The 144,179-nt window shown below is 33.6% G+C and overlaps 1 non-coding gene across 1 annotated transcript; it reads left to right on the top strand.

The window, feature by feature from the left end:
* The first annotated feature begins 36,203 nt into the window (after nucleotides 1-36,203).
* Nucleotides 36,204-36,310, top strand: LOC139865134 (small nucleolar RNA R71). Its single transcript, XR_011764659.1, has one exon. It is a non-coding gene; the product is annotated as a small nucleolar RNA R71 (small nucleolar RNA).
* The last annotated feature ends 107,869 nt before the right edge of the window (nucleotides 36,311-144,179 follow it).

Raw genomic sequence — 144,179 nt, 5'->3', positions numbered from 1 at the left:
CCGCAAAGATAGATGCTGTGGAAAGACGAATGGAAAAGATGACTAAAGATATTCACTCAATACGAATTAGTTGTGAGCAGTGTGGAGGACCACATTTGACAAAAGATTGTCTCAGTATTGAATTAACAATGGAACAAAGAGAGAATATTTCATACATAAACCAAAGGCCTGGAAATAATTATCAGAATAATTATCAACCGCCAAGACCGATTTACAATCAAAAACAGAATTATAACAGAAATATTCCATACAACAACCAACAAGGTCCTACCAATCAACAAGTATCTAATAATAATTACAATCAGCAAAGACCTAATTTTCAAAACAAACCACCACAACAAACCGATGATAAAAAGCCGAATTTAGAAGATATGATGACGAAGCTAGTTGAAACTCAAACGCAGTTTTTCACATCTCAAAAACAAACTAATGAACAAAATGCTCAAGCATTTAGAAATCAACAAGCTTCTATTCAAAATCTGGAACAAGAAGTAAGTAACCTAGCAAAGTTAATAGGTGAAAGAAAACTGGGAAGTCTACCTAGTGATACAAATGCTAACTGATGTCAAAGCTAAGGGGTATAAAATACTATTGAAGTTTACAACGAAACACTATTAAATACGATACAATTTTACACAAGATATTTATTTATTTATAGAATGGATATACTTAAACCTTGCTACAACACTTATAGGCAGTGTACCTAATCGTACAGTAGTGTAGTTTTTAGTAAGTCCGGTTCGTTCCACAGGGAATCTTTTTTAAACAAAGCTCAACGCTATATTAGTTTACTTTTATAAAAATACAAACATATATATAAATAATATTATTATTATAAAGGGGGGTTTTTACCGTTTAATGACCGGTTTGTCGATTTTAAAACTTTAGTCGCAGTTAAAACCTAATGTAAAATATTAAATAAATAAAAGACTTAAATTAAAGCGTAAAGTAAATAACGATAATGAAATTGCGAATAATAAAAGTGCGATAAAGTAAACTTGCGATAATTAAAGAGTACGATAATTAAAAGTGCAATTAAATAAAATAACAATAAAAATGCGATAATTAGAAGTGCAATTAAATATAAAATAAAGGAAATTAAATATGAAATAAAAGAATTATGCTTATTTAAACTTCCGTAATCATGATGTTTGACGTGTTGATTTTAGTTTTATGTCCATGGGTTAATTGTCCTTTGTCCTGGATTATTTAATATGTCCGTCTGGTTTTTGTCCATAACAGTCCATCAGTCATAAATATAAAGTGCGAGTGTCCTCATCAAATTATTCTTATACCCGAAGTTAAATATTCCAACTAATTGGGGATTCGAATTGTAACAAGGTTTTAATACTTTGTTTAATGAATACACCAGGTTATCAACTGCGTGTAAACCAAGGTTTTACTACTTTGTTAGCAATTACACCAATTACCCTTGAATCTAATTTCACCCCTGTTTTAATTATTCTAGTGGCTATTAATCCATTCCCGTGTCCGGTTAAATGAACGATTATTCGTACATATAAATACCCCGCCCATCGTGTCCGATCGAGTGTATATGGTAATTTATAGGGACGCCCAATTGTAAATCTTTATATTAACATTAACAAACTATCATTTAGTTAAACAAATATAAAGCCCATTAATAGCCCATAGTCTAATTTCCGCAAGTGTCGTTCTTTTGTCCAAACCCCAATTATGGTACAAAGCCCAATTACCCAATTTTAGTAATTAGCCCAACATCATGATTACTTCGTTTTAAATAAGCATAATAATAACTTAACTACGAGACATTAATGTAAAAAGGTTGAACATAACTTACAATGATTAAAAATAGCGTAGCGTTACACGGACAGAGTTTCGACTTACACCCTTACAACATTCGCTAACATACCCTTATTATTAGAATTATAATTAAAATTAAAATTAAAATTAAAATATAAATATAAATATATACGATATATTGAGAGAGAGAGATATATATTTTGTAAATTTTTACGATCAGAATGCGCGAGCTTTATAGGGATTTTCGATTTTTGGGGCTCCGCGACTCGCGGTGAAATCCTCTTCAAACTCCGCGAGTCGCGGAGAATGAATTTACAGCTCAGTCCCTTTGGAGTCTTTCTCTGCCGACGGTTTTTATTTATAAATATAATATATATATAATTAATATAATTAATTATATATTATATTATATTTATATACATAGTTAACTTGTAATTTTTAGTCCGTTGCGTCGAGCGTTAAGAGTTGACTCTGGTCCCGGTTCCGGATTTTCGAACGTCCTTGCGTACAATTTAATATCTTGTACTTTGCGTTTTGAATCTTGTACTCTTGTAATTTCGAGACGTTTCTTATCAATAATTGGAATCTTTTTGATTGTCTTTTGTACTTTTGAGCTTTTTGGTCGTTTGCGTCTTCAATTCGTCGAATCTGTCTTTTGTCTTCACCTTTTATTATTTAAACGAATATCACTTGTAAATAGAACAATTGCAACTAAAAGCTTGTCTTTCTTGAGAAATAATGCTATGAAATATATGTTCGTTTTTAGCATTATCAAATATTCCCACACTTGAGCGTTGCTTGTCCTCAAGCAATATCGTCTTGAAATACTAGAATCACTTCTTTATTCTTCACACTTTGTACATCAATGATTTCTATACGGCGGTATAAACAATGGTAGTAACGATATGGTTTACAGTCCCACATGACTATAAAAATTTAGATCCATTAAGGAAATTGGATCTTTATGAAAACATTTGATCTTTTGAAAATTAAATCTAGTTTTTACCCTAGATAAGTTTTTCGGAATAACCCTTTACCGGTGTTTGCAAAATATTTTTATGGGTTTGGTGGGTTTTAGATTTGAAAATTTTAGCTTAAAACTTGCGGTTTTGTGTCACCCACTTGCTAACCTTGTATTTGGAAAGCAACACGTCCAGTTTACTTGTTCCGTATATTACCTTTCGGTAAACTACCGTCCGGTTGTAAAGGAAAGCGTTGAACAAACAACCATTAAGGCAATGTCCCCTGACATGCTTTTAATTATGGTCTGTAACGTGTCGGATGCAATTACTATCCTTGGTAGGAGCAATAGTAAAGCTCACCCTTATAATTTTTCGGTATGGCACAAGGTCCTGTCTTTGACCATGCTATGCAACCACCGTTCTTACGGTTGACACCCGATTTAGTTCAGGTGACCTAATGAATTCTAGGTGAATTCCTAGGATTTTACGTTCAATGGTAATGAACGCATTGAAAATGGGTTTTCAGAAAACAAATCGGTTTATAATTTTTTATCAAAATATTTTCTCGTTCAAGCTCGAGTTTAGATATCATTGAATTCCATGAGTTTGAATTCTCAATCTTTAAGGTCAATCTCTAGGATTGAGTAATATCAGTCTTAAAAGCTGATTTTTAATCTTTAAGGAGATTATCCTTTCTGGGGATCTGATTCATTAGTCTTATCCAGCTAATTTGCATGGTGCCCCCCATTGTACGAGATAAATCCTTCTCATGGTTAGGATAAATCTGACCACTTGGCGACCCTGTTTTATGCTGAGGTCCGTGGATTTCCAACCGATTTTAGTGATGACTTTTCTAGATTTTTCGTCAACCTACAGCTGGTCTGGACGACAACTTCTTGACCTAAATCAAGAAGCGCGTTTCTTTTTCGGAAGACTTTACTTCCTTTTAATGATGGAATTGATTCATCGTGTAGATCCATCTCTTCTTTTCTTTCATCGAGTAAAACAGTTTAGTTTAGTCCAAAGCAAAAGTATTTTCAGTTATTTGTTACAGATATATGTGACATATGTTTAAGATAACTTGGCAAATTTTCCCACACTTGACTTTTATTTTCCTTTTTATCGTCCTCTATTCCATTTTAAATGAATTTTAACATTTTGGTTTGTTTCTCAATTTATGTCCTTTCCGAGGTTACAATAATTTCGGTGTTAAAACCTAGTTTTATCGTTCATAAATATGTATAAACATGATTTTGAGTTCATTTAATTGAAAATTTTGAAAAATTTTACTAGAATTGGGTAGTCAGTATATAAAACTAGGGCTGTTCTTTATTTTCAGAGAGCACTAGATTCTAATACAACTACTGCTTTACTAGTATTTTTAATGGTAACCAAGTGTTTAAGATAAAAATTTTAAAATCCGAAAGAATTTAACCCCTTCCCACACTTAAGATCTTGCAATGCCCTCATTTGCAAGAAATCAGTAACAATTTAAATTATTGAGGGTGATTTGTGTGAAAATGATTAAATTTTTACCAAAGTTTCCAAATATATTGGCGTTTGTTTGCTGAATGATAAATGGTGCACATCATTTGTTCATTCCGTCTTGTTGTTATTTCACATATATTTTGCATCTTGTCGTCAAAATTAGTTGCTTTTGCTGAACTTAATGCCAGTCTTTGAAAATGCGTTGTTTTACCCTGTTGTGTACATAAGATAAACTGCAAACATATATACATATTTTTGAAGTTTGGTATATTACCCCACATTCAAAAATTATTAAAATCTAAGAATAAAAGTTAGATAATTATAAAAATGATTACAATATTAACAAAAGTATTAAACGTATCAATAATTACAAATTACAAAAAAAAAAAAATAATAATAATAAGTAAACTAAGGATGATATTGGTACCAATAGGGGTTCCAGGCATAACCATAGGTGCTATAGAATGCTTCGGCAGGGTCATACGTAGGATATGGTGGCTGTATCTCTATAGACCAAGGAGGGAAGATGGGTTTCGGTGTAGGAATATAGTTTCTACCTATATGTTGGCAATGAGCTATGATTTGGTTCTGATGAACTTGCCAATCTTCAAATGCTCTCTGTCTAGCATTTTCGTATTCCTGAGAAGCTATAAACCTTTGCATTTCTTGCATTTCATTCCCCCCTCCTACATTACCTTGCTGCTGGTTTCTCTCCACCTGTGGATGTCTACCATGGTATCGTACTGCGGCGTTATTTCGCCTCTTCAAAACTTTCGCACCATGGTATACATTTAAACCTATAGTATCGCGGGGTTCCGGTTCTTCTACTAATAATCCCCCCCGACTTATATCCACACCGAGATATTCACCAATCAAAGTAATAAAAATACCACCTCCTATTATGCTATGCGGTCGCATCCCCCGAACCATAGCTGATAAATAATAACCCACACAATATGGTATACTTACAGTGCTTTGTGGGTCTCGAATACACATATGGTAAAACAAATCCTGTTCATTTACTTTTTCCTTGTTCTTACCCCTTTGTGTAATCGCATTAGCTAAAAACCTATGTATTACTCTTAATTCTGCTCTATCTATATCCAAATAAGAGTAATTTCCCCCTTTGAAAAGGTGATGGCTTGTCATTTGACTCCACACACCGTGTGTATCAAAATTTTCATCTATCTTTCTACCGTTTAGTATCAATCCTCTACAATCGGCAGACGCTAACTCCTCAGGCGTATATATACGTAAAGCCTGAGCCATGTCCAGTAAAGACATGTGGCGCATCGAACCGCCTAACAAAAATCTAATAAAAGAACGATCAGTTAAACTAGCTACCCGATCATTCAACTCTATACTACATAACAATTCTTCACACCATACTTTATATACAGGTCTACGCATGGTGAATAAACGTACCCAGTCATTAAAAGAAGAATTACCATACCTCTGTACAAGTAATTCCCTAATTGGCCCGGCCAATTCTACAGCTTCTAAGGGTCCCCATTCTATGACCCTCGGTACCTCAACAACCTTAGAATGAAGAGTATGCAAACCCCTTTGATATTTTGGATAATCTATCCAAAGTCTGTCAAATCTCAGGTTCGGGTGCAACTCTTCCAAGTGCATATCGGAAAAGGTCATGACTGGATGAGGTATATCCTGCTTGTAGTAGTTATCCACCTCCTGTTGTTCCAAATTCTCAGCAGGAGCATTGCGGGCTTGGGATGAAGATTCACCCCTTTCAGTCTGCAAAACACATCAAACACAAATTTTGTGCATACAAATATGCATTAGTGTCAGCAAAATCATCAATCAAAATAATTACAATGACATTATCAATTTATATCAAACTTAAGCTTATTTTCATATTTTCATCAAATCTACACTTTTTCAAATAAGTATATACGAAAATGTTCGCCAAGTTCATAAGCATTCAACTCAAACAACATGTCAAAATAATCATTACTAGCAATCAAACAAGTCTCAAATGGCATTATCTTTCAAAAATCAAGTTCATGAATTTTTAGACTTGAAAAAGTCCACTTTAATTCTCAAAATCATGTTTAGGCTCAAAGTTTGGATCATTTAACTACCTAGACATGTTACACTACTTATTTTAGCAACAATTCATGACAAAAATCGGCCATAACCTGTTTATATCAAAAAGCCCCAAATTTGCTCAAGAACACAAACCCTAGATTACTCAAAATTTGAAGTTTAAGGCTTCTAATCATGTTAAACAGCATCAATCTAGGTTATACAAGCATAATACATAAACAATTTAAGCCTAATTACACTAAAAAGCATCAAAATCAAATTGGGAAAAAAATGACTCAAGAACACCAAATTTCGGATTAAATGGTGTTTAGGTGTAGAAATTTACCGTTTTTCTTGAGTAATTCTTAGATAGCATCCTTCTCAACATGATTTTAGTAAAAGATTTGGTGATTAACGGTTAAAAATTGTGATTTTGGGGGTGTTTTTGGTGTATTTTCGCGCAGTATTTCGCTGTGTTTTTGAGTTTTGGGTTGTGTGGACTGAAACTGATCGTTGATGATGTAGCATGAGGGTACGAAATAGTATTATTTTTAATACAAAATACTACAAAATATGACACAAGTTTTATTAATTTACGGATGGGATATACCTAAACCTTGCTACAACACTATAGGCAGTGTACCTAATCGTAGAGTAGTGTAGTTTTTAGTAAGTCCGGTTCGTTCCACAGGGAGCTCGTGAAGTTTAACGCTATATTTTTATAAAACTATATTTTTACAAAAATATATAAATATAAGTAGTATTATTATTATTATAAAAGGGGGTTTTTACCGTTTAGTGACCGGTTTGTCGATTCTATATTTTAAGCACAAAGATAAATGACGATAATTAAAGTGCATAAAATAATGACAATAAATAAAATGACAGTAAATAAAGATACGATGAGAAATACAATAAAAGAATAATGCTTATTTAAACTTCCGTAATCATGATGTTTGACGTGTTGATTTTAATTTATTACCATGGGTTAATTGTCCTTTGTCCTGGTTTATTTGATACGTCTATCTGGTTTTTGTCCATAATAGTCCATCGGTCATAAATATAAAGTGCGAGTATCCTCGTCAAATTACCCTTATACCCGAAGTCAAATATTCCAACTGATTAAGGATTTAAACTGTGACGCAGTTATCACTTCTGTCAACAATTACACCAGTTATCACTGTATGTAATCCACCCCTGTTTTAATTAGTTTATGAATATTAATTCATCCACTTGATCAGAATGAATAATCAATTACCCAACCCAATTGATTAATTAAATGATTATAACAGATTCCATATGAACGTCACTAAATAGGACAACCATAATCATTATTAATTATTAGGTTAATTAATTTGAAGATAGGTTCGACAGACTCCAATGAGTTGTCACTCAATTAGACAATACCCCCCATCTATTAATAGTCAATAGTCCAATTTCCACAAGTGTCTGTCTTTTGCCCAAACCTTAATTATGGTCCAAAGTTCAATAACCCCATCTTAATATTTTAGCCTAACATCACGATTACTTCGGCTCAAATAAGCATAATAATAACTTAGTTACGAGACATTAAATTAAAAAGGTTGAACATAACTTACAATGATTAAAAATAGCGTAGCGTTACACGGACAGAATTTCGACTTACACACTCAAACGATCTCTATCATAAATCTTATTATTATCATAATTTAAAATTAAAATTAAGATTATTGTTATATCTTATTAAGTTAACATTATGATAGAGATATAGAATATAGATATTGATAATTGATATTGATAATAGATAGATGGATCGATATATAGATGGAAAATATGATCGAAAAAAGGTCGTCTTTCTAAACTGCCTAATTCGTTTCATTTATAGGCAATTTTTGATTTCAAACTTTCACTTATGACCCCTTAACTATGCTCAATTAACAACTTTTTATTATTTATTATTATTCTTATTATGAATTATTTAAATATTATATTATATTCTTGTGCATAGTTGACTTGTACTTTCAGCTCCGTTGCGTCGAGCGTTGAGAGTTGGTTCATGTCCCTGTTCCGGATTTTCGAACGTCCTTTCGTACTATTTTATATCGTGTACTTTGCGTTTTGTAACTTGTACTTTTGTCATTTTTAGACGTTCCTCATCAATAAATTGAACCTTTTTTATTGTATCTTGTACTTTTTAGCTTTTTGGACCTTTGCGTCTTCAATTCTTCGTTTTCGCCTTTTGTCTTCGCACTTATTAAATATAAACGAATATTACTTGAAAATGGAACAATTGCAACTAAAATCTTGTCTTTCTTGGGGAATAATGCTATGAAATATATGTTCCTTTTTAGCCTTATCAATGTCCCCACACTTAAGCGTTGCTAGTCCTCAAGCAATACAGTCTTGAAATAAAAACATACTAGAATCACTTCTTTATTCTTCACACTTTATACATCAGTGATTTTGATACGGTGTTATAAACAATGATAGTAACGATAGAACCATGGTTAAAGGTGGGTGTGTCATCCACAGTTGCCTTGGGTTTAGGTCAACGACACTTGCAATCAAATAGCCGATTTACTTTCGGTTTCCAAAGCAAAGTGCACATTTGAAAGGCGGTTTACAGTCCCACATGACTATAAAAATGTAGATCCTTTAGGAAATTGGATCTTTATGAAAACATTTGATCTTTTAAAAATTCAAGCTAGATTTTACCCTAGACAAGTTTTCTGATTTGACCCACCATCGGTGTTGCAAAATATATTTGTGGATCAATATTTTGGCTAAAACTTTTAGGTTCGTGTAATCCACTGCTATCCCGGTATCGGAAAGCACACATCCAGTTTACTTATTCCGTATATTACCTTTCGGTAAACTACCGTCCGGTTGTAAAGGAAAGCGATGAACAAGAAACTGTTAAGGCAATGTCCCGTGACATACAGATGATTATGGTCTTATTAACGTGTCGGATGCTAGAACTATCCTTGGTAGGAGCAATAGTAAAGATCATCCTATGATTTTTCGGTCTGGCACAAGGTCCTGTCTCCGACCATGCTATGCAACCACCGTTCTTACGGTTGATGTAAAAACCCGTCCTTATCCATCTGGACGAAATCTTCAACATCTGGTCCCATTGCGATGATCGACTCCAAGTATTTTCCTTAAAATGAGCATATGCACAACGGAAGACTTAAATTGTACCTGAGAATAAACATGCTTTAAAACGTCAACATAAAGTTGGTGAGATATATAGGATTGATGCTAGCAGCGTTATAAGAATGGACCACAAGATTTCATATATAAACATTTAATAAAAATATTCTAAGTGGTTGAGCACTTGGTAACCATACTTAACATTTAATCACGTCGCATATTCCCTTTATTATGAAATCTTACTACACTGTACCAAGTGTAGTCACAAAACGAAGTACTGTGCAACCGTTGAATACTGGTCGTCCAGTCCGGTTGGGGTTGTCAGGCCCGATAGATCTATCAACAGGATTCGCGTTTACAATACCGCTGTAAATAATAGTTACCAAGCTACAGGGAAGTATGCCAGTGGTACAACTCAACGTAGAATATATTTTTCAGTTACTTGTGTCCATAACGTAAATCATTTATAAAAACAGCGCATGTATTCTCAGCCCAAAAATATTTAGAGTTTTAAAAGGGGACTATATACTCACCATACTGTATTTTGTAGTAAAAATACATATAACATCATTTAACATGTGCAAGGTTGGCCTTCGATTCACGAACATATATCTGTTGCATCATTTAATCAACTAAATTTACTTATATTTTATAATCTAATAAAACTAGTGTCCTTAAATATAATTACTTATAAATATATGATTTATAATTTAATTAAGGTTTTATCAACATAAATGGTAATATTTTAGTTAAAAACATATTAGTATGTAATATTAATTTGTAATATATTTTTCTATAGATAATACTAAAAATAACAATAGTAATGATATTAATAAAAAAAATGATAATACTTTTAATAATAATGATAATAATAATAGTAAAAGTGATAATAATAATAATAAAACGTTTATAATGGTAATATTTATAATGATAATGTAAATGATAATTTTACTAAAGATACTTTAGTTAATAATACTTATTTCAAAATAATAATTTTAAAGATAATATTAATAATTATGTTAATAATAATAATAGTAATAATAGTAATAATAATAATATTAAAATTGTTGGTATTGTGAACTACCTTATAATGCTCCTCTAAAAAAAATCTGCACCAAATCAGTCTCGAACCCGAGACCTCCATGTTAAACCTAACCTCGCCTAACCACTCAGCTATTCCTTTCTTTTCGAATTGAAACCCAGCTCAAAACTATTTATTCCATCTCTCGGCCCAACAGATTAAGTACCGGCCCAATTGATTAATTATCAGTCCAATACAACTAACAATCTACTAATAGCCCAAAGTTAATTAATGTCCATTGTGAGTAAAAAAAAACGTCGGCAGGAAAATTTAGTGGGGGAGGAGGGACCCTTCGATTTTAACCAGATGTAAAAAGGTATCCACTTACTTCATTCTTATTCATCATAATTGACAGATATCGTTATCATATTCTTATTCATTATCGTTAATCATTATCATTGTCCATCAAGGGTTTTGAGTTTATAACCGACACCGAAAAGAAAAGAAGTAGTTTCAGCAACAGTTTACTATGGTGTTTGATGATTCTTGTAGTTGTAAAGCGAACAGGAGACAGGCGGCAATAATTAACAAGTGATGATGATGGTTTTGACGGTTTTTAAACCGAGACAGGATCACAAAACAAGCATCGACAGTAACTGCAGTGAAGGCAGTATGTGGGTGATTTGATTTGATGACAGTTATGATTGATGTTTGCTAGCCATGTAAACCGAAAGTGGTGGCGGTTTAATCGGTGGTCAACGGTGGTAGTGATGGAGGATTAGGTGGTGTTAGAAGATTTACAATGGTGGTTATGGTTTTACGTAAGCTACTCCAAAAACAAAAACAAAAAAAAATAATAAGTGAGAGAGGATGAAAGAGAGACTGAGATGGTTCGAGATGATGAAGGTGGAGACCGTTATGGTGATGGTAGTGTTCAATCGTGATTAAACAGAAACATACTAGGCATAATAGCGTGGCTTATGGTTTAAGTGATGATGATCAAGGTTGAAGATGGTTCTTCAATGGATAAAAAAAATGGAAGAAAGAGGAAAAAAAAAATAGAGAGTTAAAAGGAAGATGATGATAGTTCAAGGTATTGACGAGGGTGATTCATGATGTCGTGGTGATGGTGCTTGTTATTGAATTGTTGGTGTCGTACTTGAAAAACCGAAATAGAACATAAAGATGGGAAGCTTAATTATGGTGATCGGATTTTGTAGATAGTGATGATGGTTTCCGGTGAGAAAGGTAAAGATGGTGATCGTGTGATTACTAGCGACGTATAATGGTGTCGATGTGAGGATGTAGTGTTGTGATGATGCCTAACAAGGATAGAAGTAGAAGACATGGAAGGTGGTTGTTATGGTTCTTGATTACATGAATTAAGAGAGAGATGGGAAGATGGTAGAAGTTTAAGGATGTTGATGGTTAATAAGGGTAGTAGTAGGTTAAAAAGGGGTTTACATATTCACTGAGTCGATCTATTATATAGACATGTGGATTCTGAATTCCTAAACAAACAACTAGAAAGAACAAAGCATAAAATAAAATACTATTAAATTGGATTAATTTGATATCCGATTTGTACTAAGGAAAAGGATGTGTAATGGTTTTGGAGACAAAAACAAAAATTAAACACAGTATAGATCACGATGTAAAGCCAATTTGATTCTGAGATCATACTCATGATTTTTATTATCAATTAATAATTAATAATTAATAATTATAATTATATCAAGATAATAACAATAATAATAACTAAACTAATAAGTAAGTATATTATGATACATATTATTAAGCATTATAATAACTGATAATATTTATATTTATCTATTTATTTCAATAACAACATAATTTACACTATATATATATATATATATTTTTATATTTGAATTCAAATGATTAAAGTGTGGTTATTAATTTAAAATATTAGTTATATAATTATATCTATATACACACAATTCTTTATAATTAGTTGTTCGTGAACCGTCAGGCTTGGTCAAAGGGTATCTGATTAACCAAATATAGATTTCAAACTTTCTAGACTCAACATAACAGATTTTTGCTTATCGTGTCGGAAACATATAAAGATTAAGGTTTAAATTTGGTCGGAAATTTCCGGGTCGTTACAGTACCCACCCGTTAAAGAAATTTCGTCCCCGAAATTTGGTAGAGGTTGTCATAAATAACAATAGGAATGTTTTCATGACGAATATGAGGTAATAATAGAGTTTTATCATTATTGAAAGATATGGATAAAATGATTCGATCATGTGAAGCGCACGAGTGAAGCTATCACAAAAGAATGAAATGAGTGAATATGGAATTGTTTTAACCGATGACTTGGTTATGATTGATTTCCGGATTTTAAGGGATTTAAGGAAAATCTCACGTAATAAGATTTGGTTTTTCGGCGATTTAGGAAATAAAAATCTTCTTTGATTAATGCAATAATCTGTTCCGATTTCTCTGTCGGATATATTGCTATAAATCCACCCCTTTCATTTTTCTCATTATCTACACCTTCTATTCTTTCTCCCTCTACTCATTCCTTAATATGCTTTATCCAATCTTGATTCTTGATATACTCTTAATATATGTCATCCTTCTCTTTCATCTACCACCGGAAGAATCTATTTACTTCTACTATACTCTTGTGTTTATAGTTTTTCTTGTTCTCCCGTGTCTCTTCACTGCAATACGTATTGATATACACGGTTTGTAAATTTCTGGGTGGTTGTTGGGTTTTATATCTTTCATTATTTTTCGGAGCTTCATGCTTTCGTTTTTCCTCTCCCCGACTTCGAATCAAGCGAGTAATGATCCAAAATTCGTAGGTATGAAATTTGGAATGAACATAGCTAATGCTCTTAGAAAGAAATGGTGATGGCACGATTTTGACTTGTCAAATTACCAGAATATCCTGGAAAAGATAGAACTATCAAGATGATATGTTCCTAATATGTTTGAGGATTGGATAGAATGTAAGAGTCGTGTAACATGGCACATGATGATGGTACTGTGAATCATCACATTCCATTAGAAACTTAACATGACTTACTGTAATATAATGAAGTTGATCAAGTTTCATTATATTATACTAATTCATGCATCAGTTCCCAACACTGCTTCAGAACATTCCTATTTTAAACTCGAAGCTTTTAGAACTTAGAAACTAACACAGTTTCTTTTATGTTGTAACGCAGATGTTACGGAGAGATAAATGATCCCAGATAAGAATAGTTGTGAAAATATCTTCAAAAATATTGAGGATATTTATAATGAAAGATATTGAAATGTCCCGTTCTTATTGATTAAAAACGTTCCATATTAATTGATTTCGTTGAGAGGTTTTGACCTCTATATGAGACGTTTTTCAAAGACTGCATTCATTTTTAAAACAAACCATAACCTTTATTTCATAAATAAAGATTTAAAAAGCTTTACGTAGATTATCAAATAATGATAATCTAAAATATCCTGTTTACACACGACCATTACATAATGGTTTGCAATACAAATATGTTACATCGAAATCAGTTTCTTGAATGCAGTTTTTACACAATATCATACAAACATGGACTCCAAATCTTGTCCTTATTTTAGTATGCAACAGCGGAAGCTCTTAATATTCACCTGAGAATAAACATGCTTTAAACGTCAACAAAAATGTTGGTGAGTTATAGGTTTAACCTATATATATCAAATCGTAACAATAGACCACAAGATTTCATATTTCAATACACATCCCATACATAGAGATAAAAATCATTCATATGGTGAACACCTGGTAACCGACAATAACAAGATGCATATATAAGAATATCCCCATCATTCCGGGACACCCTTCGGATATGATATAAATTTCGAAGTACTAAAGCATCCGGTACTTTGGATGGGGTTTGTTAGGCCCAATAGATCTATCTTTAGGATTCGCGTCAATTAGGGTGTCTGTTCCCTAATTCTTAGATTACCAGACTTAATAAAAAGGGGCATATTCGATTTCGATAATTCAACCATAGAATGTAGTTTCACGTACTTGTGTCTACTTTGTAAATCATTTATAAAACCTGCATGTATTCTCATCCCAAAAATATTAGATTTTAAAAGTGGGACTATAACTCACTTTCACAGATTTTTTTACTTCGTCGGGAAGTAAGACTTGGCCACTGTTGATTCACGAACCTATAACAATATATACATATATATTAAAGTATGTTCAAAATATATTTACAACACTTTTAATATATTTTGATGTTTTAAGTTTATTAAGTCAGCTGTCCTCGTTAGTAACCTATAACTAGTTGTCCACAGTTAGATGTACAGAAATAAATCGATAAATATTATCTTGAATCAATCCACGACCCAGTGTATACGTATCTCAGTATTGATCACAACTCAAACTATATATATTTTGGAATCAACCTCAACCCTGTATAGCTAACTCCAACATTCACATATAGAGTGTCTATGGTTGTTCCGAAATATATATAGATGTGTCGACATGATAGGTCGAAACATTGTATACGTGTCTATGGTATCTCAAGATTACATAATATACAATACAAGTTGATTAAGTTATGGTTGGAATAGATTTGTTACCAATTTTCACGTAGCTAAAATGAGAAAAATTATCCAATCTTGTTTTACCCATAACTTCTTCATTTTAAATCCGTTTTGAGTGAATCAAATTGCTATGATTTCATATTGAACTCTATTTTATGAATCTAAACAGAAAAATTATAGGTTTATAGTCGGAAAAATAAGTTACAAGTCGTTTTTGTAAAGGTAGTCATTTCAGTCGAAAGAACGACGTCTAGATGACCATTTTAGAAAACATACTTCCACTTTGAGTTTAACCATAATTTTTGGATATAGTTTCATGTTCATAATAAAAATCATTTTCTCAGAATAACAACTTTTAAATCAAAGTTTATCATAGTTTTTAATTAACTAACCCAAAACAGCCCGCGGTGTTACTACGACGGCGTAAATCCGGTTTTACGGTGTTTTTCGTGTTTCGAGGTTTTAAATCATTAAGTTAGCATATCATATAGATATAGAACATGTGTTTAGTTGATTTTAAAAGTCAAGTTAGAAGGATTAACTTTTGTTTGCGAACAAGTTTAGAATTAACTAAACTATGTTCTAGTGATTACAAGTTTAAACCTTCGAATAATATAGCTTTATATGTATGAATCGAATGATGTTATGAACATCATTACTACCTTAATTTCCTTGGATAAACCTACTGGAAAAGAGAAAAATGGATCTAGCTTCAATGGATCCTTGGATGGCTCGAAGTTCTTGAAGCAGAATCATGACACGAAAACAAGTTCAAGTAAGATCATCACTTGAAATAAGATTGTTATAGTTATAGAAATTGAACCAAAGTTTGAATATGATTATTACCTTGTATTAGAATGATAACCTACTGTAAGAAACAAAGATTTCTTGAGGTTGGATGATCACCTTACAAGATTGGAAGTGAGCTAGCAAACTTGAAAGTATTCTTGATTTTATGAAACTAGAACTTTTGGAATTTATGAAGAACACTTAGAACTTGAAGATAGAACTTGAGAGAGATCAATTAGATGAAGAAAATTGAAGAATGAAAGTGTTTATAGGTGTTTTTGGTCGTTGGTGTATGGATTAGATATAAAGGATATGTAATTTTGTTTTCATGTAAATAAGTCATGAATGATTACTCATATTTTTGTAATTTTATGAGATATTTCATGCTAGTTGCCAAATGATGGTTCCCACATGTGTTAGGTGACTCACATGGGCTGCTAAAAGCTGATCATTGGAGTGTATATACCAATAGTACATACATCTAAAAGCTGTGTATTGTACGAGTACGAATACGGGTGCATACGAGTAGAATTGTTGATGAAACTGAACGAGGATGTAATTGTAAGAATTTTTGTTAAGTAGAAGTATTTTGATAAGTGTCTTGAAGTCTTTCAAAAGTGTATGAATACATATTAAAACACTACATGTATATACATTTTAACTGAGTCGTTAAGTCATCGTTAGTCGTTACATGTAAATGTTGTTTTGAAACCTTTAGGTTAACGATCTTGTTAAATGTTGTTAACCCAATGTTTATAGTATCAAAAGAGATTTTAAATTATTATATTATCATGATATTATGATGTACGAATATCTCTTAATATGATATATATACATTAAATGTCGTTACAACGATAATCGTTACATATATGTCTCGTTTCAAAACCATTAAGTTAGTAGTCTTGTTTTTACATATGTAGTTCATTGTTAATATACTTAATGATATGTTTACTTATCATAATATCATGTTAACTATATATATAACCATATATATGTCATCATATAGTTTTTACAAGTTTTAACGTTCGTGAATCACCGGTCAACTTGGGTGGTCAATTGTCTATATGAAACCTATTTCAATTAATCAAGTCTTAACAAGTTTGATTGCTTAACATGTTGGAAACATTTAATCATGTAAATATCAATCTCAATTAATATATATAAACATGGAAAAGTTCGGGTCACTACAGTACCTACCCGTTAAATAAATTTCGTCCCGAAATTTTAAGCTGTTGAAGGTGTTGACGAATCTTCTGGAAATAGATGCGGGTATTTCTTCTTCATCTGATCTTTCACGCTCCCAGGTGAACTCGGGTCCTCTACGAGCATTCCATCGAACCTTAACAATTGGTATCTTGTTTTGCTTAAGTCTTTTAACCTCACGATCCATTATTTCGACGGGTTCTTCGATGAATTGAAGTTTTTTGTTGATTTGGATTTCATCTAACGGAATAGTGAGATCTTCTTTAGCAAAACATTTCTTCAAATTCGAGACGTGGAAAGTATTATGTACATCCGCGAGTTGTTGAGGTAACTCAAGTCGGTAAGCTACTGGTCCGACACGATCAATAATCTTGAATGGTCCAATATACCTTGGATTTAATTTCCCTCGTTTACCAAATCGAACAACGCCTTTCCAAGGTGCAACTTTAAGCATGACCATCTCTCCAATTTCAAATTCTATATCTTTTCTTTTAATGTCAGCGTAGCTCTTTTGTCGACTTTGTGCGGTTTTCAACCGTTGTTGAATTTGGATGATCTTCTCGGTAGTTTCTTGTATAATCTCCGGACCCGTAATCTGTCTATCCCCTACTTCACTCCAACAAATCGGAGACCTGCACTTTCTACCATAAAGTGCTTCAAACGGCGCCATCTCAATGCTTGAATGGTAGCTGTTGTTGTAGAAAAATTCTGCTAACGGTAGATGTCGATCCCAACTGTTTCCGAAATCAATAACACATGCTCGTAGCATGTCTTCAAGCGTTTGTATCGTCCTTTCGCTCTGCCCATCAGTTTGTGGATGATAGGCAGTACTCATGTCTAGACGAGTTCCTAATGCTTGCTGTAATGTCTGCCAGAATCTTGAAATAAATCTGCCATCCCTATCAGAGATAATAGAGATTGGTATTCCATGTCTGGAGACGACTTCCTTCAAATACAGTCGTGCTAACTTCTCCATCTTGTCATCTTCTCTTATTGGCAGGAAGTGTGCTGATTTGGTGAGACGATCAACTATTACCCAAATAGTATCAAAACCACTTGCAGTCCTTGGCAATTTAGTGATGAAATCCATGGTAATGTTTTCCCATTTCCATTCTGGGATTTCGAGTTGTTGAAGTAGACCTGATGGTTTCTGATGCTCAGCTTTGACCTTAGAACACGTCAAACATTCTCCTACGTATTTAGCAACATCGGCTTTCATACCCGGCCACCAAAAATGTTTCTTGAGATCCTTGTACATCTTCCCCGTTCCAGGATGTATTGAGTATCTGGTTTTATGAGCTTCTCTAAGTACCATTTCTCTCATATCTCCAAATTTTGGTACCCAAATCCTTTCAGCCCTATACCGGGTTCCGTCTTCCCGAATATTAAGATGCTTCTCCGATCCTTTGGGTATTTCATCCTTTAAATTTCCCTCTTTTAAAACTCCTTGTTGCGCCTCCTTTATTTGAGTAGTAATGTTATTATGAATCATTATATTCATAGATTTTACTCGAATGGGTTCTCTGTCCTTCCTGCTCAAGGCATCGGCTACCACATTTGCCTTCCCCGGGTGGTAACGAATCTCAAAGTCGTAATCATTCAATAATTCAATCCACCTACGCTGCCTCATATTCAGTTGTTTCTGATTAAATATGTGTTGAAGACTTTTGTGGTCGGTATATATAATACTTTTGACCCCATATAAGTAGTGCCTCCAAGTCTTTAATGCAAAAACAACCGCGCCTAATTCCAAATCATGCGTCGTATAATTTTGTTCGTGAATCTTCAATTGTCTAGACGCATAAGCAATCACCTTCATTCGTTGCATTAATACACGACCGAGACCTTACTTTGATGCATCACAATAAATCACAAAATCATCATTCCCTTCAGGTAATGACAATATAGGTGCCGTAGTTAGCTTTTTCTTCAATAACTGAAACGCTTTCTCTTGTTCATCATTCCATTCAAATTTCTTCCCTTTATGCGTTAATGCAGTCAAGGGTTTTGCTATTCTGGAAAAGTCTTGGATGAACCTTCTGTAGTAACCAGCTAGTCCTAAAAACTGGCGTATGTGTTTCGGAGTTTTTGGGGTTTCCCACTTTTCAACAGTTTCTATCTTTGCCGGATCCACCTTAATACCTTCTTTGTTCACTATGTGACCGAGGAATTGAACTTCTTCCAACCAAAATGCACACTTTGAAAACTTAGCGTACAATTCTTCCTTCCTCAATACTTCTAACACCTTTCTCAAATGTTCACCGTGTTCTTGGTCATTCTTTGAGTAAATAAGTATGTCATCAATGAAAACAATGACAAACTTGTCAAGGTATGGTCCACACACTCGGTTCATAAGGTCCATGAACACAGCTGGTGCATTAGTTAAACCAAACGGCATGACCATAAACTCGTAATGACCGTAACGTGTTCTGAAAGCAGTCTTTGGAATATCATCTTCTTTCACCCGCATTTGATGATACCCGGAACGTAAGTCAATCTTTGAATAAACAGACGAGCCTTGTAGTTGATCAAATAAGTCATCGATTCTCGGTAGTGGGTAGCGGTTCTTGATGGTAAGTTTGTTCAACTCTCGGTAGTCGATACACAACCTGAATGTACCATCTTTCTTCTTGACAAACAAAACAGGAGCTCCCCACGGTGATGTGCTTGGTCGAATGAAACCACGCTCTAAAAGTTCTTGTAATTGGCTTTGTAGTTCTTTCATCTCGCTGGGTGCGAGTCTGTAAGGAGCACGAGCTATTGGTGCAGCTCCTGGTACAAGATCTATTTGAAATTCAACGGATCGATGTGGGGGTAATCCCGGTAATTCTTTCGGAAATACATCGGGAAATTCTTTTACAATGGGAACATCATTGATGCTCTTTTCTTCAGTTTGTACTTTCTTGACGTGTGCTAGAACAGCATAGCAACCTTTTCTTATTAGTTTTTGTGCCTTCAAATTACTAATAAGATGTAGCTTCGTGTTGCCCATTTCTCCGTACACCATTAAGGGTTTTCCTTTTTCTCGTATAATGCGAATTGCATTTTTGTAACAAACGATCTCCGCTTTCACTTCTTTCAACCAGTCCATACCGATTATCACATTAAAACTCCCTAACTCTACTGGTATCAAATCAATCTTAAATGTTTCGCTAACCAGTTTAATTTCTCGATTCCGACATATATTATCTGCTGAAATTAATTTACCATTTGCTAATTCGAGTAAAAATTTACTATCCAAAGGCGTCAATGGACAACTTAATTTAGCACAAAAATCTCTACTCATATAGCTTCTATCCGCACCCGAATCAAATAAAACGTAAGCAGATTTATTGTCAATAAGAAACGTACCCGTAACAAGCTCCGGGTCTTCCTGTGCCTCTACCGCATTAATATTGAAAACTCTTCCACGGCCTTGTCCATTCGTGTTCTCCTGGTTCGGGCAATTTCTAATAATGTGGCCTGGTTTTCCACATTTATAACAAACTACATTGGCATAACTTGCTCCGACACTACTTGCTCCGCCATTACTCGTTCCGACACCATTTGTTCCTTTCGTTCTATTAACCCCTGGTCCGTAGACCTCACACTTCGCCGCGCTATGACCATTTCTTTTACACTTGTTGCAAAATTTGGGGCAGAACCCCGAGTGATTCTTTTCACACCTTTGGCATAGCTGCTTCTGATTGTTGTTGTTGTTGCGGTTATTATTGTTGTTGGGATGATTGTTGTAGTTGCTGTTGTTGTTGTTGTTGTTGTTGTTGTTGGGCCGTTTGTTGTAGTTGCGATTGATGTTGCGATTGTTGGGATAATTGTTGCGATTATTGTTGTAATTGCTGTTGTTGTTGTATTGGTGATTCTTATCACCGTTTTCCTCCCACTTTCTTTTGACTTGCTTCACATTGGCCTCTTCAGCAGTCTGTTCTTTAATTCTTTCTTCAATCTGGTTCACTAGTTTGTGAGCCATTCTACATGCCTGTTGTATGGAGGCGGGCTCGTGTGAACTTATATCTTCTTGTATTCTTTCCGGTAATCCTTTCACAAACGCGTCGATCTTCTCTTCCTCATCTTCGAATGCTACCGGACACAATAGGCACAATTCTGTGAATCGTCTTTCGTACGTGGTAATATCAAATCCTTGGGTTCGTAACCCTCTAAGTTCTGTCTTGAGCTTATTGACCTCGGTTCTGGGACGGTACTTCTCGTTCATCAAGTGCTTGAATGCTGACCACGGTAGTGCGTACGCATCATCTTGTCCCACTTACTCTAGATAGGTATTCCACCATGTTAACGCAGAACCTGTGAAGGTATGCGTAGCGTACTTCACTTTGTCCTCTTCAGTACACTTACTTATGGCAAACACCGATTCAACCTTCTCGGTCCACCGTTTCAATCCGATCGGTCCTTCGGTTCCATCAAATTCCAAAGGTTTGCAGGCAGTGAATTCTTTGTAGGTGCATCCTACACGATTTCCTGTACTGCTAGATCCAAGGTTATTGTTGGTATGTAGCGCAGCCTGTACTGCGGCTATGTTTGAAGCTAGAAAAGTACGGAATTCCTCTTCATTCATATTCACGGTGTGTCGAGTAGTCGGTGCCATTTCCTTCAAAATAGTTAAATGGAACAAGTTAATCATACAGAATATTAAGAGTAGTTAATAGTATTTCGTAGCATAATATGAACTCATTTATAAAAGCTTTTTCTTCATATTAGCGTTTTATAAGTTTAAATTCGGGTAGTACCTACCCGTTAAGTTCATACTTAGCAGCTAATATACAATTCAACTACTACAATTCTATATGAAAAACTGATTGTAATAATATTTCGCGTTCAAACCTTTATACAATATTTTACAAACTTACAATACCGCTTATTTTACATAAAGTATGAAATATAGCACACAATAACTTTGATATAAGATAGTTGTGAAGACAATTCTAGCTAGTACACAAGTCGTTCAGCAAAGGCAATAAAGACACGTAATTCATACGTCCAGAAACAAGTCATGCATTCTGGTTTTACTAGGACTACTTCCCATCCTTGGTCTTGTGCAACATAACCGTTATGGCCGTTGATAAGACAGCGTGTTGTAACGTCGTCAAAGGGACGAGGGTTAGGTAATGTCCAACAGTCCCGTAATAATCTAAAAACCTCATTTCTTACCCCAATTACCGACTCCGTCACTTGTGGAAATGTTTTGTTTAATAGTTGTAGCCCGATGTTCTTGTTCTCACTTTGGTGAGAAGCGAACATTAGTAATCCGTAAGCATAACATGCTTCTTTATGTTGCATGTTAGCCGCTTTTTCTAAATCACGAAGTCCAATATTCGGATATATTGAGTCAAAATAATTTCTTAACCCGTTGCGTAAAATAGCATTTGGGTTCCCCGCAATATATGCGTCAAAGTAAACACATCGTAACTTATGGGTTTCCCAATGTGATATCCCCCATCTTTCAAACGAAAGTCTCTTATAAACCAAGACATTCTTGGAACGTTCTTCGAATGTCTTACAAACTGATCTCGCCTTAAATAGTTGTGCCGAGGAATTCTGACCGACTCTAGACAAGATTTCATCAATCATGTCTCCGGGTAGGTCTCTTAAAATATTGGGTTGTCTATCCATTTTGCGTTTTTATACTGTAAAATAGACAAGAGTTAGATTCATAAAAAAAAATACTTATTAATACAAGCAATTTTTACATATATCATAAAGCATAAGCACACTATATTACATATATTACACCACATGAATACAACTATCTTATTCCGACTCGCTTGTTTCTTCTTCTTCGGTTTTGGTTCGTTTTGCCAAGTTTCTAGGGATATATGATTTTCCCCTAATACGAGCCGTTATTTTCCACATTGGTTTAGAAAAACCTGGTGGTTTAGAGGTTCCCGGGTCATTGTTACAACTTAAGGACTTCGGGGGTTGACGATACATATAAAGTTCATCGGGGTTGGAACTAGATTTCTCTATTTTTATGCCCTTTCCCTTATTATTTTCTTTTGCCTTTTTAAATTCAGTTGGGGTAATTTCTATAACATCATCGGAATTCTCGTCGGAATCCGATTCATCGGAGAATTGATAATCCTCCCAATATTTTGCTTCCTTGGCGGAAACACCATTGACCATAATTAGCCTTGGTCGGTTGGTTGAGGATTTTCTTTTACTTAACCGTTTTATTATTTCCCCCACCGGTTCTATTTCTTCATCCGGTTCCGATTCTTCTTCCGGTTCCGATTCTTCTTCTGGTTCCGACTCTTCTTCCGGTTCCTCTTCGGGAACTTGTGAATCAGTCCATGAATCATTCCAATTTACATTTGACTCTTCATTATTATTAGGTGAGTCAATGGGACTTGTTCTAGAGGTAGACATCTATCACATAATATCAAACGCGTTAAGAGATTAATATATCACATAATATTCACATGTTAAAAATATATAGTTTCCAACAAAATTTGTTAAGCAATCATTTTTTTTCAAGTAAACACGGTTGAAGTCCAGACTCACTAATGCATCCTAACAAACTCGATAAGACACACTAATGCAAAATTCTGGTTCTCTAAGACCAACGCTCGGATACCAACTGAAATGTCCCGTTCTTATTGATTAAAAACGTTCCATATTAATTGATTTCGTTGCGAGGTTTTGACCTCTATATGAGACGTTTTTCAAAGACTGCATTCATTTTTAAAACAAACCATAACCTTTATTTCATAAATAAAGATTTAAAAAGCTTTACGTAGATTATCAAATAATGATAATCTAAAATATCCTGTTTACACACGACCATTACATAATGGTTTGCAATACAAATATGTTACATCGAAATCAGTTTCTTGAATGCAGTTTTTACACAATATCATACAAACATGGACTCCAAATCTTGTCCTTATTTTAGTATGCAACAGCGGAAGCTCTTAATATTCACCTGAGAATAAACATGCTTTAAACGTCAACAAAAATGTTGGTGAGTTATAGGTTTAACCTATATATATCAAATCGTAACAATAGACCACAAGATTTCATATTTCAATACACATCCCATACATAGAGATAAAAATCATTCATATGGTGAACACCTGGTAACCGACAATAACAAGATGCATATATAAGAATATCCCCATCATTCCGGGACACCCTTCGGATATGATATAAATTTCGAAGTACTAAAGCATCCGGTACTTTGGATGGGGTTTGTTAGGCCCAATAGATCTATCTTTAGGATTCGCGTCAATTAGGGTGTCTGTTCCCTAATTCTTAGATTACCAGACTTAATAACATATTCGATTTCGATAATTCAACCATAGAATGTAGTTTCACGTACTTGTGTCTACTTTGTAAATCATTTATAAAACCTGCATGTATTCTCATCCCAAAAATATTAGATTTTAAAAGTGGGACTATAACTCACTTTCACAGATTTTTTTACTTCGTCGGGAAGTAAGACTTGGCCACTGTTGATTCACGAACCTATAACAATATATACATATATATTAAAGTATGTTCAAAATATATTTACAACACTTTTAATATATTTTGATGTTTTAAGTTTATTAAGTCAGCTGTCCTCGTTAGTAACCTATAACTAGTTGTCCACAGTTAGATGTACAGAAATAAATCGATAAATATTATCTTGAATCAATCCACGACCCAGTGTATACGTATCTCAGTATTGATCACAACTCAAACTATATATATTTTGGAATCAACCTCAACCCTGTATAGCTAACTCCAACATTCACATATAGAGTGTCTATGGTTGTTCCGAAATATATATAGATGTGTCGACATGATAGGTCGAAACATTGTATACGTGTCTATGGTATCTCAAGATTACATAATATACAATACAAGTTGATTAAGTTATGGTTGGAATAGATTTGTTACCAATTTTCACGTAGCTAAAATGAGAAAAATTATCCAATCTTGTTTTACCCATAACTTCTTCATTTTAAATCCGTTTTGAGTGAATCAAATTGCTATGATTTCATATTGAACTCTATTTTATGAATCTAAACAGAAAAAGTATAGGTTTATAGTCGGAAAAATAAGTTACAAGTCGTTTTTGTAAAGGTAGTCATTTCAGTCGAAAGAACGACGTCTAGATGACCATTTTAGAAAACATACTTCCACTTTGAGTTTAACCATAATTTTTGGATATAGTTTCATGTTCATAATAAAAATCATTTTCTCAGAATAACAACTTTTAAATCAAAGTTTATCATAGTTTTTAATTAACTAACCCAAAACAGCCCGCGGTGTTACTACGACGGCGTAAATCCGGTTTTACGGTGTTTTTCATGTTTCCAGGTTTTAAATCATTAAGTTAGCATATCATATAGATATAGAACATGTGTTTAGTTGATTTTAAAAGTCAAGTTAGAAGGATTAACTTTTGTTTGCGAACAAGTTTAGAATTAACTAAACTATGTTCTAGTGATTACAAGTTTAAACCTTCGAATAATATAGCTTTATATGTATGAATCGAATGATGTTATGAACATCATTACTACCTTAATTTCCTTGGATAAACCTACTGGAAAAGAGAAAAATGGATCTAGCTTCAATGGATCCTTGGATGGCTCGAAGTTCTTGAAGCAGAATCATGACACGAAAACAAGTTCAAGTAAGATCATCACTTGAAATAAGATTGTTATAGTTATAGAAATTGAACCAAAGTTTGAATATGATTATTACCTTGTATTAGAATGATAACCTACTGTAAGAAACAAAGATTTCTTGAGGTTGGATGATCACCTTACAAGATTGGAAGTGAGCTAGCAAACTTGAAAGTATTCTTGATTTTATGAAACTAGAACTTTTGGAATTTATGAAGAACACTTAGAACTTGAAGATAGAACTTGAGAGAGATCAATTAGATGAAGAAAATTGAAGAATGAAAGTGTTTGTAGGTGTTTTTGGTCGTTGGTGTATGGATTAGATATAAAGGATATGTAATTTTGTTTTCATGTAAATAAGTCATGAATGATTACTCATATTTTTGTAATTTTATGAGATATTTCATGCTAGTTGCCAAATGATGGTTCCCACATGTGTTAGGTGACTCACATGGGCTGCTAAGAGCTGATCATTGGAGTGTATATACCAATAGTACATACATCTAAAAGCTGTGTATTGTACGAGTACGAATACGGGTGCATACGAGTAGAATTGTTGATGAAACTGAACGAGGATGTAATTGTAAGAATTTTTGTTAAGTAGAAGTATTTTGATAAGTGTCTTGAAGTCTTTCAAAAGTGTATGAATACATATTAAAACACTACATGTATATACATTTTAACTGAGTCGTTAAGTCATCGTTAGTCGTTACATGTAAATGTTGTTTTGAAACCTTTAGGTTAACGATCTTGTTAAATGTTGTTAACCCAATGTTTATAGTATCAAAAGAGATTTTAAATTATTATATTATCATGATATTATGATGTACAAATATCTCTTAATATGATATATATACATTAAATGTCGTTACAACGATAATCGTTACATATATGTCTCGTTTCAAAACCATTAAGTTAGTAGTCTTGTTTTTACATATGTAGTTCATTGTTAATATACTTAATGATATGTTTACTTATCATAATATCATGTTAACTATATATATAACCATATATATGTCATCATATAGTTTTTACAAGTTTTAACGTTCGTGAATCACCGGTCAACTTGGGTGGTCAATTGTCTATATGAAACCTATTTCAATTAATCAAGTCTTAACAAGTTTGATTGCTTAACATGTTGGAAACATTTAATCATGTAAATATCAATCTCAATTAATATATATAAACATGGAAAAGTTCGGGTCACTACAGATATGATTATATCTTAGAATTTCTAATGCCAAAGGATAATGAGGAAGATTGACCCGTAAGGGTTTAGATTCAGAAGCAAGGTGTTCGCTACAGAATCGTCATAATTCTTTATGTACAAGTTTAGTCCTTGTAACTTGTTCAGAGTCTCATTCACGGTTTGCTCAATCCGGTTTTCAGTACCAAATTTTCTATCGAGCGTTTCTAGCACTTCCTTCCTTTATCATTAACTTTTGGTCATTATGACCATCTATAACATGCTGCTTCGTCAGCATTTTCAAAGTTAACGAATCTGGGTCATTGGTTTTCAAACCGAGGTGGTTTCAAGAGAATTGTGTTTTTAGATGATTAAACGCTGATGGTAGTATGGTGGAATATAAAAGGTTCTCCGGTAACGACAGCGAAAGAATAACGTGTATATATATCGAAACTAACCTTTCTGAGAAGTCGAGGTTAACTTGCTGGAGCTGTGACAAAATTGGCTAATTTGAAAAGGGATTGCAAAGTTATTTTGGGTAATATTAACACTAAAGAAATTAACACTGCTGCGTGTTAAACGTTGACTCAGTCTCCGAGAGTCTTACAGGAGCATAAGTCTTTTCTTCCGTAGATGAAACGCGATTGGTTCATCCTCTCGATTGAGGGGTTTTTAAGAATCATGAAAGATTTGAACACGCATTGTAATTGTCGAGATACAAATGAGGTTTAAGATGAAATCAAGTGGCAAGCTTGAAGAATTATTTAGTCTCATATGTTATAATCAATATTTTAATTTAATTCATTTTAATTGTCCAAAGTTAGCAGTCCAATAGTCCGATGGTTCAATGATTCATATATAATTTAATATATAATATTCGAATTAAATAATACGTATCGTGGCCCGTGTACCGGTCTCGGTGTCGATCACAACTCAAAGTATATATATATTTTGGAATCAACTCTGACCCTGTATAGCCAACTCCCACCTTCACATATAGAGTGTCTACGGTTGTTCCGAAATATATATATAGATGGGTCGATATGATAAGTCGAAACCTTGCATACGTGTCCCGTTATTTAAAGTGCGTAAAAATAAATAACAGAAATTAAATGAAGATAAATAAAATTGCGAGAATGTAAATTGCGATAAATTAAATGTTAATCAGTTAGCTGGGAACAGTTAGCCGGAACAGTTAGCGTGAAATCCTATCACAATTCCAATTAATTAATTCGTTTGTTTCTAACACTTTTTATTTTTGTCCAATGTTTTCTTCGTTTTGCCACTTGTTGGATTCTGATAGGTCAAAATCCAAATATGAAATTTGAATAGAAATGGTTATTCTGTGGTGAACGGATACGTATATCGGTAGTTGTAAGTAGGATAGTAAATGATCGTTGAATCAGATTCGAAGAATGTACAGTGTAACTTATTAATGTGAATTCTAAATATTCCTCGGGTACTACCCACCCGTTAAAATATTTTCATCATTAACAGTTTGTACAAAAGAATTTTTAATTACAATCTTTATGAAAATATACTTGCATATATATTTTCATCGGATGTAATCATGGATTTAATGAGTCAAAAACTCATCTGATTTACCGTTAATACTAGATTACATAATCTCTAAAACTTTAGAAATTACATATTCACCATGTCGAACGAGGAAAAATGAGGTAGAATGATACGTAAAGCGAAGATAGCCGATGTAGATCGATGTGTAGAACGAAGTTCATACTCGAAGTACAGATGGTGATATTGAGGCGTGTAATGTTGATATTCGAGGTACAGATTGTGATATTGAGAGTTACGGCGCGGTTATGGTTTAGAGATGATAAGGGTACTGTCGACGTCGATGATGGTGGTACTGATTATGCTACGGGTGCTGCTGCTGGTGTTTGTAACCTTCGCACCAGGTTCTCCAAAGTTGTCACACGAGCGCGTAGTTCGTTAACTTCTTCTAGTACTACGGAATGATTGACGGTTGAAGCGAGTGAATGAATAAGATTCGAACTATGGGATAGTATGTAATCGTGATGGGATACTCGGAAAAAGGGGAGAGAAAATGGTTTCTCGAACAGGTTCGCCAGTAAGCGCTTCAGGTTGAAAAGGGCAATTTGGTGGATGGAAGAGATCTTCGACGTGAAATGATTTTCGGATATCGTATGATATTATAACTATATAGAATATCTATATGTTTTTCATAGACTACAGAGGAATTTACGGCATATATCAGGCAAGTCTACAGATATGCTAAGATATGAATCCTGTTTATACACTATCGATGCACTAAATGTAGTAAGACGTGTCTAGACTTATGAATGATAAGCAGGAAATTCCCTAGGGATGATAAGCAGATGATTTCCGACTAGAATGATAAGCAAAACTTTTTGACAGGCAGACACGGTCGAAGTCCAGTCTCACTACTGTATCCTAACAACTACTAGTCAGACACACTAATGTAAGACCTGGTTCGCTAAGACCAACGCTCTGATACCAAATGTAAAAACCCGTCCTTATCCATCTGGACGAAATCTTCAACATCTGGTCCCATTGCGATGATCGACTCCAAGTATTTTCCTTAAAATGAGCATATGCACAACGGAAGACTTAAATTGTACCTGAGAATAAACATGCTTTAAAACGTCAACATAAAGTTGGTGAGATATATAGGATTGATGCTAGCAGCGTTATAAGAATGGACCACAAGATTTCATATATAAACATTTAATAAAAATATTCTAAGTGGTTGAGCACTTGGTAACCATACTTAACATTTAATCACGTCGCATATTCCCTTTATTATGAAATCTTACTACACTGTACCAAGTGTAGTCACAAAACGAAGTACTGTGCAACCGTTGAATACTGGTCGTCCAGTCCGGTTGGGGTTGTCAGGCCCGATAGATCTATCAACAGGATTCGCGTTTACAATACCGCTGTAAATAATAGTTACCAAGCTACAGGGAAGTATGCCAGTGGTACAACTCAACGTAGAATATATTTTTCAGTTACTTGTGTCCATAACGTAAATCATTTATAAAAACAGCGCATGTATTCTCAGCCCAAAAATATTTAGAGTTTTAAAAGGGGACTATATACTCACCATACTGTATTTTGTAGTAAAAATACATATAACATCATTTAACATGTGCAAGGTTGGCCTTCGATTCACGAACATATATCTGTTGCATCATTTAATCAACTAAATTTACTTATATTTTATAATCTAATAAAACTAGTGTCCTTAAATATAATTACTTATAAATATATGATTTATAATTTAATTAAGGTTTTATCAACATAAATGGTAATATTTTAGTTAAAAACATATTAGTATGTAATATTAATTTGTAATATATTTTTCTATAGATAATACTAAAAATAACAATAGTAATGATATTAATAAAAAAAATGATAATACTTTTAATAATAATGATAATAATAATAGTAAAAGTTATAATAATAATAATAAAACGTTTATAATGGTAATATTTATAATGATAATGTAAATGATAATTTTACTAAAGATACTTTAGTTAATAATACTTATTTCAAAATAATAATTTTAAAGATAATATTAATAATTATGTTAATAATAATAATAGTAATAATAGTAATAATAATAATATTAAAATTGTTGGTATTGTGAACTACCTTATAATGCTCCTCTAAAAAAAATCTGCACCAAATCAGTCTCGAACCCGAGACCTCCATGTTAAACCTAACCTCGCCTAACCACTCAGCTATTCCTTTCTTTTCGAATTGAAACCCAGCTCAAAACTATTTATTCCATCTCTCGGCCCAACAGATTAAGTACCGGCCCAATTGATTAATTATCAGTCCAATACAACTAACAATCTACTAATAGCCCAAAGTTAATTAATGTCCATTGTGAGTAAAAAAAAACGTCGGCAGGAAAATTTAGTGGGGGAGGAGGGACCCTTCGATTTTAACCAGATGCAAAAAGGTATCCACTTACTTCATTCTTATTCATCATAATTGACAGATATCGTTATCATATTCTTATTCATTATCGTTAATCATTATCATTGTCCATCAAGGGTTTTGAGTTTATAACCGACACCGAAAAGAAAAGAAGTAGTTTCAGCAACAGTTTACTATGGTGTTTGATGATTCTTGTAGTTGTAAAGCGAACAGGAGACAGGCGGCAATAATTAACAAGTGATGATGATGGTTTTGACGGTTTTTAAACCGAGACAGGATCACAAAACAAGCATCGACAGTAACTGCAGTGAAGGCAGTATGTGGGTGATTTGATTTGATGACAGTTATGATTGATGTTTGCTAGCCATGTAAACCGAAAGTGGTGGCGGTTTAATCGGTGGTCAACGGTGGTAGTGATGGAGGATTAGGTGGTGTTAGAAGATTTACAATGGTGGTTATGGTTTTACGTAAGCTACTCCAAAAACAAAAACAAAAAAATAATAAGTGAGAGAGGATGAAAGAGAGACTGAGATGGTTCGAGATGATGAAGGTGGAGACCGTTATGGTGATGGTAGTGTTCAATCGTGATTAAACAGAAACATACTAGGCATAATAGCGTGGCTTATGGTTTAAGTGATGATGATCAAGGTTGAAGATGGTTCTTCAATGGATAAAAAAAATGGAAGAAAGAGGAAAAAAAAATAGAGAGTTAAAAGGAAGATGATGATAGTTCAAGGTATTGACGAGGGTGATTCATGATGTCGTGGTGATGGTGCTTGTTATTGAATTGTTGGTGTCGTACTTGAAAAACCGAAATAGAACATAAAGATGGGAAGCTTAATTATGGTGATCGGATTTTGTAGATAGTGATGATGGTTTCCGGTGAGAAAGGTAAAGATGGTGATCGTGTGATTACTAGCGACGTATAATGGTGTCGATGTGAGGATGTAGTGTTGTGATGATGCCTAACAAGGATAGAAGTAGAAGACATGGAAGGTGGTTGTTATGGTTCTTGATTACATGAATTAAGAGAGAGATGGGAAGATGGTAGAAGTTTAAGGATGTTGATGGTTAATAAGGGTAGTAGTAGGTTAAAAAGGGGTTTACATATTCACTGAGTCGATCTATTATATAGACATGTGGATTCTGAATTCCTAAACAAACAACTAGAAAGAACAAAGCATAAAATAAAATACTATTAAATTGGATTAATTTGATATCCGATTTGTACTAAGGAAAAGGATGTGTAATGGTTTTGGAGACAAAAACAAAAATTAAACACAGTATAGATCACGATGTAAAGCCAATTTGATTCTGAGATCATACTCATGATTTTTATTATCAATTAATAATTAATAATTAATAATTATAATTATATCAAGATAATAACAATAATAATAACTAAACTAATAAGTAAGTATATTATGATACATATTATTAAGCATTATAATAACTGATAATATTTATATTTATCTATTTATTTCAATAACAACATAATTTACACTATATATATATATATATATATATATATATATATATATATATATATTTTTATATTTGAATTCAAATGATTAAAGTGTGGTTATTAATTTAAAATATTAGTTATATAATTATATCTATATACACACAATTCTTTATAATTAGTTGTTCGTGAACCGTCAGGCTTGGTCAAAGGGTATCTGATTAACGAAATATAGATTTCAAACTTTCTAGACTCAACATAACAGATTTTTGCTTATCGTGTCGGAAACATATAAAGATTAAGGTTTAAATTTGGTCGGAAATTTCCGGGTCGTTACAGTTGACACCCGATTTGGTTCAGGTGACCTAATGAATTCCAGGTGAATTCCTAGGATTTTATGTTCAATGGTAATGAACGCATTGAAAATGGGTTTTCAGAAAACAAATCGGTTTGTATTTTTGATCAAAATATTTTCTCGTTCAAGCTCGAGTTTAGATATCATTGAATTCCATGAGTTTGTAATTCTTAATCTTTAAGGTCAATCTCTAGGATTGAGTAATATCAGGCTTAAAAGCTGATTTTTAATCTTTAAGGAGATTATCCTTTCTGGGGATCTGATTCATTAGTCTTATCAAGCTAATTTGCACGGTGCCTCCCCATTGTACGAGATAAATCCTTCTCATGGTTAGGATAAATCTGACCACCTGGCGACCCTGTTTGATGCTGAGGTCCGTGGATTTCCTGCTGATTTTAGTGATGACTTTTCTAGATTTTTCGTCAACCTACAGCTGGTCTGGACGACAACTTCTTGACCTAAATCAAAAAGCGCGTTTCTTTTTCGGAAGACTTTACTTCCTTTTAATGATGGAATTGATTCATCGTGTAGATCCATCTTTCTTACAGTAAATCGGGTAAAACTGATTAAAATCGTCCAAAACAAAAGTACCTGCAATAACTTTATAGAAACATGTGATAGATAGTTTTTAATTGAATAACTTGGTACATTCTCCCCACACTTAGTTTCTTTCTTTGCTTTTTTTATTCTCCTTTATTCCATTTTAAATGAATTCAATCGTTTTAGGGTGTTTCTCAATTTATGTCCTTTCCGAGGTAACGATAATTTCGGTATTATCACCTAGTTTTCACCGTTCATAAATATGTATAAACATGATTTTGACTTAATTTAATTGAAAATTTTTCAAATTTTCACAAAATTTGGCAAATAAACCAAGTATAAACCTGAGAGAATTTATAACCCTTCCCCACACTTAAGATCATGCAATGCCCTCATTTGCATGAAATCAGACTATAATTTAAATTCATGAGGGTGATTAGCGTAGAAAAGTGATTAAAAATACCGAGTTTGTAATTACAAAGCTCGTCGAATGATAGATGGCGCCTCATCGTTCATTCCTTCATTTGTTATATCATATTTGTTGTTTTGCGTCTTGTCATCAAAATTAGTACATTTTGCTGAACTTTAATGACAGTCTTTGAAAGTGCATTGTTTTACCTTGTTTTGTACATAAGATAAAATACAAACATATATATATATATATATATATATATATATATATATATATATATATATATATATATATATATATATATATATATATATATATATATATATATTTTTTTTGAAGTTTGGTTTATAACCCCACTTTTCAAAAATTTATAAAGTATAATATTTTTGGCATACTTTAAATCAATAAAATTAAAAATAATGATAACAAAATTTGTCGCCCCGCCCTAGGGTAAAGTAATTTCGGCTTAATGACCTAGTCTTCAACTCACGACGAATTTTAGAAATCATTTTTTTAACTTAATGAATTAAAGTAAATTTTGTTTTTAAAAACTTAAATTAAAATGCATATTAATTTCATAAAAAAAAACCTACAAAACAAAAATTCAGAATGGAGGGAGAAAACTAGTTCTTTAGTGTCTGCTAGCGGAAAAGACCAATCGGATTCCATTCTCGGAACTACACGAGAACAGAACAACTAACTCTAGATAACATTTTCTTAGAACATTTGAATCTCCCCACACTTAGGTAGCTGTGGTGTCGAAATTGTGATTAACTTCATCGTCAATTTCTTTTGGTCCATAATCAACTTGCCTATCTGTGACTTTTTCTTTAAGCCAGTGCCCGGCTTCTTCCGTAATATCCCAAAATTCAACTAGTTTCGCCTTTTCTTTAGGCGACAGATTGGATACTAACCGGTTACATAACTTAAAGTTCCCCTTACTTCTAGCATCGATAGCCCGTTTAAAAAGTTTCTTCATTGAACTGTTAATAACGGGGTCATTTAATTTCGTATCAACAACGGGGTTCTTTATTATCAAGTCATCATTAGGTGTTACTTCATTTTCCCCACACTTAGTCATTTTATTATTGTTAAGCACTGCCGTTGTAGTTGGTAAAACAACATGGTTATTACCAATCGTTTTTGTTGGTTCAACGGTTTTGGTTGGTGGAGATTTAGACTTTCGAATCATAAAGGTGATCGATTTGTCACCACTACTAAGTGTCATTCTACCATTTCTTACATCAAATAACGCCCCGGTGGACGCAAAGAATGGTCGACCTAAAATTAGAGGAATGTTTAGGTCCTCTTCTATGTCAATGACAATAAATTCGACTAGAAAGGTTAAATTACCTACTTGAACGGGTAGGTTGTCAGCAATTCCAACTGGGTGCTTAATGGTTTGATCAAGGAGTCGAACACTCATATCCGTTGGAGTTAACTCACCTACACCTAATCTCTTATATAAGGAAAGAGGCATAACACTCACACTTGCACCTAAATCTGCTAGTGCATCATACATGACACAATCACTAAGTAGACAAGGAACAATAAATTCACCCGGATCACCTATCCTAGGAGGAGGTTTTGGTGGAACTGTCTTCACCGGGTTTACTTCTACGGCTTTTGTTTCTTGTACTTTCTTATTCTTTTTCTTCTTCTTCTTTCCAGAGGTATCACAATCTTTATTACCTATTACTTGCTCATACTCAACTCCTTTTCTTGGAAACGGGATGGGTGGTTTGTATGGTGCCACCACTGGCTTTACATACTCGGGTGGTGGTGGTGTTGTAACTTCTTCATTGTTACTTACATCTAAAACCTTCCCATCTTCTGATGCTGGTTTTTCAGAATTTGTTGAAACCATATTAACATTTTCATTCCGAGGATTTACTTCAGTATTACTCGATAGCTTTCCTTGTTTCCTTTCACTCATCATGCTAGCAAGAGTACCTACGTATTTTTCTAGATTCAAAATGGAAGCTTGTTGAGTTCTTAATGACTGATCAAACCTCTCATTCGTTTGGGTTTGAGATGTAATAAATTGTGTTTGAGATTCAACTAGCTTAAATACCACTTCTTCCAGATTTGACTTTTTCTCTTCGGTTTGTTGTGGTGGTTTATACAAGTTAGGTCTTTGTTGATTGAAAGTGTTGTTTTGAGTTGGTTGGTTATTCGAACCTTGTTGGTTATACGAGTTATTGTTGGGTCCATTTGGATTGTAAAGAATGTTTTGATTTCGATTGAAGTTCAGCTTTGGCGGTTGATAATTATTTTGATAATTATTTCCCGGCCTTTGGTTCATATAGGAAACATTCTCTCGTTGTTCCATCGTTAGTTCAATGTGACAATCTTTCAATAAGTGTGGTCCACCGCATTGCTCACAACTGATTCGTATTGCGTGAATATCTTTATTCATCTTTTCCATTCGTCTTTCGAAAGCATCTATTTTTGCGGAAACGGAATCAAAGTCATGGCTAGAATCGGCTCTAGCCGCTTTAGATGATCGAAAGATATCTTTTTCTTGGTGCCACTCATGCGAGTGGGAGGCTGTGTTATCAATAATTTTGTAAGCTTCAGTTGCGGTTTTCTTCATAATGGATCCACCGGCTGTTATGTCGATGTCTTTTCGTGTAGCAACGTTGACACCTTGGTAGAATATTTGTACTATTTGGTAAGTGTCTAAACCGTGTTGAGGACATCCTCTCAACATCCTTCCGAATCTTGTCCACGCCTCATATAATGTTTCATTTGGCTTTTGTGTGAACGTAACAATTTCTCCTTGAAGTCTCACGGCTTTGGATGCCGGAAAGAATCGTTTAAGAAATTTTTCAACTAAAACATCCCATGTGTCAATCGCCCCTTCAGGTAACGATTCTAACCAATCTTTGGCTTCTCCCTTTAAAGTCCAGGGAAACAACATGAGATAGATCTGCTCATCTTCCACTTCTCGGATTTTGAATAGTGTACAAATTCTATTAAACGTACGAAGATGTTCGTTTGGGTCTTCATTCGGCGCACTACTGAATTGGCATTGATTAGTCACCATGTGTAGAATTTGTCCTTTGATTTCATAATCTGGAGCATTAACTTCTGGTTTAATAATGGCATGACCTTGGCCCGTGCGTGTAGCTCTCATTCGGTCTTCCATACTTAGAGGTTCTAGATTTTCCATGATTGGAAGTGTTGTATCTGAATCACTAGAGGTTTCTGATTTAATGGTTTCTTTCCTCAACAATCTCTGTTTGAATGATTGGTGGTTCCGGAGGAAAGTTTAATGGTTCGGGATCTACAAACCGTTCCTGAATATTCTCCGGATTCTCAATTGTGAGGTTTGTTTCAAAAACTGGATTATCGGAAATTTGAGTTTGAGGATTTGGTCGACTTGATGACGATTCTAAAGAAAAATCAACGGCGGCGATATTCGTTAAACGATGTCTTGATCGAGTTACAGGTGGTGAACGTATGACCGGCGGCGAACGTCTTGCTCGGTGCATTCACTGAATATCCTATTAGTTTTTAAAAAGGAAAGAAAAATTATAATAAGTTATCCAATTAATAGACTTTTCTGATTTTGCCCACGTTTCGAATAGCCAAAAGATGCAGCAGAGGGGCATGATTCGTTTGGTCTCAATATAATTGAGTACTGTTTGGCTCCAATAACCCGGTCCACGTACAAATCCAACTATTACTACGAACCAGAAAATTTTGATGTCTATCAATTTAACCACTTAAAATAAATTTTCGTAATTTTAAGAAATTTAGAGAAGAAGTAGAAAAAATTCTAAGTCCTAAAAACTAGAATGGCGAGAAATAAGAGAGAAAAAGATTGCGCGTCGAAAAGTGTCGAAAAATGAAAAAGACGAAGAGTGGTTTGTAAACACGCGGTTAATCCAACCTTATAACTATCACTATCTTAAAATTAAAACTACAAATAGAGATTACTAATTGGAATTGTAATTGATACATAGGTAAACGGCGTCGAAAGATAAATAAAAATAAGAAAGTAGCACGAAAAATAGCGTCGCAAAATTTTAAGGCACCTAAATCTTAGTCTAAAGAAAAAGCACTTAAAGGATTTTACGGCACAACTAAAAATTCTAGAAGTAAAAATAACTATGGCAAAACTAAACTTAATACTAAAAGTTGCGAATATAGTCTAAAAATCTAAAGGTAATAAAACTAAAAAAATTTTTTTTTTTATAGACAAAATCTTAAAAATATATTTTTTTTTTATATATTTTTTTTTTTTTTTTTTTTTACGTTTTTTTTTTTTTTTTACGTTTTTGTTTTTGTTTTTTTTAAGTTTTTTTTTTGTTTTTTTTTTTACGTTTTTTTTTTTTTTTTTTTGCAAATATAAATTAAAAATATAGCGTTTTAGTGCTCCCCGGCAGCGGCGCCAAAAACTTGATGATGTAGCGTGAGGGTACGAAATAGTATTATTTTTAATACAAAATACTACAAAATATGACACAAGTTTTATTAATTTACGGATGGGATATACCTAAACCTTGCTACAACACTATAGGCAGTGTACCTAATCGTAGAGTAGTGTAGTTTTTAGTAAGTCCGGTTCGTTCCACAGGGAGCTCGTGAAGTTTAACGCTATATTTTTATAAAACTATATTTTTACAAAAATATATAAATATAAGTAGTATTATTATTATTATAAAAGGGGGTTTTTACCGTTTAGTGACCGGTTTGTCGATTCTATATTTTAAGCGCAAAGATAAATGACGATAATTAAAGTGCGTAAAATAATGACAATAAATAAAATGACAGTAAATAAAGATACGATGAGAAATACAATAAAAGAATAATGCTTATTTAAACTTCCGTAATCATGATGTTTGACGTGTTGATTTTAATTTATTACCATGGGTTAATTGTCCTTTGTCCTGGTTTATTTGATACGTCTATCTGGTTTTTGTCCATAATAGTCCATCGGTCATAAATATAAAGTGCGAGTATCCTCGTCAAATTACCCTTATACCCGAAGTCAAATATTCCAACTGATTAAGGATTTAAACTGTGACGCAGTTATCACTTCTGTCAACAATTACACCAGTTATCACTGTATGTAATTCACCCCTGTTTTAATTAGTTTATGAATATTAATTCATCCACTTGATCAGAATGAATAATCAATTACCCAACCCAATTGATTAATTAAATGATTATAACAGATTCCATATGAACGTCACTAAATAGGACAACCATATTCATTATTAATTATTAGGTTAATTAATTTGAAGATAGGTTCGACAGACTCCAATGAGTTGTCACTCAATTAGACAATACCCCCATCTATTAATAGTCAATAGTCCAATTTCCACAAGTGTCGGTCTTTTGCCCAAACCTTAATTATGGTCCAAAGTTCAATAACCCCATCTTAATATTTTAGCCTAACATCACGATTACTTCGGCTCAAATAAGCATAATAATAACTTAGTTACGAGACATTAAATTAAAAAGGTTGAACATAACTTACAATGATTAAAAATAGCGTAGCGTTACACGGACAGAATTTCGACTTACACACTCAAACGATCTCTATCATAAATCTTATTATTATCATAATTTAAAATTAAAATTAAGATTATTGTTATATCTTATTAAGTTAACATTATGATAGAGATATAGAATATAGATATTGATAATTGATATTGATAATAGATAGATGGATCGATATATAGATGGAAAATATGATCGAAAAAAGGTCGTCTTTCTAAACTGCCTAATTCGTTTCATTTATAGGCAATTTTTGATTTCAAACTTTCACTTATGACCCCTTAACTATGCTCAATTAACAACTTTTTATTATTTATTATTATTCTTATTATGAATTATTTAAATATTATATTATATTCTTGTGCATAGTTGACTTGTACTTTCAGCTCCGTTGCGTCGAGCGTTGAGAGTTGGTTCATGTCCCTGTTCCGGATTTTCGAACGTCCTTTCGTACTATTTTATATCGTGTACTTTGCGTTTTGTAACTTGTACTTTTGTCATTTTTAGACGTTCCTCATCAATAAATTGAACCTTTTTTTATTGTATCTTGTACTTTTTAGCTTTTTGGACCTTTGCGTCTTCAATTCGTCGTTTTCGCCTTTTGTCTTCGCACTTATTAAATATAAACGAATATTACTTGAAAATGGAACAATTGCAACTAAAATCTTGTCTTTCTTGGGGAATAATGCTATGAAATATATGTTCCTTTTTAGCCTTATCAATCGTTCAGCTCTTTTTATTTTTTTTCTGATTTTCGGTCCCTCCGCGAGTCGCGGGGATTAACCCTCCAAACTCCGCGAGTCGCGGAGTTTGGTAATTTTTTTTTTTTTTTATTTATAAACTTTAACTTATTAAAACAATTAAGTAATTAATTTTAAAATTTTGTTTCCCTTGTTATTTAGGACGAGGTCGTTTCGGATCGATGTCCTAGTCCGTCCCTCGACAAAATTTTAAAATTTGTCTTTTTGTAGCGATTGTTTTAAAAGCTAAGATTTTTGGGGTTTTTTAATGTTTTTGGCATACTTTAATTCAATGAGATTAAAAATAATGATAATAAAAGTTCTCGTCCCTCCCTCGGGTAAAGCAATTTCGGTTCAAAGACCTAGTCTTCAACTTACGACGAATTTTAAAAATCATATTCTTAACTTAATGAGATAAAGTAAATTTTTGTTTTTAAATTCACACAACTTAAATATAAAATTCAAAATTATTATTAAAAATTCACACCAAACTTAAAATTTGAAATGCATAAAATTAAAAATTTATATTTTAAAAATTCACACCAAACTTAATTTAAAAATTCATATTATAAATTCACACCAAACTTATATTAATTTTTCAAATATTTACAATTTTAAATATATTGTTTTTACAAAGTTTACAATATTAATTTAAGATTTAAATATTAATATTAAAAACATGGTAAGAATAATATTAAAAATCTTTTTGTCTTTTTATCCCACTTTAATCAATCAAATATTATCAAAAATATGCGCCCCTCTTTTCGGTAAAGTAATTTCGGTTCCAAGACCTAATTTAACTCATGACGAATTTTTGAAATATTTTGGGTTGATTGATTAAAGATATTTATACCTTAAGAATAAACGTTAAATTTCGCAGTGATGTAATAAATTTTTGAATGATATCAATAATTTCGGTCGCCAAACCTAATTTTATTTAATACCAATTTAATACTTTATAGCGAACAAATTAGCGTTTATTATCAAAAGGTTAAAAATAAAAATAAATAAAAAATAAAAACTGTACAGACTTACCTGTGAGATAGTATTCTTAGTTATATGATCTATCCCATTCATAAGATAGTCTGTTTAATTGGTTTTCCATAGCTACATAGGCGTAACCTCGAGCATTCAGTGTCTTTTCTTCTAAACATATGAACGGTCCGTCTCTGCATAAATTAACAAATTCGGTATTTGAATAGGTTTGATTATTTGAACATTTACCTCCATGTGACCATTTTCCGCATTTGTGACATCGTTCTAGGTGTCGTGCTCTTCTTTTCGCTGCGGATTTTGATTTTCCTTTACCAAATTGTAACTTATTATCTTCGCATCTGGATTCTTTTCTAACTCCGTCCATTCTTTCTCTGATTACTGATACTAGTTCACTCGGTAGTATGTCATTATTTCTTTTAGTGATCAAAGCGTGTAGCATTAGACCATGGTTTAGTTCACAGGCAGTCTTCATTTCGTAAAAACCTAAAAAAAAATAAAAATTCAGAATGGGGGGAGAAGACTAGTTCTTTAGGGTCTGCTAGGGAAAGACCATTCGGGTTCCATTTTCGAGAACTACACGAAAACAGACAATCTAACTCTATCAGAAATACATATTATCCTTTAAAGACTTGATTCTCCCCACACTTAGTTAGCTGTGGTGTCGAAATTGTGATTAACTTCGTTGTCGACTTCCATTGGACCATGTATGTAATGTTTAACTCTGTGACCATTAACTTTAAATTCAATCCCATTTGAATTTATCAATTCTATCATTCCGTATGGGAAAACTCTTTTGACTATGAATGGTCCAGACCATCTTGATTTCAATTTTCCAGGAAATAGCTTGAATCGTGAATTGAAAAGAAGAACTCTGTCTCCTTCTTTAAATTCTTTTGAACTTCTGATTCTTTTATCATGCCATTTCTTCGTTTTTTCTTTATAGATTAACGAATTTTCGTATGCTTCATGTCTTAATTCTTCTAATTCGTTTAGTTGACTTAATCGTAGACGTCCGGCTTCATGTAAATCAAGATTACATGTCTTCAAAGCCCAAAATGCTTTGTGTTCAATTTCTACTGGAAGATGACATGCTTTTCCATAAACAAGTCTAAAAGGTGTGGTTCCAATTGGAGTTTTGTAGGCTGTTCTAAAAGCCCAGAGTCCATCCTCCAATTTAATGGACCATTCCTTCGGATTTGATCCTACGGTTTTCTCTAAAATACGTTTTAATGCTCGGTTGGTATTTTCAACTTGTCCACTTGTTTGTGGATGATATGCGGTGGAGATTTTATGAGTTACTCCATATCTTTTAAGAACTTTCTCAAGTTGATTATTACAGAAATGAGTACCCCGATCACTTATTAAAGCTTTCGGTGTTCCAAACCTTGCAAAAAGACGTTTTAAAAAGTTGACTACAACTCGTGCATCGTTAGTTGGGAGAGCTTGTGCTTCCGCCCATTTAGATACATAATCAATGGCTACGTGTATATATAGATTATTATGAGATTTTGGAAATGGACCCATAAAGTCAATACCCCAAATGTCAAATACTTCACATACTTGGATGACATTTTGTGGCATTTCATCACGTTGATTTATTTTTCCGGCCCTTTGACATGCATCACAGGATTTGCAAAGAAGGTGTGCGTCTTTGTAATTTGTAGGCCAATAGAATCCAGCTTCATAAACTTTTCTTGCTGTTAGTTGAGGCCCATAATGCCCTCCTGTTGGTCCTGTGTGACAATGGTTTAAAATTTTACTAGCTTCATCTCCAAATACACATCGGCGTATTATTCCATCGGGACAACTTTTAAACAGATGTGGATCTTCCCAAAAATAGTGTTTTATATCACTGAAGAATTTCTTTCGTCTTTGGTACGATAATCCTTTTTCAAGGAATCCACAAACTAAGTAGTTTGCATAGTCTGCAAACCATGGTATTTCTTTATAATCTATCTTCAATAGATATTCATCAGGAAAGTTGTCTTGTATGGCCGATTCATTCAGAACTTCTAACTCAGGATTTTCAAGACGAGAAAGATGATCAGCGGCGAGATTTTCTGCTCCTCTTTTATCTCGGATTTCAATATCAAACTCTTGTAAGAGTAAGATCTAACGGATTAATCTTGGTTTAGCATCTTGTTTTGAAAATAGGTATCTAAGAGCAGAATGGTCGGTATAGACCACCGTTTTTGCTAGAACGAGATATGATCGAAATTTGTCAAAAGCAAAGACAATAGCAAGGAGTTCTTTTTCAGTAGTTGTGTAATTCGTCTGTGCTCCTTGTAATGTCTTACTAGCGTAATAAGTAGGTTGAAATCGTTTTTCAATCCTTTGTCCTAAAACGGCTCCCATTGCAAAATCACTTGCATCGCACATTAGTTCAAATGGTAGATTCCAATTTGGTGTTATCATGATCGGCGCATTAGTGAGTTTCTCTTTAAGAATATTAAAAGATTTGATACACTCATCTGAAAAGATAAATGGCGCATCCTTTTCTAGGAGTTTATTCATAGGAGTGGCAATTTTAGAAAAATCTTTTATGAAACGTCGGTAAAAACCGGCATGCCCTAGAAAACTCCTAACTCCTCTAACATTGGTGGGATGTGGAAGTTTAGCAATTACATCTACTTTAGCTCTATCCACTTCAATTCCTTTCTTTGAAATTTTATGACCAAGAACGATGCCTTCTTTAACCATGAAATGGCATTTCTCCCAATTAAGAACTAGATTTGATTGTTCGCATCTAATTAGCATTCGTTCCAGATTAACTAGACATGATTTAAATGTATCACCGAAGACTGAAAAGTCATCCATGAATACTTCCATGCATTCTTCTATCATGTCGTGAAAAATCGCCATCATACACCTTTGAAAGGTTGCAGGGGCGTTGCAAAGTCCAAATGGCATGCGTTTGTAAGCAAAAGTACCATAAGGGCACGTGAATGTGGTTTTCTCTTGGTCCTCGGGTGCTATTGGAATTTGAAAATATCCGGAAAATCCATCTAGAAAACAATAGTAACTATTTCCGGCTAATCTTTCCAACATTTGATCAATGAAAGGTAAGGGAAAGTGATCTTTTCTGGTGGCGTCATTTAATTTTCTATAATCAATACATACACGCCATCCTGTTACAGTCCTAGTAGGAATAAGCTCATTTTTCTCATTTGTGATGACAGTCATGCCACCTTTCTTAGGCACGCATTGAACTTGGCTTACCCATGGACTATCGGAAATTGGATAAATTAAACCTGCATCTAGCAGTTTAATAATCTCTTTCTTAACTACATCTTGCATATTAGGATTTAGTCTTCGTTGGCGTTGCACATACGTTTTATGACCTTCTTCAATAAGGATTTTATGTGTGCAATACGAAGGACTTATTCCTTTAATATCATGAATCTTCCATGCAATGGCTGGTTTATGAGCTTTCAACACAGAAATGAGTTGTGATTTCTCATTTTCAGTAAGAGAAGACGATATTATTACAGGTAATTCAGATTCACCATGTAAATAAGCGTATTCCAAATGGTTTGGAAGTGGCTTTAACTCTAATTTCGGAGGTTCTTCTATCGATAATTTGTATCGATATCTGTCTTCTTCTATTAGCATTTGAATTTCTTCTGTTGTTGGTTCATATCCATTAGCTATAAGTGTAGCTAACATTTCAGCTTCATCAATTGGTTCATTACCTTCTCCTAAAGAACATTCTCCTGTTCCTTGTAATTCTGGAAATTCTTCTAATAATTCTGCATTGGCATCTATAGTTTGAATATAATAACATGTATCATCTGCAGATTGTGGTTGTTGCATTGCTCTATCAACTGAAAAGGTAACACTCTCATCCTCTATACTTAGGGTCAGTTTCTTACCGAACACGTCTATCATTGCTTTAGCCGTGTTTAAGAATGGTCTTCCTAATATGAGAGGAACTTGAGAATCTTCTTCCATGTCCAGAACAACAAAATCTACTGGAAATACTAAAGTACCAACTTTAACTAGCATGTTCTCCATTATCCCTCTAGGATATTTTATTGATCTATCGGCTAGTTGTATGCTTATTCTGGTTGGTTTCAATTCTCCAAGGTCTAGTTTAGTGTATAGTGAATACGGCATTAGATTTATACTAGCACCTAAGTCTGCCAATGCTTCTATTGAACTAAGACTACCCAGAAAACATGGAATTGTGAAACTTCCTGGATCAGATAGTTTTTCTGGTATCTTATTCAACAGCACTGCTGAACAATTAGCATTCATAGTAACAGCCGAGAGTTCTTCCATTTTCTTTCTATTTGAGATTAGATCTTTCAAGAATTTAGCATATCTAGGCATTCCTGAAATCACATCAATGAAAGGAAGATTTACATTTATCTGTTTAAACATATTCAAGAATTTAGATTGCTCGGCTTCAAGTTTCTCTTTCTTCATTTTACTCGGGTAAGGAAGTGGTGGTTGGTATGGTTTAACATAAGGTTTATCCTTAACTGTGTTATCTTCATTAACCTTTTCAACTACCGGTTCTTTTTCCTTATCTTGATCAGGTTGTGGTTCTTGTGGAGTAGGAATGGCTTCATCGGAAGTTACAGGTATTTCAGGTGGTTTAAGTGTTATACCACTTCTTGTGGTAATGGCTTTAGCTGTTTCACTCCGGGGGTTAGCATTTGTATCACTAGGTAGACTTCCCGGTTTTCTTTCACCTATTAACCTTGCTAGGTTACTTACTTCTTGTTCCAGATTTTGAATAGAAGCTTGTTGATTTCTAAATGCTTGAGCATTTTGTTCATTGGTTTGTTTCTGAGAGGTGAAAAACTGTGTTTGAGTTTCAACTAGCTTTGTCATCATATCTTCTAAATTCGGCTTTTTATCATCGGTTTGTTGTGGTGGTTTGTTTTGAAAATTCGGTCTCTGCTGATTGTAAGTATTATTGGATACTTGTTGATTGCTAGGACCTTGTTGGTTGTTGTATGGAATATTTCGGTTATAATTCTGGTTTTGATTGTAAATTGGTCTTGGCGGTTTATAATTATTCTGATAATTATTTCCAGGCCTTTGGTTTATGTATGAAATATTCTCTCTTTGTTCCATTGTTAATTCAATACTGAGACAATCTTTTGTCAAATGTGGTCCTCCACACTGCTCACAACTAATTCGTATTGAGTGAATATCCTTAGTCATCTTTTCCATTCGTCTCTCCACAGCATCTATCTTTGCGGAAATGGAATCTAAGTCATGGCTAGAATCGGCTCTAGCTGCTTTAGATGATCTAACGATATCTTTTTCTTGGTGCCACTCATGTGAGTGGGAAGCAGTGTTATCAATAATTTTGTAAGCATCAGTTTCGGTTTTCTTCATAATAGAACCACCAGCTGCTATATCTATGTCTTTTCTTGTAGTGATGTCGCATCCTTGGTAGAATATTTGTACTATTTGACAGGTGTCTAAACCATGTTGCGGACATCCTCTTAACAACTTTCCATATCTTGTCCACGCCTCATATAGAGTTTCATTTGGCTTCTGTGTAAACGTAACAATTTCTGCTTGAAGTCTTACGGCTTTAGATGCAGGAAAGAATTGTTTAAGAAATTTGTCAACTAAAACGTCCCATGTATCAATCGCCCCTTCAGGTAACGATTCCAACCAATCTTTGGCTTCTCCCTTTAAAGTCCAGGGAAATAACATGAGATATATCTGTTCATCCTCCACTTCTCGTATTTTAAATAGTGTGCAGATCCTATTAAAGGTACGTAGATGTTCATTTGGATCTTCCTTCGGCGCACCACTAAATTGGCATTGATTAGTCACCATGTGTAGAATTTGTCCTTTGATTTCATAATCTGGCGCATTAATGTCTGGATGAGTAATTGCGTGACCTTGGCCAGTGCGTTTAGCTCTCATTCGGTCTTCCATACTTAAAGGTTCCAGATTCTCCATAATTGAATTTGTTGAATCGGTATCACTAGATGATTCTGATTTAATGGTTCGTTCCTCAACAATCTCTGTTTGAATGATTGGTGGCTCCGGAGGAAAGTTTAGTGGTTCAGGATCTACGAACCGTTCCTGAATATTCTCCGGATTCTCAATTGTGAGGTCGGGTTCAAAAAATGGATTATCGGAAATTTGAACTGAAGTACTTGGTCGACTGGATGACGATTCTAAAGAAAAATCAACGGCAGTTATATTTGCTAAATTTCTTGATCTAGTTACAGGTGGTGAACGTACAAAAGGTGATGAACGTCTTGCTCGGTGCATTCACTGAATATCCTATTAGTTTTTAAAAAGGAAAGAAAAATTATAATAAGTTATCCAACCAATAGACTTTTCTGATTTTGCCCACGTTTTGAATAGCCAAAAGATGCAGCAGAGGGGCAGGATTCGTTTGGTCTCAATATAATTGAGGACTGTTTGGCTCCAATAACCCGGTCCACGTACAAATCCAACTATTACTACGAACCAGAAAATTTTGATGTCTATCAATTTAACCACTTAAAATAAATTTTCGTAATTTTAAGAAATTTAGATAAGAAGTAGAATAAAAATCTATGTCCTAAAACTAGAATAGCGAGAAATAAGAAAGAAAAAGAGTTCGTCGAAGAAAAAAAAAATTGAAAAAGAAAAATGGTTGAAAAATAAAAGGTGACGAAAAAAAAAATAAAAGAAACTTATAAAACTTAAAAGTACTTGACTAACCTAACCTTATTACTACAACTAACTTAAAATTATAATCGCAAATTGATATTACTAATTGGAATGATAATTGATACATAGTAAAAGGTGTCTAAAAATATTAAAGCTTACAGGAAAAACTAAATCCCAAATGGAAATAACTTAAAAAGAAACTAAAACTTAAAAAGGCGTCGCAAAATTCTAGAGTATCTAAATCTTAGTCTAAAGAAAAAGCACTTAAGGAATTCTACGGCAAAGCCTAAAAATCTAGGAGTAAAAATGACTATAGCAAAAACTAAGTTTAAAACTAAATATGAGCTAAAAATACAAATATTACGCTACAACGATTAAAAAGGGACAAAATATAAAAATATACAAAAAGTTGTAAAAAGTACAATTTTTATAAAAATATTATTTTTATATTATTTATTTATTAAAACTACTAATTTTACAATTTAATTAAACTAATTTAACTAAAATATATAAATTAAATAAAAAGTAAAAGTAATTATAATAATAATAATTAGTTAGGGTTATAATAATAATAATTAATAATTAACCGTAATTAATGCTGAATTAGGGCTTCTGTCGGCGTGTCAGAGAAACTCCGCGAGTCGCGGTAATTAATGCAGAAAACCCCGCGAGTCGCGGGGTTCAGAAATTCAGATGACAGCTTATTAAATTCGACGCGTTTTTTCTTTTTTTATTTTTTTATTTTTTTCTGTTTTTTATATAAATAAAAGATATTTAAATAAAACTTATATTTTTTATAAACTAAAATAAAATAAAGAAACTTAATCAACTTAAATATTTAACAAAATCTTAAAAATACTTATATTTTTGTTTTTCCTTTTATATTTTCGAATATTTAAAACGTATTTTTACAAAAACGAATTTTTAATAGAAGTAAACTAAAATTTTTTTTTTTATTAGCGTTGCGCTTCCGGCGTTTAGAAAGTTCCCCGGCAGCGGCGCCAAAAATACTTGATGTCAAAGCTAAGGGGTATAAAATACTATTGAAGTTTACAACGAAACACTATTAAATACGATACAATTTTACACAAGATATTTATTTATTTATAGAATGGATATACTTAAACCTTGCTACAACACTTATAGGCAGTGTACCTAATCGTACAGTAGTGTAGTTTTTAGTAAGTCCGGTTCGTTCCACAGGGAATCTTTTTTAAACAAAGCTCAACGCTATATTAGTTTACTTTTATAAAAATACAAACATATATATAAATAATATTATTATTATAAAGGGGGGTTTTTACCGTTTAATGACCGGTTTGTCGATTTTAAAACTTTAGTCGCAGTTAAAACCTAATGTAAAATATTAAATAAATAAAAGACTTAAATTAAAGCGTAAAGTAAATAACGATAATGAAATTGCGAATAATAAAAGTGCGATAAAGTAAACTTGCGATAATTAAAGAGTACGATAATTAAAAGTGCAATTAAATAAAATAACAATAAAAATGCGATAATTAGAAGTGCAATTAAATATAAAATAAAGGAAATTAAATATGAAATAAAAGAATTATGCTTATTTAAACTTCCGTAATCATGATGTTTGACGTGTTGATTTTAGTTTTATGCCCATGAGTTAATTGTCCTTTGTCCTGGATTATTTAATATGTCCGTCTGGTTTTTGTCCATAACAGTCCATCAGTCATAAATATAAAGTGCGAGTGTCCTCATCAAATTATTCTTATACCCGAAGTTAAATATTCCAACTAATTGGGGATTCGAATTGTAACAAGGTTTTAATACTTTGTTTAATGAATACACCAGATTATCAATTGCGTGTAAACCAAGGTTTTACTACTTTGTTAGCAATTACACCAATTACCCTTGAATGTAATTTCACCCCTGTTTTAATTATTCTAGTGGCTATTAATCCATTCCCGTGTCCGGTTAAATGAACGATTATTCGTACATATAAATACCCCGCCCATCGTGTCCGATCGAGTGTATATGGTAATTTATAGGGACGCCCAATTGTAAATCTTTATATTAACATTAACAAACTATCATTTAGTTAAACAAATATAAAGCCCATTAATAGCCCATAGTCTAATTTCCACAAGTGTCGTTCTTTTGTCCAAACCCCAATTATGGTACAAAGCCCAATTACCCAATTTTAGTAATTAGCCCAACATCATGATTACTTCGTTTTAAATAAGCATAATAATAACTTAGCTACGAGACATTAATGTAAAAAGGTTGAACATAACTTACAATGATTAAAAATAGCGTAGCGTTACACGGACAGAGTTTCGACTTACACCCTTACAACATTCGCTAACATACCCTTATTATTAGAATTATAATTAAAATTAAAATTAAAATTAAAATATAAATATAAATATATACGATATATTGAGAGAGAGAGAGATATATATATTTTGTAAATTTTTACGATCAGAATGCGTGAGCTTTATAGAGATTTTCGATTTTTGGGGCTCCGCGACTCGCGGTGAAATCCTCTTCAAACTCCGCGAGTCGCGGAGAATGAATTTACAGCTCAGTCCCTTTGGAGTCTTTCTCTGCCGACGGTTTTTATTTATAAATATAATATATATATAATTAATATAATTAATTATATATTATATTATATTTATATACATAGTTAACTTGTAATTTTTAGTCCGTTGCGTCGAGCGTTAAGAGTTGACTCTGGTCCCGGTTCCAGATTTTCGAACGTCCTTGCGTACAATTTAATATCTTGTACTTTGCGTTTTGAATCTTGTACTCTTGTAATTTCGAGACGTTTCTTATCAATAATTGGAACCTTTTTTATTGTCTTTTGTACTTTTGAGCTTTTTGGTCGTTTGCGTCTTCAATTCGTCGAATCTGTCTTTTGTCTTCACCTTTTATTATTTAAACGAATATCACTTGTAAATAGAACAATTGCAACTAAAAGCTTGTCTTTCTTGAGAAATAATGCTATGAAATATATGTTCGTTTTTAGAATTATCACTAACCCCCGGAATGAAACAGCTAAAGCCATTACCACAAGAAGTGGTACAACACTTAAACCACCTGAAATACCTGTAACTTCTGATAAAGCTATTCCTACTCCACAAGAACCACAACCTAATCAAGATAAGGAAAAAGAACCGGTAGTTGAGAAGGTTAATGAAGATAACACAGTTAAGGCTAAACCTTATGTTAAACCATACCAACCACCACTTCCTTACCCGAGTAAAATGAAGAAAGAGAAACTTGAAGCCGAGCAATCCAAATTCTTGGATATGTTTAAACAAATAAATGTAAATATTCCTTTCATTGATGTGATTTCAGGAATGCCTAGATATGCTAAATTCTTGAAAGACATAATCTCAAATAGAAAGAAAATGGAAGAACTCTCGGCTGTTACTATGAATGCTAATTGTTCAGCAGTGCTGTTGAATAAGATACCAGAAAAACTATCTGATCCAGGAAGTTTCACAATTCCATGTTTTCTGGGTAGTCTTAGTTCAATAGAAGCATTGGCAGACTTAGGTGCTAGTATAAATTTAATGCCATATTCACTATACGCTAAACTAGACCTTGGAGAATTGAAACCAACCAGAATAAGCATACAACTAGCCGATAGATCAATAAAATATCCTAGAGGGATAATGGAGAACATGCTAGTTAAAGTTGGTACTTTAGTATTTCCAGTATATTTTGTTGTTCTGGACATGGAAGAAGATTCTCAAGTTCCTCTCATATTAGGAAGACCATTCTTAAACACGGCTAAAGCAATGATAGACGTGTTCGGTAAGAAACTGACCCTAAGTATAGAGGATGAGAGTGTTACCTTTTCAGTTGATAGAGCAATGCAACAACCGCAATCTGCAGATGATACATGTTATTATATTCAAACTATAGATGCACATGCAGAATTATTAAAAGAATTTCCAGAATTACAAGGAACAGGAGAATGCTCTTTAGGAGAAGGTAATGAACCAATTGATGAAGCTGAAATGTTAGCTACACTTATAGCTAATGGATATGAACCAACAACAGAAGAAATTCAAATGCTAAAAGAAGAAGACAGATATCGATATAAATCATCGATAGAAGAACCTCGTAGAGTTAAAGCCACTTCCAAACCATTTGGAATACGCTTATTTACATGGTGAATCTGAATTACCTGTAATAATATCGTCTTCTCTTACTGAAAATGAGAAATCACAACTCATTTCTGTGTTGAAAGCTCATAAACCAGCCATTGCATGGAAGATTCATGATATTAAAGGAATAAGTCCTTCGTATTGCACACATAAAATCCTTATGGAAGAAGGTCATAAAACATATGTGCAACGCCAACGAAGACTAAATCCTAATATGCAAGATGTAGTTAAGAAAGAGATTATTAAACTGCTAGATGCAGGTTTGATATATCCAATTTCTGATAGTCCATGGGTAAGCCCAGTTCAATGCGTGCCTAAGAAGGGTGGCATGACTGTCATTACAAATGAGAAATATGAGCTTATTCCTACTAGGACTGTAACAGGATGGCGTGTGTGTATTGATTATAGAAAATTAAATGACGCCACCAGAAAAGATCACTTTCCCTTACCTTTCATAGATCAAATGTTGGAAAGATTAGCCGGAAATAGTTACTATTGTTTTCTAGATGGATTTTCCGGATATTTTCAAATTCCAATAGCACCCGAAGATTAAGAGAAAACCACATTCACGTGCCCTTATGGTACTTTTGCTTACAAACGCATGCCATTTGGACTTTGTAACGCCCCTACAACCTTTCAAAGGTGTATGATGGCGATTTTTCATGACATGATAGAAGAATGCATGGAAGTATTCATGGATGACTTTTCAGTCTTCGGTGATACATTTGAATCATGTCTAGTTAATCTTGAACGAATGCTTATTAGATGCGAACAATCAAATCTAGTACTTAATTGGGAGAAATGCCATTTCATGGTTAAAGAAGGCATCGTTCTTGGACATAAAATTTCAAAAGAAGGAATTGAAGTGGATAGAGCTAAAGTAGATGTAATTGCTAAACTTCCACATCCCACCAATGTTAGAGGAGTTAGGAGTTTTCTAGGGCATGCCGGTTTTTACCGACGTTTCATAAAAGATTTTTCTAAAATTGCCACTCCTATGAATAAACTCCTAGAAAAGGATGCTCCATTCATCTTTTCAGATGAGTGTATCAAATCTTTTAATATTCTTAAAGAAAAACTCACTAATGCGCCGATCATGATCACACCAAATTGGAATCTACCATTTGAACTAATGTGCGATGCAAGTGATTTTGCAATGGGAGCCGTTTTAGGACAAAGGATTGAAAAACGATTTCAACCTATATATTATGCGAGTAAGACGTTACAAGGAGCACAAACGAACTATACAACTACTGAAAAAGAACTCCTTGCTATTGTCTTTGCTTTTGACAAATTTCGATCATATCTCGTTCTAGCAAAAACGGTGGTCTATACCGACCATTCTGCTCTTAGATACTTATTTTCAAAACAAGATGCTAAACCAAGATTAATCCGTTGGATCTTACTCTTACAAGAGTTTGATATTGAAATCCGAGATAAAAGAGGAGCAGAAAATCTCGCCGCTGATCATCTTTCTCGTCTTGAAAATCCTGAGTTAGAAGTTCTAAATGAATCGGACATACAAGACAACTTTCCTGATGAATATCTATTGAAGATAGATTATAATGAAATCCCATGGTTTGCAGACTATGCAAACTACTTAGTTTGTGAATTCCTTGAGAAAGGATTATCGTACCAAAGACGAAAGAAATTCTTCAGTGATATAAAACACTATTTTTGGGAAGATCCACATCTATTTAAAAGTTGTCCCGATGGAATAATACGCCGATGTGTATTTGGGGATGAAGCTAGTAAAATTTTAAACCATTGTCACACAGGACCAACTGGAGGGCATTATGGGCCTCAACTAACAGCAAGAAAAGTTTATGATGCTGGATTCTATTGGCCTACAATTTACAAAGACGCACACCTTCTTTGCAAATCCTGTGATGCATGTCAAAGGGCCGGAAAAATAAGTCAACGTGATGAAATGCCACAAAATGTCATCCAAGTATGTGAAGTATTTGACATTTGGGGTATTGACTTTATGGGTCCATTTCCAAAATCTCATAATAATCTATATATACTCGTAGCCATTGATTATGTATCTAAATGGGCGGAAGCACAAGCTCTCCCAACTAACGATGCACGAGTTGTAGTCAACTTTTTAAAACGTCTTTTTGCAAGGTTTGGAACACCGAAAGCTTTAATAAGTGATCGGGGTACTCATTTCTGTAATAATCAACTTGAGAAAGTTCTTAAAAGATATGGAGTAACTCATAAAATCTCCACCGCATATCATCCACAAACAAGTGGACAAGTTGAAAATACCAACCGAGCTTTAAAACGTATTCTAGAGAAAACCGTAGGATCAAATCCGAAGGAATGGTCCATTAAATTGGAGGATGCACTCTGGGCTTTTAGAACAGCCTACAAAACTCCAATTGGAACCACACCTTTTAGACTTGTTTATGGAAAAGCATGTCATCTTCCAGTAGAAATTGAACACAAAGCATTTTGGGCTTTGAAGACATGTAATCTTGATTTACATGAAGCCGGACGTCTACGATTAAGTCAACTAAACGAATTAGAAGAATTAAGACATGAAGCATACGATAATTCGTTAATCTATAAAGAAAGAACGAAGAAATGGCATGATAAAAGAATCAGAAGTTCAAAAGAATTTAAGGAAGGAGACAGAGTTCTTCTTTTCAATTCACGATTCAAGCTATTTCCTGGAAAATTGAAATCAAGATGGTCTGGACCATTCATAGTCAAAAGAGTTTTCCCATACGGAACGATAGAATTGATAAATTCAAATGGGATTGAATTTAAAGTTAATGGTCACAGAGTTAAACATTACATACATGGTCCGATGGAAGTTAACAATGAAGTTAATCATAATTTCACCACCCAAGAAAACCTTCAAAATGAAAACATAAATATGTTATCAAGAACATATGAAAAATCAAAACTGGAATATAGGGAGGATTCAAATTTGAGTGATGAAGAAGAATTCCTATACAAACCTCCCATTCCAAGAAACGAAGAAAAATGTGAACAAGAAATTCAAATAGAAATGAAAGAACCAAGGAAAGAACACCCGAAAAAGGTTTACAAACCAACTCGACTTACTAAAGCAGGAGACCCGGGTGAATTTATCATTTCTTGCTTACTTAATGATGGTGCTGTATATAATGGACTCGCAGATTTAGGAGCAAGTGCAAATATTATGCCTCTTTCCTTATACAAAAGATTAGGCATGGGTAAATTAAAACCAACCAAAATAGGTGTTCAATCATTTGACCAAACCATTAAACACCCGGTTGGAATAGCAAATAATTTACTTGTTAACGTGGGAAGTTTGACCTTTGTTACAAACTTCATAGTGATTAATATGGAGGAAAACCTTGATATTCCTCTAATTCTAGGTTGCCCATTTTTAGCAACCACCGAGGCATTCATTGATGTAAGAGAAGGTAGAATAACACTTAGGAATGGTGATACATCGATCACCTTTGTGAACCGAAAGTTTAGATCTCCACAAACCAAAACTGTTAGACCAATATAAATGTATAAGTGTGGGGAAGATGAAGAAACACTTAATGATGATCCAATCACAAAGAATGCCGTTGATGATACGAAATTAGATGAACCCATTTTTAACAGTTCAACGAAGAAACTTTATAAACGGATTCACGATGCTAAGATTAAAGGAAACTTTAAGTTATATAAACGATTAATATCCAATTTATCGTCAAAAGAAAAGGCAATGTTAGTTGAATTTGTGAAAGTTACGGAGGAAATCAACAAATGGATTGAAGTAAAAGTCAAAGATATACAAGTTGTTGATGATTCAATTGAAAATAATGTTAATCACAATTTCGATACCACAGCCAACTAAGTGTGGGGAGAATCAAAGGGGTTTATGTATTTCTGTTAGAGTTAGATTGTCTGTTTTCGTGTAGTTCTCGAAAATGGAACCCGAATGGTCTTTCCCTAGCAGACCCTAAAGAACTAGTCTTCTCCCCCCATTCTGAATTTTTATTTTTTTTAGGTTTTTACAAAATGAAGACTGCCTGTGAACTAAACCATGGTCTAATGCTACACGCTTTGATCACTAAACGTAATAATGACATACTACCGAGTGAACTAGTATCAGTAATCAGAGAAAGAATGGACGGAGTTAGAAAAGAATCCAGATGCGAAGATAATAAGTTACAATTTGGTAAAGGAAAATCAAAATCCGCAGCGAAAAGAAGAGCACGACAGCTAGAAAGATGTCACAAATGCGAAAAATGGTCACATGGAGGTAAATGTTCAAATAATCAAACCTATTCAAACACCGAATTTGTTACTTTATGCAGAGACGGACCATTCATATGTTTAGAAGAAAAGACACTGAATGCTCGAGGTTACGCCTATGTAGCTATGGAAAACCAATTAAACCGACTATCTTATGAATGGGATAGATCATATAACTAAGAAATCTATTTCACAGGTATGTTTGTACAGTTTTTATTTTATTTTTTTTATTTTTATTTTTAACCTTTTGATAATAAACGCTAATTTGTTCGCTATAAAGTATTAAATTGGTATTGAATAAAATTAGGTTTGGCGACCGAAATTATTGATATCATTCAAAAATTTATTACATCACTGCGAAATTTAACGTTTATTCTTAAGATATAAATATCTTTAATCAATCAACCCAAAATATTTCAAAAATTCGCCATGAGTTAAATTAGGTTTTGGAACCGAAATTACTTTACCGAAAAGAGGGGCGCATATTTTTGATAATATTTGATTGATTAAAGTAGGATAAAAAGCCAAAAAGATTTTTAATTTTATTTTTACCATGTTTTTAAAATTAATATTTAAATCTTAAATTAATATTGTAAACTTTATAAAAACAATATATTTAAAATTGTAAATATTTGAACCATAATATAAGTTTGGTGTGAATTTATAATATGAATTTTTAAATTAAGTTTGGTGTGAATTTTTAAAATATAAATTTTTAATTTTATGCATTTTAAATTTTAAGTTTGGTGTGAATTTTTAATATTAATTTTAAATTTCATATTTAAGTTGTGTGAATTTAAAAACAAAAATTTACTTTATCTCATTAAGTTAAAAATATGATTTTTAAAATTCGTCGTAAGTTGAAGACTAGGTCTTTGAACCGAAATTGCTTTACCCGAGGGAGGGACGAGAACTTTTATTATCATTATTTTTAATCTTATTGAGTTAAAGTATGCCAAAAACATTAAAAAAAAACCCAAAAATCTTAGCTTTTAAAACAAACGCTACAAAAAGACAAATTTTAAAATTTTGTCGAAGGACGGACTAGGACATCGATCCGAAACGACCTCGTCCTAAATAACAAAGGAAACAAAATTTTAAAATTAATTAATTAATTGTTTTAATAAGTTAAAGATTTAAAAAAAAAAAATACCAAACTCCGCGACTCGCGGAGTTTGAAGGGGATATCTCCGCGAGTCGCGGAGGGACCAAAATACAGAAAAAAAATATAAACGCATAACAGATCAGTCCCAACCCAAAACAAAAACATACTGCGAAAAACTGCACGAAAAAACCCGAGAAAAACCCCCAAAATCACAATTTTTAACCGTTAATCACCAAATCTTTTACTAAAATCATGTTGAGAAGGATGCTATCAAGGAATTACTCAAGAAAAACGGTAAATTTCTACACCTAAACACCATTTAATCCGAAATTAGTGTTCTTGAGCAATTTTTTCCCCAATTTGATTTTGATGCTTTTTAGTGTAATTAGGCTTAAATTGTTTATGTATTATGCTTGTATAACCTAGATTGATGCTGTTTAACATGATTAGAAGCCTTAAACTTCAAATTTTGAGTAATCTAGGGTTTGTGTTCTTGAGCAAATTTGGGGCTTTTTGATATAAACAAGTTATGGCCGATTTTTGTAATGAATTGTTGCTAAATTAAGTAGTGTAACATGTCTAGGTAGGTAAATGATCCAAACTTTGAGCCTAAACATGATTTTGAGAATTAAAGTGGACTTTTTCAAGTCTAAAATTCATGAACTTGATTTTTGAGAGATAATGCCATTTGAAACTTGTTTAATTGCTAGTAATGATTATTTTGACATGTTATTTGAATTGAATGCTTATGAACTTGGCGAACATTTTCGTATATGCTTATTTGAAAAAGTGTAGATTTGATAAAAATGTGAAAATGAGCTTAAGTTTGATATAAATTGATCATGTCATTGTAATTATTTTGATTGATGATTTTGCTGACACTAATGCATATTTGGATGCACAAAAACTGTGTTTGATGTGTTTTGCAGACTAAAAGGGGTGAATCTTCATCCCAAGCTCGCAATGCTCCTGCTGAGAATGCGGAGCAACAGGAGGTGGATAACTACTACAAGCAGGATATACCTCATCCAGTCATGACCTTTTCTGATATGCACTTGGAAGAGTTGCACCCGAACCTGAGATTTGACAGAATTTGGATAGATTATCCAAAATATCAAAGGGGTTTGCATACTCTTCATTCTAAGGTTGTTGAGGTACCGAGGGTCATAGAATGGGGACCCTTAGAAGCTGTAGAATTGGCCGGGCCAATTAGGGAATTACTTGTACAGAGGTATGGTAATTCTACTTTTAATGACTGGGTACGTCTATTCACCATGCGTAGACCTGTATATAAAGTATGGTGTGAAGAATTGTTGTGTAGTATAGAGTTGAATGATCGGGTAGCTAGTTTAACCGATCGTTCTTTTATTAGATTTTTGTTAGGCGGTTTGATGCGCCACATGTCTTTACTAGACATGGCTCAGGCTTTACGTATATATACGCCTGAGGAGTTAGCATCTGCTGATTGTAGAGGGTTGATACTAAATGGTAGAAAGATAGATGAAAATTTTGATACACACGGTGTGTGGAGTCAAATGACAAGCCATCACCGTTTCAAAGGGGGAAATTACTCTTATTTGGAAATAGATAGAGCTGAATTAAGAGTAATTCATAGGTTTTTAGCTAATTCGATTACACAAAGGGGTAAGAACAAGGAAAAAGTAAATGAATAGGATTTGTTTTACCATATGTGTATTCGAGACCCACAAAGCGCTGTAAGTATACCGTATTGTGTGGGTTATTATTTATCAGCTATGGTTCGGGGGATGAGACCGCATAGCATAATAGGAGGTGGTATTTTTATTACTTTGATTGCTGAATATCTCGGTGTGGATATAAGTCGGGGGGGATTATTAGTGGAAGAACCAGAACCCCTCGATACTATAGGTTTAAATGTATACCATGGTGCGAAAGTTTTGAAGAGGCAAAATAACGCCGCAGTACCATACCATGGTAGACATCCACAGGTTGAGAGAAACCAACAGCAAGGTAATGTAGGAGGGGGAAATGAGATGCAAGAAATGCAAAGGTTTATAGCTTCTCAGGAGTACGAAAATGCTAGACAGAGAGCATTTGAAGATTGGCAAGTTCATCAGAACCAAATCATAGCTCATTGCCAACATATAGGTAGAAACTATATTCCTACACTGAAACCCATCTTCCCTCCCTGGTCTATAGAGATGCAGCCACAGTATCCTACGTATAACCCTGCCGAAGCATTCTATAGCACCTATGGTTATGCGTGGAACCCTTATTGGTACCAGTATCATCCCTAGTATACTTAGTTTTATTTATTTTGTAATTTGTAATGATTGATACGTTTAATACTTTTGTTAATATTGTAATAGTTTTTATAATTGTCTAACTTTTATTCTTAGATTTTAATAATTTTTGAATGTGGGGTAATATACCAAACTTCAAAAATATGTATATATGTTTGCAGTTTATCTTATGTACACAACAGGGTAAAACAACGCATTTTCAAAGACTGGCATTAAGTTCAGCAAAAGCAACTAATTTTGACGACAAGATGCAAAATATATGTGAAATAACAACAAGACGGAATGAACAAATGATGTGCACCATTTATCATTCAGCAAACAAACGCCAATATATTTGGAAACTTTGGTAAAAATTTAATCATTTTCACACAAATTACCCTCAATAATTTAAATTGTTACTGATTTCTTGCAAATGAGGGCATTGCAAGATCTTAAGTGTGGGAAGGGGTTAAATTCTTTCGGATTTTAAAATTTTTATCTTAAACACTTGGTTACCATTAAAAATACTAGCAAAGCAGTAGTTGTATTAGAATCTAGTGCTCTCTGATAATAAAGAACAGCCCTAGTTTTATATACTGACTACCCAATTCTAGTAAAATTTTACAAAATTTTCAATTAAATGAACTCAAAATCATGTTTATACATATTTATGAACGATAAAACTAGGTTTTAACACCGAAATTATTGTAACCTCGGAAAGGACATAAATTGAGAAACAAACCAAAATGTTAAAATTCATTTAAAATGGAATAGAGGACGATAAAAAGGAAAATAAAAGCCAAGTGTGGGAAAATTTGCCAAGTTATCTTAAACATATGTCACATATATCTGTAACAAATAACTGAAAATACTTTTGCTTTGGACTAAACTAAACTGTTTTACTCGATGAAAGAAAAGAAGAGATGGATCTACACGATGAATCAATTCCATCATTAAAAGGAAGTAAAGTCTTCCGAAAAAGAAACGCGCTTCTTGATTTAGGTCAAGAAGTTGTCGTCCAGACCAGCTGTAGGTTGACGAAAAATCTAGAAAAGTCATCACTAAAATCAGCAGGAAATCCACGGACCTCAGCATTAAACAGGGTCGCCAAGTGGTCAGATTTATCCTAACCATGAGAAGGATTTATCTTGTAACAATGGGGGGGCACCATGCAAATTAGCTGGATAAGACTAATGAATCAGATCCCCAGAAAGGATAATCTCCTTAAAGATTAAAAATCAGCTTTTAAGACTGATATTACTCAATCCTTGAGATTGACCTTAAAGATTGAGAATTACAAACTCATGGAATTCAATGATATCTAAACTCGAGCTTGAACGAGAAAATATTTTGATAAAAAAATTACAAACCGATTTGTTTTCTGAAAACCCTATTTTCAATACGTTCATTACCATTGAACGTAAAATCCTAGGAATTCACCTGGAATTCATTAGGTCACTTGAACTAAATCGGGTGTCAACCGTAAGAACGGTGGTTGCATAGTGGTCAAAGACAGGACCTTGTGCCATACCGAAAAATTATAAGGGTGAGCTTTACTATTGCTCCTACCAAGGATAGTAATTGCGTCCGACACGTTATAGACCATAATCAAATACATGTCATTAGACATTGCCTTAACAGTTGCTTGTTCAACGCTTTCCTTTACAACTGGACGGTAGTTTACCAAAAGGTAATATACGGGACAAGTAAACTGGACTTGTTGCTTTCCAAATACAAGGTTAGCAAGTGGGTGACACAAAACCGCAAGTTTTGAGCTAAAATTTTCAAATCTGAAACCCACTAAACCCACAAAAATATTTTGCAAACACCGGTAAAGGGTTATCCCGAAAAACTTATCTAGGGTAAAAACTAGATTTAATTTTCAAAAGATCAAATGTTTTCATACAGATCCAATTTCCTTAATGGATCTAAATTTTTATAGTCATGTGGGACTGTAAACCATATCGTTACTACCATTGTTCATACCACCGTATAGAAATCACTGATGTACAAAGTGTGAAGAATAAAGAAGTGATTCTAGTATTTCAAGACGATATTGCTTGAGGACAAGCAACGCTCAAGTGTGGGAATATTTGATAATGCTAAAAACGAACATATATTTCATAGCATTATTCCTCAAGAAAGACAAGCTTTTAGTTGCAATTGTTCTATTTAAAAGTGATATTCGTTTAAATAATAAAAGGTGAAGACAAAAGACAGATTCGACGAATTGAAGACGCAAACGACCAAAAAGCTCAAAAGTACAAAAGACAATCAAAGAGGTTCCAATTATTGATAAGAAAAGTCTCGAAATTACAAGAGTACAAGATTCAAAACGCAAAGTACAAAATATAAAATTGTACGCAAGGACGTTCGAAAATCCGGAACCGGGACCAGAGTCAACTCTCAACGCTCGACGCAACGGACTAAAAATTACAAGTTAACTATGTATATAAATATAATATAATATATAATTAATTATATTAATTATATATATATTATATATATATTATAAACCGTCGGCAAGAAAGACTCCAAAAGGGACTGAGCTGTAATTTCAAACTCCACGACTCGCGGAGTTTGAAGGCAAAAATGCCGCGAGTCGCGGAGCCCCAAAAGTCGAAAATCCCTATAAAAGTAAACGAATTCTGATCGCAAAAATAACCAAAAAATCGATCCATCTCTCTATCTATATCGTATATATTTATATTTATATTTTAATTTTAATTTTAATTTTAATTTTAATCCTAATAATAAGGGTATGTTAGCGAATGTTATAAGGGTGTAAGTCGAAATTCTGTCCGTGTAACGCTACGCTATTTTTAATCATTGTAAGTTATGTTCAACCTTTTTATATTAATGTCTCGTAACTAAGTTATTATTATGCTTATTTAATCCGAAGTAATCATGATGTTGGGCTAATTACTAAAATTGGGTAATTGGGCTTTGTACCATAATTGGGGTTTGAACAAAAGAACGACACTTGTGGAAATTAGACTATGGGCTATTAATGGGTTTTATATTAACTAAACAATACCTTGTTAATTTAATATACAAACTTATAATTTGACGTATTTATATATAACCACATACGCTTGACTGGGTACGGTGGGCGTGATATCTATAAATACCAATAATTATTCATTTTACCGGATACGGAACTGGATTAATAGTTAATAAACTTGTTGAAACAGGGGTGAATTACATTCAAGGGTAATTGGTGTAATTGTTAACAAAGTAGTAAAACCTTGGTTTACACGCAGTCGATAACCTGGTGTATTCATTAAACAAAGTATTAAAACCTTGTTACAATTCGAATCCCCAATTAGTTGGAATATTTGACTTTGGGAATAAGAATAATTTGACGAAGGCTTTCGCTCTTTATATTTATGACTGATGGACTATTATGGACAAATCCGTATGGACATATTAAATAATCCAGGACAAAGGACAATTAACCCATGGGCATAAAACTAAAATCAACACGTCAAACATCATGATTACGGAAGTTTAAATAAGCATAATTCTTTTATTTCATATTTAATTTCCTTTATTTTATATTTAATTGCACTTCTAATTATCGCACTTTTATTTATTGTTATTTAATCGCACTTTTAATTATCGTACTTTTTAATTATCGCAATTTTATTTTATCGCACTTTTATTTATTGCAATTTCATTATCGTTATTTATTTTACGCTTTAAATTAAGTCTTTTATTTATTTAATATTTTACATTAGGTTTTAACTGCGACTAAAGTTTTAAAATCGACAAACCGGTCATTAAACGGTAAAAACCCCCCTTTATAATAATAATATTACTTATATATATATATATATATATATATATATATATATATATATATATATATATATATATATATATATATATATATGTATTTCTATAAAAGTAAACTAATATAGCGTTAAGCTTTGTTTAAAAGATTCCCTGTGGAACGAACCGGACTTACTAAAAACTACACTACTGTACGATTAGGTACACTGCCTATAAGTGTTGTAGCAAGGTTTAAGTATATCCGTTCTCTAAATAAATAAATATCTTGTGTAAAATTGTATCGTATTTAATAGTATTTTCTGCTAAAATTTAATAGTATTTTATACCCCTTAGCTTTGACATCAGTGATACTTTTCACACCTTTGGCATAGCTGCTTCTGATTGTTGTTGTTGTTGCGGTTATTATTGTTGTTGGGATGATTGTTGTAGTTGCTGTTGTTGTTGTTGTTGTTGTTGGGCCGTTTGTTGTAGTTGCGATTGATGTTACGATTGTTGGGATAATTGTTGCGATTATTGTTGTAATTGCTGTTGTTGTTGTATTGGTGATTCTTATCACCGTTTTTCTCCCACTTTCTTTTGACTTGCTTCACATTGGCCTCTTCAGCAGTCTGTTCTTTAATTCTTTCTTCAATCTGGTTCACTAGTTTGTGAGCCATTCTACATGCCTGTTGTATGGAGGCGGGCTCGTGTGAACTTATATCTTCTTGGATTCTTTCCGGTAATCCTTTCACAAACGCGTCGATCTTCTCTTCCTCATCTTCGAATGCTCCCGGACACAATAGGCACAATTCTGTGAATCGTCTTTCATACGTGGTAATATCAAATCCTTGGGTTCGTAACCCTCTAAGTTCTGTCTTGAGCTTATTGACCTCGGTTCTGGGACGGTACTTCTCGTTCATCAAGTGCTTGAATGCTGACCACGATAGTGCGTACGCATCGTCTTGTCCCACTTGCTCTAGATAGGTATTCCATCGTGTTAACGCAGAACCTGTGAAGGTTTGCGTAGCGTACTTCACTTTGTCCTCTTCAGTACACTTACTTATGGCAAACACCGATTCGACCTTCTCGGTCCACCGTTTCAATCCGATCGGTCCTTCGGTTTCATCAAATTCCAAAGGTTTGCAGGCAATGAATTCTTTGTAGGTGCATCCTACACGATTTCCTGTACTGCTAGATCCAAGGTTATTGTTGGTATGTAGCGCAGCCTGTACTGCGGCTATGTTTGAAGCTAGAAAAGTACGAAATTCCTCTTCATTCATATTCACTGTGTGTCGAGTAGTCGGTGCCATTTCCTTCAAAATACTCAAATGGAACAAGTTAATCATACAGAATATTAAGAGTAGTTAATAGTATTTCGTAGCATAATATGAACTCATTTATAAAAGCTTTTTCTTCATATTAGCGTTTTATAAGTTTAAATTCGGGTAGTACCTACCCGTTAATTTCATACTTAGTAGCTAATATACAATTCAACTACTACAATTCTATATGAAAAACTGATTATAATAATATTTCGCATTCAAACTTTTACACAATATTTTACAAACTTACAATACCGCTTATTTTACATATAGCATGAAATATAGCACACAATAAATTTGATACAAGATGGTTGTAAAGATAATTCTAGCTAGTACACAAGTCGTTCAGCAAAGGCAATAAAGACACGTAATTCATACGTCCAGAAACAAGTCATGCATTCTGGTTTTACTAGGATTACTTCCCATCCTTGGTCTTGTGGAACATAACTGTTATGGCCGTTGATAAGACAGCGTGTTGTAACGTCGTCAAAGGGACGAGGGTTACGTAATGTCCAACAGTCCCGTAACAATCTAAAAACCTCATTTCTTACCCCAATTACCGACTCCGTCACTTGTGGGAACGTTTTGTTTAATAGTTGTAGCCCGATGTTCTTGTTCTCACTTTGGTGAGAAGCGAACATTACTAATCCGTAAGCATAACATGCTTCTTTATGTTGCATGTTAGCCGCTTTTTCTAAATCACGAAGTCCAATATTCGAATATATTGAGTCAAAATAATTTCTTAACCTATTGCGTAAAATAGCATTTGGGTTCCCCGCAATATATGCGTCAAAGTAAAACATCGTAACTTATGGATTTCCCAATGTGATATCCCCCATCTTTCGAACGAAAGCCTTTTATAAACCAAGGCATTCTTGGAACGTTCTTCGAATGTCTTACAAACTGATCTCGCCTTAAATAGTTGTGCCGAAGAATTCTGACCGACTCTAGACAAGATTTCATCAATCATGTCTCCGGGTAGGTCTCTTAAAATATTAGGTTGTCTATCCATTTTGTGTTTTTATACTGTAAAATAGACAAGAGTTAGATTCATAAAAAAATACTTATTAATACAAGCAATTTTTACATATATCATAAAGCATAAGCACACTATATTACATATATTACACCACACGAATACAACTATCTTATTCCGACTTGCTTGTTTCTTCTTCTTCGGTTTTGGTTCGTTTTGCCAAGTTTCTAGGGATATATGATGTTCCCCTAATACGAGCCGTCGTTTTCCACATTGGTTTAGAAAAACCTGGTGGTTTAGAGGTTCCCGGGTCATTGTTACAACTTAAGGACTTCGGGGGTTGACGATACATATAAAGTTCATCGGGGTTGGAATTAGATTTCTCTATTTTTATGCCCTTTCCCTTATTATTTTCTTTTGCCTTTTTAAATTCATTTGGGGTAATTTCTATAACATCATCGGAATTCTCGCAGAATCCGATTCATCGGAGAATTGGTAATCCTCCGAATATTTTGCTTCATTGGCGGAAACACCATTGACCATAATTAACCTTGGTCGGTTGGTTGAGGATTTTCTTTTACTTAACCGTTTTATTATTTCCCCCACCGGTTCTATTTCTTCATCCGGTTCCGATTCTTCTTCCGGTTCCGACTCTTCTTCCGGTTCCTCTTCGGGAACTTGTGAATCAGTCCACGAATCATTCCAATTTACATTTGACTCTTCATTATTATTAGGTGAGTCAATGGGACTTGTTCTAGAGGTAGACATCTATCACATAATATCAAACGCGTTAAGAGATTAATATATCACATAATATTCACATGTTAAAAATATATAGTTTCCAACAAAATTTGTTAAGCAATCATTTTTCAAGTAAACACGGTCGAAGTCCAGACTCACTAATGCATCCTAACAAACTCGATAAGACACACTAATGCAAAATTCTGATTCTCTAAGACCAACGCTCGGATACCAACTGAAATGTCCCGTTCTTATTGATTAAAAACGTTCCATATTAATTGATTTCGTTGCGAGGTTTTGACCTCTATATGAGATGTTTTTCAAAGACTGCATTCATTTTAAAACAAACCATAACCTTTATTTCATCAATAAAGGTTTAAAAAGCTTTACGTAGATTATCAAATAATGATAATCTAAAATATCCTGTTTACACACGACCATTACATAATGGTTTACAATACAAATATGTTACAACAAAATAAGTTTCTTGAATGTAGTTTTTACACAATATCATACAAGCATGGAATCCAAATCTCGTCCTTATTTAAGTATGCGACAGCGGAAGCTCTTAATAATCACCTGAGAATAAACATGCTTAAAACGTGAACAAAAATGTTGGTGAGTTATAGGTTTAACCTATATATATCAAATCATAATACTAGACCACAAGATTTCATATTTCAATACACATCCCATACATAGAGATAAAAATCATTCATATGGTGAACACCTGGTAACCGACATTAACAAGATGCATATATAAGAATATCCCCATCATTCCGGGACACCCTTCGGATATGATATAAATTTCGAAGTACTAAAGCATCCGGTACTTTGGATGGGGTTTGTTAGGCCCAATAGATCTATCTTTAGGATTCGCGTCAATTAGGGTGTCTGTTCCCTAATTCATAGATTACCGGACTTAATAAAAAGGGGCATATACGATTTCGATAATTCAACCATAGAATGTAGTTTCACGTACTTGTGTCTATTTTGTAAATCATTTATAAAACCTGCATGTATTCTCATCCCAAAAATATTAGATTTTAAAAGTGGGACTATAACTCACTTTCACAGATTTTTACTTCGTCGGGAAGTAAGACTTGGCCACTGGTTGATTCACGAACCTATAACAATATATACATATATATCAAAGTATGTTCAAAATATATTTACAACACTTTTAATATATTTTGATGTTTTAAGTTTATTAAGTCAGCTGTCCTCGTTAGTAACCTACAACTAGTTGTCCACAGTTAGATGTACAGAAATAAATCGATAAATATTATCTTGAATCAATCCACGACCCAGTGTATATGTATCTCAGTATTGATCACAACTCAAACTATATATATTTTGGAATCAACCTCAACCATGTATAGCTAACTCCAACATTCACATATAGAGTGTCTATGGTTGTTCCGAAATATATATAGATGTGTTGACATGATAGGTCGAAACATTGTATACGTGTCTATGGTATCTCAAGATTACATAATATACAATACAAGTTGATTAAGTTATGGTTGGAATAGATTTGTTACCAATTTTCACGTAGCTAAAATGAGAAAAATTATCCAATCTTGTTTTTCCCATAACTTCTTCATTTTAAATCCGTTTTGAGTGAATCAAATTGCTATGGTTTCATATTGAACTCTATTTTATGAATCTAAACAGAAAAAGTATAGGTTTATAGTCGGAAAAATAAGTTACAAGTCGTTTTTGTAAAGGTGGTCATTTCAGTCGAAAGAACGACGTCTAGATGACCATTTTAGAAAACATACTTCCACTTTGAGTTTAACCATAATTTTTGGATATAGTTTCATGTTCATAATAAAAATAATTTTCTCAGAATAACAACTTTTAAATCAAAGTTTATCATAGTTTTTAATTAACTAACCCAAAACCGCCCGCGGTATTACTACGACGGTGTAAATCCGGTTTTACGGTGTTTTTCGTGTTTCCAGGTTTTAAATCATTAAGTTAGCATATCATATAGATATAGAACATGTGTTTAGTTGATTTTAAAAGTCAAGTTAGAAGGATTAACTTTTGTTTGCGAACAAGTTTAGAATTAACTAAACTATGTTCTAGTGATTACAAGTTTAAACCTTCGAATAAGATAGCTTTATATGTATGAATCGAATGATGTTATGAACATCATTACTACCTTAAGTTCCTTGGATAAACCTAATAGAAAAGAGAAAAATGGATCTAGCTTCAACGGATCCTTGGATGGCTCGAAGTTCTTGAAGCAGAATCATGACACGAAAACAAATTCAAGTAAGATCATCACTTGAAATAAGATTGTTATAGTTATAGAAATTGAACCAAAGTTTGAATATGATTATTACCTTGTATTAGAATGATAACCTACTGTAAGAAACAAAGATTTCTTGAGGTTGGATGATCACCTTACAAGATTGGAAGTGAGCTAGCAAACTTGAAAGTATTCTTGATTTTATGTAACTAGAACTTGTAGAATTTATGAAGAACACTTAGAACTTGAAGATATAACTTGAGAGAGATCAATTAGATGAAGAAAATTGAAGAATTAAAGTGTTTGTAGGTGTTTTTGGTCGTTGGTGTATGGATTAGATATAAAGGATATGTAATTTTGTTTTCATGTAAATAAGTCATGAATGATTACTCATATTTTTGTAATTTTATGAGATATTTCATGCTAGTTGCCAAATGATGGTTCCCACATGTGTTAGGTGACTCACATGGGCTGCTAAGAGCTGATCATTGGAGTGTATATACCAATAGTACATACATCTAAAAGCTGTGTATTGTACGAGTACGAATACGGGTGCATACGAGTAGAATTGTTGATGAAACTGAACGAGGATGTAATTGTAAGCATTTTTGTTAAGTAGAAGTATTTTGATAAGTGTATTGAAGTCTTTCAAAAGTGTATAAATACATATTAAAACACTACATGTATATACATTTTAACTAAGTCGTTAAGTCATCGTTAGTCGTTACATGTAAGTGTTGTTTTGAAACCTTTAGGTTAACGATCTTGTTAAATGTTGTTAACCCAATGTTTATAATATCAAATGAGATTTTAAATTATTATATTATCATGATATTATCATGTATGAATATCTCTTAATATGATATATATACATTAATGTCTTTACTTCGATGATCGTTACATATATGTCTCGTTTAAAAATCATTAAGTTAGTAGTCTTGTTTTTACATATGTAGTTCATTGTTAATATACTTAATGATATGTTTACTTATCATAGTATCATGTTAACTATATATATCCATATATATGTCATCATATAGTTTTTACAAGTTTTAACGTTCGTGAATCACCGGTCAACTTGGGTGGTCAATTGTCTATATGAAACATATTTCAATTAATCAAGTCTTAACAAGTTTGATTGCTTAACATGTTGGAAATATTTAATCATGTAAATATCAATCTCAATTAATATATATAAACATGGAAAAGTTCGGGTCACTACACATACCCGTTTCCTAATCATTAGGTTACCAAGCTAAAAGGGGTGATATTCAATATTCATAATCCAGCCATAGAATGTAGTTTTTGATCACTTGTGTCTATTTCATAAAACATTAATAAAATCGGCGCATGTATTCTCAGTCCCAAAATATATATATAAAAAGGGAGTAATGAAACTCACAATACGATATTTTGTAGTAAAAATATGCATACGACAGAACTGAACAATGCAGGGTTGGCCTTGGATTCACGAACCTATATCATTCATATATATATTAAAATATATACTTGTAATCGAACTAATATATATATATATATATATATATATATATATATATATATATATATATATATATATATATATATATATATATATATATATATATATATATACATATATATATATATATACATATATATATATACATATATATATACATATATATATATACATATACATATATATATATATATATATATATATATATATATATATATATATATATATATATATATATATATATATATATATATATCATTTGTATATTAATAGTAGTGGTTATAATAATATCAAAATAAAATTAATAGTGGTAAAAATGACAATAATTATAATATTTTATTATTACTAGTAAAGATAATAATGTTAATAATTCTATTAATGATAATAATAATGATATTAATAATAACTGTAAAAATGTTAATTATAATGTTAATGGTAGTAATGATAATGATACTTAATAATTTTAACAATAATAATAATGATCATACTAGTTTTAAAAAAATTATAGGTTTAAAATAATGATACTTTTAGTGATAATGATAATAATAATAATACTTAATAAAAATTTACTACTAATCATAATCATATCAACAATTTTAATAATGATAATATTAATACCTATGTTAATGATAACAATAATAAATCTATAAATTTTAAAATGATACTAATAATTATGATACTTGTAACAACAATAATGATAAAAATTATAATACTTATACATATGTTAATGATAATAATAATCACTTTTTAGTTTCCCTTACATCTTTACAAAACTGATCAACTAGGAACTATTCTTAGCACCAAATTAGAGTTTGATTTTTATTGAACATAATTAAAAATCACTTGTATTTGTGATTCTAATTAATAGACATGAAAAAGAAAATATATATATATATATATATATATATATATATATATATATATATATATATATATATATAAACAAAAAAGAACACAGCAGCTGCTGTGTCTTCGAACACCACGAAGAACAAAAATAATGATTTCGAAATTGAAATGTTTTTAGAAAAAACTTTCTATAGGAAAAGAGTTTTAAAACCTTCCTAGAATCGTTCTTAACCCTCAATTTAACTTCAATTGTAACCTATAACTCGAATTCGATCAAAGAATGAAGTTTGACTTTTTAAAATTAAAACTTTGACTCGTGAATTCTCAATCAATACAATGAATTGGAATCTCAAACTTTGCAGAAAGATTAAGTAAAATATTTTTAACAACCCTACATTTATAGTTTTTGAAATTATATTTGAATTCAAGTTTTGAAAAAAAAATATACGCATACAGAGGATATTCATGTTCTTCTTTATTTTTCTGCAATTTTATTAAATAATTGTGGATGTAAGAGATAATTGATAAGGAAAGAAGTATGAACGAATTACTAACACATTGTTTTATATAGTCATATAGATATCGAATTAATTAAACAACAAGGACAGAAATAATTGAAGCAGATAGAAGAAAATATAGAAAACGACGGTATTTGGATTGTATCGAATGCAATTACCCTGTAACTAATTTTATTATGATTTTGTGATTAAATCATACGAGTTTAGAGACAGGAAAGCAACTTTAATTATAGTGGGATTGTGATGTACAACAGAATTGTAAGAAAACAAAAATATATATTCGATATCAGATTTCTAATTTTGTAATCAATATCAATAATTAATTAATATTAATATTAATAATAGTACTTTTAATATTTTTAAGAATAATATTAATAATATAAACAACTATGATGATAATAATTATTAATATTAATACTAATAATGATATTAATAATAATGATAACATTAATAAATAAATAAAAAAAATGATAACAATAATATTATTCATGATATTAATAATAATATTAACTAAAATAATATTAGTATTATTATTGATAATAATAATATTAATATTAACAATATAACAATTTATTCATATCAATTTTCATATCTATACATTATATATTTTAAATAATGATATTAGTAATACTAATAATATAACAAATTAAATGTATTAAACTTCGCATCTATATATATATATATATATATATATATATATATATATATATATATATATATATATATATATATATATATATATATATATTAATATTAATCATACTAATATTGATATTAATATTATTAGTAATATTAAAGTAATAATAATATCATTATATCAACTATATTTTTAACTTTTAAGTACATTTAATATAGTAACATTACAATTATACTATATATATTTGTAACAACCCTGATTTTTCCGTTACATCCGTTAACCTTCCGTTAGTTTATTTAACGGCGATTATTTAACTTTTATGTGTTTATGTGTAATAAATGCATACTTGATCTTCGGAGGGTTACAATAATTAATATGGGTTGATATTAATTCAAATAAATATTTCGGATAATGAAATACGATAAAAACGGTACGATCTTGATAATAGATTTTTAAGCAACGAAACGCTCGGGTTTATTTTAATAATTAAATTTATTAATTATTAACTTTTTAAAATATTTAATTTATTAGGTTTTTAATAAATTAAATGATTGGCTGCGTTTAACGATCGTGTTAGCGTTCAGGGCCTTCGGTACGACTAAATAGCACTTAAAACAGACCACGACTACGCGCTTTTGCAAAACACGAGCCCGGGAATACCCATTGGGCCAGGTTTGGCCGATTGTCCCACCCCACCTCACCTTATTTTTATTTTTGGGCTAACTTGTGGACTTATGTGTAACTTATGGGAGTTTAGGGCCTAAGTGTAAGTATTAGACTAGTTAACCTAGCACTACACAAACTCTAAACCTAATAAATAAAAAAACGCAGCAGCTTCCCTCATTCTTCTCTCCCTCACATTGACAAACACCATCACCATCACATCTTCATCTTTCAAAATTAGCAAAAGTGTTCTACACGAATCGCGTTCATCTCATCGTTCTCTATCCATTGATATAAACAATTTTGTGATCAAAGGTATATTTACATGAACCCTAATTCTTAAAAATCTGATTTTTATGAGAGTTTCATAGTTATGTTGTCAATTGCTCAAGTATATAAGCGTACGTGTTAATCGTTATCATGATTTTGATTGTTTGATGCGCTAGGGTTTAAAAACGAATTTGTTTTTGCAAGATCAGAAAAATTAAGTTTTTCAAATGTAAATTATTATGTTATAATCAGATTCTTTACGAAAAACTATTGAGTTTAGGCTTTGGATTCGCTTGATTTCGTTTCCGTATGATTAAGTTATGTCAATTTGAATTATCGTTGTGTTTTTGTTGCTTGATCAAAAATCTGGAATTGTTAGACAACGAATTGGCATGTGACACTAATACCAATCAAAATATAATTTAAAAACACTCAATTTAGACTAGGATATCATGTCGTTTGCTTATGTATAACCTGAGATATGCTTGAATTAGTGTAAAAGTAGTTTTATACATCACTTGCATGAAAATAACCTTGTATGATAAAATGTGTTAACTTCTGTGATTAAATCTTTGCATATTTGAATGTAGACAAAAATTATTTCACTTTTCATGTGGATATCATAGGCTAATTGTATCCAGATCTTCGGATAATCGCTTGCGAATGTGACTAGCTAAATGAGAATCGAATCTGCAAATTGCTCACTGTTTTATACTCTGTGGATTGTGTTTATTGATTGAGCGTGTATTCTTTTGTAAAATGAAACTTAACATGATATGTGACTTATTTTTAGTTTATGTCAATCTCTGAAACCTTATGCATTGGGCACAATAGAGCCATACTTTATGTGAATTCTGATTTGAGCTGAAAACTGAATGTTCAACTTGCACGAATAAACTGTACAAATTGGCTAAACAAAAGTTTCTAGATTTTTGATATGTGTTCCTTTGATTTGTCTTTGAACTATGGCCACTGGTCTTGTATCAATTTCATGTTCCTAACTTCGGTTATAGCCAAAATTAAATCAGTGTGCGGTCAGAAACTGACATGGCAAACCCCAAATGTATCCCTTCTGATTCCTGACTTTTAATTGTCATATGAGTCCCTGGCCGGACTTTTTGGAATTTATTTTAAGTATATTTATGATCTGGAGTTTTTCATGTTTACTTTAATTTTGTACTATGATATAATGTGCTAAGTATGCTACGTGTTCATGAACTTTGTGCATAACGATAAACTGAAATTGTGAAAATGATCATTCATGACCTAAAACGTATTGTTTGAATTAGGTTTGACATGTTGACCACTATTTGACATGAACCTACTGATGTTGACTTTAGTTGACCACATTGACCAAGTTTGACTTTTGGTTTGACTTCGGTTGACTTTGTTTGACTTGCATGATATAGTTGATTTTTACTTTGAAACGCGTCGAGTCGAGCAATAAGACAACGTACACTATGAAACCACACTTGTTTAAGATATATATATTGACCAACCTAAATACGTATACTTAGGTTGCATTAATCGGCTATAAACCGTACAAGTTAATTGTCCACTTTTCAATCCGAGCTTTATTCAAAGGTGAGTCTACAGTCCCGCTTTTTACATGTTTTCAGGGATGAGAATACACGCTGTTATACTTACATTTTCAAATGCTTTTGTATTGACATGAGTACTATATATGCATATTGAGTTTGTTCAAAAAGCCTCTAGCTTGAATACTTTTAATACCATCAGTGTAAGCACAATTTAGATGGACGGATCCGCTAGGTTGACAACCTCGCCCAAACAATATTAACCGTGGCGCATTTACTTTGAACATTAAATACATTTGAACAAGTGTATAACATTTTAGGAGGTAAAGGCGGGTATAGTGGCTTCTATACTCGGGTTATTGCTAGTATTCAGGTGCTCATATTATGCAAACGTTTTGCGACTTTGTGTTGTACTTGTAAAATCTCGTGGTCAAGGAAATTAAACTATTTTTCTGATAACTGTTTTACAGATACTATACAATGTTATTTAAAACTGTGGTTTACGAACAAATGAGATAAAACTTGACATGTTAGTGTCAACAAACTTTTGAAACAGGAAACGATGTTGTCTACAACTATAACATTAAACCTTGGTGGTCTTCCACTAATAAACGTTTTCTCAATATTGAATATTAAACATACTGTATTGTTTACCTAAAACCTGTAGATTCACTCAACATTATTGTTGATCCATTTTGTGTGTTTTATTTTCAGGTATTAATTGCTTCCGCTGTAGAATATTGCCGTTACGTAGAAGTCAAGCCAAGCACTGGGACCAGAGTTAACATTCCGTTAAAGGAATTTTCGACGGGGTGTTAAAGTTGGTATCAGAGCTTTGGCGATAGGGAACTAGGATACATTAGTGTGTCTAACTGTAGGGCGCATTAGTGAAGTCTAGTCTATAGACGTGTGTGTTGGACGACTTTTATGCATCATACTTGCACTGTTTGTGACACCATGCGACATATAGGACTACACATTACATCACGTACATATACACCCTATACCCATATGATATGGACTTGAACTAAACGCTATACTACGAATCACATACGTACCCGCGACGCGGGGTTTAACTAAATTAAGTTAACTACGCCATCTTGAACTTATGGAGTGATGTCGAATGGAAATGTGAGATAGCGTAATGTAATGACCGGGATTACATTATGGTAACTCATATGGAAGTTCCGACATCGCAAAATAAGGAATTGGGGCCGAGTCAAGTAGGTTACTTGGATAATCAACGTTTAGAAAACGAACCATGTAATCCCAAATGTGAGAAGAAATATACAATGTGCAAACTAATTGTTAATATAACTTGTAAGTAACTTGTAATCATGACACAACTCGTCACTGCTTGACACTGACCGCCACCACCGATCACTACTTGTCACTATAAAGACACTACTTGAACACACTCGTCACCTCATACCACTACTCAACACTGTTTAACGCTATAAACTACTACTCAACGCCGCCTCTCACTGCCAGTCACAACTGATCACTACTCCTCACTGTTGGTCATTACTAAATACTACTTACTGCTACCCCTTGCTACTTGCTACTCCTCAATACTAATCATTACTACTTACCACTACCAAGTACTACTCGTCACCACTAACACATCCATGCTTTACTACTCACTACTCTGCATCACAACTCAATTCTGATACGTCTTTAGAGGAGGATTTCCTGGTAACAGCCCGCATAATACGTAGTAGGTATTGCCCGCTCGATTTCCAACTTACCTATCATTCAGTAACCCGCCGTTCATGATTTTGTTTCCAAACACGAGCCTACCGACTGATAACTATTATGCCTTATTGGGTGCATTAGAATACATGTGAATATACTTATGATGCGAGCATGCTACCTAACAACTTATACGTCACTACTATCATCACTGCTTATCACAACCCATCGCTACTTATCGCTAACGCCACCACTCATTGCAACTAGTAATGCTACTCGTTACCATATCCCTTCTCATTCTGTTCCAACGTACATCTCTTAAGCGGCAATCATTTTCATTATACACACAAACATTACCAATCAACTTTGAACACATCGGCGCGAACTACACTTCATCTATTTTTCCTTGAGGCACATACATCTGGAAGTTTGCACCAACCCCTTTTCGATTAAATATCTGATTTTGTTTGAGTTGCCATTACACCTCGTTCATTTTTGTTTTCCATGAAATTCATCACGTTCTAGCTCATCAACCATAATGTTTATATATGCTGTCAACACCGGTGCTAAGAGAAGCTTTAGCGCTAGAGAATTTGGTCACAACGTTTATAACCCTGTACCTTCCTTAGACAACGTGTACTCTATAAAACTATTAAACTGGGAAGTTTTAAGTTAGTGGTTGAAACACACTGGTTATCTGATGATACAACTGAGGCAGCTACGACCAGAAGACTATTCGAATTTCTTTCACCGACGATAAAAGCGTACGGAGAAGAGATCAGTACACCGTCATGTTACACTAATTACTCGAAGGTCCAGAAGTGCATGAGATGATTATGTCTCGCAATTCTGGCACATGTGAGTAAAGATGAGCTGACATTTAAGAGACCCGAATATTTCCTAACTATTAGGGATTGCCCTGAGGTAACACATCCACCCCACCGTGAAGTCAAATTTCGGATTGATTTGGTGCCAGCAGCTGCACCTGTTACGCGTACAATATACGGACTTGCACTTTTAGAACTACAAGAGCTTCCCATAGTGAAGAACATCAGAGTTGTAATGCCCTAATTTGTGATAGGTACTAGAAGGTAGGTCACATAGCCATGAATTTCCGAGCTGGAGCTCCAGTCTTGTTTGTTAAGAAGAAGGATGGGTCGATGAGATTGTGTATCGACTATAGAGAATTGAACAAGTTGACAATCAAGAATCGATATCTGCTACCGAGGATTGATGACTTATTTGATCAGCTATAGGGATCTAGTAGTTATTCGAAGATTGATTTGAGATCCGGGTATCACCAATTGAGAGTCAAGGAAGCTGATGTCCCGAGGACAGTGTTTTGAACACGTTATGGACATTAGGAGTTTACAGTGATGCCGTTTGGTTTAACGAATGCACCAGCAGTGTTCATGGATCTCATGAACCGTGTGTGTAAGCCATACCTAGACAAATTCATCATTGTATTTATTGATGATATATTGGTGTACACCAAGAACAAGGAAGGGCACGAACAGCATCTACGTTCGATATTGACTATGCTTAGAGATGAGCAGTTGTATGCAAAGTTCTCTAAGTGTGATTTTTGGTTAACAGAGGTACAATTTCTTAGCCATGTTGTAGGGGCCAATAGAATACAGGTCGATCCAAAGACGCCAAAGACGCCAACTCAGAGATGAGCAGTCGGTTAAGAATTGGGAAACTCCAAAGACGCCAACTCAGGTCCGGAAATTTTTGGGTATAGCTGGTTACTACCGGAGATTCATCGGAGGATTCTCTAAGATCGCCCGACCCCTAACCGCGTTGGATCATAAGGGCAAGAAGTATGAGTGGTCAGAACTACAAGAAACCGCATTTCAGTTGTTGAAAGAGAAGTTAACAACTGCACCAGTATTGTCTCTACCCGAGGGAAGTGAAGATTTTATTGTTTATTGTGATGCCTCACGTCAAAGAATGGGTTGCGTGCTTATGCAACGAAACCAGGTTATTGCTTATGGATCACGTTAGTTAAAGATTCACGAGCAGAACTACACTACGCACGACCTTGAGTTAGGAGCTGTTGTCTTTGCACTTAAAATGTGGAGACACTACCTGTATGGAACCAAGTTTACTATCTTCACTGACCATAAGAGTTTACAGCACATATTCGATTAGAAACAACTCAACATGCGACAACGACATTGGATGGAACTACTTAATGATTATAACTGCGAACTTCAATACCATCCGGGCAAGGCGAATGTTGTGGCGGATGCTTTAAGCAGAAAAGAGCGAGAGAGACCTCTTAGGGTTAAAGCTCTTAACATAGTCGTCCGTACGAATCTCACATCACAAATCCGCGAAGCACAACAAGAAGCAGTGAAACAAGAAAATGTCGATGTTGAATTTCTCAGAGGAATGGATAAGAAATTTGACATCAAGGAGGATGGAACACGGTACTTTGCCAAACGAATCTGGGTACCAAAATTTGGTGGATTGAGAGAACTAGTGTTGGAGGAAGAACACAAGTCCAAGTACTCAATTCATCCGGGATCAGATAAAATGTACCAGGATTTGAAGGCATTCTATCGGTGGCCAAATTTGAAAGCTGATATTGCTACCTATGTAGGTAAGTGCTTGACTTGCGCTAAAGTCAAGGCTGAATATCAGAAGCCATCAGGATTATTAACTCAACCAGAGATTCTCCAGTGGAAGTGGGAAGGTATTTCCATAGACGTCATTACGAAACTACCAAGAATGGCAGGAGGTCACGATACTATTTGGGTTATCGTGGATCATCTCACTAAGTCCTCACACTTCTTACCGATAAGGGAAACTGATAAAATGGAGAAGTTGGCTCAGATCTACATTAAGGAAGTCATCTCTAGGCATGGAGTGCCTATATCTATTATATCCAACCGCGACAGCAGATTTACTTCCAGGTTTTGGCAATCATTACAGAAAGCAATGGGGACCCGTCTTGATATGAGTACAGCATATCACCCCCAGACGGATGGCCAGAGTGAACGAACTATTCAGACTTTTGAGGACATGTTGAGAGCGTGTGTTATTGATTTTGAAAATGAATGGGATAAGTATTTACCACTGGCTAAGTTCTCATACAATAACAGCTACCATGAGAGCATTAAAGATGCACCTTTCGAAGCATTGTATGGAAGGAAGTGTAGATCTCCCGTTGTTGGAGCGAATTGGGAGATAGTCAATTAACAGGTCCTGAGATTATTCAGGAGACAACTGAGAAAGTCCTACAGATTCAGGAATGACTGAGAACGGCTCGAAGTCGTCAAAAGAGTTACGTCGATGTTAGACGGAAGGACATAGAGTTCCAAGTTGGTGACAAGGTTATGCTTAAGGTATCACCTTGGAAGGGTGTTGTACGATTTGGGAAACGAGGTAAACTGAGTCCTAGATATGTCGGACCGTTTGAGATAACTGAAAGAGTTGGACCGGTAGCTTACAGATTGCAACTGCCACTAGCACTCAGCGGTATTCATGACGTTTTCCATCTATCCAATCTAAAGAAGTGCCTAGCCGATGATAATTTGATTATTCCTTTAGAGGAACTACGTATCAACGACAAACTTCATTTCATTGAGGAACCTATTGAAATCTTAGGCTGTGAGGTCAAACAGTTGAAGCAAAGCAGAATTCCTATCGTTAAAGTTCGGTGGAACGCGAGAAGAGGACCAGAGTTCACGTGGGAGCATGAAGACCAGATGAGGCTGAAGTATCCGCAATTGTTTCCCGAGGAAACTACTTCAGCGGACGATCACTAAAATTTAGGGACGAAATTTTCAATAACAGGTGGGTAATGTAACAACCCTGATTTTTCCGTTACTTCCGTTAACCTTCCGTTAGTTTATTTAACGGTGATTATTTAACTTTTATGTGTTTATGTGTAATAAATGCATACTTGATCTTCGGAGGGTTACAATAATTAATATGGGTTGATATTAATTCAAATAAATATTTCGGATAATGAAATACGATGAAAACGATACGATCTTGATAATAGCTTTTTGAGCAACGAAACGCTCGGGTTTATTTTAATAATTAAATTTATTAATTATTAACTTTTTAAAATATTTAATTTATTGGGTTTTTAATAAATTAAGCGATTGGTTGCGTTTAACGATCAGGTTAGCGTTCCGGGCCTTCGGTACGACTAAACGGCACTTAAAACGGACCACGACTACGCGCTTTTGCAAAACACGAGCCCGGGAATACCCATTGGGCCAGGTTCGGCCGATTGTCCCACCCCAACTCACCTTATTTTTATTTTTGGGCTAACTTGTGGACTTATGTGTAACTTATGGGAGTTTAGGGCCTAAGTGTAAGTATTAGACTAGTTAACCTAGCACTACACAAACTCTAAACCTAATAAATAAAAAAACGTAGCAGCTTCCCTCCTTCTTCTCTCCCTCACGTTGACAACCACCATCACCATCACATCTTCATCTTTCAAAATTAACAAAAGTGTTCTACACGAATCGCGTTCATCTCATCGTTCTCTATCCATTGATATAAACAATTTTGTGATCAAAGGTATATTTATATGAACCCTAATTCTTAACAATCTGATTTTTATGAGAGTTTCATAGTTATGTTGTCAATTGCTCAAGTCTATACGCGTACGTGTTAATCGTTATCGTTATTTTGATTGTTTGATGCGCTAGGGTTTAAAAACGAATTTGTTTTTGCAAGATCAGAAAAATTAAGTTTATCAAATGTAAATTATTATGTTATAATCAGATTCCTTGCGAAAAAATTTTGAGTTTAGGCTTTGGATTCGCTTGATTTCGTTTCCGTATGATTTAGTTATGTCAATTTGAATTATCGTTGTGTTTTTGTTGCTTGATCAGAAATCTGGAATTGTTAAACAACGAATTGGCATGTGAAACTTATACTAGTGGAAATATAATTTAAAAACACTCAATTTAGACTAGGATATCATGTCGTTTGTTTATTTATAACCCGAGATATGCTTGAATTAGTGTAAAAGTAGTTTTATACAACACTTGCATGAAAATAACCTTGTATGATAAAATGTGTTAACTTCTGATAATAGGCTATCATAGGCTAATTGTATCTAGATCTTCGGATAATCGCGTACGAATGTGACTAGCTAAATGAGAATCGAATCTGCAAATTGCTCACTCTTTTATACTCTGTGGATTGTGTTTATTGATTGAGAATGTATACTTCTGGAAAATGAAACTTAACATGATATGTGACTTATTGTTAGTTTATTTCAATCTGTGAAACCTTATGCATTGGGCACAATAGAGCTATACTTTATGTGAATTCTGATTTGAGCTGAAAACTGAATGTTCAACTTGCACGAATAAACTGTACAAATTGGCGAAAAAAAAGTTGCTATATTTTTTGATATGTGTTACTTTGATTTGTCTTGGAACTATGGCTACTGGTCTTGTATCAACTGCATGTTCCTAACTCCAGTTATAGCCAAAATGAAATCAGTGCGCAATCAGAAACTGACTTGGCAAACCCCAAATGTATCCCTTCTGATTCCTGACTTTTAATTGTCGTATGAGTCCCTGACCAGTCTTTTTGGAATCTATTTTAAGTATATTTATGATCTGAAGTTTGTCATGTTTACTTGAATTTTGTACTATGAGATAATGTGCTAAGTATGCTACGTGTTCATGAACTTTGTGCATAACGATAAACTGAAATTGTGAAAATGATCATTCATGACCTAAAACGTATTGTTTGACTTAGGTTTGACATGTTGACCAATATTTGACATGAACCTACTGATGTTGAATTTAGTTGACCACATTGACCAAGTTTGACTTTCGGTTTGACTTCGGTTGACTTTGTTTGACTTGCATGATATAGTTGACTTTTACTTTGAAACGCGTCGAGTCGAGCAATAAGACAACGTACAATATAAAACCACACTTATTTAAGATATATATATTGACCAAACTAAATACGTATACTTAGGTTGCATTACTCGGCTATAAACCGTACAAGTCAATTGTCCACTTTTCAATTCGAGCTTTATTCAAAGGTGAGTCTACAGTCTCGCTTTTTACATGTTTTCAGGGATGAGAATACACGCTGTTATACTTACATTTTCAAATTCTTTTGTATTGACATGAGTACTATATATGCATATTGAGTTTGTTCAAAAAGCCTCTAGCTTGAATACTTTTAATACCATCGGTGTAAGCACAATTTAGATGGACGGATCCATTAGGTTGACAACCTCACCCAAACAATATTAACCGTGGCGCATTTACTTTGAACATTAAATACATTTGAACAAGTGTATAATATTTTAGGAGGTAAAGGCGGGTATAGTGGCTTCTATACTCGGGTCATTACTAGTATTCAGGTGCTCATATTATGCAAACGTTTTGCGACTTTGTGTTGTACTTGTAAAATCTCGTTGTCAAGGAAATTAAACTATTCTTCTGATAACTGTTTTTCATATACTATACAATGTTATTTAAAACTGTGGTTTACGAACAAATGAGATAAAACTTGACATGTTAGTGTCAACAAACTTTTGAAACAGGAAACGATGTTGTCTACAACTATAACATTAAACCTCGGTGGTCTTCCACTAATAAACGTTTTCTCAATATTGAATATTAAACATACTGCATTGTTTACCTAAAACCTGTAGATTCACTCAACATTATTGTTGATCCGTTTTGCGTGTTTTATTCTCAGGTATTAATTGTTTCCACTGTAGAATATTGTCGTTACGTAGAAGTCAAGCCAAGCACTGGGACCAGAGTTAACATTCCATTAAAGGAATTTTCGACGGGGTGTTAAAGTTAGTATCAGAGCTTTATCTATAGGGAACTAGGATACATTAGTGTGTCTAACTGTAGGGCACATTAGTGAAGTCTAGTCTATAGCCGTGTGTCTTGGACGACTTTTATGCATCATACTTGCACTGTTTGTGACACCATACGACATATAGGACGACACATTACATCACGTACATATACACCCTATACCCATATGATATGGACTTGAACTAAACGCTATACTACGAATCACATACGTTCCCGCGATGCGGGGTTTAACTAAATTACGTTGACTATGCCATCTTGGACTTATGGAGTGATGTTGAATGGAAATGTGAGATAGCGTAATGTAATGACCGGGATTACATTACGGTAACTCATAAGGAAGTTCCGACATCGCAAAATAAGGAATTGGGGCCTAGTCAAGTAGGTTACTTGGATAATCAATGTTTAAAAAATGAACCATGTAATCCCAAATGTGAGAAGAAATATACAATGTGCAAACTAATTGTTAATATAACTTGTAAGTAACTTGTAATCATGACACAACTCGTCACTGCTTGACACTGACCGCCACCACCGATCACTACTTGTCACTATAAAGACACTACTTGAACACACTCGTCACCTCATACCACTACTCAACACTGTTTAATGCTATAAACTACTACTCAACGCCGCCTATCACTGCCAGTCACAACTGATCACTACTAATCACTGTTGGTCGTTACTAAATACTACTTACTGCTACCCCTTGCTACTTGCTACTACTCAATACTAATCATTACTACTTACCACTACCAAGTACTACTCGTCACCACTAACACATCCACGCTTTACTACTCACTACTGTGCATCACAACTCAATTCTGATACATCTTTAGAGGAGAATTTCCTGGTAACAGCCCGCACAATACGTAGTAGGTATTGCCCGCTCGATTTCCAACTTACCTATCATTCAGCAACCCGCCGTTCATGATTTTGTTTCCAAACACGAGCCTACCGACTGATGACTATTATGCCTTATTGGGTGCATTAGAATACATATGAATATACTTATGATGAAAGCATGCTACCTAACAACTTATACGTCACTACTATCATCACTGGTTATCACAACCCATCACTACTTATCGCTAACACCACCACTCGTTGCAACTAGTAATGCTACTCGTTACCATATCCCTTCTCATTCTGTTCCAACGTACGTCTCTTAAGCGGCAATCATTTTCATTATGCACACAAACATTACCGATCAACTTTGAACACATCGGCGCGAACTACACTTCATCTATTTTTCCTCGAGGCACATACATCTGGAAGTTTGCACCAACCCCTTTTCGATTAAATATCAAATTTTGTTTGAGTTGCCATTACACCTCGTTCATTTTCGTTTTCCACGAAATTCATCACGTTCTCGCTCATCAACCATAATGTTTATATATGCTGTCAACACCGGTGTTCAGAGAAGCTTTAACGCTAGAGAATTTGGTCACAACGTTTATAACCCTGTACCTTCCTTAGACAACGTGTACTCTATAAAACTATTAAACTGGGAAGTTTTAACTTAGTGGTTGAAACAAACTGGTTATCTGACGATACAACCAAGGCATCTACGACCAGAAGACTATTCGAATTTCTTTCACCAGCGATAATAGCGTACGGAGAAGAGATCAGTACACCGTCATGTTACACTAATTACTCGAAGGTCCAGAAGTGCATGAGATGAGAATGTCTCGCAATTCTGGCACATGTGAGTAAAGATGAGCCGACGTTTAAGAGACCCGAATAATTCCCAACTATTAGGGATTTCCCTGAGGTAACACGTCCACCCCACCGTGAAGTTGAATTTTGGATTGATTTGGTGCCAGCAGCTGCACCCGTTACGCGTACAATATACGGACTTGCACTTTTAGATGTACAAGGGCTTCCCATGGTGAAGAACATCAGAGTTGTAATGCCCTAATTTGTGATAGGTACTAGAAGGTAGGTCACATAGCCATGATTTTCCGAGCTGGAGCTCCAGTCTTGTTTGTTAAGAAGAATGATGGGTCGATGAGATTGTGTATCGACGACAGAGAATTGAACAAGTTGACAATCAAGAATCGGTATCCGCTACCGAGGATTGATGACTTATTTGATTAGCTACAGGGATCTAGTTGTTATTCAAAGATTGATTTGAGATCCGGGCATCACCAATTGAGAGTCAAGGAAGCTGATGTCCCGAAGACAGCGTTTAGAACACGTTATGGACATTAGGAGTTTACAGTGATGCCGTTTGGTTTGAAGAATACACCGGCAGTGTTCATGGATCTCATGAACCGTGTGTGTAAGCCATACCTAGACAAATTCTTCATTGTATTTATTGATGATATATTGGTGTACACCAAGAACAAGGAAGGGCACGAACAGCATCTACGTTTGATATTGACTATTCTTAGAGAAGAGCAGTTGTATGCAAAGTTCTCTAAGTGTGATTTTTGGTTACCAGAGGTACAATTTCTTGGCCATGTTGTAGGGGCCAATGGAATACAGGTCGATCCAGCAAAGATAGAGTCGGTTAAGAATTGGGAAACTCCAAAGATGCCAACTCAGGTCCGGCAATTTTTGGGTATAGCTGGTTACTATCGGAGATTCATCGGAGGATTCTCTAAGATCGCCCGACCCCTAACCGCGTTGACTCATAAGGGCAAGAAGTAAGAGTGGTCAGAACTGCAAGAAACCGCATTTCAGTTGTTAAAAGAGAAGTTAACAACTACACCAGTATTGTCTCTACCCGAGGGAAGTGAAGATTTTGTAGTTTATTGTGATGCCTCACGTCAAGGAATGGGTTTCGTACTTATGCAATGAAACTAGGTTATTGCTTATGGATCGCGTCAGTTAAAGATTCATGAGCAGAACTACACTACGCACGACCTTGAGTTAGGAGCTGTTGTCTTTGCACTTAAAATGTGGAGACACTACCTGTATGGAACTAAGTTTACTATCTTCACTGACCATAAGAGTTTACAGCACATATTCGATTAGAAACAACTCAACATGCGACAACGACATTATATGGAACTACTTAATGATTATAACTGCGAACTTCAATACCATCCGGGCAAGGCGAATGTTGTGGCGGATGCTTTAAGCAGAAAAGAGCGAGAGAGACCTCTTAGGGTTAAAGCTCTTAACATAGTCGTCCGTACGAATCTCACATCACAAATTCACGAAGCACAACAAGAAGCAGTGAAACAAGAAAATGTCGATGTTGAATTTCTCAGAGGAATGGATAAGAAATTTGACATCAAGGAGAATGGAACACGGTACTTTGCCAAACGAATCTGGGTACCAAAATTTGGTGGATTGAGAGAACTAGTGTTGGAGGCAGAACACAAGTCCAGTTACTCAATTCATCCGGGATCAGATAAAATGTACCAGAATTTGAAGGCATTCTATCGTTGGCCAAATTTGAAAGCTGATATTGCTACCTATGTCGGTAAGTGCTTGACTTGCGCTAAAGTCAAGGTTGAACATCAGAAGCCATCAGGATTATTAACTCAACCAGAGATTCCCCAGTGGAAGTGGGAAGGTATTTCTATGGACTTCATTACGAAACTACCAAGAACGGCAGGAGGTCACGATACTATTTGGGTTATCATGGATCGTCTCACTAAGTCCGCACACTTCTTACCGATAAGGGAAACTGATAAAATGGAGAAGTTGGCTCAGATATACATTAAGGAAGTCGTCTCTAGGCATAGAGTGCCTATATCTATTATATCCGACCGCGACAGCAGATTTACTTCCAGGTTTTGGCAATCATTACAGAAAGCAATGGGGACCCGTCTAGATATGAGTACAGCATATCACCCCCAGACGGATGGCCAGAGCAAACGAACTATTCAGACTTTTGAGGACATGTTGATAGCGTGTGTTATTGATTTCATAAACGGATGGGATAAGTATTTACCACTGGCTGAGTTCTCATACAATAACAGCTACCATACGAGCATTAAAGCTGCACCTTTCGAAGCATTGTATGGAAGGAAGTGTAGATCTCCCGTTGTTGGAGCGAATTGGGAGATAGTCAATTGACAGGTCCTGAGATTATTCAGGAGACAACTAAGAAAGTCCTACAGATTCAGGAACGACTGAGAAACGGCTCGAAGTTGTCAAAAGAGTTACGTCGATGTTAGACGGAAGGACATAGAGTTCCAAGTTGGTGACAAGGTTATGCTTAAGGTATCACCTTGGAAGGGTGTTGTACGATTTGGGAAATGAGGTAAACTGAGTCCTAGATATTTTGGACCGTTTGAGATACCTGAAAGAGTTGGACCGGTAGCTTACAGATTGGAACTGCCACAAGCACTTAGCGGTATTCATGACGTTTTCCATGTATCCAATCTAAAGAAGTGCCTAGCCGATGATAATTTGATTATTCCTTTAGAGGAACTACGTATCGATGACAAACTTCATTTCATTGAGGAACCTATTGAAATCTTGGGCCGTGAGGTCAAACAATTGAAGCAAAGCAGAATTTCTATCGTTAAAGTTCGGTGGAACGCGAGAAGAGGACTAGAGTTCACGTGCGAGCGTGAAGGCCAGATGAGGCTGAAGTATCCGCAATTGTTTCCCTAGGAAACTACTTCAGCGGACGATCACTAAAATTTCGGGACGAAATTTTCAATAACAGGTGGGTAATGTAACAACCCTGATTTTTCCGTTACTTCCGTTAACCTTCTGTTAGTTTATTTAACGGCAATTATTTAACTTTTATGTGTTTATGTGTAATAAATGCATACTTGATCTTCTGGAGGGTTACAATAATTAATATGGGTTGATATTAATTCAAACAAATATTTCGGATAATGAAATACGATAAAAATGATACGATCTTGATAATAGCTTTTTGAGCAACGAAATGCTCGGGTTTATTTTAATAATTAAATTTATTAATTATTAACTTTTTAAAATATTTAATTTATTGGGTTTTTAATAAATTAAGCGATTGGTTGCGTTTAACGATCGGGTTAGCGTTCTGGGCCTTCGGTAATACTAAACGGCACTTAAAACGGACCACGACTACGCGCTTTTGCAAAACACGGGTCCGGGAATACCCATTGTGCCAGGTTCGGCCGATTGTCCCACCCCACCTCACCTTATTTTTATTTTTGGGCTAACTTGTGGACTTATGTGTAACTTATGGGAATTTAGGGCCTAAGTGTAAGTATTAGACTAGTTAACCTAGCACTACACAAACTCTAAACCTAATATAAAAAAACGCAGCAGCTTCCCTCCTTCTTCTCACCCTCACGTCGACAACCACCATCACCATCACATCTTCATCTTTCAAAATTAACAAAAGTGTTCTACACGAATCGCGTTCATCTCATCGTTCTCTATCCATTGATATAAACAATTTTGTGATCAAAGGTATATTTACATGAACCCTAATTCTTAAAAATCTGATTTTTATGAGAGTTTCATGGTTATGTTGTCAATTGCTCAAGTCTATACGCGTACGTGTTAATCGTTATCGTTATTTTGATTGTTTGATGCGCTAGGGTTTAAAAACGAATTTGTTTTTGCAAGATCAGAAAAATTAAGTTTTTCAAATGTAAATTATTATATTATAATCAGATTCCTTGCGGAAAACTATTGAGTTTAGGCTTTGGATTCGCTTGATTTCGTTTCCGTATGATTAAGTTATGTCAATTTGAATTATCGTTGTGTTTTTGTTGCTTGATCAGAAATCTGGAATTGTTAGACAATGAATTGGCATGTGAAACTTATACCAGTGGAAATATAATTTAAAAACACTCAATTTAGACTAGGATATCATGTCATTTGCTTATGTATAACTCGAGATATGCTTGAATTAGTGTAAAAGTAGTTTTATACAACACTTGCATGAAAATAACCTTGTATTGTAAAATGTGTTAACTTCTGTGATTAAATCTTTGCATATTTGAAATTTAGACAAAAATTAATTCACTTTTCATGTGGATATCATAGGCTAATTGTATCTAGATCTTCGGATAATCGCGTGCGAATGTGACTAGCTAAATGAGAATCGAATCTGTAAATTGTTCACTCTTTTATACTCTGTGGATTGTGTTTATTGATTGAGAATGTATGCTTCTGGAAAATGAAACTTAACATGATATGTGACTTATTGTTAGTTTATGTCAATCTATGAAACCTTATACATTGGGCACAATAGAGCCATACTTTATGTGAATTCTGATTTGAGCTGAAAACTGAATGTTCAACTTGCACGAATAAACTGTACAAATTGGTACACAAAAGTTGCTAGATATTTTTATATGTGTTACTTTGATTTGTCTTTGAACTATGGCCACTGGTCTTGTATCAACTGCATGTTCCTAACTCCGGTCATAGCCAAAATGAAATTAGTGCGCGGTCAGAAACTGACTTAGCAAACCCCAAATGTATCCCTTCGGATTCCTGACTTTTAATCGTCATATGAGTCCCTGGCCAGACTTTTTGGAATCTATTTTAAGTATATTTATGATCTAGAGTTTGTCATGTTTACTTGAATTTTGTACTATGAGATAATGTGCTATGTATGCTACGTGTTCATGAACTTTGTGCATAACGATAAACTGAAATTGATAAAATGATCATTCATGACCTAAAACGTATTGTTTGACTTAGGTTTGACATGTTGACCAATATTTGACATGAACCTACTGATGTTGACTTTATTTGACCACATTGACCAAGTTTGACTTTCAGTTTGACTTCGGTTGACTTTGTTTGACTTGCATGATATAGTTGACTTTTACTTTGAAACGCGTCGAGTCGAGCAATAAGACAACGTACACTATGAAACCACACTTATTTAAGATATATATATTGACCAACCTAAATACGTATACTTAGGTTGCAATACTCGGCTATAAACCGTACAAGTCAATTGTCCACTTTTCAATCCGAGCTTTATTCAAAGGTAGTCTATAGTCCCGCGTTTTACATGTTTTCAGGGATGAGAATACACGCTGTTATACTTACATTTTCAAATGCTTTTGTATTGACATGAGTACTATATATGCATATTGAGTTTGTTCAAAAAGCCTCTAGCTTGAATACTTTTAATACCATCGGTGTAAGCACAATTTAGATGGACGGATCCGTTAGGTTGACAACCTCGCCCAAACAATATTAACCTTGGCGCATTTACTTTGAACATTAAATAGATTTGAACAAGTGTATAACAATTTAGGAGGTAAAGGCGGGTATAGTGGATTCTATACTCGAGTCATTGCTAGTATTCAGGTGCTCATATTATGCAAACGTTTTGCGACTTTGTGTTGTACTTGTAAAATCTCGTGGTCAAGGAAATTAAACTATTTTTTTGATAACTGTTTTTCAGATACTATACAATGTTATTTAAAACTGTGGTTTACGAACAAATGAGATAAAACTTGACATGTTAGTGTCAACAAACTTTTTAAACAGGAAACTATGTTGTCTACAACTATAACATTAAACCTTGGTGGTCTTCCACTAATAAACGTTTTCTCAATATTGAATATTAAACATACTGTATTGTTTACCTAAAACCTGTAGATTCACTCAACATTATTGTTGATCCGTTTTGCGTGTTTTATTCTCAGGTATTAATTGTTTCCGCTGTAGAATATTGCCGTTACGTAGAAGTCAAGCCAAGCACTGGGACCAGGGTTAACATTCCATTAAAGGAATTTATGACGGGGTGTTAAAATATTATATTTTAACATATATTAAATATTTAACATTTAATATAAATATATATCATTATGTAATATGAGTTTGAATATTAATTATATTATATATGTATATATGAAAATATAAATGTTTATATATATAAATATATATTTATATATACAAATTATTATGTTATTTCATCATAGAATTAAATATTATAAGTGTCAACATATAATATCTATGCCATTTATATATTTCAATTCAAATGATTAAATTGTATTTTTATTGATTCAGATTAATATATATACTTATAATTATATTTGCATATATATATACATATTTATTTACAAAATTGTTCGTGAATCGTCGGGATTAGTCAAAGGTTAACGGAATCCATATAAATAGTTTCAAAAATTTTGAGATTCAACTTTACAGACTTTGCTTATCGTGTCGAAATTATATAAGGATTAAGTTTAAATTTGATCAGAAATTTCTGGGTCGTCACATCTTGATCTTTTCTTTGAAGAGCTTTTGATAATATATTTGTCAACCCTAAAATGCGCAACATTAGATGCAAATTAAAAAAAAAATCAAATGACTTTAAATACTTCAAAAGACCAAGCGCTTGATTTGAGTAGAACCGTTATTCCCTTCTTCCTTAACAAATTTAAGGACCTTTATAATGGATGAAAACATATCAACCAAACGCACAAGTGTATTATAGTGAGAATTTCATCGTGTATCTCCGAGCCCTGTAAGAGAAAGTTCTTGATTCAATCCACTCCCGGTTTCAAGTATAACACTACCAATTTTTTCTTCTTCCCTCTTTTTCTCCATGTCTAGCAAAATATCTTTTCGTTTACAAGAAGCACAAACAACATTCATTGAAACGGATATCTTGTCAAAGATGAGCAAAACAATGTACATACTATGCGGATTTATTTTCCTACAAGATTTTTGTTTTTAAACCATTGAACTCACCTGTAACATCCCGCCTTTTTCCGTTAAATTTATTTTAACACCGTCTTTTTTTTAGATAATATCTTTCGTTATCTAAATTCGTATCCCCCGTTAATAAGTGTTTCCAATATTTTCGTTATTTAACTATAACGTCTCTCATTTACTCTAGCGTTTTTAAAATAATTCGTTTGGTTAATTCACGCACCCGCTTTCAAACTCGAGGGACCATTTGTGCTAAATGACCAAACTTGACCAAGAGAGTCAACTAGTCAATCACCTCCCCACCACTCATTCATTTCATCACCCACCACCATCTTCATACTTCCATTTTTACTCTCAAACACCCAATTCACTAATTCATCATCTAAATCCGATCTAGCAATCAAACATCGAAACAAATTACATATTTTGTGATCCTTGCATCATCCTCTTCAATTTGGTACCAATTTCACTACTTGGGGTCAAGGCTAAGCAACTTTCATTTGCACAACGTTTAATTGCAAGTACTTTGGCATGCAACTACGGTGAGATCATAGTCCCACCTTTTCAACAACTTTTACTCTTTAAATTATGGGATGAGAAACATATACGTATCATACTTTTATACTTTGTTCACAAGTACGAAAACAAACATTCCACAGCGAGTTAGAACAAAAAGCCTCAATTCAATTATCATTAGTTACACTTGCAGGGTGTAAACGTGAACTTATGTTATGTGATCACATGGGCTTGACGAGCCCTCATTCGGACGGTTCGCTACCGTTAGCGGATGAAATATATTTTCGGGTATAGTGTATGTTCTAACACTACGTAATAGGGTACAAAACAGTTAAGTCTTGATAATTGGTTGCTCGCGAACGTACTTTTGGAATGCAAACGATTTGGATAATCAACTATACAAAATCTTGTGGTTCTAAAACAACGTATACAAATACACCTATGATTTCACCAACGTTTTTCATTGACAGTTTTCTATATGTTTCTTAGGTTCATACTTGGCTACTTGATACATGCTTCCGCACACTTTGATTACTTGCTTGGAGTCAAGCATACTGCATACGCTAGTGATAGCACCTTGGGATTTAAACTAAATGTTTACATGCATACGCTATTGATAGCATTCGTGATTTTCAACTCATATTATGTCGCAAGTTATTTCATTTATACTTATTAACTTTTGTAAACTTAAACTTGTTGTCGAACCATTTGGTAGCATAAAACTTTGCAAGTCATACACGTTTCAAATGAATGCGACATAATTTTGGTCAAACGCGTCTCATTTAGGGACTATGACCACGTTACGGGACCTGAGTTGACGGCGCCGTCAATGATGATTTTGTCGGGTCATTATAGATGGTATCAGATCGTTGGTTGTAAGGAACTAGGATATTCATTAGTGTGTCTGACAGAGTCGTTAGGACGCATTAGTGAATCTAGACTACAACCGGGTAGTTAACCATTGCATTCTGACTTGCATTTACTATAGATAGTACTTACTTGACTACTTGTGCATTTATACTTGAATCTTTCTTAGGCGAACTTCTTAATGGTACCAAAATTTCCTCATGCGAACTCGTACTCTGTCACTTTCTGGTAACACACGTAAATTCAAGATTCATACGCGTAAGGATGACGACGACTTCATTAGTTATACTAGATCGGGAACTTTGTCTCCCAGGTTGTTATTCACCACCATCCCAGCTTACTATCCATGAGTAATATAAAGTTCCCACCACTAGGGCAATCACAAACGACTATCAATGTTACATCGGTAACTTTCACTATCTCCCACTTCTTATTGCTACCACCACTACTCTAGATGAGTATCGTCATCACCGCTTATCACTACGATTGCGTACTACTCGTTATCATAATTCGTTATTCTTTTCGTACCTAAAGACATTATTGTTTGACTTGAACCGCATTGTCGTGACAATCGTTTATACACATCCCTCGGGAAACGCTTCTTCAGAGTTGCACAAATTCTTTCGATTCGATACGAGCCACGTTAGAGATGCCGTTACATTTTGTTCATTTTAAATCTTCACGATTACACGAACTTAATTCTATGAAGTGATGTGGGAATGGAGGTATGAGTTAGTATAATATAACGACACTCGATCAACGTAGTTATATTATGGTAAGTCACACCAAAGTTCTAATGACTCGTGATGGTGATTGGACTCGATCAACCTAATCACCATCATGTGCCATGTACATGACTTTATTTTTCCTTGTTGCCATCCGAAAACTTCGAGAATATTGATAACAACCATACCAGGGACACATCTTGATATTTCCAAATCCTATTTATGCTTTTGAACGAATGACCAATTATTTCAACTTCAAAACATATGTTACACGTGTATACTATCTCGTTTTTGCACACTTTTATCGACGAACTACGAAACACTTGATATGCTCACATCGAGGAGGAAATTTCTCTCGCATTACACTCGTACTTCCGTGTAAGGAAAACCTTTATCTAAATTCTCAATAGAGAGAGAGACTCTTCACGTTATACTAGTATTCGCCACGAGGGTGAATAGTCCTAACAAACATTTTCAGAAACCGATAAGAAACTTGTCCCAACAAACGTTCTTTAGAAACCGACAAGATGGAAAAAAAAAACTTGTACAACTATACATTATAGGAATTCTATCTCGACACGGTGTGCCTTTGTCTTTTGTTTTGGATCGAGATGCTCGTCTCACTTCTAGATTTCTGGATGCCTTACAAGAAGCCTTGCGAACACGTTTAAACATGAGTACTACGTATCATCCACAAACCGCCGGACCAAGCTAACATACGATTCAAACCTGGGAAAACATATCACGAACTTGTATTGTTGCCTTTAATTGATTTCCTCTTACTACGATAGTTATCATTCGAAGTTTTAATGTCGCACCTTTCTCGAAACTCTATATGGCCGCAAATGTCGTTCTCCTAATTGCTGGGCCGAAGTAGGTGACAAGCAAATCCCCGGACCGAACTCATTCATGAAATAACCGAGAAATCGTTCAAATCCAAGAAAGACCCAAGATGGCCCGTAATCGCCGCTATGCCGATGTTAGACGTAAGCCTCTCGAATTCCTAGTGGGTGACCGCGTAATATTAAAAATCGCACCTTGGAAAGGTGTAATCCGTTTCGGAAAACATAGAACGTTAAATCCGCGACATTTGGATCCTTTTAAAATCTTGGAGCGTATTGGACCCGTTGCTTACCGTTTCGATCTTCCGACTCAATTGGACTCCATTCACCCTACATTCCATGTATCAAACTTAAAGAAGTGTCTTGGCGAACAAGAACTTGTTATTCCTTTCGATGAGCTTACTATCGATGACAAAATCCAATTCATAGGAAAACCGGTCGAAATTATGAATCGTAAAACCAAACTTTAAAACTACGTAAAATCCCGACCGTCGAAGTTCGTTGAAATGCCCAAGGAAGTACCTTCACTCATTCATAGAATTGGCAACGCAAGATTTCGAGGAAGAAACAACGACTACTACTTCTGTGACAACCCGGAAATTTCCGACCAAATTTAAACTTTAATCTTTATATATTCCCGACACGATAAGCAAAGTTAGTAAGTTGAATCTCAAGAATTTTAAACGGTGTTCATACATTCATTTAACCTCGACCAAATTACGACGATTCACGAACTATTATTTAATTGGATATGAAAATGTATAGGTATATGTATATATAACAGTTTGAGAATGTTAACAAAATATTAAACGTATAATACTTTATATGAACGTATTTGTTTCAATATGTTTAGCGATGGAATTAGAAGATAATATCAAATGACTGATTTATCAGATACATTGAATTATGATTACGAGTCCCTATTGAGAGGTCCACTTTGATTTAAAAAACCTTTTTTTAACGGTATCCGGAATTGTTGGTAAAAGTGATTTGCAAAAGTGTCATTTACAAGAGTTAGTCAAAAGTTAGAAATCATTTCCGTTTAACTTTCAAAAATATACTTTACTTGATTAACTTGTGTCCCTCGATAAAGCAACTCTTTAGTTTCATATTAAAAACATTATTTGGTAAAATAACTACTATTATATAAAACGAGTTAAATTATATAAAACGGACTTTGAAATGTAATTGGTTTTGAAAGACTAAATACTATATCATTAGATAAATATTTCAAACATATATATATTGTATAAATTTGTAATAAAATATATATATATATATATATATATATATATATATATATATATATATATATATATATATATATATATATATATATATATATATATATATATATATATATATATATATATATATTTTAACTTAGTCATAAAACGTTCTGATTTAAAATAATATATTTTGATATACAACGAGTCACTGATTTATAGAAGCAAATGACCACAACGCTCAATTTTATAAGTTACATTTTTATTAAAGTGATTTATTGACAAGTAAGTCAAATTATTAATAAGGGTACAGGTCGCGTAACGTAAAAGGCTAGTTTTCTATACGTACGAAAGTGCGCTCGAAAAACCGAAAGTGGTACATGAGTCGAGTGACAACGTATGAGTCATTTGAACAAAAATTACATTTCAACTATGCACGAGAATATAATATAATATTTAATTAATTCTAAAGATTAAATATATTATATATTAAATAATATATATAAATTATTTATGTTACACAAATGGAGTGTCGGCATATGCGAATGAGCTGTTATATGTGCATGAGGAGTAGGTAGTACCTAAATTGATTATAAATAAGAACTTGATCTATTATCTATCTCGCTAAACCTATATACTCCGTAGTAATTTATTTATTTTAGTAATCTTATTATTATTATTAAAGATTATTATTATTAATCTTATTATATTAATATTAGTATTATTATTATTATTATTATTAAGAATTATACATAAAATATTACGACGAGGTCATGAACGGGTTATTTCAAGACGAGTTTTGCGAGTAGGATAGGGCTAAGGAAATTATGGGTTATAACTATGGAGGTGATGGTAATGTTCATGGGTATGCTCGTGAGATCAATCTAGTTTTTATCGTCTCTGTTGCGTCTATGTACCTTTCCTGCAATATTGAATCTCAATATTGATACGTAAGCGCTCATAATTTAATTTTTACATACTAATAGTGTATCCCTGACTAGTGCTCGAGTATATAGGATTATGCATGCTTGTACTTGTGATATTGCCTTTAGTTAGGTTATGTTGAATCCTGAATTAGTTACATATGCGGTTGAGATAAGGTATAAGATATGAATGTCGTTGGAAAGCTAGCAAAAAATTAAGAACTTTTCATTTAGATATCGAATGGTTTCGATGAACGAATTTGTTATAATCGATTGAAATTTGGTATTATTATTATCGTCGTTATTATCGTTGTTCTAGTTTTATCTTATCTTTATCAATAAAAGGAATTTTCATTAAAAATTGTTATTTTATTATTATAACTATCGTTATTATCGTTAAAGTTATAAGTTGTATTATTATTATTATCATTAAAATAGTTATTAGTATTATCATTATCATAATATTTATTATTATTAGTAACACTTAATTATTAGCATTACTATATTTATCATTAAAATGAACGTGATATAAAAGATGATTAAAAGCTATTAAACGAATCGATTAGGAAATAATGAGTATGAGTAACATGATGAAATTAAAATATTGAAAGGTATTGATTTAGATAAAAATATCGTTTTCATAATTTTTGTTATTAAAACTATCATTTTTACAAAACTTACTATTTTTAATAGGAATATCATTGTTAATATAAAATTTCATTATTATTATTAATAAGAATTATTATCATAATATTGTTTTTAGTAAATATAAATATTGTTATTAATAGAATAATAATGATTATTATTACAAAATAATACAATTTCTTTTTACGTACTATTGTTATTATCGATATTATTTTATCAAATAAATATACGATACAAAAATATTTTACTACGTAATATAATTACATTAATAAAACCTATCATATTATTTTTATGATGTTAAATGAACTTTATAAATTTTATTACTTAAGATATATAATAGTATATTTTTATATAAAATATTATTTATTAATAAATGAATTATATTAGTTACTCTAATAGATCTTTTAAAAATATAAAACGACGATATTTAAACTATATAATAATCATGTATAAATTTTGGAAATTATTTTGAGTCAAATTGACTTTTGTTGACTTTTGCATATTAGTCTCGAGCATTAGGATTGTGGTACACTATGACTAGACCTAATTTGTTAGACAAATATTGACCAACATATAAAAATATATAATTTATTTAGGTTCGTGAATTCGAGGCCAATCTTGCACTTGTTCAATGATGTTATATGTATTTTTACTACGAAATACAATATGGTGAGTTTCATTTACTCCCTTTTTAAATGCTTTTGCAATATATATATTTTTGGGACTGAGAATACATGCGCTTTTATAAATGCTTTACGAAATAGACACAAGTAATCGAAACTACATTCTATGGTTGAATTGTTATACCGGATATCGCCCTTGTTGAACTTGGTAACCTAAGAATTGGTGTTTATTATAATTGCCACCAATTGAGGCGAATCCTAAAGATAGATCTATGGGTCATTGACAAGCTCCAGTTAGAGAATTTGAACTGCTTTAGTACTTCGATATTTATATATGGGGATATTCTAGATGCATTTTGTTAATGTCGGTTACCAGGTGTTCAATCCATACTTGCGAGTGTATGATTATTGAATAAAGGAAATCTTGTAGTCTATTAAAATGATGGAAATGAATGATTATGATAAACTAATGAACTCACCAACCTTTTAGTTGACTTTAAAGCATGTTTATTCTCAGGTGTTAAAGAAATCTTCCGTTGTGCATTTGCTCATTTTAAAGATATTACTTGGAGTCATTCATGGCATATTTCAAAAGACGTTGCATTCAAGTCGTTGAGTTCAATAGAGATTATTATTAAGTAAATGACAGATTAGGTCATTTATAGTTGGATATCATGAAATGCTATGCATGCCTGTCAATTTTGGATGTAAAGAAAGTTTATCTTTTAAAAACGAATCCAATGTCTGAAAAATGTATCATATAGAGGTCAAATACCTCGCGATGTAATCAACTATTGAGAATCGTTTATAATGTATATGAACGGGTCCTTTCAGTTGGTATCAGAGCGGTGGTCTTAACGAACCAGGTCTGCATTAGTGTGTCTAACTGATAAGTCGTTAGGATGCATTAGTGAGTCTGGACTTCGACCGTGTCTGTGTGTCAAAAGTTTTGCTTATCATTTCTAGTCGGAAATCATCTGCTTATCATCCTTAGGAAATTACCTGCTTATCATTATTAGTCTAGACACGTCTTGCTACATTAATTGCATGAGTATTGTATGGACAAAATTCATATCTTAGCGTATCTGCTAAATCATATCTTATTGTATCTGTTACTTTAGACTTTGCCTGATATATTCCGTAAATTTCTCCGTAATTTACAAAATCTTTTGCTCTACATATATAGATATTCTATGTAATTAGAATACCATCCGATAGCCGGAAGATCATTTCATATCGAAAAATCCTTTATTCAATCGTACGAAATGGAATTCGTCGTTAGTTCAAGTCACTCGGATTCCACAATGGAATCTCACTCAAGCTCCGAAAGCAGTGTGACCGGAATGGATCAACCAATCAGTCATCACCTATTCTGGATGAATTGGGGATGGGTTCGTAGCCTCCTCAATCATTGAAGATAAGAAGAAGGCAATCCTTTCCATCCACCACATTGTCCTCTTGACGAATAACCTGAAGCACTTACCGGCGAACCTGTCCGAAACACCATTTTCTCTCTCATTTCCAGAGTATCTCTTCAAGATTATATATTACGTCAAATTTTATATTTTATTTATCCGCTCGTCCGAACTGACAATCACCCCGGTGTAATAGAAGAAGTCAACGAGCTTCGCGCTCGGGTAGTGGCTTTGGAGAATATGGTGCAGAGATTACAAACACCAGCAGCATAACCAGTACCACCATCATCAACGCCAACAGTACCATTACCACCTCCAACCACAACCGTGTCGTAAACCTCAAATTTCACAATCTCTCCCACGAGCATCAACGTCATACGCACCATAGATACCAAGGAGTACCAACAACAATAACTGACGAAGTATTAACTCATAACTTCATTGGAGAAACATTCCGCGACAATTATGTAATCTCTAAAGTCTTAGAGATTATCTAATCTAGCCCTAACCATAAATCAGTTAAGCGAACCAAAATGATAGAAGGAAGAGTAGAAACCCTGACAAAAATGGTATGTGATTAACAAGCTAAATTTGTTTTACCAGCAGCATCAACAGTACCGTCAGCGTCACCAGCATCGTCAGTACAGTCAACATCAGAATCAACAACACTTATAACATTACAAATTCCGTCAGTTCAAGAATCACTGTGGACATCATTACGAATCAATAACGCGTATATTGTATCAACGAGTTATAAAGAATTAACTCATTCCCTCTGAAGAAATTATATGTATATTTTTTATATATATATTTTGAGATAAAAATAAATCCTTCCGTACTAAGCTATTGTGTGTGAATCTTAACTACTTGGTTAATTCATATTACAAATATACAATAATGTACGTCTCTCGCCTGCGACTTAACCATCGTTAACTACAATCTCTGTCTCAATTCAACAAATTCCAATTTCCTAATAAATCAAGTATATATTTGATTTTTCACTTCATCATTGATGTAACCGAAACTTTTCAGATAACATCATTCGTACTTTACGAAGTTCACAAGAATTTAATGAAAACCAACATCACGCCTCAACAAATAACGAAGTATTAATTCATAATTTCAATATTATTGAAGAAATACTTATGTAATCTCTAAAGCCTTCAAGAGATTATTCAATTCTAGTTCCAACTGTAAATCGAATGAGTTTAATTTAGTATTAACTCATTAAAATCTATGTTACATCTGAAGAGAATATATACATATATATTTTTATAAAGACTGTAATAAAATTCTTATGTACAAAATATTAATTGTGAAATTTTTTTAACGGGTAGGTAATACCCGAGAGATATATATATATATTCACAATTAATATGTTACATTCTTCGAATCAGATTAAGCAAATTATCAACTATACTTCCTACTTTCACAATAATATACATTCTTTCATAAAAATCAAAACAACCATACTCATTCAAACCCAATTACATATTTTGATTTTGAAACCTCATAATTCAATTCGAGATATAACCGGTACCATCATTTTTTGATTCCTACATCTTTCGAAGCTATACTTTGACTTCAAAACTGTGTTAGAACATCAAATGTATATTAACGATTACAATCTATGTTCAAACCCTTCGAAAATTTCTGAAGACACTTCAATTAATGAGCAATCGAGATGATGATCCAACCACATATTACCCACAGTTATGTACTTAAAAAGCTCTCGAAATCAAAGTCATAATTCAACACATATCTGTGTCAGATCCTTTGGCATTTATTAGCAAAAATAACTTTGCAATTCATTTTTCAAAGTAGTAAATTCTATCACAGCTCCAGCAAGACAACTTCGATTTTTCATTCGGAGTTGCCTTATCATAATCTTGATAAATATGTTGCCCTTTCGCCATTGTTACCGGAGAACCTTTCATATCTCACCACATTAGTTGTAAACTTATCAGCAACCGTAATGATCTGAGATTTTTCGAAAAATCATTATATTTATCAAAACACCATCACTTACTCATCTGCCTCTTGTAACGAGAATTGCCATACGAATCATTGGGAATTAGCAATCAGTATTTTGAAATCTCGCAGCATGTCGACGCCAACAGTTATACATATAACGTCTATTCCCTGGACTTATATACGGCGAATGTGAAGTTTCTGAAAAACACCCTGAACTACGAACTAGTTCTCGAAATACCGATGAAGCAACAAAAACTATAAACGACCTTAACAGTAAAAAGTTTGATGATAAAGATTAATGTATTGGCAAAGCTCAGAAAAAAAAAAGAGAAGTTTTGGAACTGAAAAACGGATTGAGCAAAGTATGAAGGAGGCTGTGGACAAATCACAAAAACTGAAACTGCCTTCAAAGAATCCAAATGATTCAGTATCTGCTGAAGTCATTAACGAATATCTTGCTCCTGACTCTAAACCCCTGCAAACAATACCCTTCATCATCCTCTGATATTAGAAATTCCAAGATATCATCGTATCTTTCATTATAGATATCCTCCATATTTCTGAAGATATTTCCATAACTATTCTTATCTAAAATCTTTAATCTCATTGCGTTATCTATATTACATCATAAAAGAAACTATTTTAGTTTCTAAATTCTGAAACTTTCAAGTTTAAAATAGGAATATTTTTGAAATAATGTTGGGAACTGAAGCATGAGTTAGTATAATATAATGACACTTGATCAACGTGATTATATTACAGTAATTCATACTGAGTTTCTAAATGGAACGTGATGATTCACAGATCATAACGTCATCATGTGCCATGTTACACGACTCTTATATTCTATTTAATCTCTAAATTATCAAGAAAATATTTCTTGATGATTCGGTCTTTTGCAGGGTATTCTGGTAATTTAACAAATCAAGATCTTTCCATTACCATTTCCTTCATAGAACATTAAAAATGTTCATTCCGAAATTTATATCTGCAAATTCTGGACCATTACAAGCGGTGCTTAATCGCAAGAAGAAGAAACGAAAGGACAAAACTCCGAAATAGAAATTGGGGTATAAATCGCAGCAAATAAAAGAGAGCATTAACTATGGATGACAATGATTATAGAAGACAGAAGCAGAAACTTTGAAATATAAGGGAAGATATAAAGCTCACTGACAAACCAGAAATTATAAACCATATATCGATGCGTATGGCAATATAAAGACACGGGAGAACTAAAAACACTATAAAACCAAGTTTATAGTAGAAGTAAATAGATTCTTCCGGCAGAAGAATGACAGATATGAAGGTAAAGAGTATATCAAGAATCAGAACTGGATGGAGCATATTGACAAATACTTTAAAGTATGAGCTGAGGGAGAAAGAAGATAAGGTGTGAGTTGTAAGGAAACGAATGGAGTGGATTTATAGTAAAATATCCGACAGAGCAATCAAAATGGATGATCGCATTTAAAGCGGATCCTAATTTCCTTAATCAAATCCTATTACGAAGATTTTCTCCAAATCTCTTGAACTTGGAAATCAATCCTATCTACGTCAAAAGATATGACGAATCTATACCTACTCATTTCACTCTTTTGGTAATAGCTTCACTCGTACTCTTCACAAAATCAAATGGTTTTATCCATATTACTCATTGATGATAAAACCCTAATCTTTAGCTTATATGCATCATGAAAACATACTTATTGTCAGCCATGACCATCTCAATCAAATTTCGGGACAGAATTTCTTTAACGGGTAGGTACCGTGACAACCCGGAAATTTCTGACCGAATTTAAACTTTAATCTTTATATATTCCCGACACGATAAGCAAAGTTTGTAAGTTGAATCTCAATAATTTTAAACGGTGTTCATACATTCATTTAACCTCGGCCAAATTACGACGATTCACGAACTATTATTTAATTGGATATGAATATGTATAGGTATATGTATATATAACAGTTTGAGAAAGTTAACAAAATATTAAACGTATAATACTTTATATGAACGTATTTGTTTCAATATGTTTAGCGATGGAATTAGAAGATAATATCAAATGATTGATTTATCAGATACATTGAATTATGATTACGAGTCCCTATTGAGAGGTCCACTTTGATTTAGAAAACCTTTTTTTTAACGGCATCCGGAGTTGTTGGTAAAAGTGATTTACAAAAGTGTCATTTACAAGAGTTAGTCAAAAGTTAGAAATCATTTCCGTTTAAATTTCAAAAATATACTTTACTTGATTAACTCGTGTCCCTCGATAAAGCAACTCTTTAGTTTCATATTAAAAACATTATTTGGTAAAATAACTACTATTATATAAAACGAGTTAAATTATATAAAACAGACTTTGAAATGTAATTGGTTTTGAAAGACTAAATACTATATCATTAGATAAATATTTCAAACATATATATATTGTATAAATTTATAATAAAAAATATATATATATTTTAACTTAGTCATAAAACGTTCTGATTTAAAATAATATATTTTGATATACAACGAGTCACTGATTTATAGAAGCAAATGACCACAACGCTCAATTTTATAAGTTACATTTTTATTAAAGTGATTTATTGACAAGTAAGTCAAATTATTAATAAGGGTACACGTCGCGTAACGTAAAAGGCTAGTATTCTAAACGTACGAAAGTGCGCTCGAAAAACCGAAAGTGGTACATGAGTCGAGTGACAACGTATGAGTCATTTGAACAAAAATTACATTTCAACTATGCACGAGAATATAATATAATATTTAATTAATTCTAAAGATTAAATATATTATATATTAAATTATATATATAAATTATTTATGTTACACAAATGGAGTGTCGGCATATGCGAATGAGCTGTTATATGTGCATGAGGAGTAGGTAGTACCTAAATTGATTATAAATAAGAACTTGATCTATTATCTATCTCGCTAAACCTATATACTCCGTAGTAATTTATTTATTTTAGTAATCTTATTATTATTATTATTATTAAAGATTATTATTATTAATCTTATTATATTAATATTAGTATTATTATTATTAAGAATTATACATAAAATTATACGACGAGGTCATGAACGGGTTATTTCAAGACGAGTTTTGCGAGTAGGATAGGGCTAAGGAAATTATGGGTTATAACTATTGAGGTGATGGGTAATGTTCATGGGTATGCTTGTGAGGTCAATCTAGTGTTTATCGTCTCCGTTGCGTCTATGTACCTTTTCTGCAATATTGAATCTCAATATTGATACTTAAGCGCTCATAATTTAATTTTTACATACTAATAGTGTATCCCTGACTAGTGCTCGAGTATATAGGATTATGCATGCTTGTACTTGTGATATTGCCTTTAGTTAGGTTATGTTGAATCCTGAATTAGTTACATATGCGGTAGAGATAAGGTATAAGATATGCATGTCGTTGGAAAGCTAGCGAAAAATTAAGAACTTTTCATTTAGATATCGAATGGTTTCGATGAACGGATTTGAAGTTATAGTCAATTGAAATTTGGTATTATTATTAAAAAATGATTATTATTATTATCGTCGTTATTATCGTCGTTCTAGTTTTATCTTATCTTTATCAATAAAAGGAATTTTCATTAAAAAAATGTTATTTTATTATTATAACTATCGTTATTATCGTTAAAGTTATAATTAGTATTATTATTATTATTATCATTAAAATAGTTATTAGTATTATCATTATCATAATATTTATTATTTTTAGTAACACTTAATTATTAGGATTACTATATTTATCATTAAAATGAACGCGATATAAAAGACGATTAAAAGCTATTAAACGAATCGATTAGGAAATAATGAGTATGAGTAACATGATGAAATTAAAATATTGAAAGGTATTGATTTAGATAAAAATATCGTTTTCATAATTTTTGTTATTAAAACTATCATTTTTACAAAAACTTACTATTTTTAATAGGAATATCATTGTTAATATAAAATTTCATTATTATTATTAATAAGAATTATTATCATAATATTGTTTTTAGTTAATATAAATATTATTATTAATAGAATAATAATGAATATTATTACAAAATAATACAATTTCTTTTTACGTACTATTGTTATTATCGATATTATTTTATCAAATAAATATACGATACAAAAATATTTTACTACGTAATATAATTACATTAATAAAATCTATCATATTATTTTTATGATGTTAAATGAACTTTATAAATTTTATTACTTAAGATATATAAAAGTATATTTTTATATAAAATATTATTTATTAATAAATGAATTATATTAGTTACTCTAATAGATCTTTTAAAAATATAAAACGACGATATTTAAACTATATAATAATCATGTATAAATTTTGGAAATCATTTTGAGTCAAATTGACTTTTATTGACTTTTGCATATTAGTCTCGAGCATTAGGATTGTGGCACACTATGACTAGACCTAATTTGTTAGACAAATATTGACCAACATATAAAAATATATAATTTATTTAGGTTCGTGAATCCGAGGCCAACCTTGCACTTGTTCAATGATGTTATATGTATTTTTACTACGAAATACAATATGTTGAGTTTCATTTACTCCCTTTTTAAATGCTTTTGCAATATATATATATATATATATATATATATATATATATATATATATATATATATATATATATATATATATATATATATATATATATATATATATATATATATATATATATATATATATATATATATATATATTTTTGGGACTGAGAATGCATGCACTTTTATAAATGCTTTACGAAATAGACACAAGTAATTGAAACTATATTCTATGGTTGAATTGTTATACCGGATATCGTCCTTGTTGAACTTGGTAACCTAAGAATTGGTCTTTATTATAATTTCCACCAATTGACGCGAGTCCTAAAGATAGATCTATGGGCCATTGACAAGCCCCAGTCAGAGAATTTGAACTGCTTTAGTACTTCGATATTTATATATGGGGATATTCTAGATGCATTTTGTTAATGTGGGTTACCAGGTGTTCAATCCATATGAATGAATTTTTAAACACTTGCGAGTGTATGATTATTGAATAAAGGAAATCTTGTGGTCTATTAAAATGATGGAAATGAATGATTATGATAAACTAATGAACTCACCAACCTTTTGGTTGACACTTTAAAGCATGTTTATTCTCAGGTGTTAAAGAAATCTTCCGCTGTGCATTTTCTCATTTTAAAGATATTACTTGGAGTCATTCATGGCATATTTCAAAAGACGTTGCGTTCAAGTCGTTGAGTTCAATAGAGATTATTATTAAGTAAATGACAGATTAGGTCTTTTATAGTTGGATATTATGAAATGGTATGCATGCCTGTCAATTTTCGATGTAAAGAAAGTTTATCTTTAAAAAACGAATGCAATGTCTGAAAAATGTATCATATAGAGTTCAAATACCTCGCGATGTAATCAACTATTAAGAATCGTTTATAATGTATATGAACGGGTCCTTTCAACTTCCAACTAAATTTCGGGACGAAATTTCTTTTAAGGTGTAGGTAATGTAACATCCCGCCTTTTTCCGTTAAATTTATTTTAACACCGTCTTTTTTTTGATAATATCTTTCGTTATCTAAATTCGTATCCCCCGTTAATAAGTGTTTCTAATATTTTCGTTATTTAATTATAACATCTCTCGTTTACTCTAGCATTTTTAAAACTCGAGGGACCATTTGTTCCAAATGACCAAACTTGATCAAGAGAGTCAACTAGTCAATCACCTCCCCACCACTCATTCATTTCATCACCCACACCATCTTCATACTTCCATTTATACTCTCAGACACCCAATTCACTAATTCATCATCTAAATCTGATCTAGCAATCAAACATCGAAACAAATTATATATTTGTGATCCTTGCATCATCCTCTTCAATTTGGTACCAATTTCACTATTTGGGATTAAGGCTAAGCAACTTTCATTTGCACAACGTTTAATTACAAGTACTTTGGCATGCAACTACGGTGAGATCATAGTCCCACCTTTTCAACAACTTTTACTCTTTAAATTATGGGATGAGAAACATATACGTATCATACTTTTATACTTTGAACTCAAGTACGAAAACAAACATTCCACAGCGAGTTAGAACAAAAAGCCTCAATTCAATTATCATTAGTTACATTTGCAGGGTGTAAACGTGAACTTATGTTATGTCATCACATGGGCTTGACGAGCCCTCATTCGGAAGGTTCGCTACCGTTAGCGGATGGAATATATTTTCGGGTATAGTGTATGTTCTAACACTACGTAACAGGGTACAAAACAGTTAAGTCTTGATAATTGGGTGCTCGCGAACGTACTTTTAGAATGCAAACGATTTGGATAATCAACTATACAAAATCTTGTGGTTCAAAAAAAACGTTTACAAATACACCTATGATTTCACCAACGTTTTTCGTTGACAGTTTTCTATATGTTTCTCAGGTTCATACTTGGCTACTTGATACATGCTTCCACACACTTTGATTACTTGCTTGGAGTCAAGCATACATGCATACGCTAGTGATAGCACCTTGGGATTTAAACTAAATGTTTACATACATACGCTATTGATAGCATTCGTGATTTTCAACTCATATTATGTTGCAAGTTATTTCATTTATACTTATTAACTTTTGTAAACTTGAACTTGTTGTCGAACCATTTGGTAGCATAAAACTTTGCAAGTCATACACGTTTCAAATGAATGCGACATAATTTTGGTCAAACGCGTCTCATTTAGGGACTATGACCACGTTACGGGACCTGAGTTGACGGTGCTGTCAATGACGATTTTGTCGGGTCGTTACATCACCTCGCATGTTGCTTGCTCCATCATAACCTTGACCTCTCAATTGTTTCATGCTCACTTTTTGTTTTGAAAAAAAAAACAGCATCAATGGAAGACTTAATAGACAAAGGAGATGTGTCATTTACATGAACAAGGCCCACAAATCTCTTTAACAAGTCCTAGTGCATTAACATATCGTAACACAATAGCCAATTTCCTTAAAGATACATTCTAGTACTTCTTGTGTAAAGCACTTAACAACATCTTTTTGAATCATGGGAGACATCAATTTGTTATTCCTCGAACCTTTCGGTAGTTCACGGAGTTCCTCATTTTGAAAATAGATCACGTCCATCAACTCTAAGAAAATTCCCTTGTTAAAAGATGTTTTCGACTCATCATGACCACGAAATGATAGTGCACATTTCAAACAATACCTACAAGCAGAAATCGTAGCACTCAACTGCATTCGATTCTCCATTTTCGATTTTCATCTTGCTTATGAAAGGCGTTGGCAATAGATTGATCGGGTTTCTTTAAAGATTTGCATTTTTCTAGTGCTATATTATCAAAGCTATTTACATGTCCAACATGCTCTTTAAGTTTCTCTGTCTTTTTCCAACTATTGAACCCGTCCATCACGAATGCCTCACTGCCACTTTGGTGCCCAATATGATCTCTAAATAAGTAGAAACACAAAAAATATGCTTTATCCGCCTTAATACTATACTCTATGCAACTATATTTATCGAACCAAGCTTTGACAAAACGTCTACCATTTGTAGATGGAAATGGATGACCTTTCGGTTGACAAGGTCATCTAAGCCAATATTGTCTTCTAATCTCGTCTCTTTGATTAGCATTATATTTCAAAATACTTGGTCTATCAGCCGGATACCACGGAAGATTCTCCATTTCAACAACATTAATAGGAGTTGAAGAAGATGGTTTCATATTTTTACAATAATTCACCATATCTATCAAGTATCTATTAACAATCAACAACATAAAAAATTAATAATTATATGTATCAAAACTTATAAAACATGAAAACAAACAGGCTGTTATCATAAGAAATAAGCCTTTATATAAGTTATTAAGTTAATACTTTAAGTGTTAAAAGCATCAGCAGCAAAATTATGATAATAGGTTGTTATCATAAGCAATAAGCAATAAGCAATTAACAGCAACAATAAGCAGTTCATGATAACGGGCTGTTATTAACGGGCTGTTATTAACAACAACAATAAGCAATTCATGATACTATGATCACTGATAAGTGATAACAACAGCAAAATTGCTTTTAACAACAAGTTAGCGGGAGCAAATCAGTAAAAAAAACAGAATAATGATTCACTGATTCAACAAACATAAACCCTAAATTTTTTTATTTAGCAATAAAAAGGTAATTAGAATTTAGAAATGGAATTACCTTAAAGAGATGAGCAGGCTCGATTGAGTTTTTGTTTTTCAGCAATATGATTAACTGAATTAACAAAGAACGATCGACTGAGTTTTTTTTTAATTGGCACAACAACAACATCACAGTACAGCAGGAGACAGATGAATGACAGATACGCTCGATCGTTTGGGAGGGAAAAAGAATCTCGTGATATATTATTAAGCTATTAGGCTCGATTTTTTTAAGGAACTTGGGGTTTTGATTTTGGGTCAAAAACATAGTTTGGGGCAAATGAATTTTGGGTTGGGGCAAATAAGTTTTGAGTTTGGGGCAAAATAAAAAGTCCAAATTTTTTTCACTAACATATCAAAATCGACTGGAGGCGGGTGCTCCTTCCCCCAAAGAAGTCTGCCCCTGTCCATACTCACTTACTAAATAAGTCGAATGGACACAAGAGGTTGTCCACTGAACTTTATATATTAATACTTCAGTGAATAAACTGATAGAAAGGTTTCAGAATAGTTTCGTGTGAAAATATTGAATAATAAACATTAAAGGCCTTTGGCGAAAAAGTTACGAAAGTTGAGGATCAAAGATGTAAAACTTTGAAACATTAGGATCAAACTTGTAACATTTTCAAAGTATAAGGGCTGAAAATGAAACTTTCAGAAAGTTGAGGGACCAAATTTGTAACTTATTATAACTATTTGAACATTTTGCATTAGTGGTCCCTCTTGTTAACAGACGTTAAATATTTAATAGGTGAGAGTTAACAGATGTTAACTATGGATATGGGTAGAATACAACAAAAAAACAATTGGTATTTAACTAAGATGGTGAAGTTAAAAAGAAGTGGGACTTATTTAAAAAGTAAAAAGATGATAAACATGTGTGGTCCACATGCCAAATTCCTCAAAATAACCATAATGCCATCGAATAAACCGGATGTATTATTCTGTTTCTCCTTCTTCTTCCTAAAAGAATGCACGCACCAGTTATTTTTTTAGAAAACGTTTTTTTCTATCAACAATCAACATCTCATCCGATCGTTCTACTATTTCAGCCAAGTGTTCGAATTTAAGAACTTGTTCTTCGTTTTTGCAGAATTCGGCAGGTGGCTATGGTGGTTCACTGCGGCTTCTGGCGGCGTTCATCAAAAACACCTCAAATCTCCACCAAAACTCGTGAAAATTTGCATGAAGCACCATTAGGACCCAATAAACATTAACTCATTCTTAAATTCTGCAAACACTCACCCAAATTTGAGAAATCAATTGATTTCAGATCTAATATATTCGAAACAAAAAATCTCCATAACTTGGTCAAAACTTCGAATTAGATTCCGAAACTTTGAAGAAACATTCACTAAATGATTTCCAACCTTTTATTTAAACACTTTTTCTTAATACGATTTAGATCTCAAAAACTCATAAAAAGTCAACAAAAGTCAACTGTTGAGATCTAAAACGAATTTCAGCAGGATCGCCAAAACGCGGCTCTCCCAATTAGGGTTACACTCTTGAATCCTAATGAAATACATGAACTGTATTTAAAGGCACTCGCCCTAATGGGCCTCATTCATATGAATGGGTCTCTAGACATTATAATCCAATGTTCCTGTAACCGACAATTTCATGCGTTTATTATCTCTGGTTGTGTAACATAATGATAAACGTTTCTAATTTATTCGGCTAACAACGACCACACAAAATATGCATCAATAATCAATAATCAATAATATACATAAAAAGAAAAGGCACGATTATATATAAAGAATGATCACATGCATTGGCTACTCTTGATTTTGATGCGTTAACAATATATCCATATATTGAGACACCCCGTCAATATCAAGATCAAACTTAAATCGACGCCACTAAACAACATTTATATAAAGGTACCTACCTTTTATCACATCTAATATCACATCGATTATACAAATTGTCAAATTCTTTTTGATTTTCTATGACTTTTAGCTTTTACGATCTTAATTCTTTTAAGACAAGTATAAACTTTAATTATATGCAAACGCGTTCAAATCCAGAATACAAAACTACTGAAAATCTTCACATGTATGTACAATTTGTAAAGTATATATATCTCTCTTTTTTTTTTAACGGCAACTGAGATGAATAAAAAAAATAAACGCTCTCTAGCAAGTTGCTATGAGAGAACAATACAACGACTCCCCAGCATGGCGCTGAAAGAGAATTACAACGGGCTTATTAGCCATGTGTTCCAATTTGAAACCACACGACCTCTATTTTTTAGCCAACGAAAAGCAAAAAATTTAATGACATCAAAGAAAATTACATCTACTAATAACAATATCATTAAAAATGATGCCGTTCCGATGTCTCCAAATGATCCAAAGGGTTGTGACGATGATAGATTGTATACGAAGCAAGGCAGACGTCGACAAAGAAGCTCCTTCGATCCAAGTTTCCACATCCATCCAACAATTGAACACAGGCAAGTTACAATCTAGCCAAACCCGAATAAGCCGCCAAACATCTAAGGCCTCGGTACAACCAAAAAATAAGTGATCGATATTCTCGGAACTCGAGTTGCACATAGGACATGTAGTCGAATCTACCACAATACCTCTCGCGGACAAGTTACATCTAACCGGGAGAGCATCTCGTTTGAATCTCCACCAAAAGATATTAACTTTCTTAGGTAACGACTTTAACCAAGTTGTCCCAATGTGATACGATGGGAGCGTGACCTTATCAATATAACGTCGAGTATGTATATATATCTATCTATATCTATATCTATCTATATAGTCTAATAAACTTCTAAAATGATGACATCATCATTAGACTAAATTATCTTTTACTTTTCATAATGATGATGTCATAATTATATATTAATTTAATTAAAAAATTAATACAAAATCTTTTATAAAAGGAAATATTTTATTTTTCTAAAAAAATTTAAAAGGCATTTATTATTATTAATAATTATTATTATTATTATTATTAAAAATATAAAATATAAATATAAATATTCAACTTTGAGCGAACTTTATGTTTGTAAAATCAACGACAAGTTTCTTAGTCGGAATCCGTAGTTCCATGGGGCAATAAACTAAATGACTTTAATATTTACATTCACTTAATATCTAAAGCATATCATTAAACTGTTTCGTTTAAACAAACCCGTGTTTTCACGGGTCATTTCACTAGTACATATATATAAACGAAAAAATTATTCTTGATTGTGGTTGAAAGTTATTTATGGATTGTTATATATATAGATTATATATATTATTTACATCTATTTAGATATTATTTAAATATAGATATAGATTTATATATTTAGATATTATAAATTATAATATTACTTCGTATATATCATGATAGTCAGTTACGTTCCAGTTATTAAGCATGTATGATTTTCATGTTTAGTCAATTTCATATACTAATCCTATTACATTTAAGTTAAATGTACTACTGAATTGAATATAAGTTATCAATGCATAGTCAATTACATATGAGTATCATGTATGGTCATTTACATATACTAATAGTCATATAAATATAACTTAACTATACTCAGGACCGGTCCTGAAGATTTTAATGCCCTGTGCGAAAAATTCGAATTATGCCCTATATCTTAAGATGATAAACTTCGGATGACAGGTTCAAAATAGATCACTTGAAAAGATCGTATGGGGTTGTTGCTAAGTGAAAAATAAAAATAAAAGCCCTTAAAACATAAGATTTTAGTTATATGTAATATGTCACATGCAATACGTTTATTGAGTTAGATTTACTAAGAATCACCGACGTACATTACATGCATAATCCTATAGTTTTAATCCAATGAGTCAATGACCCTATGATTTTTATAACATTACACGTATAATTCGTTATTCAACGTAAAGTATGTCTATTAATTTATTTCTATATAACTAATTAGCTTCACAAAGCTATGAGGTGTACAATTTATTAGTTAAAGCATAATAGCTAAGCTGGTTAAGAAGTCAGTAGGTAATAGAGTCAAAAAGTTTATATTATGGAGTATCTACTAACATCCATTTTATTACTTCTTTTAATACGAAGTATATTTGTTTTAATTCAAATATAAATATAGGTTAATAGTCTAATTGTTTAAACTAATACTTGTAAATTTGTAAAAGTAAAAGGAGTCAAACTTTGTACATTTTTAAAAGAATAGGAGCTAAATCAAAAAACGATATAAAAGAAACAAGAGGGTCATCTCATCTTTTTAAAATTGTACCTGCCACATCTACCTCCATTAAATCTCAAACCCAAATTTGAAACTCACTTAACCTTCAGTTTGTTTCTAATGTGTGTTTTTTATCTTTCTATCCCACATCAGTAAGATACAAGAAAATATATTGTATAAAATAAAAGACTTTTGCATGCAAGTCAAATTGTAAAAAATTTCGGTCTACTTTACTTGGACTTGGCTTATCTTCTACTTTTTAAAAGGTCTTGGGTATCAAAATATTGGGCCCCTGGATTTATTGGGCCCTGTACATATGTACAGGTTGAACACCCTTAGGGCCGGGCCTGACTATACTGATATACATGTACTCATACTTATTTTCATACATGATATAGTGTTACTGATCTAAAGGTACTTATTTTCAATGTACTCATACTTTCTTTAAATATTACGTAATATATAATTAAAAAGATATCGATTGTGAGGAAAAAAATGTAGACATTAAGTTACTAACACCAGCCAAAATCACTTTTAAAATTTGTCAACATCACGGGCTCTTAAACTTAAAAGAACTTTTAAACTTTGTCAATACCACGGGCTCTTAAACTTAAAAAAACTTTTAAACTTTGTCAATACCACGGGCTCTTAAACTGAAAAGAATTATTGTTTGAAAAAATCATTTAATTTTGCACGATTATTTTACTCACCGTGCAACGCACAATTTTTAAAATTTTCCAACATCACGGGCTCCTAAATAATTCTTATACTTTTCTTACTTTTTAATATCGTTATTTACATACAAAATGGATCTAAAGAGAACTTAGGGTGTGAGAGAATCTATAGAACTCACAGATTGAGTGAAACAACACGTAGATTGAGTCGATCTGCACACATATTGAGTCCATGTGCACCACATAATTGAGTTTTGTCTGTGAGTTCTCTGAGTTCTTTCCTACTATTGGTTATCTCTGGATCATCACCCTATCACTCTATATATATATATATATATATATATATATATATATATATATATATATATATATATATATATATATATACATGTGCACAACAGAATTGAGTTTTGTCTGTGAGTTCTCTGAGTTCTTTCCTACTATTGGTTATCTCTGGATCCTCACCCTATCACCCTATATATATATATATATATATATATATATATATATATATATATATATATATATATATATATATATATATATATATATATATATATATATATATATATATATATATATATATATATATATATATATATATATATATATAGTGAGGATTCAGAGAACCAATGGTGGGAGAGAACTCAAAGATAGAAGTCAAATGCACCTAACATATGCACCTGCTCACAGACTTAGCTACATACTAAACTTCAGTCTATGGGAAGATTAAAAATAAAAATTGTGCAGATTGACTTTTTTGTACAGATTAATTGTTTTTTTTTTTTTTTGCAGATTGAATTTTTTTGTGTGCAGATGGACTTATTTTTGTGTATATTTATTTTTTTGTGCAGATTAACTTTTTTTTTGTGCAAATTGACTTTTTTTGCAGATTAATTTTTGTTTTTTGTTTTTTACAAATTGATTTTTTTTTTCACAGACTGAAACTAAATCTGCTCACAGATTGAAGTTCAATCTATGGGTTCAATGGGTTCTCTCTAACATTTAATTCTCTCTAAATTCCTTCAATATATATATATGGGGAGTGATTCATACACCACTTGTTTTTAGCCGTACACCACCAAAAGTGTTTTACAGTGTTGTACAGTACATTGCTTTCAATAGCACAAGCATACTACTAGTGAAAATAGTTATCTAGTGTAAAACGATTACTCGGTACTCATCATTAATGTGGACTACTCCGGATGGATAGTGTACATAATTTTCGTCCATTAACTAGTGACACTAGTAAATGTACGATTACAGGCAAAGTCAGGATTTACAAATAATAGAGGTAATTTACGAAAATTAGATATTAATATAAAATTTTCATATACACATCGTAACTATTTTAAATAAAAATCCGGATCAGTTATAGTAACACTTCACAAATAAGTTTTATTAAAACGAATCTTCAAGAAAATTGTTTAATTCTTCGATCAATAGTCTCATAAAGTATCATATCAGTAGTAATTATTCGATTAAAACAATTGTATATTTTGTATATAACTGGATCAAAGAATTAAAAAAATATTATACACTATCATTCATATTTAAGAGAGACTAGTATCCATAATTAGAGGACGTTGACAAATAATTTACAACTTTATAAACTATCATTCATATTTAAGAGAGACTAGTATCCATAATTAGAGGACGTTGGCAAATAATTTACAGTCTTTAATACACTATAATATAATTGGCCTATTTGAGGGGGTGACAAAGCATCCACATACATCCTCTTGTTTCTGGCTCTTTGTACGATTATTATATGTGCTATTAACGATTACGATTTTCTAGATTCGTCATATATATATATATATATATATATATATATATATATATATATATATATATATATATATATATATATATATATATATATATATATATATATATATATATATATATATATATATATATATACATCAGCATCAACAACAACGGTATCCAATCTCACTAATGTAAGGTATGGGGGAGGTCTGATGTAGACAATCATTTCTTTTGTCATACAGTAAGAGGGCAGCCGTTATTCTTTCTCGATTAGAATAATGGAATGGAAGGCACTACAAGAAATATATACTACTTTTCAAATCGCCCCGCGAAAACAAACCCAGAAGAATGCCTCCTCGACTTCTTTGACGAGAAGGACGAGGAGCTAGAGAAGGAGAAGGACGAGGAGCTACGGAAGGAGAAGAATAAGCAGTTAGAAGTTCACACAGAGAATTTAGTCTGAAAAGGTATAAAAGACAGTTCAACTTTGTCAATCGCGTTGCTCTGGATTCCGGTATTTCGTTCGTAAAAAAGTTGACATAGGGAAAACCTGCTTTCAATTAATAGACTGAAATGAAGACGTTTAAATATGTTATGGAAGGTTTAAAAGTCATCGGTGCTCAAGAATTGAATAATCGTTTTCCAACCTGCGGTTAGGGAAAGTTATTCCACCCACCCTCAACTTAGGGGCAGATAAACTACTTTCAAAGGGATCTAGCCAATATATGTGAAATAGAAATAAACCGTGTGTAGAAAAAAATATGGTAATATAAACCAAAACATACCTGTAACGACCCTACTTTTTCCGTTATCTTTTACCGTTAATTATTTAATGGCCGTTACTGTTATTCTTGCCACGTCATTTCTATGACCTATATTATTATTTTTGTAATAATATATTAATTATTATGTGTTATGTGAATATTTGTATTCATATTTTGAGTTATACGTTTCTACGTGTCGCGAATTTCTATCCGGCGAATCTTTTCGGTTTTCAAATCAACGGTCGAGTTTTTGGGATATTTAAATCCTAAATATTTTAAATATGATATTTTAAGATCATATTATTATATATAGTATTTATATTTATTTTTCGTCGCGTATTCGTTATCTCTCCGGATTTTTAATCGCGTAAGCGTGTTTTCACGTTTCGGGTTTCGTTCGGGCTTTCGGGCCACAAGTAAATCAACATTTATCAAAATTGGACCCATGGGGCCCACCCCCATGCAATTCTCGGACGAACCCCTTTAGGGGAGGGGGCTTTGTGCAATTTTTGCAAACCTTGTTACCATACTCCTAAATTCCATTCATTTTCTCATTCACCCTAATTATTTTGGCTCTCCTCTCCTCCCTTTCTCTTTTTGTGGCCGACCACACAAGAATCATCGTCATCATCAATTGTTAATCATCAAAGGCTTGTATTACTTGATCGTTTGCATAATCGGGTTCTACGCGATCTCCTCTACACATCTATATCACTTGTTTCTCGTTTAGGGTATAAACCCTAACCCTAGAACTTTTGATTTTTCATTATTTTTTCTGTATTTTGATTACATATTAATAGTATGTTGATTACTTGTTGTTGTAATGGTGTTTGTATGCGTAGAATTACTCGAATACATATGTTTTCGGTTTGATATAATTGGGAAAGCAGCTTTTTATTTAATTCTGAAATTGTGACTGTTATAAAAGTTAAAATAAAGTATCTAGATGAGTTCCTCTCATCAAGACATTAATTTTAGACTCCGGATTCATGTCGTTTCGATTCCCGGAGCCCTAGATATGATCAAAATGGTATTTTTGTTAAGATTGAAATGTGATTTTGGTATGAACCAGGTTTGGTCCAACTTTGTGACCATATTTGGTGACTTTAGGGTGTTTTAGTTTGTTAGGATTAATGGTGGGACAAACTTTCATGTTCGGGTCATCTAAATCCGAGCCACGAATCACCCGTTATGGCTAAAACACGATTTTGATTGAATTGAAGTTCCAAGTGGTGTCATGACTGATCACCACAACTTGTGGACTGTTCTTGATGTGTTCTTGAGTGTACCAAAGTGTCGGATGGTTTGATTAGGAGGAGATATATGTAAGGCTCGCCGAAAACCGACACTCGGGGCTCAAGATACGACCCGATGAACATTTAATTTAAAACTTATGGTTAATTATTAAACTTATGATATAAATAATGATTTTCATTATCATTTAATTACTTATGATATAAAAAAGTAATTATTAAATTTTAAGACCTATGATATATATTTATTATATCATTTATTTATTACTTATGATTTAATTAACATTTTAATTAAACTTATGATTAATAATACTTTTATTATTAATGGAAAATACTTATGATAAGTATTAAACTTCTATTATGAGATTATTATTATAAGACTTATAATAAGGATTAATTAATTATTTAATTATTATAAGGCTTAGTTATTATTTAATTATAATTTAATTATTAAATACTTATGGTTTAATAATTATAATTAGAAACTTATGCTATGATTAATACTTCATTATTAATTAATAATACTTATGATATGATTTAAAATTTATTATTAATTAATAATACTTATATTATGAAAAATATTTAATTAATTAGTTAAATACTTATGTTATATTAATTATATCATTTAAACTTATATTAACTTTAATAATTCATTTTAATTTAATTAAACTTATGTTATGACATAATTAGACATATTTAACTTTAATAAACATTATAACTTACATTATTATTACAACTTACACTTTTAAAATTACCGTTGACTATGTTTGACCAAGGTTGACTTTTGAGTTGACTTTCGGTTGACTTTGACTTTCAGTTGACTTTTGTTGACTTTCTAATTAAGGAAACTTTCCTAACTTATAAACTTTCCAAAAATAGCAACTTTCTAAATTTGGAAACTTTCCTAAAATAGAAACTTTCCAAAAATAGAAACTTTCCAAAAACGGAAACCTGCTAAAAATAGAAACTTTCTAAAAATAGAAAGTGTGTGTCCGTACGCTGTTCCGATCAAACCGATGCATGTTGAGTGTTGTTCTATGTCTACTTGCAACATGTACAATAGCTATCATACTAAGACTTGACCTAAGTTAGTTATTTATATCGACCTGCTTTATTTATAGGTCGGCGTTGTGATCATTCCTGATCACTTTACTTCATTTACTGTTCGCATATTGTGTGGTTACTTCGTTTGCTATTAAGGTGAGTTATAGTCCCCTTTTTCTATTTAAATCTTTTGAGATGAGAATACATGAAATTTATTTTATATTTTGGACTCAAGTGGAGGTTGGTTTAAATTATTCATTGTGAGTTGAACAAAAATATTCTCTAGTCTGGTAACTGTAATCACTGGTTTCTACTGGTGAACGCGAATCCTACGTATAGATCTATAGGGTTTGACAACCCCATTTCGAGCTAGTCGCGCTAGCAATTTATAATCGAAATGTTTAGTACTTCGTATTTAGTTGAAGATACACTTGTTCGGTGTATATTATTTATTGTGTTTGGCAAGGGTAAATAAATGGTTAAGTGGTTACCAGGTGGCTCACGGAAAAATGGAATAATGTTTTATTATATGTTTTCTAGCATATAATTTTATGGTCCAAAAAGGAGTTTTTATGTTTTCAAACATAAATTTTTATGGTTTAAATTAAATATTGTTTGCAATATTGAACCTATAATTCACTCAACATTTTTGTTGACAGTTACTCGCATGTTTTATTCTCAGGTTCATGATTGATTGCTTTCGCTGTGCTTAGAGAGTCTGCATATTTATGATGGCAGCTTTTGTTAAACAATAACTTGCATTCTATTTTGATACATTTAATAGTGGATGTTGTTGAATTTGTTTTGGTCAACTTTTGGTTAAGTAATAATGTATGGTTTTTCTAAACTTACATATTTTGGTAGATTTCCTTTATAGGAAATCATTTTTAAACAAAGAATGCAAGGTTATTTATTAAATTCATATAGAGTTATGATCAAGTTGTGGGACCAAGATAACGATGGTCGTCAAGTGTACTTTGACGGATCATTAAAGTTGGTATCAGAGCATTGGTTGTAGGGAATTAGGCTGCATTGATGTCGTTACCCGAGTAAATAGGGTGCATTAGTGAGTCTAGTCTACAGCCCGGCCTATAATATATTATTATATGTGATTATTTGTATCATATTGGTATGTATATAGTTTTCATATACGTACATCTCCTTCATATGTTCTGAATCCGGGAGGAACTTCCATTCTGATTTAAACGTATCCTCCTACTCATGCGAGTTTATCTTTTATAAGAACACGTCGGTTAGTGAAACCGAGGGATGTCATTCTTGACTTTTGAAATTCTCGACATTTCTATGTCATCTATTATGGTTATGTATATAACGTTTGAGTTATATTACGCGAGATGTCATTCTTGACTTCTGAATGCTCGGCATTTCAATGTCAGCTATTATGTTTAGGTATATAACATTCTTGTTATATTACGTGCCTTTGTGCCGTTGTGCCTATGTGCTTTGGTTTTTGAACCGGAAGACGTAATTCTTGACTTTTAGAGATTTTTGGTACTTCGAAGACATTTCTATGTCATCGTTACTCCTTTTCGTTACTTATGATGTTTTGTCTCTTGTGCTATCCTTAGCACATTGTTTAAGAAATTGTTTTAGAGAAATTGTGTGGAAATCCGAGGTTGATCGCGTGTCCTGGCCTCATGTAGTGCTATTAGAAGAGAACTATGAACTAGTGAAATATAATGGCGTCAGGCCAACGTGATTATATTACGTTAATTCATAAAGAAGTCCCAATATTGTGACATGAGGAATAGAAAGCGAGTCAAAGAAAATTTTTACACTACTCATTTAGAAATTCCGATGTATTACATGGGTAGGGAAAATATTCATTATCTTATTTGTTGATATACGAGAAGCTCATTTTAACCAGATTATCTATCTCATGCGCTATCCTTCATAACTCGCTTGTTAGCAACAGCTTCGCTCGGGAACAGTTTTGGCCCAAGGACTTCTGTCCTGATAATAGTCAAAATAACATGTAACTCATTGGTTTTCATGACCTCGTAACATTAGTTGGTTAAATGTTGCACGACGATTCAAGTCATTTACTCGATCTTTCACGATCTTACTTCAACTTGTAACCTCTGAAATACAGATACTCTGTTTATCATCGGGAGTTTTACACATTTGTTTAATTGGGTGGTTCTCACGAATTTATGGGTGAATAGAAGTAATGAAATATTTTATCATGTATACAATTTATAAAATCATATATGTACGTATGGATTCAAATGAATAAATTTACCCTTACCTATTTTGGCTAGTATACACTAAATCATACCTTCAAAATTATTTTAAAACCACACCTTTATTGAGTTGTATAATTAAGTCAAATTATTTTATATAAAATGGTACACATTGTACATACTTCTAAATTACTAAGAACTTCATTCCGTTTATGTTGTCACATCAAACGTTTAAAGTTTTTTCAAAACTCCTTTGATTAATTTTATCAACTTTTCGCATTACCCTACAGAGTGTCTAGATCACAATTTTTCTCATCCTCCGTTTAAGGATGAAACTTACCATTAAGTTCATTGATAGAAACTCTTACGCCACTTTGGATGCCGGTTTATAAAATTTGTTGGAAAGTCTTTGCGCTCATAAAATTTTCCCTCTTATGGTTGGACATGGCCGAAATGCGGATTGATAAATCAATTTTATGGGGAACACTCGGTGGTCACCCTATTGTAGAAAAGGCGCTAGGTGGGTTTCTACCCCAACTATTGTATAGTGGGTATCATGGATATATATTACACTAGACCGTTTGATGAGTTTCTACTCTCAAAATTCGTTGTTAACCGCAAAACCCTCGTAAACATCAATCTTAGGATTCAACACTTTGAGGTGCACGAAATTATTTTTGGAGATTCATCTCACCTAGAGTCGGCCATTCTTTATAACCCATGATTCGCGTTCTTTTCATCCGAACATAAATTTAAGAATATGGATGAATCTTAGATTTCCTCGCTCATTGTACAAGGAAGTTCACTCTCGTAGAAATATCACACCTTTCGTACGTCTTCCTATCGGAAATGTAATGAAAATTTTCTTTGAAGTCCATGATCCTCATTATCTCTTTGAGAGAATTGCCTTAAATACCTATGCCACCGATGTGACTACTCCATATATATCTTCCTTCATTGTTGCAACTACATTTCATTCGTCCCAGTTCGTCCCCTTGGGGAGTTCCTGTTTTGTTTGTTAAGAAGAAAGGTGGTTCGTTTCGATGGTGTATTGATTATCGCGAGTTGAACAAGCTTACAGTTAAGGACCGTTACCCTCTTCCGAGAATTGATGATCTGTTCAATCAACTTCAAGGTTCGTCCGTTTATTCTAAGATTGACCTTCATTCCGGTTATCACCAACTGCGGACTAAAGAAACTGATATTCCAAAAATCGCTTTTCGTACTCGTTATGGTCACTGCGAATTTCTTGTTATGCCGTCCGGATTGACTAACACACCTGCTGTGTTCATGGACCTCATGAACCGTGTGTGTAGCTCATATCTGGATAAATTCATTAACGTTTTCATCGATGGTATCCTTATCTATTCCAAGAAGTGATCAAGAGCACGAAGATAAGTGCTTGATTTGTTAAGAAAAGAAGAGATGTATGCTGAATTTTTCTAAATGTGCGTTCTGGTTGAAAGAAGTTCAATTCCTTGGGCACGTTGTTATTAAACAGGGAATTCAAGTTGATCCTGCTAAGATTGAGGCAATTGGTAAATGGGAAATTTCCAAAAACTCCTACTCAAATTCGCCAGTTCTAGGATTAGCAGGCTATTATAGAAGGTTCATTCAAGATTTTTCACGAGTAGCGAAACCTCTGACTCCTTTAACGCATAAGGGGAAGAAGTATGAGTGGAAGAGTGAACAAGAGTCTGCTTTCCAAACTTTGAAGAAGAAGTTAACTTCTGCACCGATATTATCACTAACTGAGGGTAGTGATGATCTTGTTATCTATTGTGATGCTCCGTGTCAAGACTTTGGTTGTGTTTTGATGCAACGAAAGAAAGTCATTGTTTATGCGTCACGTCAGTTGAAGATTTATGAACAGAATTATACAACCCATGATGTAGAATTGGGAGCTGTTGTGTTCGCACTCAAGAATTGGAGACATTATCTATATGAGGTCAAAAGTACAGTGTACACTGATCACAAAAGTGTTCAACATATACTTGATCAGAAATAGTTGAATATGAGGCAGCGACGATGGGTTAAGATGTTGAATGATTATGTTTGCAAACTTTTATATCATCCGGGGAAGGCCAATGTGGTGGCCAATGCGTTAAGTCGTAAAGAGAGGGCTGAACCTCGAAGGTTTAGAGCCTGGAATATGACAATTCGAACAAACCTCGCAAGGCAGATTCTTGAGGCACAACAAGAAGCCTTGAAGGACGAGAATTTTGTAATTGGAAGGTCCGAGGCTTGAGTAAACAGTTAGAGGTACGAACCGATGGTACTCGGTATTTTGCGGGACGTCTTTGGGTTCCGAAGTTTGGTGATCTGCGACAACTTGTTTTAGATGAGGCTCATAAGTCTATGTACTCTATTCATCCTGGTTCAGGAAAGATGTATCATGATCTTAAGGAGCTGTATTGGTGGCCTAATTTGAAGGCTGATGTGGCTACTTATGTGGCTACGTGTTTGACCTGTGCTAAGGTTAAAGCTGAACATCAAAAATCGTCTGGACTTTTGGTGCAACCTGAGATTCCCGAGTGAAAGTGAGAAGGTATTACGATGGACTTATTACGAAATTACGGAGAGTTGTGGGTGGTTATGATACCATTTGGGGTGATTATTGACCGACTCACTAAGTCAGCTCACTTTTTGCCGATTATGGAAACGAATTCGATGGAGAAGCTTACTCATTTGTATTTGAAGGAGATTGTTTCTAGGCATGGTGTTCCTGTATCTATTATTTCAGACAGAAACAACCGATTTGTATCGAGGTTTTGGCGATCCTTACAGGAAGCTTTGGGAACTAAGTTAGATATGAGCACTGCTTATCATCAACAGACGGATGGTCAGAGTGAAAGGACCATTCAAACATTAGAAGACATGTTGCGAGCGTGTGTTATTGATCTTGGTAATGGGTGGGATAGATATTTGTCGCTAGCTGAATTTTCTTATAACAACAGTTATCATGCAAGTATTAAAGTCGCATCGCTTGATGCTCTGTATGGTAGAAAGTGTAGGTCTCCTATCTGTTGGAATGAGGTTGGGGATGCTCAACTCACAGGTCCAGAAATTATTCATGAGACTACCGAGAAGATTGTATAGATCAAAGGAAGGTTAAGAATCGCCAGGAGTCAGCAAAAGAGTTATGCTGAGGTTAGAAGAAAAGATTTAGAATTTAAAGTTGGTGATCTTGTCATGTTAAAGGTATTACTCTGGAAGGGTGTGGTTCAATTTGGTAAGAGAGAAAAGTTGAATCCTCGATTTGTTGGACCGTTTGAGATTATCGAAAGAATTGGACCCGTGGCTTATCGTTTGAAATTGCCACAAGAGCTTAGCGTTTTTCATAACGTTTTCATGTATCGAATCTGAAGGAGTGTTTGGCCGAGGCCAATGAAGCCATTCTTCTTGATGAACTTCATGTTGATAAACAACTCCATTTTATTGAGGAACATGTTGAAATTATGGATCGGGAGGTTAAGACTCTCAAACAGAGTAGAGTTCCTATTGTTCGAGTTAGACGGAACGCCAGATGCGGTCCCGAGTTCACTAGGGAGCGTGAAGATCAGATGAAGCAGAAATACCCGCAATTGTTCCCAGATGCCGAGTCAACCCCTGCACCTGCTTAAATTTCGGGACGAAATTTCCGTAACGGGAAGGTACTGTAACGACCCTACTTTTTCCGTTATCTTTTACCGTTAATTATTTAACGATCGTTACTGTTATTCGTGCCACGTCATTTCTATGACCTATATTATTATTTTTGTAATAATATATTAATTATTATGTGTTATGTGAATATTTGTATTCATATTTTGAGTTATACGTTTCTACATGTCGCGGATTTCTATCCGGCGAATCTTTTCGGTTTTCAAACCAACGGTCGAGTTTTTGGGATATTTAAATCCTAAATATTTTAAATATGATAATTTAAGATCATATTATTATATATAGTATTTATATTTATATTTCGTCGCGTATTCGTTATCTCTCCGGATTTTTAATTGCGTAAGCGTGTTTTCGCGTTTCGGGTTTCGTTCGGGCTTTCGGGCCACAAGTAAATCAGTATTTATCAAAATTGGACCCATGGAGCCCACCCCCATGCAATTCTTGGCCGAACCCCTTTAGGGGAGGGGGCTTTGTGCAATTTTTGCAAACCTTGTTACCATACTCCTAAATTCCATTCATTTTCTCATTCACCCTAATTATTTTGGCTCTCCTATCCTCCCTTTCTCTTTTTCCGGCCGACCACACAAGCATCATCATCATCATCAATTGTTAATCATCAAAGGCTTGTATTACTTGATCGTTTGCATAATCGGGTTCTACGCGATCTCCTCTACCCATCTATATCACTTGTTTCTCGTTTAGGGTATAAACCCTAACCCTAGAACTTTTGATTTTTCATTATTTTTTTTCTATATTTTGATTACATATTAATAGTATGTTGATTACTTGTTGTTGTAATGGTGTTTGTATGCGTAGAATTACTCGAATACATATGTTTTCGGTTTGATATAATTGGGACAGCAGGTTTTTATTTAATTCTGGAATTGTGACTGTTATAAAAGTTAAATTAAAGTATCTAGATGAGTTCCTCTCATCAAGACATTAATTTTAGACTCCGGATTCATGTCGTTTCGATTCCCGTAGCCCTAGATATGATCAAAATGGTATTTTGTTAAGATTGAAATGTGATTTTGGTATGAACCAGGTTTGGTCCGACTTTGTAACCATATTTGGTGACTTTAGGGTGTGTTAGTGTGTTAGGATTAATGGTGGGACGAACTTTCATGTTCGGGTCATCTAAATCCGAGCCACGAATCACCCGTTATGGCTAAAACACGATTTTGATTGAATTGAAGTTCCAAGTGGTGTCATGGCTGATCACCACGACTTGTGGACTGCTCTTAGTGTGTTCTTGAGTGTACCAAAGTGTCGGGTGGTTTGATTAGGCAGAGATATATGTAAGGCTCGCCGAAAACCGACACCCGGGGCTCAAGATACGACCCGATGAACTTTTAATTTAAAACTTATGGTTAATTATTAAACTTATGATATAAATAATGATTTTCATTATCATTTAATTACTTATGATATAAAAAAGTAATTATTAAATTTTAAGACCTATGATATATATTTATTATATCATTTAATTATTACTTATGATTTAATTAACATTTTAATTAAACTTATGATTAACAATACTTTTATTATTAATGGAAAATACTTATGATAAGTATTAAACTTCTATTATGAGATTATTATTATAAGACTTATAATAAGGATTAATTAATTATTTAATTATTATAAGGCTTAGTTATTATTTAATTATAATTTAATTATTAAATACTTATGGTTTAATAATTATAATTAGAAACTTATGATATGATTAATACTTCATTATTAATTAATAATACTTATGATATGATTTAAAATTTATTATTAATTAATAATACTTATATTATGAAAAATATTTAATTAATTAATTAAATACTTATGTTATATTAATTATATCATTTAAACTTATATTAACTTTAATAATTCATTTTAATTAAATTAAACTTATGTTATGACATAATTAGACATATTTAACTTTAATAAACGTTATAACTTACATTATTATTACAACTTACACTTTTAAAATTAACGTTGACTATGTTTGAACAAGGTTGACTTTTAAGTTGACTTTCGGTTGACTCTGACTTTTAGTTGACTTTTGTTGACTCTCTAATTAAGGAAACTTTCCAAACTTATAAACTTTTCAAAAATAGCAACTTTCTAAATTAGGAAACTTTCCTAAAATAGAAACTTTTCAAAAATAGAAACTTTCCAAAAATAGAAACTTTCCAAAAATAGAAACTTTCCAAAAACGAAAACCTGCTAAAAATAGAAACTTTCTAAAAATAGAAAGTTTGTGTTCGTACGCTGTTCCGATCAAACCGATGCATGTTGAGTGTTGTTCTATGTCTACTTGAAACATGTACAATAGTTATCATACTAAGACTTGACCTAAGTTAGTTATTTATATCGACCTGCTTTATTTATAGGTCGGCGTTGTGATCATTCCTGATCACTTTACTTCATTTGCTATTCGCATATTGTGTGGTTACTTCGTTTGCTATTAAGGTGAGTTATAGTCCCTTTTTTCTATTTAAATCTTTTGAGATGAGAATACATGCAATTTATTTTATATTTTGGACTCAAGTGGAGGTTGGTTTATATTATTCATTGTGAGGTGAACAAAAATATTCCCTAGTCTGGTAACTGTAATCACTGGTTTCTACTGGTGAACGCGAATCCTACGGATAGATCTATCGGGTTTGACAACCCCATTTCGAGCTAGTCGCGCTAGCAATTTATAATCAGAATGTTTAGTACTTCGTATTTAGTTGAAGATACACTTGTTCGGTGTATATTATTTATTGTGTTTGGCAAGGGTAAATAAATGGTTAAGTGGTTACCAGGTGGCTCACGGAAAAATGGAATAATGTTTTATTATATGTTTTCTAGCATATAATTTTATGGTCCAAAAAGGAGTTTTTATGTTTTCAAACATAAATTTTTATGGTTTAAATTAAATATTGTTTGCAATATTGAATCTATAATTCACTCAACATTTTTGTTGACAGTTACTCGCATGTTTTATTCTCAGGTTCATGATTGATTGCTTTCGCTGTGCTTAGAGAGTCTGCATATTTATGATGGCAGCTTTTGTTAAACAATAACTTGCATTCTATTTTGATACATTTAATAGTGGATGTTGTTGACTTTGTTTTGGTCAACTTTTGGTTAAGTAATAATGTATGGTTTTTCTAAACTTACATATTTTGGTAGATTTCCTTTATAGGAAATCATTTTTAAACAAAGAATGCAAGGTTATTTATTAAATTCATATAGAGTTATGATCAAGCTGTGGGACCAAGATAACGATGGTCGTCAAGTGTACTTTGACGGGTCGTTAAAATACCCCTGAGAGGGTTATACGATCCTAAGGATATATATATATATATATATATATATATATATATATATATATATATATATATATATATATATATATATATATATATATATAGGGTGAAAATATGAAAATTTAAAAGGCACATTGTGATAAATATTATTATTTTGACCTGAAAACGCTTGAAAAAATAACATTCATCGATAAATGTTATTCCTGATAACAATTATCATGATAAATGTTATTCTTCGAGCGTTTTTGTTTTTAATCTTCTGTGAAGTTTTTTCAAAATTTAGCCCGTTTAGAGTTTAGGGTTTAGGGTTTTGAGTTTAGTTCTTATACCCAAAACCCTAAACCGTTCATGTTAAAAATCCAATCTAAACCCTAAATCTAAACCTTAAACCATAATATCTAAATCCTAATTACTAAAATCTAATTTCTGAACCCTAATTTCTAAACCCTAAAAAAACCCTCGAAGAATAACATGCATCAAGATGAATTTTTTCATGTATAACATTTATCGATGAATGTTATTTCTTCGAACGTTTACTGGTCAAAATAATAACAATTATCACTAAGTGTCTTTGTTATATGTTCATACGTGATCTTACTGTCTGTAAAAAAGAAAAAAGAAAAAAGAAAAAAATGTTACTCCTGGTGTGTAAAATTGTGTATATAATTTTAATTGGAAAAGTACCGGTTTAATGGACTATTACACACTAGAGGACAGTATACCCGATCGTGTAGTAATATAGAAATTGATAATTTCAAGTATCGTTCCAATGACAGTGCTCACGCAATTCAAGATTATAAACTAATTGTAATTAACTAAAAACATACAAAAAATTAAATAATGGAAATAAAAGATATCTTGTTTTGGTTATTTAACGATTAACCAATCAAGAGAATTTTAACATAAAAAAAAAACATTATTTTTGTGTTTTATGTTATTTAAACAAATTAAAGATGATTTAAATCAGATGATGGAAAATATGTCCACCTAGGCTTTCTTTACTATGTTGGATGTATCTAAGTTTAAGTCTTGATTAACAACCACCCAAATGCAATTCGAGTCACCGGTTCACCAAGAGTTCTCTTTAGAGAACACGATAATTCAAATTACACAGTGCATGGTTCCCTGACACTAAAAACCTCTAAAATGTGACAAGCTAAATTGACTAACTTAAAGGCTTGAACTGTGACCCAAAGTTCTCTGTAATCAACAATTGTGCCAACGTTCGTTGTGCACAATCAGCCCCTATTTCTACCAATTAACAAATTGATTCAATTCTTTTGTCCAGATATTGCTCAGTTGGCCCAACCCAAATAATCACATGTGATGATTATGACAGACTCCAATATGCGTCACTAAATTGGACAACCATAATCAATCAAGTAATATCGGATTAATCAATTAAAAACATACACAATAGACTCCAATGAGTGTTCACTCAATTGGACAATCACATACATCAATCAATTTGTATACTAGTATCAATAATAACTATAAATTGCCCAAACATCAAATCATCATATGCATAATTATAAATTAATCGAAATTAACATCCAACACAGTATTTAGCCTCGATGAACATAATTAATATAGCCTACAATCATACTTGAAACCTAAACCAATCAAAAGTATAAACCATGATATTGAACGAAAGATTAAACCTAATGAAATTGGAGTTCTTGAATGATGAAGAATTCGCCACTTATTTCTTGAATGATTGGATTAATTGGATGAGGATGGAGTTCTCCAAAAATTACCCAAATTCGTACCTTGCAGATATGGAAATGGCCAAAGTAAAGATGGGTTGATAAATGACCTAAAAGTGGCTTAAATACCCCAAAATCGTGTCAGGAAGTCAGTGCGGTGCGTAGCCCTTTGGCGCGGCGTGCAATAGTGCACAAAGGCTTCGATCTTGATTTCCCTTTATATGGCGCGTCATGCAAGGCTTTTGTACAGTGCTCCATATCACTATTTCAGTAAACATTTTTTGTAAGTTGTATAGATCGGAGTTGCGAATGTTTGAGCTTTTGATTCACCTTAATCCGAGTTTCGAGGAGTGAGATATGGCTGTTTTTGTGCGGGCGCACAGATTTTGCAAACCCCTCAACTTTTCACATAACTTCACTATTCTTTAACGAAACTATCCGAATACAAGATCGATTAAACGTACCATGTAAACGAAGCTTGGAACTCTCTAACTTCATGATGTTAATCAGCAATACGAACCAGAATAAACTTTACTGATAATTGAGTTTCAAATCACGTGTAAACCAACACCAAAACTCCAAAACCTGCTCTATAACTCATATCTTCAATCTTAAATAAATATAGATAATAGACAATTAATCTTCAATATGAGCATAAAACTACCCAAAGAAGGACTGATATTGTGACTGAAAATGTGTACGATTTGAGCACTATCACTTCCCCCAAAAAAAGTGATTCCCTCTTAATTGAATATATCTATAGTTAATATTAAAATCCTATAATGATGATGTCATTATTAGGCTAATTCCTTTGTTAAGAAAAAATCAGAAAGAAAAAGGAAAAAAATCTAAGCATGGTGGGTGATGTCATTAATATAAATAATTTTGAAATAAAATTAAATCTTATTAATTATTATTATTATTATTAAATCTTATTAATAATTTGAAACGCTCTTGACTCGATAAATTTTTTTTACCAGCCCAAAATCATGTTGTACTGCGCGGTGCGCAAATTTACGCGCTGCGCGCATTACAACAAATCCCAGATTTTTAATTCCTTGACATTTCTGACCTCGAATTACATTATACCGCGCGCGCTTCCTCTGAAACTCCATCTGCACTATCTCAATCTATTTCAATTCAAAAACCAATTTAAAACTGTTCTAAAACTCCCATTCATTACAAATATAGCCAGCATACAAGATTTCGACATTAACTAATCCTAATTAAACATAGTGTAATAAAACACTAGAAGTTTTTAGCAAAATGACAACAAGAGTTATACAACGCATTAATGACTACAAAAGAAAATTGTTTTATTCCAAGGAGCGTTTTCATGTCAAGAGGATCGTTCATTGCGGGAAGAGGACATAGAGCTACCACTTACCAAAAGACAATTCTTCTAATCAATACTTCAAATCTTTTCTTTTCCTTTATTACTAGCTCCGGTTTCCCCTAAAACATACACAACTAAACAAAGTAAGCATAAAGCTTAGTGAGAGATACAAATGTGTAAATGGCTAAAAACACTAATCATACATACATACATACATACATACATACATACATACATACATACATACATACATACATACATACATACATACATACATACATACATACATACATACATACACACACATACATACATACATACATAGTCAAGTAGTAACACTTACTACAATATAGGTCATCGGATCCGAAGTCTAAAACAATTTGTGACAACCGCTCAAGGCTTATTGCCACCTAATCAATACTAGCTTTAGCTAGTTAACTAAACATACATTGGGATTTAATCTCCATTCAAGAAATCACATGTCATTACTTGCAATTTTGCAAGTAAACAACATATGACCCATTTACAATCTATATACTCACCTTGATAATTTAGGCTTCCACAAAGAATGCAAAATGAGACAAGCTCCTTAGCAACCTAATACACAAAGCATGCATATACACATTACCGCCTAAACTTGCCTTCTAAATATATTCACAATAATTAGTGAACCAACATGACACCTTCATTCCCTTACCCAAATTGATACCTTCAATTATATTAGAACTTCCTTTAAATTGTATTCACAAAATTTATCATCCATTTCATAAAACTACTTATTAAACATAAAATCACTTGACACTACCAAAACAAAGAAAATAGCTAACAATTAAGTACCACTAAGTTCAATCTTGTAAAATTGCTCACTTTCTTCCCCAATTTGAAGTTAGGAAGGTAATTAGTTCATCTTTGACTAATTAGGTTTGACACTATAAAACTCGGTTCTTTAAACCCTAGACATGATTAAATCATGAATAGGTTCAATACACCCATTACTAGTGATAACTCACCAAATATAGAAGAAATCATACAAAAGCCCTAAGATTTATGAACACATCAAGTTAGGGTTTTCTTACCAATAAATAATGAAGATGAGATGATGGAATGCTACCAGAGATTAAGCCTTCTTTTAGTGTATCTTCTTCAATTAGGAGTAAAGAAATCCTTGAGCTAGAATTTATCAACTCTATCTTTTCTAATCTCTTCTTCTTTCTTTTTCTCTCAAAAAATGAGGTGGGTGTGAAAATGGCTGATACCAGATCTGGAATTCTACATAAACCACGAACTTGCTATAAGATCCGCAAACTTTGAAATTTTAACAAAACAGTCCCTGGAGTTGCCAGGAGATTTGCGACGCGTGCCTAATTCTGTGCGGCGCGCAGTTGTGCTGAAAAAGGGCTGTTGCATAATTATTTTAATTATTAAAATTAAATAATTTTGAATTATTGACAACCAATATTATCTCTTATGAATGGACGTGAATTGTTTAATATGCATTTTAGGTGTTTGATGAAATATTCAGCTGACGAGTTTCTTAGTCGGACTCTGTGGTTCAACGGGTCATTAAACTTAATAACTTTAGCATTTACGTTCACTTAATACCTAAAACATATCATTAAACTATTTCGTTTAAAAAAACCCGTGGTTCCACGGGTCATTTCACTAGTATATATATATATATATATATATATATATATATATATATATATATATATATATATATATATATATATATAATCTCATGACAACTCAATATTGGTGTAGTGGCCCGTCCTAATCCACCTGGACGAAGTCTTCATCAGATGGTCCCATTGCGAGGTACTGACGTCTATATGCCATGAATGACTTCGAGTAATATCTTTAAATTGAACAAATGCACAGCGGAAGATTTCTTTCGTACCTGAGAATAAACATGCTTTCAAGTGTCAACCAAAAGGTTGGCGAGTTCATAGGTTTATCATAAATAGTAAAATTCATCATTTTGATAGACCATAAGATTTAAATACAGTACACCTATCTCGTGTACAAAACCATTTTTCATAATGCTTAGCAGAGTAGGTTCGTATCCTTTTCTCCCCCGTAGGTTGCCTCGCAATTTTTAAATAACCGTACACATATCTTGTGCACAAAAATAATAAACATAACCTGTGTATAAAAATCATTCTCTCGATACTTAACATTCACTTTGCATTCATTGCTTGGATTGGTAACCGACCTTAACATATAATGCGCATCAATAATATCCCCAAAACAGAACATCTCGTCTGTATAATATATAAACCTCGAAGTACTAAACACCACGCCCACTAGCCCTTCCGTCTAGTGAACATTCTGGGTGGGGGTGTTAAACCCGGTAGCTACCTTTAGGATTCGCGTGAATTAGGGCCATACCCGATTCTAATTCTTAGGTTACCAAGCAGTAATAATCAGGGGAAAATATATTCATCAATTGGTGGCAATTATCATGTCCACATAATTCAATAATAATCCACAGAACTTCTGTCTGCATAATAATTCATTCGAGGAATGTTTTGCTTGTGTCTATCTCGTCAAACATTTATAAAAGCATTTCATGTATTCGCAGTTCAAAAATATATTTCAAAAGCATTTAATAAAGCAGTTATAAAAACAGCGCATGTATTCTCAGTCCCAAAAATGTAAAGAGTAAAAGGGATCAAATGAACTCACTATACGATATTTTGTAGTAAAAATATGCATACGACGGAACTGAACAATGCAAGGTTGGCCTCAGATTCATGAACCTATATCATTTGTATATATATTAACACACATAATTGTAACCGAACAGATTTATATATTATATCTTAAATTATGTATTATATATATTTAATTTGTGTATATATTTAAAATGATTAATATTTATATAGTTATATCAATATATATATTAAAAATACCTAATTTGTTAAAAAATGTTAGTATGATTAGTACATACATATATGCAATATTACTATAAGTATATTTTTATATCAATAATAGTAACATTACTACAAATGTTATTTTTTTATAATAATAATTTTTAATAAAATAATACTTTTACTAAAATGATACTTTTCATAATAATGCTAATAATGATAGTTTTAGAAATAATGATGTTATAATAATAATGATAATAATCATAATAATATTGGTTTTAATCATAATGATACTACTAACAATAATAATACTAATAATAATACTAATAATAATAATAATAATAATAATAATAATAATAACACATATAATAATAACACATATAATAATAACACATATAATAATAATAATAATAAAAAATAATAATAGAATACAACCTTTGAAGAACAAGCTTTCTAAGAAAAATGAAATAGAACGGGCTCGAACCCGCAACCTCTCGCTAACCCGACACGCCTTAACCATCTGCTCCACTTATCCTTTTATGTTTTAATTCGTAACTAAATTTTATTTACCCAAATCTGTTTTCTCCTTCTTCATTAAATAAAAAAAATGCCACAGATCAAGATTGAACCTGCGACCTCTTGTACACCTGGCAAGTACCCAACCATCCATCTACCGTCGCTTTTATGACTTATTCTATTGCCGATATTTATTTAACCATAACAGTTTCGGCCCAATCATCTTAATAAATTTCTTGCTATCACTTCACATAATCGTTAACCTCAACAAATCAATACCCGTTACTTATCATCATATGCACTATATCTTAATTTTCATTCTTATAATCATGCCCATTATTCATTTTTCGGCTCCAAAACAGAATACGTGTAACAACTTGATAGCCTTAGCCCAACTACAATTTTATTATCGGCCCAATATGAGAAAAAAAACAACCCAACAAAATTTAACAAAGCAAAACAACCGTCTGGTGGACTGAATCGAATAGAAAGAAAGAAAAGAACATGTAGGTGGTGGGGTTTTGGACTTAGTGAAAAGGAATTCGTAAGGCAGATAAGGACTACATCAAAGAATGCACTCAACATTACTTTATCGATTGTAGTAGGTAATAGAATAGCAAGATGGTGACAGCAACAATCCATGTGGTTGTTTAATTTACTTTGAAGAACTTTATGCAAGTGGGATTTAGAATCCAATGAATGTGTCTTCAATATGTCTCCTCCAATAATCTTATCACTTTCAATCATTTTATTATTGTATATACAATGAACGGTATTATAAATATTAAAGCATACCATGATGATTAATAGAAGAGTGGTGTTAACTTGTTTTAACAGAAACAACTCGAAATAAGAGAAGTTTCAATGATGTTTATAATTGTGATGCCCCGTACAAAACCATCGTGTACGAATCATCAATAACAGGATCATTACAAGGTTAAGTACTATATGCTGTAATTAAAGAAGTTGCATTCATGATAAAAAGGTGATGTCATAACCGACATCAAAAGTTTTACATTTCAAAAGCATGCTTCGCTAAGTAGAAGCAAATAAATAAGTGTACGTGACCCCAAAGGTCGTTACATAACATAGTTTCAAAAGTAAATAAGTTTGAATGCAAGATAAGTAGTCATGCGATAACAACTCTAAGCAGCGGGTTCTACAGCACGACTAGTACACAGCGGAAGCTACCTCAAGCACCTGAGAAATACATGCTTAAAAACGTCAACACAACGGTTGGTGAGCTATAGTTTAAGTATAACAGTATGTAAGGTAGGCCACGAGATTTCAGTGCTACAAAGAGCGTTTCAAAACAGTATGATAAAGTATATGTTAACCGTGGACACTTGGTAACTAACTTAACGTTTAAAATACCCCCTGAAAGTACACTTGGCGAGTGCGTATGTTTACGAAGTATTAAATACTCGTTGACTGCTAGCGCGACTAGCCCGAGTGGGGATGTCAAACCCTATGGATCCATATCTAAGATTCGCGTTCATGGTTCAAAAACCAATGATTAAACGTTACCGAGCTAAAGGGAATGTTTATGCCGTTGTATAACCCACACATATATAAGTTTAAGTACTCGTGCCTAGTATGTAAAATGTAAAATCCGCATGTATTCTCAGTTCCCAAAATAAGTTAAAGTAAAAAGGGAATGCTATAACTCACAATGATATGTAGCGGTAAAGTAGTAGTCGGGAAAGGTGTGCAAGTAAATGGTCCGAAGTCCTCAACCTAAGTCAAATAGTAATAAGTCAGTAAATCGTCTTAATAGGTTTAAAAGTATGTAATTAAGGTCTTAAGGGTCATCATTAATCATCATTAAACAAAAGGCGTAAAGTAGGTTTCGTTTATGAAAGTAGTTTTCAACAAAGTCTGACTTCAGTCAGTCACCACGGCCTCTACCCTTACTGAATTAAGGTGAGACCAGTGGCCATGGCTCCGACTATGAGTCCCTTAAGTTTGCTAAAATTTACAGAAGCAAACTCATCTTGGTTTTACCGTGGCGACGGTCTAAGTGCGAGTAGGTCAGAAATTTCTGCACAACGTTAAAGGACATAGTAACGATCGGAGGGCCATAAATCCTAAACCGTAACTCGGATTAAGACGAGTCCTATATGAAAAGTTATCTACTCGAAAAGTTCTATCTAAAAATCAAGGTTAGAACAGCCCAGGTCTAATGGTCTGTTCCATAAGCATCAGGTCAGTAGGTTTTGGACAGAACAGTGAGTTTAAAAGGGTTCCGATGGTCTTGGTGCTTGATGTTCATCATGGTTCTCATCCTTGATGCATATAGCTTCAAGTGTACAACTCATTGATGTATCTACATAATTTTAACCAAGTCTTGACCATCATAACCCATGTGCAAGTCTAAGACATGAAGGACAACTCACTTAAGAGTTGTATGAAGTTTGATGAACCAAAGTTGCATCAAAGTCTTAGATCTAACACATACGTGGACTTTAAAGCTAATAACAAGTTACAAACTTGAAAGTAAACTAACTAATCAAGATCATAAGTAGTAGAACATAGTTCTTAGTTTGATCTTGAAGATCCAAGACTCAAAAGTCTAGATCCAAAGTTATATTTAAAGAAAACTTATTTGTGTGTTCTTGAACTTTCAAGGTTAACTCAAGAGATATGAGATCAAGACTAACTTGTAGTACTTGACCATATAAACTAACTACATGAAATTAAAGTGCATAAATTGAAGAAGTAAACTTAAATAAACAAGAAAAGGTTCATGGTTGTTCATACTTTAAAGATTCAAACCAAAGTTTGATCTTTATAAAGTAAACTTTAGAGTTTACTTCATGAACTTCAAGTAGGTCTTTCAACCATGAACTTTATAATCTTTTGAAACAAATAAAGAAGAACATAACTAAATAGATTATGTTCTTGATGTTCTTGTTATAACAAGATAAAAATGAAGAATCAAACTAGTAAGTTTATTCTTGTAATCATGAAAGTAAGTAACAACAACATGATTTAAATAACTAGTAATCAAAGACAAGTAACATTTAAATAAAAGAATGATGATGATGAAGATGTAGAATTCAGTTTTTTTTAGAAGTAAAAAGGAGAGAAAAGTTATCTTGCTACTTACTAGATTTGAGAGAAAAGCAAGAGAGAAAAGAGAGTAAACTTGGAAGTATTTTTGTGTGTGTGTTTGAAGGAGAGAATGCAAGTGAAGAGGTGATACAAAAAATGATTCAAACACTCCCACCATGGCCCTCTAGGCCACGGTTCTGCAGCAAAAAAAGGGAGGGGGGGGGAGTAGTTCTTTGGTTACTAGCTTGTAAAGTTCATTAAAGTTGGATATTAAGGTGTTAGTTTATGGGGAAGATGTATAACTAGATTCCATGCAAGTTAACCAACTAGTTTCCATTTAACTTGATACTTACAACTTCTTGGTGGGCTAACTAAGTCCATTAAGAAGTAGGGTGGGCTTACATAAGTCCATTAACACTAACAAGGCCCAAGTTTAAGTAAAAGCCCAAGTATGAAAGTAATTAACAAGTTAATCCAATTAAAAGCCCAAGTAACTAACTAACAACTTTAGTTAATTAAAATGATTAATAAACTTAATCATGAATGTAAATAATATCTAAAAATATTATTCGTGAAAGTTCCGGGTGTCACAAAGACGTTTCGGGCTCTTAAAAGTCAAGTACGGGCAACCGTGGCAACATGTAAATGTAATAACGTACATTCGTTTAATCACACGTATTAATAATAATAATTATTAATAAATAAATGTTGGAAATTACAGGGTCGTTACATTACCCACCTGTTAAAGAAAATTTCGTCCCGAAATTTAAGCTGAGGTAGATGGAGGAGTCGGGAAAAGGTGAGGATACTTTCGCATCATTTGATCCTCTCGCTCCCAAGTAAACTCAGGTCCTCGTTTGACATTCCATCGTACTCGAACGATCGGAATCTTGTTGCGTTTCAAAGTTTTGATCTCACGATCCATAATCTCAACTGGTTCTTCCACAAAGTGGAGTTTGTCGTCAATCGTAAGCTCCTCAAGTGGTATGATAAGTTCAGGTGCAACAAGACACTTCTTCAAGTTTGACACATGGAAGGTAGGATTAACTGAGCTCAATTGCGCTGGTAGATCTAATCGGTAAGCAACGGGTCCAACACGTTCCAAGATCTCAAAAGGACCAATGTATCGTGGGTTCAACTTTCCACGTTTTCCAAAACGGATCACACCTTTCCAAGGTGCAACCTTTAACATTACACGATCACCAACGTTGAATTCAAAGTCTTTACGTTTAAGATCGGTATAACTCTTTTGACGATCACGGGCAGTCTTAAGTCTAGCTTGAATCTGAGCAATCTTCTCCGTGGTTTCGTGGACTACCTCGGGTCCAGTGATTTACTTTTCGCCTACTTCGGCCCAACAAATAGGAGATCGACACTTACGGCCATACAATGCTTCAAAAGGTGCAGCATTAATGCTAGAGTGATAACTGTCGTTGTACGAGAATTCGGCGAGTGGAAAATGTCTTTCCCAGGCCTTTCCAAAATCAATGACACATGCACGCAGCATGTCCTCCAAGGTCTGAATCGTTCGTTCGCTTTGCCCGTCAGTCTGAGGATGATAAGCAGTGCTCATGTCGAGACGAGTTACCATGGCTTCTTGCAAAGAACGCCAAAATATAGAAGCAAAACGGGGATCGCGATCTGAGATGATCGATAAAGGTACACCATGATGAGATACAACCTATTTAATGTACAGCTGAGCAAGTCTTTCCATTGTATCAGTTTCCTTCATCGCTAGGAAGTGTGCAGATTTGGTAAGGTGGTCAACAATAACCCAAATAGTATCGCATCCGCCCACCGTCTTCGGCAGCTTAGTAATGAAATCCATTGTGATCCTTTCCCACTTCCATTGTAGGATTTCCGGCTGTTGAAGTAACCCAGAAGGTCTCTGATGTTCGGCCTTAACTTTCGAACAAGTCAAACACTTCCCAACATAAGTTGCAACGTCCTTCTTGAGATTCGGCCACCAATACTGTTCTTTAAGGTCATGGTACATTTTACCCGCTCCAGGATGAATCGAATATCTCGACTTGTGTGCTTCATCAAGTATCAGGTTCCGTAGATCTCCATAAAGAGGTACCCAAATTCTTCCGGCATAACATCGGAGTCCAGACTCCCTAACCTCGAATCGAGAGACAAGTATGTTCAAATGTTCATGAGATATATTCTCCTCCTTGAGAGCCTCAACTTGGGCTACTCTGATCTGGTTGTTGAGGTTCGAATGAATGGTGATGTTCAGAGCCCTAACACGAAGAGGTGCCGTCCTTTCCCTTCGGCTTAAAGCGTCAGCTATAACATTGGCCTTGCCAGGGTAATAACGGAGTTCACAATCGTAGTCGTTGAGCGTCTCGATCCATCGACGCTGTCTCATATTTAGTTGCTTCTGATCAAAGATGTGTTGGAGACTCTTGTGGTCGGTGAAGATAGTGCTCTTAGTTCCATACAAATAATGTCTCCACAATTTGAGCGCAAAGACAACGGCTCCAAGTTTAAGATCATGCGTAGTGTAGTTTCGCTCGTGAATCTTCAATTGGCGGGAGGCATAGGCAATAACCTTTGATCGTTGCATCAGTACACAACCAAAACCACTCTTCGATGCATCACAATAAACAACAAAGTCATCACTGCCTTCAGGAAGTGATAGGATAGGTGCGGAGGTTAACTTCTTCTTCAAAGTTTGAAATGCTGATTCGTGTGCGGGTTCCCAAATGAACTTCTTGCCCTTGTGAGTCAGCGCGGTCAAAGGACGCGCAATCAGAGAAAATCCTTCGATGAATCTTCGGTAATATCGGCGAGACCTAGGAATTGGCGAATATGCGTCGGAGTAGTGGGGGTCTCCCACTTGTTGATGGCTTCAATCTTGGCGGGATCAACTTTGATACCCTGGTCGCTTACAACATAACCCAAAAATTGTACTTCCTTCAACCAAAATTCACACTTGGAGAATTTGGCGTAAAGTTGCTCTTGTCTTAAGAGTTCAAGCACTAATCGGAGGTGTTGCTCATGTTCTTCTTCGCTCTTAGAGTAGATGAGGATATCATCTATGAAGATGATAACAAACTTGTCCAAGTAAGGCTTGCAGACACGATTCATGAGGTCCATGAACACGGCAGGTGCATTTGTCAAACCGAATGGCATCACGAGAAACTCATAATGACCATAAAGGGTCCTGAATTCAGTTTTCATCACGTCACTTTCCTTCACCCTCAGCTGGTGATATCCGGATCGCAAATCGATCTTTGAATAAATGCTCGATCCTTGTAGTTGATCAAAAAGATCGTCAATTCATGGAAGAGGATACCGATTCTTGATAGTCAATTTGTTGAGCTCACGGTAGTCGATATACATACGAAAGGATCCATACTTCTTCTTCACAAACAGAACCGGTGCGCCCCAAGGCGAGAAACTTGGTTGGATAAATCCTCGGTCAAGTAGCTCTTGTAGTTGACTCTGTAATTCTTGCATCTCGGAAGGTGCAAGTCTATAAGGTGCGCGAGCTACAGGTGCAGCTCCTGGCACTAAGTCAATCTGAAACTCTACGGCTCTCTGCGGCGGCAATCCAGGCAATTCCTCTGGGAAGACATCGGAAAATTCGTTCACAATTCGAACGTCGTTCACGCTCTTTACCTCAGTTTCTACTGCTTTCACATGTGCTAGGACAGCAAAACGTCCCTTCTTCATAATCTTTTGTGCTTTCACGCAACTAATGAGGTTCAACTTCGAGGTACATCTCTCTCCATAGATAACCAGTGGTTCGCCATCTCCTTGTGGTATGCGAAGCGCTTTATCTCCACAGATAATATCGGCCTTTATCTTACTCAACCAATCCATACCGATGATTACGTCAAAACTTCCCAGTTTAATAGGTATCAAATCAATTTCGAAATCTGCACCAGCTATGTTGATAATAGCTCCACGACTAATATGGTCAACCTTTTCAAGTTTTCCATTGGCGACCTCGACAAGCATACTCTCTTTTAACGGGACTAATGACCAATTAATCTTATCGCAAAAATGTCTACATACATAACTTCTATTTGCACCAGTATCAAACAAGACAGAAGCTAAAAGATTGTTGATTGTGAATATACCTGTCACCAAGTCGGGGTTATCGCGTGCATCCCTTGCATTAACATTAAAAGCTCTAGCAAGCGGTGGTCCGCCATCCTTTCGTTTGTTCGGGCACTCGTTTCTGAAATGGCCCGTCTACCCGCATTCGTAACACTTTTTCGGCCCGTTGGTGTTCGGCCTCCCTGTCATCGTGGTAGTCTTGCAGTCTCTACCGATGTGCCCGCCCTTCTTGCACTTCTCACAAACAGCATTACAATACCCGGTGTGGTGCTTGTAGCACCACTTGTATTGTGGTAGCGTGCCCTTGTAGTTCGGGTTGGAGTTGTTGTTGGGGTTGGGGTTGTTGTTGTTTTGCCTGAACCCTTCATGTCGCTTCGCCGGGTTTTGATCATAGTTTCTACCTCTGTTGTTGTTATTGTTGTTGTGGTTGTTGTGGTTGTTGTGGTTGTTATCCCATTTCCTCTTTTCGCTACTACCAGCTTCAAACTTAGCCTTCTCTGGCTCATCAATAAGGATCTGATTCATGAGAGTATGCGCCATGCGCATTGCTTCGGGAACATTCGGTGGTTTGGATGAGGTGACATTTCCTTTGATGGACTTAGGAAGTCCCGAGAAGTATTTCTCCATGCGCTTGAATTCGGGGGTGACCATGGTCAGACACATTAATGCTAACTCCAAAAACCTACGATTATAACTGTTAAGGTCGTTCCCTACGGCCTTCAACTGCATGAATTCAATTTCCATCTTCTGAATTTCGGTTCTTGGACAATACTCATCAATCATAGCACACTTAAACTCTTCCCAAGGCGTAGCATACGCCTCATCAATCCCTTTTGCTTGAGCTAACGTGTTCCACCACGTTAGCGCGCCGTCAGATAGCGTGCAAGATGCAAACTTGGTCTTATTATCCTCCGAACAGTTGCTAACTCGGAATACTGATTCAAGTTTCTCGAACCATCTGGTGAGACCAACTGGTCCCTCGGTGCCGCTGAAGTTATGTGGTTTGCAGCTCTGGAATTCCTTGTATGTACACCCATTTCGAACGGGTGGGATAACTGGTGGTGGTGGCGGTGGAGCTTGGAGATTTCTTTCTGCTAGGGCTGCAGCGACCCGTTCGCTGATCATGTCCTCAATCTGGGAGGCGGTAGATGTGGTTCTTCCGTTAGCCATGGTATTCTAAACAAAAATTTTGACCCAAGTCAAAATCCAGCATGCAAGTAGTAGTAATACAGTATATAGTGACCAACATGGAATCAAAACATCACATGTTATTAAATAATGCATCTAGGTACAAATACCACAGAATCATCGTACAGCAATGTAAATAGAATATCGTGCAAGAATTAAATAATGCAAAGTTCCATTCATTAATAATAATAAGTTTCATACATCTGAATAAGTTCGTACAATACATATGAAATACATGAAACTATATCTAGATTACATCATGAAATCTAAATACAAAGTCCTACGGTGAAGGCGGGTGAACTGCTCCTCGAGCCAACTGCTCCTCGAGCTCAGTGACTCGAGCTCGGAGAGTCTCAGTCTCCCTCATCAGTTCCTCGTTAGAGGGAGCTAGTGGGGCAGGCGGTGCGGGTGGTGCGGGTGGTGCGGGTGGTGCGGGTGGTGCTGATGTAGATGGTCCGGCTCCGGATGTAGACGGTACGTCCCTAGATGTAAGCGGTCCGTATCTAAATCTAGGTGGTACGGTTCCAGGAATAGTCAATACGTAACGGGGAACCTTACGTATCTGTGGGTCGGCAGGGTATGGCACAACTCGTTTACGAGCAGTAACCCTACGACGATGGCCAAAAGCATCAGTAAAAGCACGACCTCTATTCACCCCTGGAATGACAGTGCCGTCGAAACGGTACCGCTTCTTCAGCGGGGTGGAGGGTGCCTGAATAGGTCTATCAGCAGGATCCTCATCATCGCTGGAGTCATCTGATGATGAAGAATCGGCGGATGATGAGTCATCCGAATCGTGTGGTGGTGACACTGGTGGCTGAGCTGGTAATCCGAAGCGTCCGAAGGCGGCCAACATCTGTCTGTATCTGCCTGGAGGAATCACGACTAAACGTCCGTCGGGAGTGCGTCGGCAAGGCGTGCGCATGTGGTTACGAAACGGCCCTTCCCCGAACTCCGCGGGGATCTCAATACCACCAATGCGGGGCTGTGACCTCGAGGGTCCGGGAGCAGACACTGGGGCAGGTGCACTAGTACCAGCTCCGGAAGTAGAAGCGCCGGGATCACTAGTGGGTGTCGGGGCCGGTGTATCGGCAGTAGCAGCAGCAGGTGTAGCAGTAGGTAGGGCGACGGGGTCTGAGTCTGTACTGCCCGAAATGCCAGCAGGTGGAACATCCGACATCTGAACAAGGAAAAATAAATTTTCCATGTCAGTATGTCATAAAGCAAGCAAATAATAGGCCAACAGT

Source organism: Rutidosis leptorrhynchoides, chromosome 8 (genome assembly GCF_046630445.1).
Source record: "Rutidosis leptorrhynchoides isolate AG116_Rl617_1_P2 chromosome 8, CSIRO_AGI_Rlap_v1, whole genome shotgun sequence".
NCBI lineage: Eukaryota > Viridiplantae > Streptophyta > Magnoliopsida > Asterales > Asteraceae > Rutidosis > Rutidosis leptorrhynchoides.
The sequence above is the reverse complement of the archived record's forward strand: the minus strand, read 5'-3'. Positions and strand labels throughout refer to the sequence as shown.